We start from the raw sequence: 144,179 nt of genomic DNA on the forward strand, positions 1-144,179 counted from the left end.
CCCCCTTCCGGCCTCACCTCACCACCGACCGGCCCAAGGCCCGCGGTGAGCAGCCCCCAAGCGCCCCCTCTTTTTTTCTTACTGCTGGGCCAGTTCAGTTTCGGCCCGGCGGATGTTTTTTTGGTTCCATGAATTTAGCTATTATTCCTGAGACGGTTGTTTTGCAGAAAAACCCTCTAACTTCATGCATTTAATATCTCCACAACCGTGCATCGGATTAAAACAATTTATATATGAAACTTGCTTAAAATTGTGTCTAGTTTCACAATATGTCACTTTCACCCATGATTAAAATGTTTAAAATGATGTTTGTTCATAATCTACCTAATGCCATGCTAAAATGATTTAATTCATAACTAATCAACCGTAGCTCGGTTTTAAATAAACTTTATATGTAAATGGGGTAGAAAAATGCCTAGTTTAACATGGTGGTTTTAGTTTGCATGTTTAACAACTCTAAAATTGTGATTAGGGCAGAACAGTACCAAACCTAAAATATGCACATGAGGAGTTTCCGGACTTGTTGTTTGTTGTTCCGGCCTCATTTAAACTTGCCTAGATAGGTAGTTTTCATTTGCTTCACCCCTTGCCATGTTAAGAACATTTAATATTGTTGGGTACATAACGAGATCGAACTAAATAATGGAATGTGGTGTTTTGTCAATATGCATCCCGATGCATATTGAGCTACACTTAACTTGTAGTTTTGTTTGTGCATTTTGCCATGTCATGCCTCTTTAAACCGGACATGCATCATACTTGGTTGTGCATCATGTCATGCTTATGTGATGGTTGTTACCATGATTGTTTGCTTCTTTCGGGTGTTGCTGCTTGGGTTGGTTTCGATAACGTCGCGTTTTTGAGGTTTCGTTCGACTTCGTCCATTTGTCTTCTTCATGGACTCGTTCTTCTTCCTTGCGGGATTTCAGGCAAGATGACCATACCCGCGAAATCACTTCTATCTTTGCTTGCTAGATGCTCGTTCTTTTGCTATGCCTATGCTGCGATACCTACCACTCGCTTATCATGCCTCCCATATTGTTGAACAAAGCCTCTAACCCACCTTGTCCTAGCAAACCGTTGTTTGGCTATGTTACCGCTTTGCTCAGCCCCTCTTATAGCGTTGTTAGTTGCAGGTGAAGATTGGAGCTTGTTCCATGTTTGGAACATGGATATTTTGTTTGGATATCACAATATCTCTTATTTAATTAATGCATTTATATACTTGGTAAAGGGTTGAAGGCTCGGCCTTATGCCTGGTGTTTTGTTCCACTCTTGCCGCCCTAGTTTCCGTCATATCGGTGTTATGTTCCCGAATTTTGCGTTCCTTACGCGGTTCGGTTATAGTGGGAACTTGCTGACAGTTTGCCTTGAATAAAACTCCTGCAACAAGGCCCAACCTTGGTTTTACCATTCGCCACCTGGCCTTTTCTTTTCCTTTGGGAGTCGCGCTCCCGAGGGTCATCATTATTTTAACCCCCCGGGCCAGTGCTCCTCTGAGTGTTGGTCCAACTTGTAAGCCGCCGGTGGCCACCAGGGGCAACTCTGGGCTGGCCTATCGGAAGTTTGGACAATCCGGTGTGCCGTGAGAACGAGATATGTGCAGCTCCTATCTGGATTTGTCAGCACATTCGGGTGGCTTTGCTGGTCTTGTTTTACCATTGTCGAAATGTCCTGTAACCGGGATTCCGAGCCTGATCGGGTCTTCCCGCTAGAAGAAATATCCTTCGTTGACCGTGAGAGCTTGTGATGGGCTAAGTTGGGACACCCCTGCAGGGATTGAACTTTCGAAAGCCGTGCCCGCGGTTATGGGCAGATGGGAATTTGTTAATGTCCGGTTGTAGAAAACCTGAAGTTGATCTTAATTAAAATACATCAACTGCGTGTGTAGCCGTGATGGTCTCTTCTCGGCGGGGTCCGAGAAGTGAACATGGTGTTGGAGTTATTCCTTTCGTAAGTTGTTCTAGGATCACTTCTTGATCGTAGTTTCTCATCCGTGCTTTGCCTTCTCTTCTCGCTCTCATTTGCGTATGTTAGCCACCATATATGCTAGTCGCTTGCTGCAGCTCCACCTCATACCTTTTACCTTTCCCATAAGCTTAAATAGTCTTGATCGCGAGGGTGTGAGATTGTTGAGTCCCCGTGACTCACAAATACTTCAAAAACCAGCTTGCGGGTGTCATTGAACCGTGCAGATGACGCAACCAAGCTCAAGGAGGAGCTCGTGGAAGATCTTGTCCTTCATGTTGTTTCGTTCTAGTTGATCAGTAGTGGAGCCCAGTCGGGATGATCGGGGATCTGTGTAGCATTTGGGGTAGTCTTCTTTTATTTTGGTTCCGTAGTCGGACCTTATTTGTATCTGGATGTTGTAATGCTTTATTCATGTAATTGTGTGAAGTGATGATTGTAAGCCAGCTATGTATCTCTTTCCCTTATGTATTACATGGGTTGTGTGAAGATTACCTCACTTGCGACATTGCTTTCAATGCGGTTATGCCTCTAAGTCATGCTTCGACACGTGGGAGATATAGCCGCATCGAGGGCGTTACAAAGAGTTGATAACAAACTAAATGTTATTCAATATGCTAGTAAAACCCTTGACAATGCTCAAAGAAATTATGCTACCACTGAAAAGGAATTCTTAGCAGTTGTATTTGTTTGTGATAAGTTTAGACCTTATATTGTTGATTCTAAAGTAACTATTCACACTGATCATGCTGCTATTAAATATCTGATGGAAAAGAAAGATGCTAAACCTAGACTTATTAGATGGGTTCTCTTGCTACAAGAATTTGATTTGCATATTGTTGATAGAAAAGGAGCTGAGAACCTCATTGCAGACAACTTGTCTAGGTTAGAAAATTTGCTTGATGACCCACTACCTATTGATGATAGCTTTCCTGATGAGCAATTAAATGTCATAAATGCATCTCAGACTGCTCCATGGTATGCTGATTATGCTAATTACATTGTTGCTAAGTTTATACCACCTAGTTTCACATACCAGCAAAAGAAAACATTCTTCTATGATTTGAGGCATTACTTTTGGGATGACCCACATCTTTATAAAGAAGGAGCGGGTGGCGTTATTAGATGTTGTGTACCTGAGCATGAACAGGAACAGATCCTACGCAAGTGTCACTCTGAAGCTTATGGAGGACACCATGCTGGAGATAGAACTGCACATAAGGTATTGCAATCTGGTTTTTATTGGCCTACTCTCTTCAAGGATGCCCGTAAGTTTGTCTTATCTTGTGATGAATGTCAAAGAATTGGTAATATTAGTAGAAATCAAGAAATTCCTATGAATTATTCACATGTTATTGAACCATTTGATGTTTGGGGCTTTGACTATATGGGACCTTTTCCTTCGTCTAATAGTTATACTCATATTTTAGTTGCTGTTGATTACGTTACTAAGTGGGTAGAAGCTATTCCAACTAGTAGTGTTGATCATAACACTTCTATTAAAATTCTTAAAGACGTTATTTTTCCGAGATTTGGAGTCCCTAGATATTTAATGACTGATGGTGGTTCATATTTTATTCATGGTGCTTTCCATAAAATGCTTGCTAAATATGATGTTAATTATATAATTGCATCTCCTTATCACCCTCAGTCTAGTGGGCAAGTAGAATTGAGTAATAGAGAACTCAAATTAATTTTGCAAAAGACTGTTAATAGGTCTAGAGAGAATTGGTCCAAGAAACTTGATGATGCATTATGGGCCTATAGAACTGCATATAAAAACCCTATGGGTATGTCTCCGTATAAAATGGTCTATGGAAAAGCATGTCACTTACCTCTCAAACTAGAACACAAGGCTTATTGGGATATTAAAGAACTTAATTGTGATTTTAAACTTGCCGGTGAGAAGAGGTTATTTGATATTAGCTCACTTGATGAATGGAGAACCCAAGCCTACGAAAATGCCAAGTTGTTTAAGGAAAAAGTTAAAAGATGGCATGACAAAAGGATACAAAAGCATGAGTTTAATGTAGGTGATTATGTATTGCTATACAACTCTCGTTTAAGATTTTTTGCAGGAAAACTTCTCTCTTAATGGGAAGGTCCTTACGTTATCGAGGAGGTCTACCGTTCTGGTGCCATAAAAATCAAAAACTTCGAAGGCACAAATCCGAAGGTGGTGAACGATCAAAGAATCAAACATTATATCTTAGGTAATCCCATAAATGTTGAAACCAATGTTATTGAAACCGTAACCCCGGAGGAATTCATAAGGTACACTTTCCAGAACGTTTGAGAGTCAGGAAATGAATAGGTATGTGGTACGGAAAGTAAACCGACTCCAAAACAGTTTTTAAGGCAATATTTCTCCGTTTTGGAATATTTCGAAAAATAGAAAAATAAGAAGCAGTCCGGGAAGGACACGAGGCCTCCACGAGGGTGGAGGGCGCGCCCTACCCTACTGGGCGCGCCCCCTACCTCGTGGGCACCTCATGTGCTCTCCGGACTCTGTTTTCTTAACAACACGTATTTTGGTCGGTAAAAATTCATTATATAATCTCCCAGGGGTTTTGACTCCCGTATCACACAAAAATCTCCTCTCTTTGTTTCGAGCTGTTTTTCTGACAGATCTAGATTATCATGACGTCTCCAAGTGCTCCCAGGGACAAGTTCTTTGGGAAGGTCATCAACCCTTACCTCGCGGAGCTGCAGAGACACACTCAAACCATTGAGATGCGTGATGGGTTGCTGCACATCCATGATGCTAAGGGACCAAAGGGGACCGAAAGCGTGGAGATGAGGCTCGAAGCAAGGGAGCAACAAGTTTTCAAGTGTCAGGGGATGGTATAGCATGGACTCAACTCCGACCACATGATGATCGCAGAATTCACCAACAAACACAAGCTGGATGCCGACAACATCGGGGAGACCATCTTCAAGCTTCACGAGAAAATTGAGCACCTTCAAGCTCAAATTTATGACCTGCAAAACCAAAACTGTGAGTATGAATATAGATTTAAAAGGATGAGTTTGGCTGCAGATTTGAGGATCCCGGAGACTCGGTCATCTTTCTATGATGGTGAGCCTGTGCCTTGGAAGAAGGATGACAAGCCTACGCCATCAACAAAATCACCACCGTCTCCACCAACAAAGAAGAATTGAGTATCTGGTATGGGCACTCCACTTGGCAACTGCCAAGCTTGGGGGAGTGCCCCAGTATCGTATCACCATCACTTTTATCTTTACCATTTTTCTTAGTTCGATCCTTTTGGTAATATCTTGATCTAGTAGAATAAAAGTTCTTAGTATGATCTAGTCGTGAGTTTTGCTTTATTATCCTTCTATGTAATCGAGTCGGTGAGCTATATAATAAAGATTGGTGTTGAGTCAAGGCCTTGATTATTTTGCCATGATCCTAAGTGAATAAAAGAAAAGAGAAAGAAATAAAAAGAAACAAAGAGATCATGTGAATCTTATGGAGAGTAATGAGCTCACATAGAAAGAGTATGATGAATAAAAGTTATTCAGGGTTGACAAACACAGTTTTGGTCATCGTTGCAATTAATAGGAAGTAATAAAGAAAGAGAGGTCTTCACATATAAATACACTATCTTGGACATCTTTTATGATTGTGGGCACTCATTAAAATATGACATGCTAAAGAGTTGACATTGGACAAGGAAGACAATGTAATGGGTTATGTTTTCTTACATCTGAGATATATTATATTGTCTTGGCTCTTTCAACATGATGAGCTTGCCTTTCCCCCTCATGATAGCCAAATTCATTGCACCAAGTAGAGATACTACTTGTGCTTCCAAATACCCTTAAACCAGTCTTGCCATAAGAGTCCACCATATCTACCTATGGATTGAGTAAGAACCATCAAGTAAGTTGTCATTGTTGCAAGCAATAAAAATTGGTCTCTAAATATGTATGATTGATTGGTGTGGAGGAAATAAGCTTTATACGATCGTGTGATATGGAAGTAATAAAAGCGACAGACTGCATAATAAAGGTCCATATCACAAGTGGCAATATAAAGTGATGTTCTTTCGCATTAAGATTGTGTGCATCCAACCATAAAAGCGCATGACAACCTCTGCTTCCCTCTCCGAAGGGCCTATCTTTTACTTTTATCTCCTACATTGCATAAGAGTCACGGTGATTTTCACCCTTCCTTTTTACACTTTATCCTTTGGCAAGCACAATATGTTGGAAAGATTCTGGTATATATGGCTAATTGGATGTGAGTTTTCAAGAACTATTACTGTTGACATTACCCTTGAGGTAAAACATTGGGAGGCAAAACTATCAGCCCCTATCTTTCTCTGTGTCCGATTAAAACTCCATACCCATAAGTATTGCAGGAGTGTCAGCAATTGTGAAAGATTATATGATAGTTGAGTATGTGGACTTGCTGAAAATCTCTTATACATTGACTCTTTCCTATGTTATGATAAATTGCAATTGCTTCAATGACTGAGACTATAGTTTGTTAGTTTTCAATGAAGTTTATGATTCATACTTGATATTGTGATTGAATTATTACTCTAGCATAAGAGATTATATGACAAGATTTATATAAGTTGCTGTTCTAAGAATGATCATGATGCCCTCATGTCCATATTTTATTTTTATCGACACCTCTATCTCTAAACATGTGGACATATTTTTCGATGTCGGCTTTTCGCTTGAGGACAAGCGAGGTCTAAGCTTGGGGGAGTTGATACATCCATTTTGCATCATTCTTTTATATCAATATTTATTGCATTATGGGCTGTAGTTACACATTATGTCACAATACTTATGCCTATTCTCTCTTATTTTACAAGGTTTACATAAAGAGGGAGAATGCCGGCAGCTGGGATTTTGGGCTAGAAAAGGAGCAAATATTAGAGACCTATTCTGCATAGCTCCAGAAGTCCTGAAACTTCACGGAAGATGTTTTCCAAATATATAAAAAATACTGAGAGCAAGAACTTCACCAGGTGGGCCACACACTGCCCACGAGGGTGGGGGCGCGCCCTACCCCCTGGGCGCGCCCTGCTACCTCATGGGCCCCCTGGTGGCCCTCCGGTGGCCATCTTCTGCTATATGGAGTCTTTCGATGGGAAAAAAAATCATAAGCCATCTTCTTGGACGAAACTCCGCCGCCATGAGGCGGAACCTTGGCGGAACCAATCTAGGGCTCTGGCAGAGCTGTTCTACCGGGGAAACTTCCCTCCCGGAGGGGGAAATCATCGCCATCGTCATAACCAACGCTCCTCTCATCGGGAGAGGGCAATCTCCATCAACATCTTCATCAGCACCATCTCATCTCAAAACCCTAGTTCATCTCTTGTATCCAATTCTTGTCTCCAGGTTCGGGATTGGTACTAGTAGGTTGCTAGTAGTGTTAATTACTCCTTGTAGGTGATGCTAGTTGGTTTAATTGGTGGAAGATCATATGTTCAGATCCTATATGCATATTAATACCCATCTGATCATGAATATGTTTATGCTTTGTGAGTAGTTACTTTTTTTCCTGAGGACATGGGAGAAGTCTTGCTATTAGTAGTCATGTGAATTTGGTATTCGTTCGATATTTTGATGAGATGTATGTTGTCTCTCCTCTAGTGGTGTTATGTGAACGTCGGCTACATGATACTTCACCATTATTTGGGCCTAGAGGATGGCATTGGGAAGTAATAAGTAGATGATGGGTTGCTAAAGTGACAGAAGATTACACCCTAGCTTATGCGTTGCTTCGTAAGGGGCTGATTTGGATCCATATGTTTCACGCTATGGTTAGGTTTACCTTAATACTTTTGTTGTAGTTGCGGATGCTTGCAATAGAGGTTAATCATAAGTGGGATGCTTGTCCAAGTAAGGACAACACCCAAGCACCGGTCCACCCACATACCAAATTATCAAAGTACCGAACGCGAATCATATGAACATGATGAAAACTAGCTTGACGATATTCCCATGTGTCCTCGGGAGCGCTTTATATCATATAAGAGTTTGTCTAGGCTTGTCCTTTGCGACAAAAGGATTGGGCCACATTGCTGCACCTTATTTACTTTTGTTACTTGTTGCTCATTACAAATTATCTTATCACAAAACTATCTGTTACTACTTATTTTAGTAATTTTAGAGAATACCTTGCTGGAAACCGCTTATCATTTCCTTATGCTCCTCATTGGGTTCGACACTCTTACTTATCGAAACGACTACGATAGATCCCCTATACTTGTGGGTCACCAGTCGGCGTTCTAGGAACGGGGGTCCCCAGACTTGCCTGCCTTTGGCCCACCGCGTGGCTTTGCAAGCAGGCCTGTACGGCCCATCTTCATCAACAAGACATTCAAGACCCTCGTGAGGGGCCAAGCCTCGCGAGGCGGACGACACAAGACCTCCTCAGGAGCGGCCTCACCAGGCTGGCTTAGGAGGGGCGGAGAGTTCAAGGCAGGCAAACCTCGCGAGGTTCTAGTGACATGAGCCATATGGCCAAGGCCAGGCGGGCGCCAGCGCAAGCAGGGTCCTTGTTTCCTCTTTGGTGCTAAGGGGGCAAGCGTAGGCGCGGAGTACCGAGGCATCAAGCAAAGGTTTACATATCGGTGCAACGAGACCAAGACCAGCTGGATGGCAAGGCAGAAGTCACCATGGAGCCCAAGGTGGCATCACCACCAGAGCCTTTTGCAGGTGAAGACCACTTTTGTCAGGATAAGTTGTACTAGCTGTACCCTTTCAAGTTGGCCATTGTTGGCTCCCTTCCCGCTCAATATTTGGGGAGAGGACCAGGGCCACTATAAATACGACTAGCCACCACCATAGCTAGGGGGAGGAAAAGAGACACCAGAACACACACAAGTTCGCCAAGCACAAGAACACCTCTCCTGAGGAGGCTGTTCTTCCCCCTATACTGTTCATCCTCAGCCCGAGAGGCAATCCACCACCACCACACTGGAGTAGTGTATTACACCACAGCGGTGGCCCAAACCAGTATAAATCTTGTGTCCTTTGTGTTGCGAGTTCGTCGAGTTAGTCCGTAAGATCTTAGCCGAGCTAGGACGGGGATCGGTAGGGGGGAGATCTTCGTGCGCACCCCAGATTTCGAACTGTAAGGGTTTTGCTGAAACCCGTGATCCGACATTTGGTGCGCCAGGTAGGGGTGCGCCGGAGTCTTTCTTCCGTCTATTCCTGCTCCACCATCTCCACGCCTGCTCCCCCATGGTGGGCGCCCCTCCAACTGGATCTACCGGTGCCCACGGCGGCACTCGGGGGCTCCGAGCCCTTGCCCCCGCCTTGCGGCAAGTGCAGTGGCCACCCAAGTTCAAGCCGGAGATGCCGCCGCGCTACAACGGCGCGGAGGACACGTTGGCTTTCCTACTGGCGTACGAGGATGCCGTTCTAGAAGCCGGGGCGACGACAAGATCATGGCCAACTGGTTCCCAATGGCCCTTCTGGCGCACCGCGCGCCTGGCTCCTCCATTTGCAGGAGTCTTCTGTCGCCACCTGTGAGGACCTGCGCAACCTCTTCATCACTCGCTTCGAGGAACCGGCGGCCCCCATCGTCGTAGCTCTCCTCGGTGGTTCGCAAGCACCACCCTCAGATTGGCATGTCAAGCCGTACTGTCGCCAGATCGGCGCCACTTCCAAGCGCCCGGGGGCTCTGCCTGGATGGGACACGCCTGAGGCCGACCTAACCTTTGACTCAAAGGATCATCTCGCCTCCACCGTTGGCTCGGGTGCCTTCCCGATGCTGTGCGCGCCCACCATCTGCCACGTATCCATCACCAAGACGCTCGTCGACAGCGGCGCCGGCCTCAATGTGCCCTCCGTCGAAGCCTTCAGCCTCCTTCAGGTACCGTTCGAGCGGCTCCGCCCCAGCAAGCCCTTCTCGGGGGTTGGCGGAGGCTCCGCCTGCTCCGTGGGGCAGATCCACCCCCCCCCCCCCGTGACCTTCGGCACCCACGACAACTACCGCTCCGAGCTCATCGACTTCGACATCGCCCGCATTGGCCTCCCATACAATGCCATCCTTGGGTACCAAGCTCTGGCCCAGTTCATGCCAGCAACCCATCCTGCTTACAACCTCATGAAAAATATTGGGGAGAGAAGGTGTCCTCACCATCAAGGGGGACGCCAAGGAGGCCCTGGCGGCACCCAAGCTTGCCCTCAAGGCCGCTGTGACAGCACGACCCGCCGATGCGGATACCTCCAAGGCCAAGGGAGCCACACCAACCAAGAGGAAGTATTTCTTCACTCAGGACAAGGCAGAAACCAAGAAAGTGCTGGTCGAGGAGGACAGGTCCTCAGGGGCAACCTTTACCATAGGCGCCAACCTTGATCCTCGTCAGGAGGAGGCGCTAGTGAAGTTCTTGCGTCCGAACATGGGAGTGTTTTCCTAGGAGCCCGATCAGCTGGTAGGGGTCCCAAGAGAGGTAATAGAGCACCACCTGAAGGTGTGCCCCAATGTATGCCCCATGAAGGAGAAGGCAAGGCGGTAGTCCACAGAGAAGCAAGCTTTCATTGTCCAAGAAACCCGCAGGTTGGAGGCTGCGGGTGTCATTCGCGAGGTTCGGTACCCCGAGTGGCTGGCAAACCCCGTCTTCGTCCCCAAGAAAGGCAGGAAGGAGAGGATGTGTGTCGACTTCATGAACCTCAACAAGGCCTGCCCCCAAGATCCGTTCCCGCTTCCACGCGTCGACTAGATCGTCGACTCCACCGCTGAGTGCGACTTGCTATGCTTCCTGGATGCGTTCTCAGGATATCACCAGATCAAGATGGTGGTAGAAGATGTGGAGAATACAGCCTTCCTGACCCCGTGTGGGGTGTACTGCTACACTTGCATGCCGTTCGGGCTGCGCAAGGCGGGCACAACCTTCCAGCGGCTCATGCACATCGCCTTACGGCGGTAGCTCGGGGGAAATGTTGAAGCCTACGTCGACGACATCGTGGTGAAGTCTTAGGAGGCGGGGAGCTTGATCCAAGACATAGAGGAGACCTTTGAAAGCCTTCGCTAGGTGGACTTGCGGCACAACCCAGGGAAATGCATGTTTGGCGTCCCTTCCGGCAAGCTGCTGGGTTTCCTGGTGTCCCACGAGGGGATCGAGGCCAACCCAGAGAAGGTCAAGGCCATTCAAGACATGAGTCCACCGTAGACCCTCAAGGAAATGCAGAAGTTGGGGCGCTTCATCTCCAAGCTTGGAGAACACGCCCTACCCTTCTTCAAGCTGATGAAAAAGAAGGGCCCGTTCAAGTGGACCCCAGAGGCCAACCAAGCTTTTCAAGTCCTCAAGAGATACCTGACCAGCCCTCCAGTGATGGTGGCGCCGCGACCTTGCGAGCCCCTAGTGCTTTATATCGCCGCCACCCCGTACTCAGCTAGCGTGGCCCTGGTGGCGGTTCGGCAAGAACACCAAGACAAGCGGGCATCACGCCGTGCTACGCCTCCAGCAGAGACGGGGCAATACCAGAAGGGCGCCACAAGGGCCGCAGCAGCAGCGGCAGAGGATCAGGCTCAGCAGGACGACGCCCGCAAACTCGCGAAGGCCCCGACTAGCGATCAAGCATTAGGGGTTCCCTCTCCTCAGGAGGCACCCCAACTCCGGGAGGGCGCAAGCCTCATCAGGACGCCTACCCTCATCGAGCACCCGGTATACTTCGTTAACACGGTGTTGCGGGATGCAAGAGCGCGATACCCCATGCCTTAGAAGCTCCAACTCGCGCTCCTGGTGGCCTCGCGAAAGCTGCGGCACTACTTCCAGGGCCACCCCATCAAGGTCGTCTCAGCTTACCCATTGGAGAGAGTGCTCAGGAGCCCCAACTCTGCCGGAAGAGTCGCTGAATGGAACATTGAGTTGCAAGCATTTCAGCTGGAGTTCAGTACTACCAGGGTCATCAAGGGAACCGTGCTTGCTGATTTCATGGCAGAATGGACAGACGCCCCGGCGCTTGAAGAAGGCGAAGATCGGTCGCTCTCGCTGGGAAGCGAGGCGCCTGACGGTTGGGTCATGTATTTCGATGGTGCCTTCGAGCACCAGGGCGCGGGGGCTGGAGCAGTGCTCATCTTGCCCACTCAGGACAAACTCTACTATGCCGTGCAACTCTGCTTCCAGCAGGGTGAGAAGGTCTCCAACAACATTGCATAATACGAGGGCCTCATAGACGGCCTAAAGGTTGCAGTGACGCTGGGGGTGAAGCATCTCACTATTAGGGGCGACTCACAGCTCCTCGTCAACTACTCCAACAAGGTATATGAGCCGAAGGACGAGCACATGGAAGCATACCTCGCGGAGGTGCGCAAGATGGAGAAGAAATTTCTGGGCCCGGAGTTGCAGCATGTGCCCCGTTGCACCAACAAGGAAGATGACGACATCGCCAGAAGAGCATGCAAGCTACAGCCCTAGGAGCCTGGCGTCTTCGAGGAGCGGCTCTTCAAGCCATCAGCAACGCCACCGCTTTCAAGAACAACCCCAGGAGGAACTCCCGCAGCCGCCTGCCACAGGAGCCCCAGCCTGTGGCCCGACCTCGGGAGCGCGCCTACTCCTGGCGCTCGAGCCCCAGGAGGGATGCTGGACCAAGGAGTTCAAGGAATACCTGATGCAAGGGAGGTTGCCGGAGAAGGAGGAGGACGCGGAGCGCGTGGCCCGTTAGGCCACAACATACTGCATCCAGGACGGTGAATTATACAAGAAGCGAACAAATGATGTTTCACTGCGTTGTATCTCCAGGGAACAGGGGAAAGAGCTGATAGCCGACATACACGGCGGGGACTGCGGGCACCACTCGTCGTCGCGAACCCTCATCGGCAAGGCATTCCGAAGTGGATTGTACTGGCTTACAACACTCAACGACGTAGCTGAGCTAGTGAAGTCCTGCGAGGCCTGCCAATTCCAAGCCAAGCAGATCTATCAGCCAGCTCAGGGCCTCCAGACCATTCAACTCTGGTGGCCATTCACAGTCTGGGGGCTGGATACTCTGGGCCCGTTTCCTCGGGCGCCTGAGGGATATCGATACCTCTACGTCGCCATCGACAAGTTCACTAAGTGGCTGGAGGTTGAAGCCGTCCGCGCCATCCTAGCTGGCTCTGCGGTCAAGTTCATCAAGGGCCTCATGAGCCGTTTTGTGGTCCCCAACCGCATCATCACTGATAACGGCTCGCAGTTCACTAGTAATCTCTTCAAGTCATATTGTGCTAACCTTGGAACACAGATATGCTACGCCTCAGTAGCACACCCCAGGAGCAATGGCCAGGCCGAACGCGCTAACGCGGAGGTCCTGAGGGGCCTCATGACCAGGACCTTCAAGAAGAAGCTCGAAGCCTGCGGCATGGGCTGGCACAACAAGCTGCAGTCCGTGTTGTGGTCCATCCGCACCACCACCACCAAGCCAACGGGCGAACCTCCATTCTTCCTCCTCTACGGAGCAGAAGCAGTCCTCCCTCACGTGGTCGAGCATCGCTCCGCATGGGTCCTGGCGTTTGATGAGATGTAGCAGGACGCCACGTGGGGGATGGACCTCGTTCTAGGGGACGAACATCGCCGCGAAGCTGCACTACGAGTGGCAAGATGCCAGAAGGCGTTGCGGTGGTACCACTGTCGTAGCGTCCGCTCCAGGACTCTTGAGGTGGGTGACCTCGTCCTGAGGCGGGTGCTCTCTAGGGAGGGGCTACATAAGCTCTCACCCATGTGGGAGGGCCCGTTCAAGGTCATCCATGTCTCCAGGCCTGGTGCCGCGCGCCTAGAGACGCAGGACCGGGTACCCGTCCAGAACACGCGGAACATCCAACATCTCCCGAAGTTCTACCCATGAAGAAAGGCCCAGTGCCTGTGAAGAAGGCCCGGTGCCTGTGAAGAAAGGCCCAGTGCCTGTGAAGATGGCCCGGTGCCTGTGAAGAAAGGCCCAGCGCCTGTGAAGCAAGGCCCCGTGCCTGTGAAGAATCGCCGCCCGTGACATTCTCACGTAATAATGAATGGGGTTGTACACACCCCGGAGTCTCAGGAGTGTCGCCCTTGGGCCTCGGGGGCTCCCTCCCACACCGAGTGGCAGCACTTAGCTCCACGCTGGTGAGAAGACGTCAAAGACTAGACTAGGTGTCGGATGCGGCTTTTCATTTGCTTTCCGAAGTTGGCTCGCCCCTCTTTTAATTTAAATTTGCTTTCTGGTGTCTCTTGCTGGTCCCATCTTATCGCTTTCTGCCTCTGTTTCTGCATTCATCTCGTTGGTCGACCTGTACTCTCCCTCGCGTCCCTCGTGAGGGGGTTGAACAGGTACCTTCGCGAGCTTCCTCATTCTATATTTTCGCGAAGCACCCTCGTTCGAGCCCAAAAGCTGGCGCACCTCTCCTAGTCCGTGCCCCACGGGTATCGCGACGCAAGGCGCCGGGTCAAGGCCAGCGGCGCCTATGACCAAGACTCGGGTGAATGATAAACCTCTTGACAAATTTTTTGTAGTTCCTAAGCGCATATCAGGTCAAGGAGGCCTCGACAGGTACTAGGGAGCAAGCGCCTCGTGAGGAGGAGTCCACTCGAAAACAAGTCGAGCTAAGTTATCCCTACATAAAACGATGATGTTGCAACACAGCACAGGAGCGGCAAACATAACATAACAATTGAGATCATAGTTCGATACACGTCCCTCCGGGGCCCATTTTGGTTTCTTTCTGATGCAGGAAAGAAAAGAAGAAAAAAATTGAAGCGGCGCCTACAACGGTCCACGGGGGAATGCCCCAGTGCCTTCCTGAGCTCAGCCGAACCCCTCCTCATGCTTCACGGAGGCGCGGCGATGAGACGACCCGCCACCATCTTCGAAGCGGGCACGGTGGCTGGTCGTAGCCGCCACTACTGGAGCTGTCGCTGGGGAAGAGCTGCCATAGCCGGACGAGACGCGGTCGGCACCAAGGGCGGGTTCTCCCTCATCCTCGTCGCGGCCGTCGCCAAGGCCGAGCACCTCCTCGCCGTCGTTCACCTCGGGGCAACACCTTTTGCGGCGACCATCTTCCCCAAACACAATCACATAGAGGGTCGCGTCGCCATCGTACTTGAAGTGGAGGGTGCACTGCCTGCCTAGGCCACGTGCGCGGTCGAACGTTTGCCAACCGTGGGCCAGAGCTATATTGCCCACGGCGGAGACCTCGACCGCAACCCAGGAAGCCCTGCTGTAGCAGCCGTCTGCATGTAGCCAAAGCCCACCTGGACCTATGGCCGGCAGCTCATCAGCGAAGAAGCGCGGGAGCTGAAGCCAGTTGCCGGCTGGGTTCCCCGACCAAACGACGAACTCCGGCAGCATCTCCGCCCAATGGAAGCGTGGCCGGGGAGGCCGCGCGACCATGGCACGTCTCCCTTCATCAACGGGACCGCCATGACCGGAGCGACCCCTGCCCCATGAAGCGGCACCACCTCAGCTGCGTGGGGCCGCGGCGGGGGTTGTGGTTTGCTTGCATGGACGACCGCGTCCATGCTTGGGCATCGGAGAGTCGGGTCCCTCGCGAGGGGTCTTCCCATTCTCCGCGGTAGTGAACCTCCTCGACGGCGCCATTGGTAGCGGGAGGGGACCTAGGAAGGAGAAGAAGCGGGAAAGGCAGAGGAAGAAATGGGCGGCGGGGGCTCTGCCCCCTCCTCATTTATAGCAGGAGAAGGCCATCCAGCGCCTCCCATGATCACAGGTAATGATGGTTTTCCTTGCATGTCGCAGGGACTTGTCAAGTCGGGCAGTTGCCGAGACGGCGTGGGGAAGCGGAGACGCCCACGTCCAATCAACCGCCACGCGTCGACCAAGGCCGCGGGCTATTGGGGCCCACGGCACTCCGCACTTCACCTTTGGCTTCGCCTCGAAGCCAAGCTCGAGCGCGCCTTGGGCCCAGGGGGTACTGTAGGCGTTCTGGGAACGGGGGTCCCCAGACTTGCCTTCCGGCGGCCCACGGTGTGGCTTTGCTAGGAGGCCTGTATGGCCCATCTTCATCAACAAGACATTCAAGACCCTCACGAGGGGCCAAGCCTCGCGAGGCGGACGACACAAGACCTCCTCAGGAGCGGCCTCACCAGGCTGGCTCGTGAGGGGCGGAGAGTTCATTGCAGGCAAACCTCGCGAGGTTCTAGTGACGTAAGCCACGATGACCAAGGCCAGGTGGGCGCCAACGCGCTCAGCGTCCTTGTTTCTTCTTTGGTGCTAAGGGGGCAAGCGCAGACGCAGAGTACCGAGGCATCAAGAAAAGGTTTCCATATTGGTGCAACGAGACCAAGACCAGCAGGACGGCAAGATGGAGGTCACCATGGAGCCCAAGGTGCCGTCACCACTAGAGCCTTTTGCAGGCGAAGACCACTTTTGTCAGGATAAGCTGTACAAGTTGTCCCCTTTCAAGTTGGCCATTGTTGGCTCCCTTCCCGCTCAATATTTGGGGAGAGGACCAGGGCCACTATAAATTGGACTGGCCACCACCATAGCTAGGGCGGAGGAAAAGAGAGACCAGAACACACACAAGTTTGCCAAGCACAAGAACACCTCTCCTCAGGAGGCTATTCTTCCCCCTGTACTGTTCATCCTCAGCCGAGAGGCAATCCACCACCAGCATACTAGAGTAGGGTATTACACCATAGCGGTGGCCCGAACCTATATAAATCTTGTGTCCTTTGTGTTGCGAGTTCGTCGAGTTAGTCCGTAAGATCTTAGACGAGCTAGGACGTGTATCGGTAGGGGGGAGATCTTCATGCGCACCCCAGAGTTCAAACCTTAAGGGTTTTGCCAGAACCTGTGATCTGACAAAGACGATGACGAGGAGCCCCGTCCAGCAAATACAGGGGGACAAAAGAAATTTCCCACCCAAGTCAAAACGGTGAACATGATATACGTCACTCATATCCCCAAGAGGGAGCGCAAACGCACACTCATGGATGTCTATGCGAAAGAGCCAGTCGCCCCAAAATTTAATCCATGGTCATCTTGCCCGATAACTTTCGATCACAGGGACCATCCGACCAGTATTCGTCATAGCGGCTCAGCCGCACTGGTCCTCGACCCAATCATTGATGGATTCCACCTCACACGGTTCCTCATGGACGGTGGCAGCAACCTTAACCTGCTCTATCAGGACACAGTCCGCAAGATGGGCATCGATCTGTCAAGGATCAAGCCCACCAAAACTACCTTTAAAGGAGTAATACCAGGTGTAGAGGCCTGCTGCACTGGATCAATCACGTTGGAAGTCGTGTTCAGATCACCAGACAACTTCTGAAGCGAAGCCTTGACCTTCAACATCATCCCCTTCCGCAGTGGCTATCGTGCACTGCTCGGACAAACCGCATTTGCTCGCTTCAATGCGGTGCCACACTATGCCTATCTCAAACTTAAGATGCCCGGGCCACGCGGAAACACAGTGGAACACTCCCTCCGTACCGAGGAGCACACCGCGGCCCTGGTAGCGGAAATATAGTGCAGCCTTATCAAGCAGAACATTAATTCGGCGGCCAAGCCCCCGGAAACTATTAAACGAGTCCGGATTACTCTGCCGCATGCCAGCCCGGCTCGTCAGGTGTTGGACTAGCAATACAGCCTCCATCTCTATCCCGACTGAAATGCAGCGTACATACCGCGCGTACATAACTACGCACTTAAAATACCATGGGCAAAGACGGAGGCACAACTCGATCACGGTCCACAACGTGGCTCGACCTTATCCAGATACTCATGCTTTCCCTTTTTTCTTCTATCCCTTTTCATGTTTCTTTTCCACATGCCCCTCACAACGGCCTCATCATCGATCCTTTTGAAGGATAAACACACCAAGGAGGCAAGCAGCATAGACGTGTGGCAGAAACATCTAGATGATCTTTTTGACGATCACTTTTCCTATTTGAAGGACCCGCACGCAGCTTCCCCTTGTTCTCAGCATGATTAAATAGCCCTATTGCTTATCGCATTATTTGTACAAATACGCTTTGACGTATCAATGAGATTATAACGGAAATAGTTTGTGGCCCAACATAAGTGGCACTGGCTTACTCGTTCATTATATTTAAACTTTTTCTAATTGCACGCGTACATTTTGGTACGACTTAACCCGCCAGGGGCTCCTTTGCGCTCCATATGTTGGCAATAAGTCCGAACACTTTTTACAGTACAATTCGGCGCCCCGAATATTGCATTATATGCATCAGCTTCGAATCATGTTTTGGTCAATAGTTGGGTTGCCCGGCTCCTGTGCTTGCTACCGTATGTTTCGTTTCATCAACTTGGGTAGTAAAGGGAGAACTACTGCGATTGTGTTTCTGGTTCATCCAGATAAATACCTCAGTAGAGAAAGCCGAAACCTGACTGTCATGATGCGGCGAGAGCTGGTTAGCTATTCGGTGGATAAAATCTCTTGCGATTTTTTCCACATTACGCGACGGATCAGCTTCCACCCGATCAGGTGTTTACAACCCCTAGTTCGGATAAACAAACTAGGGGCTGCACCTATATACTCCTATTTGTCAAACTCCTATGGCTAAGTGAGGGTGATAAAGCCACATAGTCCGATTGCCTGGTTCGATGCACTAAACACCTCCTTCAAGGACCAAATTTTTGGGTCAAGTGTGTTTCGGATCCAATCCGAACACCCCCGTACTATCTACGTGGGGGCTGAAGCCAACGACTGGCCAACTCTCAGATTCAAATAAACAGCCGCACAAGTGGAAATACTTTCGAAAAACAATAAGCAATATATTACATATAGGCTTTGTCCCATAATACAAGATTGGATAAACACAAATACATTCATTCAAGATAATGTCCTTCGCACACTGGCCCGCTACAATGCGGGATCCTTCTAGGACGTCATCAAACTAGCGCTCGGGCGTGCGGTGCTCCTTGTCCTCAGGCGGCCCCTTGATTACAAGCTTGATGGCATTCATCTTCGCCCACTGCACCTTAACATGGGTGAAGGCCATCCACACACCCTCGACGCAGACCGATTGCTTTATGGCATCAGGCCGAGGGCAGGCGTCGACCAGCCGCTTCACGAGCCCGAAGTGCCTGCTGGGTATGCCTTCGGCAGGCCATAGACGGATTAGTAAATCCTTCATGGCCAATCCGGCCACCCTATGTAGTTCAGACAGCTGTTTCAGCTGATTGCTGAGGGCCACCGGATGCTCTGGCGCAAGGTATTGCGACCAGAACAGCTTCTCCGATGAGCTCCCCTCCTTGGCTCGGAAGAACTCTGCAACATCAGCCACACTGCAAGGCAGATACGCAAATGCTCCTAGAGAACTCCAAATCCGGTTTAGTAAGAGGTACCTTTTCTTCACAAATTTTCTCTGCATAATGAAGGTCATACCCGCCGCAATTCGTTTGGCCTCCTGAATTTCCCGGAGGGCGCCCTGGGCTTCAACCCGGTCCTCTTGTGCGCTTTGGCAGACCTTAGCAAGTTCGGACTCTTGGTCCGCAACCTTGAGCTCCAAGGACTCGCACTTCTTTATGGCGTCCTCGAGCTCCTGCTGAACCTCCCTGACCCTTGATTCGTGTTTTTTGCGGGCAGATTGTTCCTTCTCCGCCTTCTTCTGGGCCTCGCTCAGTGCCTTCTGGAGGGACTCCACCTCAGCCGCAGCTCCTATGAAGCATCATATTAACGTGACCAACACAAACAATTCTTATCATTTTAATGATCTGAATAGGTCATTATGTGCCTTGCTTGTCCTCACGCTATTTTTGACACGGTCGAGCTCTTCATCGGCCTGCTTCAGTCCGGCTACTTTGGCAGGATGGGAGGTCATAGCCAGCATCGACGCCTGCTTATTCACATTGACATATATGATCAGTCTCCTGCAAAAATTATTCGATCCTCTGTCCGGCATTTCTTTTTGAACAGAGGACAGAGTCTCGGGGGCTACTGTCTGTACTAGGGTGTTCTTTTTGCATAATTGCGTCACGTACCTCAAATCCTGTTAGAAGGCTGGTGCAGGCTTCGGTCAGTCCGCTTTTTGCGGACTGAACCATCTCAACCACCGTACCCATAAGGATACGGTGTTCCTCTACAATGGAAGCACCTTGGAGCACTTCCAATAGAGTATCGGGTGCCTCTGGATGGACAGAGGTCACCCGCGGAATAGGTGCACCTCCTTCTTTCGAAGGATGCTGCTTACCTGATTCCGGAGCCGTACGGTCCTACGGTATAGTATTCGGCTAGGAGCCTGATACGTCTCCAACGTATCTATAATTTTTTATTGCTCCATGCTATATAATCTACTGTTTTGGACATTACTGGGCTTTATTATACACTTTTATATTATTTTTGGGACAAACCTACTAACCGGAGGCCCAGCTCAGAATTTCTGTTTTTGCCTATTTTAGGGTTTCGAAGAAAAGGAATATCAAACGGAGTGCAAACGGAGTGAAACCTTCGGGAACGTGATTTTTGGAACGAACAAGATCCAGGAGACTTGGACCCTATGTCAAGCAACCAATAGGTGGCCACGTGGTAGGGGGGCGCGCCTACCCCCCCCCCCCCCAAGCGCGCCCTCCACCCACGTGGGCCCCCTGTTGCTCCACCGACTTACTTCTTCCCCCTTTATATACCTACGTACCCCCAAACGATCAGATACGGAGCCAAAACCCTAATTCCACCGCCGTAACTTTCTGTATCCATGAGATCCCATCTTGGGGCCTGTTCCGGAGGGCTTCTACATCAACACCATAGCCTCTTTGATGAAGTGTGAGTAGTTTACCTCAGACCTTCGGGTCCATAGTTATTAGCTAGATGGCTTCTTCTCTCTTTTTGGATCTCATTACAAAGTTCCCCCCCTCTCTTGTGGAGATCTATTCGATGTAATCTTCTTTTGCGGTGTGTTCGTTGAGACCGATGAATGCTGGGTTTATGATCAAGTTTATCTATGAAGAATATTTGAATCTTCTCTGAATTCTTTTATGTATGATTGGTTATCTTTGCAAGTCTCTTCGAATTATCAGTTTGGTTTGGTCTACTAGATTGATCTTTCTTGCAATGGGAGAAGTGCTTAGCTTTGGGTTCAATCTTGTAGTGTCCTTTCCTAGTGACAGTAGGGACAGCAAGGCACGTATTGTATTGTTGCCATCGAGGATAACAAGATGGGGTTTTTATCATATTGCATGAATTTATCCCTCTACAGGATGTCATCTTGCTTAAAGCGTTACTCTGTTCTCTTGAACTTAATACTCTAGATGCATGCTGGATAGCGGTCGATGTGTCGAGTAATAGTACTAGATGCAGGCAGGAGTCGGTCTACTTGTCTCGGACGTGATGCCTATATACATGATCATACCTAGATATTCTCATAACTATTCTCAATTCTGTCAATTGCTCAACAGGTAAATATTTGATGGATTATGGAACAAGGAGTGGCAAGAGCCTAAGCTTGGGGATGCCCATGGCACCACCAAGATAATCTAAGGACACCAAAAAGCCAAATCTTGGGGATGTCCCGGATGGCATTCCCTCTTTCGTCTACTTCTATCATTAACTTTACTTGGAGCTATATTTTTATTCACCACATGATATGTGTTTTGCTTGGAGCGTCTTGTATGATCTGAGTCTTTACATTTTAGTTTACCATAATCATCTTTTCTATACACACCTTTTGAGAGAGACACACATGATTCAGAAATTATTAGAATACTCTATGTGCTTCACTTATATCTTTTGAGTTATATAGTTTTGCTCTAGTACTTCACTTATACCCTTTAGAGCACGGTGGTGGATTTGTTTTATAGAAACTATTGATCTCTCATGCTTCACTTAGATTATTTTGAGAGTCTTAAATAGCATTGTAATTTTCTTAAATAGTCCTAATATGCTAGGTATACAAGATTAATAATAAAATTCTCTTATGAGTGTGTTGAATACTATGAGAAGTTTGATATTTGATAATTTTTTTGTGATATGGAGATGGTGATATTAGAGTCATGCTAGTTGAGTAGTTGTGAATTTGGGAAATACTTGTGTTAAAGTTTGTGATTCTCGTAGCATGCACGTATGGTGAACCGTTATGTGATGAAGTCGGAGCATGATTTATTTATTGATTGTCTTCCTTATGAGTGGCGGTCGGGGACGAGCGATGGTCTTCTCCTACCAATCTATCCCCCTAGGAGCATGCGCGTAATACTTTGCTTTGATAACTTGTAGATTTTTGCAATAAGTGTATGAGTTCTTTATGACTAATGTTGACTCCATGGATCATACACACTCTCACCCTTCCACCATTGCTAGCCTCTCTAATACCGTGCACCTTTCGCCGGTATCATACACCCACCATATACCTTCCTCAAAACAGCCACCATACCTACCTATTATGGCATTTCCATAGCCATTCCGAGATATATTGCGATGCAACTTTCCATCATTCTATTTATTATGGCACACTCCATCATTCTCATATTTCTTAGCATGATCATGTAGTTGACATCGTATTTGTGGCAAAGCCACCATTCATAATTCTTTCATACATGTCACTCTTGATTCATGGCATATCCCAGTACACCACCGGAGGCATTCATATAGAGTCATATTATTTTTGTAAGTATCAAGTTGTAATTGTTGAGTTGTAAGAAAAATAAAAGTGTGATGATCATCATTATTAGAGCATTGTCCCAGTGAGGAAAGGATGATGGAGACTATGATTCCCCCACAAGTCGGGTTGAGACTCCAGACGAAAAAAAGAGGCCATAAAAAAGAGAAAAAGGCCCAAATAAAAAAATGAGAGAAAAAGAGAGAAGGGACAATGTTACTATCCTTTTACCACACTTGTGCTTCAAAGTAGCACCATGATATTCATGATAGAGGGTCTCCTATGTTATCACTTTCATATACTAGTGGGAATTTTTCATTATAGAACTTGGCTTGTATATTCCAATGATGGGCTTCCTCAAAATGCCCTAGGTCTTCATGAGCAAGCAAGTTGGATGCACACCCACTTAGTTTCTTTTTGAGCTTTCATATACTTATAGCTCTAGTGCATCCGTTGCATGACAATCCCTACTCACTCACATTGATATCTATTGATGGGCATCTCCATAGCCCGTTGATACGCCTAGTTAATGTGATACTATCTTCTCCCTTTTTGTCTTCTCCACAACCACCATTCTATTCCACCTAAAGTGCTATGTCCATGGCTCACGCTCATGTATTGCGTGAAGATTGAAAATGTTTGAGAACACCAAAAGTATGAAACAATTGCTTGGCCAGACTATATGATTTTGTAGGGATAACTTTCTTTGGCCATGTTATTTTGAGAAGACATAATTGATTAGTTAGTATGCTTGAAGTATTATTATTTTTATGTCAATATTGAAATTTTGTCTTGAATCTTTTGGATCTGAATATTCATACCACAATTAAGAAGAATTACATTGAAATTATGCCAAGTAGCATTCCGCATCAAAAATTATGTTTCTATCATTTACCTACTCGAGGACGAGCAGGAATTAAGCTTGGGGATGCTTGATATGTCTCCAACGTATCTATAATTTTTTATTGCTCCATGCTATATTATCTAGTGTTTTGGACATTATTGGGCTTTATTATACACTTTTATATTATTTTTGGGACTAACCTACTAACCGGAGGCCCAACCCAGAATTCCTATTTTTTTTTGCCTATTTTAGGGTTTCGAAGAAAAGGAATATCAAATGGAGTCCAAACGGAATAAAACCTTCAGGAACGTGATTTTTGGAACGAACAAGATCCAGGAGACTTGGACCCGATGTCAAGCAACCAACAGGGAGGCCACGAGGTAGGAGGGCGCGGCTACCCCCCCCAGGTGCGCCCTCCACCCTCATGGGCCCCCTGTTGCTCCACCGACGTACTTCTTCCTCCTATATATACCTACGTACCGCCAAACGATCAGATACGGAGCCAAAACCCTAATTCCACTGCCGTAACTTTCTGTATCCACGAGATCCCATCTCGGGGCCTGTTCCGGAGCTCCGCGGAGGGGGCATCGATCATGGAGGGCTTCTACATCAACACCATAGCCTCTCCGATGAAGTGTGAGTAGTTTACCTCAGACCTTCGGGTCCATAGTTATTAGCTAGATGGCTTCTTCTCTCTTTTTGGATCTCAATACAAAGTTCTCCCCATCTCTTGTGGAGATCTCTTCGATGTAATCTTCTTTTGTGGTGTGTTTGTTGAGACTGATGAATTGTGGGTTTATGATGAAGTTTATCTATGAACAATATTTGAATCTTCTCTGAATTCTTTTATGTATGATCGCTTATATTTGCAAGTCTCTTCAAATTATCAGTTTGGTTTGGCCTACTAGATTGATCTTTCTTGCAATGGGAGAAGTGCTTAGCTTTGGGTTCAATCTTGCGGTGTCCTTTCCTAGTGACAGTAGGGGCAGCAAGGCACGTATTGTATTGTTGCCATCGAGGATAACAAGATGGGGTTTTTATCATATTGCATGAATTTATCGCTCTACATCATGTCATCTTGCTTAAAGCGTTATTCTTTTCTCTTGAACTTAATACTCCAGATGCATGCTAGATAGCGGTCGATGTGTCGAGTAATAGTAGTAGATGCAGGCAGGAGTCGGTCTACTTGTCTCGGACATGATGCCTATATACATGATCATACCTAGATATTCTCATAACTATGCTCAATTCTGTCAATTGCTCGATAGTAATTTGTTCACCCACCGTAAAATACTTATGCTCTTGAGAGAAGCCACTAGTGAAACCTATGGCCCCCGGGTCTATCTTCATCATATTAATCTTCCAATACTTAGTTATGTTCATTATTTTACTTTGCATCTTTATCATAAAAATACCAAAAATATTATCTTATCATATCGATCAGATCTCACTCTCGTAAGTGACCGTGTAGGGATTGACAACCCCTTATTGCGTTGGTTGCGAGGATTTATTTGTTTTGTGTAGGTGCGAGGGACTCGCGCGTAGCCTCCTACTGGATTGATACCTTGGTTCTCAAAAACTGAGGGAAATACTTACGCTACTTTACTGCACCACCCTTTCCTCTTCAAGGGAAATCCAACGCAAGTGCCTAAGACGTAGCAGAGCCGAATTGGGTATGGCCCCCGTTGCCAGTCTCTAGGGCGGTCGACTCCCCCATGTGTCCGGCGGCCGAGGTTTCGCCCTCTGGCACCACCTCGGCGGCCTCCTGTACCACTCCCTGGCCTGGGAGGGTCCTTCTGGATAACACTTTGGCGTCGCCCGTAGTCTTGGGGGAGGAGGCCGGCGGAAGCGACCCGCTGTCCATCACCTTTGGATCCAGCGAATTCCTCGAACATCAGGATCGTCAGAGGTGATCGAGAGCCGGACTGTAGCACATGATTCAACATATTAAAACCATGAAGTAAAAAAGCTAGATATATATGTGTGCAAGTGCTTTTGTGTACTTATGATCCGGCCAGGGGATTCTTTCTGGGACGCCACTCAGGGCTGCTATCGGTGTCTGATTCGGAATCGTCCGCAAGGGAGACTCTCCCTTTCTTGGATGCCTCTGCCTCCAGATCCGTGGAGGCCGCCCTTTTCATCCTTCCCCCCTCGGGTGGAGAATTTCTTTCCTCCTCCTCCTTGTCGTTCTCAGCAGGGGAGGAGTGGGTTTTGGCGTCTTCTGATGATGCGTCAGAAGTTCCTCTACGGCGGAGGCCGCTTCTTGTCTTCTGGCCCTTCTTCTTGGCCTTCTTCTCCGGCGCCTGGTAGGGTGCCGGAGCCAACATCTTCGTCAGGAGTGGGATAGCTGGGTTTTCGGGCAACAGAGCTGGACACTGGATCCGCTCCACCTTCTTTATCCAACTCTGAAAAGACAAATGGAGAAACTTAGACATCTTCCTTGGATGCATAGGAAGAGATACACCTTGAAGTATAAAGAACTTATTGGACTGGCTAGATGGGTCAGGTCATATCTGCGGTCCTTGGACGTCTGCGGCCACGTCTGATTGGCCTTGAAAAGCACCTTCTAGATATCTTCATGCGTGGAGCCGAAGAACTGTCGCAAGGTCTGGTGCTTGGCTGGATCAAACTCCCACAGATGGCAAGTCCGACTTTGTCAGGGAAGGATCCGGCGAAAAAGCATCACCTGGATCACATTGACGAGCTTGATGTTCTTTTCCACCATGCTCTTGACGCGTGCCTGCAGCGCTGATATCTCATTTGATGACAACCAGTCCATGCCCTCTTTTAGCCAGGAGGTAAGCCACATTGGGGGCCCGGACTTGAATTCGAAAGCCGCGGCCCAGGTGGTGTCACGGGGCTCATTGACATAGAACCACTACTTCTGCCACCCCTTGACGGTTTCCACAAAGGTGCCAGTGGGCCATGTGACATTGGATAGTTTGCTCACCATGGCACCTCCGCACTCCGCATGTTGACCATCCACCACTTTCGGCTTCACATTGAAGATCTTCGGCCATAATCCGAAGTGGGGTGGGATGAGGAGGAAGGCCTTGCACATGACAATGAATGCTGAGATGTTGAGGAGAGAATTCGAGGCTAGATCGTGGAAATCTAGCCCGTAGTAGAACATGAGTCCGCGGACGAAGGGGTGGAGGGGAAATCCTAACCCGCGGATGAAGTGGGGGATGAATACCACCTTCTCATTGGGCTGCGGGGTGGGGACAATCTGCCCCTTGGACAAAAGCCGGTGGGCGATTCCCTGGGCCAAGTACCCCGCTTCCCGGAGCTCCATGATGTTCCCCTTCGTGATGGAGGAGGCCATCCACTTGCCCTGCATTCCAGATTCTGACATGGTCGAAGTGCTTTTTGGAGGCGGAAAGGATGGAAGCTTGGGAGCTGGAGCTCGAGAACGGATGGGCAAAGAGGAAGAATGCATGGGTGAAAGAACGGATCTTTATCCTCTTATAAAGGCAGCGAATATCAAGCGCCTCCCCACTCGCCTTAAAACTCGCCTATTCCCAAAGGGTCGTGCGGACGTCGCGGTTGGATTACCCACGCCCGAATTGATAAGAATCTCGCGATAAGGGGACACGATGTCTGCTTCGATAAGAGGTGCCAATGAAAACCGCACCTCGAAATATGGAGTGGGGAGCTAAAAATGGTTCGAAATACTGACCGGACGGGGACGTAACGTCTCGCTACAAAAAGTTGTTAGTAGATGGGACTTGTCAAGCATTATACTCTTTGCGGCTATATGTGGTGCCTGTCTTGCAGAGCTGGACACGTTTTCTGTGTTCGAGGACTACTTTGAAGTATTCGGAGGAGGAACCCGCCTTGCAATGCTGAAGACAATCCACGCGCCGAACACATTGTCATTGAAGCCTGGTTCAGGGGCTACTGAGGGAGTCCTGGATTAAGGGGTCCTCGGGCGTCCGGGCTATGTGACGTGGACCGGACTAATGGGCCATGAAGGTACAAGATAGAAGACTCCCCCCCATGTCCGGGGAACTCTCCTTAGCATGGAAGGCAAGCTTAGCGTGCAGATATGAATATTCCTTTCTCTATAAACTGACTCTGTACAACCCTAGCCCCCCTCCAGTATCTATATAAACCAGAGGGTTTAGTCCGTAGAGGTAATCATAATCATATAGGCTAGACAATTAGGGTTTAGCCATTACGATCTCGTGGTAGATCAACTCTTGTAACCCCTATACTCAACAAAGTCAATCAAGCAGGACGTAGGGTATTACCTCTATCTAGAGGGACCAAACCTGGGTAAAACATCGTGTCCCTTGTCTCCTGTTACCATCAATCCTTAGACGCACAGTTCAGGACCCCCTACCCGAGATCTACCGGTTTTGACACCGACAGCTGCTGTAACAAAGCAATTGGTGTTGGAGGTGGAACTTGCTCCTGAGTGCTTGCATTGGTGTCCTGATTGCTAGATTTCAACTTCTTAGCTCTAGGCTACCTGAGTGGCCTAGGCTTAGGTGACAGAGGAGATGTAGGCTTGAAAGCTTGAGATTTGGCTACACTCCTAGTCATCCTTCTATCTGAGAAGTCTGGGGTTGTTTGAACTACAAAAGTCTTTGGCTTCTTCCACGTGGTTTCCTGGCCTGCTTAGTTGTGGCAGAGAAAGTGTAGTTCATGGTGGCAGATGGTTCAGTAACAACATGAATAGGATCTTTAAAGAAAGAGGCATTACCATCTGGCCCTGGCAATGAGCTTTGGCTGCTATTTTCCTCCAAAAACAACCTTCTTGCAGTGTTCTGAGGGAACTCAACCCTTTGAGAAGCTGGAAAGCTGAAAGAGACTAGTGGATCAAAAGCAACATAGCAAGTTCTCTTGTGTATGCTAAATTTGGCAGGTGGAGGCAAGGCCCTAGGGATCTGTGTGGTTAGAAAGGTAGGCATGAGAGACTCAAAAGATCTTCTCCATATAAAATCAGGTGGTAAAGGTGGCCCCATAACAATTCTCACAAGCCCAACTTGTAGAGGAGGAGGCTATATCACAATTGGGTTTTGTGGAATAATTGCAAGGTTGTTCTGAACCTGATCTTGCTCATCTCCAGGCATGACCATGTCATGATCATGCTATGGTTCTTCAATGGCCATCAACTGCTTTGGTTGGGCCACAAGCTACTCTGGGTCATGCTCATGTGGGCCACCAGCCTGAATATGCTCATCAAGCAAAATTGGGCCTTCAACCACAACATTGTTAGGACCATCAAACTGATCAGCAGGCTCAACTGGGCCAATAGCATCACCAGAATCACTGGAGCCCATAGATGGATTTAAAACCATCAAGTTTGCTTCCTAAACTTGTGGCTGCACCTGCGGGATGTCATTCAGGTTATCCTCATGTCCCCAGCCATGAAGATCTTGTGGGTTGGGTTGGATTGGCTCTTTTGGAGCAGCTAGCTGTGGAACATCATTCTAGCGAGAGCAAGGTACGGTGGCAGTGCCCAAAAGTTTTTGAGTGGCTGAAGCTCACCTAGCATTGGACGAGGGTTGCTGTCAAACGGCATGACATCTTCATCAGGTGGAAGTTGCTCGGCGAAGTCAGTAGTCAAAATTGAGACAGAGGCAGTCCAAAAAACAATTGCTCCTCCAACGTTTGCATACTGACAGAAAACTGCATCTTTTGGAACAAGTTGATTATCAGGAAAAGATGCATAAACCAAAGAGCGCATAAGCCTATCATCTTGATGATTCCAATAATGGAACTGACGAAAAGTACCCACAACCTCAGCCAAATTAACCTCATTGTGATAATCCAAAGGAACCCCAACAAACATCAGCCAGCTAGTTCTGTGCCCTTGCAGAGCGCGGTAACCCTCACCATCATCATGATTAATAAATCTAACAAACAGCTCATTGACATGTTGATCTAAACCGAGCGGCCATGGTGGATGAGCAACTAAAGCAGCATGGATAACAGGATATTGCATCTCATAAAGACCTACTCCCAGGAAGCAAGTCTGCGCAGATCATACCGACAACTCAAGCTGATTGGTGATGAAGGTATGGACCTGCTATCGATGAAGGGCGACATCTTCAGGTGGCAGTGGAGGTTCCATAATGCCAACCATGAAGGATTTATGGCATCGGGAAGGAGCATGAGCCGACGTGTAGAACTTCCTTGGGACGCGGAAAGGCCCACCGCCGATAATATCATGGCCCACCGGGAGGAAGCGATGGGGATCAAGCTCGTACACTGCCATGGGAGGAGCCAGCGATGAGCCTTGCTGCGGTGTGCTACTCGGCGGCGATGGTGCTGGTGGTTTTGGTGGAGAAGTAGAGGAGGTTGGAGATTTTGGTTGGGATTTCTCAGAGTTGGCGGAGGAGGCGATGGAGCTCGAAGCGTCAAGTTCCTTGTTGATGGCATGAGGCTCAAGGCAAGGTGCACCGGTTTGGGGAACCCAGAGTTTAATATTAGGAGGAGACCTTGTGCTGTCCTTTTTAACATGACCTGAACTGAAACATTTACGTCATCTTATCTTATTGGTGCAACACACCCAACTATGACCCATGCCAAGGCACTTTGAACAATCCTAATAACTGGCTGCAATTTCCTTTCACAACACGATCAAGACCTTGCAAGTCACGAACTATCTCTTTAGGTGACTTAGGAGAGGGAATATCCTCTCGCAGAATAGAAAGTTTAGGCAACTCTGTCATATTTTGCAAGTTAAGATCGCTTGCTTGATCTGAATCATCATCTGATAACTCTAAAGGATTTTGAGCCGAACCCAAAAGGATGGGCTAACAGTCAGGAAGTCCAGGACCAACATGAGATGCATGCGAAAAAAATCAAACCGGCTCGCGTACCCAATCCCGATGACTCCGGGGGGATATCACAGGGAGATACTGATCCGAACATGATATCCGAAGATTGCAAAACCCTCAATGGCGAGGTCGCCGGAGGTGACACCAGCGGCGAGATTAAATCTAGTTGACTAAGACAAGCATGTTCCTGAGGATCAACTGTGTAACCAGCATCTGTAGTAACAATACTGATCTCCTCGGCAGTCGCCGGATAACGATAACCCTTGCAAGCATCATAATTCAAAAAGGTAGCAAAACACAGGGATTTCTTCATAGCAACATGGGTGGATGAACACAAGAAAGATTTAGCCGGTGCATGTTTCATAGCCTCAAGGCTAATGTGTGCACGACGCTTAGATGGACTAACGAGAGTCCATTCTTCTTGACATTCAACTTGCAATGCACGAAACTCCTTTTCCCAATAAGGACCACCATGACCCCAAAGATGAAAAAAAACACTTGAATTGGGAGCAAACAAAGGAGCGCTGATGCAAGATGAAAAACCCCACTTCCTTGCATGAAACAAGAAAGGAAAAAACTTGATCACGTAGACAAGATACCTTGAGAGAAGAACAATATCCACCAATCGCAGATTGCAGCGCTAGAGCCACATTTTCCTCATCCAGGTGAAAGTTGTAGCGTGCAAAGGACACCACCATGATGAAATGCCCAGATCGATCTGAGGGGTGCACCATACGATGGAAGGAATGCCAAATTGCTTTTGCCATGTCTATCCTAGGGGAAAAATCCAAACCCAGGGAGATGCCCACATGGAAAGCCATGGAGATGACAACCAGAAGAAATAGGAGGAGACGCCGGAGATTATGGCCGGATCAGATGCCAAAACCCACAGAGGGGAGTGGAGGTCGCCGGCGGTGTATGGGTCTAGGGTTTAGGTGGTGGGCAGGGGTGGGAGACGCCATTCCCTAGTGATAACATGTTTATGCCACTCATGTTTTGACAATCATATATATTCGTGGGCCCACGTGGACATCCATGATCACCTTGACCGACAACAAGATAGGTTACCATGGCGGATTCTTCATTTGGTTCGTGTTATCGTAGTATAGGTCATGGTGAGATTCAGACCTAATTAAGTTTGAGCGCATAGACTATGCACGCATGCATGCATGAATCCCCGTCGTTGGCTGGAAGTGTGGTGTAACATACATATGCATCGTCAACCTAATCCTCACTCAGTGTGGGGATTTCTAGTTCAAAATCATGGTGCCACATCAAAGTTGTTCCATTGTTACTCAAAAACACACCTCACCATACATATGTTTGAGCCACACGCATGCAGTTGTTGTCTTCGGGGACTAGATACTTGTGTGATTATTGGCGAGCTAGCCCATCTCCAGGGTCGCATGGACGGCCATCACTTTGACCAACAATAAGAGAGAGGTTGTACGACCAAGGTGGATTTTTCTTGGTCCATTTTACGGCCGATCTTGGTGAGAGATGTCTCTCTGGCCCATCGACTGAAAGTGTGTGTGTGGGGGGGGGGGGCTGCTACTTCGCACTTTGCTAGGTGAACCTTGGTTGGGGGGCATGCATTCATAGCTTAGGATTCCCTTCGTGGCGACATGAGGGGGTGCTGCTAGCTGCTACTTTGCACTTTGCTAGGTGAACCTCGGTTAGGGGGGTGGCATGCATTCATAGCTTAGGATTCCCTTCGTGCCGACACGAGGGAGGGGGGCTGCTAGCTACTTTGCACTTTGGTAGGTGAACCTCGATTTGGGGGGGGCATGCATTCATAGCTTAGGATTCCCTTCATGCCGACATGAGGGAGGGGGGGCTGCTAGCTACTTTGCACATTGGTAGGTGAACCTTGGTTGGGGGAGGGGGGAATGCACTCATAGCTTAGGATTCCCTTCATGCCGACATGAGGGAGTGGGGCTGCTAGCTACTTCCCACTTTTCTAGGTGAACCTCAGTTGGGGGGAGGAGGCATGCATTCATAGCTTAGGATCCCCTTCACGCCGACACGAGGGGGTGTGGGGGCAAGCAATACCGTGCGCTTTGCAAGATAGGTTCCACATCGAAGTTGCATTTGGTATTTGAAAATCAAACGACCCTTTTCATACATAAATTTGGTCCACATGCAAGTGTGTTCGTGTTCTGACCCTCTCACGCGTCATTTTTCACCAAATGTATGAACATTAGACAAGTCAGATGATGCAACACACACAGTTCACTCAAACTAATAATGTGCCACGCCGGTGCCCCTGTCACGCACACATCTGCATAGTACTTTGGGCCCCACGAGGCTTCCCCTCTCAAAAATATCTACCCCCCTGCAGATTTTTTCTGTTTGATTACACACGGTTATTGTGTTTCGACCGTGTGGGATGTTTCTTGTTCCCAATCCCGCCTGCATCCCTAGAAAATATATGCCCGCCTTGAGGGTTTTTCTATTTCATAACACGCGGTTGTTATCTCCGGACCGTGTGTGATGTTTCTTGTTCGCAATCCCGCCTGCATCCCTCAAAAATATCTGCCTGACTCAAGGGTTTTTCTGTTTCGTAACACATGGTTGTTATCTCCGGATCGTGTGCGGTGCACCATCATAAATTTTTCAATAGCCCCGGCATTTCACTCTCGCGTTTGACTCCCGCGTAGTAAAAATTTCAGTACCCGCATCATTCCCTCAAACACCCCAGCCCCCCTCCACACACACACACACACCCTCCCTCGCTCGAAACCCTAGCAAGGTCCCCCGCTGCCGCAAGGCCTCCCTTGTCAACATCTGCCGGTTTGCCTGTGCAGCTTACCCACCGATCTCCATACCCAGGCCGCCCTGAGTTTCTTAGATGATGCCTGCCAAATGCCCCCTTTCCCATAGATCCCCATCCCCATCCCCCACTCCAGAGCGTCGCAGCCTAAGCCCGGCTATGCTTCTCGTGGAGCTCGAGGAGTGACTGGCCCAAAAGAGGTGTGTCACGGTCTCTCCGCCCGACGTCATTGAGGAAGCTGATGACCATTACTGGTGGGAAGCACTCAAGCGGCGGGCTAGAGTATGCGGGCATGTCTCGGCCACTGGCTATGACATCAAGTTCACCGACAGTGATGGCCTGAGGCGGGCTATGTCACAGGTTAAGTGTCCCACCCCCAACCCCTCGGGTTCAACTGCCGTCGATCTCATCCATGGCCCTCCCTCTGATCTCCTCTGGCCCGCTGTCAACAATTTGCCATACTACGGTGAGCCCATCACCATCGAGCCCCTTTTGTCATCTCTGAAGGACACGTTCTGCGACACTGGCTTGGGATCCACATCTTCCATGTCAGACCTCATCGACGGTGACCACGAGGAGGGCACCCTCTCCGGCTCTTCCAAGGGGAAAGAGCCCATCTGCTCTTCCAAGGGGAAGCGCCCGTCTGCGACATTAGGGAGGGCACCCTACAGCCGTGCTCTTCTAAGGGGAAGGAGCCCATCTACGACAACATGGAGCGGATCCAGGGTCAGTGCTCTTCCCACGGGAACGAGCCCATCTATGACAAGTGAGGAAATCCATGATTTGTTTTGTCATGCCTCTTCATAGGGGGAAACCCATGATTTGTTTTGTCGAGTCCCTTTTGTAGTGTAATGAGAATATGTACGGTTTTAATTACTATATCTGGTTGTTTGTAATATGCCTTTTTTATTTCAGTTGTTCACAATGAGATGCTCTATATGTGCAATTATTTACTTTGCAGTACATTTCATCAATCCAGTGTTAAACATACCGATAGGAATGCATATATTTGCTTGTTGTTAAGCCTGTTATAGCTAGCATATGCCTCTTTTAATGTTTTTTGATTGCTCGGTTGTTTGTAGTTAGCATATGTCCAGTTTCAAATGATCTCTTTGGTTGTTCGTAGTATGCCTTGTTTATTCCAATTATTCACAACGTGATGTTCTATATGTGCAAGTATGAACTGTGCAGTTCAATTTCATCACTACCAGTTTCAACATACCACTATGAATGACTACATTTGGTTGCTGCATCTTGTAGTTAACACGCCTTTCCATTTTTATTTTACAATAACCAGTGTACTTAGACCGGGACAATACCAGTTTGAATGACTATGTTCGCTTGTTGTTAAATGTTAGGCCTGTTGAAGTTAACACACCTTTCCACTTGTTTTGCTTTACTAGTGTGCTTAAACCTGCACACTGAAGCTATCTTTTGGAGATTATTTTGTCTTCCATGGATAATTTTGGTTGATGTTTAGCCTGTTGTGCTTAACATGCTTCTCGATGTACCTTCACGGGACAATTTTGGGAACAATTGTAGTTTTCCATCGAGGTTAGTTTCCTCCCATGGCTTATATATGCTCACTGTTCAGGATATCGGCAGCTAGTACCATATAGGCCGGGTGCTGTTAAGGGACTAATCGGTGAATAGGACTTTTGAATGAATATATCTGCAACCCATTTATCGTTAGGTTAACTTGGGCCATATGTAATATATATGAGGGTACACAGCAACATGCACTGTACTTAATGTCTAAATATGCAATCCTAGGCTACATAGCAACAAGGAAGAGTGTTACATTAATGTTTTGATGATGTCTAGATGTACGTAGAAGAGCAGCAGCAACAACAACAACAACAACAACACAACCCTGTTTGGATACTCAACTTAGCTAGAGGTTAGAGTTAGTTTCTAGCTCATGACTTACCTTGAACTAACTCCATCCAAAGAGTTGTTTGGATGACAGGGTTAGATTGACAATAAATTCACTAGGAGAACTAGCTCCAATTAGCACCTCTTGGGTTGGATAGTTTTTTTGGGTGGGTTATAGATGCAACTAGCTCAAAATAGCCCTCATGTTTAGATATACTTTAGGGCTATTCGAGCCCGAACTAGCTCAAACTAACTGTAACCCATGGATACAACATCAGTTAATCAGCCGATAATTTGTAAGACTGCACTAAACTCCTTCCGGCCCATAATATAAGATGTTAATTCGTCTAATATGTGAGTATATTAGATGTTATAAGATATTATAAAAGAGTGTTGTACTACATCATTGTGCCATTGCTATTTAGCTTCTAATATTAACTTGGTGCTTTTAGGTGCATATGTCATTGGTAAAGATCCGCGCTTCGACCCTTTCTATGTATGGGGCAATGAGATATAGATGAACCAACATCAAGTCAGGAAGCTAATAAAGATTGTTAGTAAAATGGGTCCAAAGATGGCAATTAAACTATTGTTTACACTTTATCCAAGACAACAGCGAACTGCAGGATGGTAAGTAAGAACTCTGCAGCCTCCTTTTTACTGCCCATAATGAGTTTTGTTAGATGACAATGTCTAAATCGTTTACCTTTGCAGTGGTTGCCAAAGCAGTTTACTCAAGATTACCTCTCAAACTACATAATTGGTGGGCATGCAAAGGTTAAAGTATTTCTACCAAAACACGATGATTATCTAGATGTTTTCATGAAGACTGTGAAGGATGGGCGGTCGCCATCACAAGGGGTTGGACTAGAGTCGTGCGTGCCTTCTGCATGGAGGAGGGCACAATATGGGCATTCCGCTTCACCTGGTTCAGCAACCAGAATGTATTTCGTCTCTTTCTTTACCATCTTTAATAGTACAAGTATACAACTGTGGTTCATCATTCTTTATTTGGTTTTATGTAATTCATGAACATATGTACCTATGAATCGAATAATGCATTGGTTGTTTGAACTTGATGGATACGAATAAAGCTGTACCATACATTCAAATTCAAATTCAAATTCAGTTCAATTTGAAATAGCAGGAATTAAATTACGGTGAAATTACGCTCTCCAGGTCATTATGGCACACACGGTTGGTAAAACACAAACGTTTGCGATATACACCATAATTCGAGATGGTTCACAGAGAGGAAATGTGTGCATGCATGCACATAGTTTCTGTTTGCAAAGCGTGTGCGATGTCAGACAATATCACAAATAGTGCAAGCAAACTAAACATTTGTGTTAGTTGCCTTATCGTACATGATTCACAACCATGAACTGTTTTTGATGAAGTATGCATCGTAAACGTTGCACCATAAAATAGCACGGGCAATAGTTGTCGTGTACGATGATGTTACGATGGTCCAACGTTTTGTAATCCTATTCGACACTCGTACGATGATTAGCTAATCTCCTTAATTAGTTATCGCATACGGTTAGGGAAAAGCGAATGTGTGTGATTTTATGCTTATCATACACGTTCTATAATAGTGAATTGTTTGTGATGGGCCGCGCATCATAAACGTAGCACCACAGAATACCGACTGCGATGGAAATGCAAGCACAAATGAGTAGGAGTACTGTAGGGTCCCTATCCCTGACGGTTTTTGGGTCGTGTGGGAAAGACCCCCCTATCGCCATCAATCACTAGGCGACAGTTCCAAATGCCGTCGCGGAAAGGGGTTAAAAACCGTTTGTATAGCAATGACATGTACCAGTGAGACACGATCACCTATAGGGCCATCAACCCCTTGTGGTTTGGCAGGGGGAGATCACTTAACACAAAGAGCAGAAGCCATGAAGCAGCACGACAGTGGTGATGTTGGTGGTTTTTACCCATGTTCGGGCCGCTAGGAAGCGTAAAATCCTACTCCTGCTTTGGTGGATTTGGGTGGAAGAATATAACCAGCATGCAACGCTCAAGCCTGGCAAGGGTGCCTCGGGTAGAGCAGCTATGCGCATACAAGTGCACTGGGGTCCGAATCCTTTTGTATGTTGCCATGGACCTCCTTTTATAGGCTAAGGGGTTACCACAGTGGCAAAACAGCCATTATCCACTTATTAGATAGCTAACAGTGCTATCATACCTAACTCTGGCATTTAGGACAAAGTGCATTAAATGCACTGCTAGGTGTCACCCTGAGGATGCAGCCCGGCAAGCCTGCCACGCCGCTTAATCATCTTCTACCTGTTTGCATGACACGCCTCTAGATGAGTGTCATATAGGGAAAATTTCCCTTCCAAATGGCTGCCACTTGATCACTTGGGGGCTCGACACCCAACTGATAAGTGACCCGCGTCACTGTGCGATGGAGCGGTGGAGTCTTGGCGGGGAGATTTTCCCTTAGCGGCCCCGGCAAGCCTGACGAGGAAACCTTGGGTTCGTCCTTGAGGCAACCTCGACCTGACCAGGCTTGTCCACCGAGCAAGGGAGGCTTTCCCTTAGTGACATCTTGTTCCCTTGGCTTGTCTTGGTCTTCTTGATCCGTGCTTTGAGCCCTCAAAGAGCTGTTCATCTGGTTTGGTCTCTACTTGAATGCTTGATGAAGGTGTATCCTCGCCATCGCGCCTGTGTATAGTCTGGGCAACATACGTGAGGGTTTGTTGCACCGACAGTGGGGATATGCATATCCCAAACTATAAGTATTTCATATTTGGCGGTAGGTATAGGTAGTTGAAAACTTCCAATAGTGAGTGTCGGGGATTTTTCAATAACATTAATACCATTCACTTGAAAAAAATTCTTCGGAAAGTGCACCGTATGCTCATTACCATTGACATGAAAAGTGACTTTGCTTTTATTGCAATCAATAACAGCCCCTGCAGTATTCAAAAAGGTCTACCAAGGATAATCGCCATGTTGTCGTCCTCGGGCATTTCAAGTATAACAAGGTCTGTTAATGTAGAAACATTTGCAATAACAACAGGCACATCCTCACAAATACCGATAGGTATGACAATTAATTTATCAGCCATTTGCAAAGATCTTTTAGTAGGTGTGAGTTTATTCAAGTAAAGTATTTTATATAAAGACAAAGGCATAACGCTAACACCAGCTCCTAAATCACACATAGCAGTTTTGACATAATTTCTTTTGATGGTGCAAGGTATAGTTGGTATTCCTAGATCTCCAAGTTTTTTAGGTACTCCATCCTTAAAAGAATAATTAGCAAGCATGGTGGATATTTCAGCTTTAGGTATCTTTCTCTTGTTAGTGATGATGTCTTTCATGTATTTTGCATAAGCGGCCATCTTTAAAATATCAGTGAAGCGGGTACGCAAAAAGACTGGCCTAAGTATTTTAGCGAAGTGTTCAAACTCTTTGTCATCTTTTTTCTTAGTTGATTTTTGTGGAAAGGGCATGGGTTTTGGAACCCATGGTTCTGTTTCTTTTCCATGTTTTCTAGCAACAAAGTCTCTTTTATCATATATTTTATTTTTAGGTTGTGTGTTATCAAGATCAACAGCAGGTTCTATCTCAACATCATTATCTGGTTCTTTATCATTGTCTGGTTGGGTGTCTTCATGAAGATCATCATTAACTTTTTCATTATGACTAGGTGAGTGTTCATTATTATGTTCAGGAGGTTTTTTATTCTAGATTCACTAGAAGTATGCAAAGTCCTATCATTTTTCTTTTCCTTCTTCCTTTTAGAAGGACTAGGTACATCAGTATTAATTCTTTCAGAGTCTTGTTCAATTCTTTTAGAGTGTCCCTCATGATAAACTGCTTCCTGAGTCATTTTTCTCCTCTAGTTGCTACTCTATGAGGAAAATCATTTGTATTATTATTTATTTCACTAAGAAATTCTCTTTGAGATTTAACAACTAGTTCTAACTGGGTTTGAACCATAGAGGCATGTCTCCCTACACCTCTAACATCATTAGTGATTCTAAATAACAAGTTACTCAAGCGAGCAATCATACCAGAGTTGTATTTCAATTGTTTCATAACATTTGCATTCAAGTGATCTTGTTTTCTAATGTAATTACCAAACTCATAAAGGCATCGACTAGGATGTTTATTGTAAGGGATATCACTTTCATAAAACTTTAATAAAGAATTTACCTCTGTCTATCAAGTCCATGTATTTCTTCAATAGGAGGTAAATTTTTAACATCTTCAGCTTTAATACCTTTTTCCTTCATACATTTCTTTGCCTCTTGCATATCTTCAGGACTGAGAAATATGATACCCCTCTTCTTCAGAGTGGGTTCAGGAAGAGTCCAATCATCATAATTCTTCAATATATTAATCAATAATTCCTCAGCTTGTTCAATAGTTCGTTCCCTGAAGACACAACTATCACAACTATCTCGGAAGTTCCTAGAAGCATCGGTTAGTCCATTATAGAAGATATCAAGTATTTCATTTTTCTTAAGGGGGTGATCCGGCAAAGCATGAAGCAATTGGAGAAGCCCCCCAAGCTTGTGGGAGACTCTCTTCTTTAATTTGCACGGAGTTAAATATTTCCTGTAAGGCAGCTTGTTTCTTATGAGCAGGAAAATGTTTTTTAGAGAAGTAATAGATCATATCATAGGGACTATGCACATAACCAAGAGAAAGAGTATTGTGCCATATCTTAGCAACACCCTTTAATGAGAAATGGAAAAACTTGATAATATAATAGTTGCGAATTTTCACATCATGAGAAAATATGGTGGCTATATCATTCAACTTAGTAAGGTGTGCCACTAGAGTTTCAGTTTCATAGCCATAGAAAGGATCAGATTCAACCAAAGTAATTAACTCAAGGTCGATAGAGAATTCATAATACTTATTAGTAGCAAAGATGGGTGAAGTAGCAAACCTTGGATCGCATTTCATTCGAGCAATCAAATATTTTTCTTTCAGTTTGCATGGTAATTTCTTAAGATCATCTCTATCATTGCAAGCAAGAAAGTCTCTAGCTATCTCCTCATCCGTAACATAACCCTCAGGTATCTTAGGCATTTCAAATATAGGAGAGCTAGGTCTAATAGGTGTTTCAAGAATTTTAGTTTCAGGAGCTTCATGAGTTTCAGTAATTTCATCAGTTTCAGCATTCTCAATATCTTTAGCTCTAGCAAGTTGTTCATCAAGAAATTCACTTAGTGGTATATTATCATCAAGCAAGGTACTACCATCATCATTATCATCATTCATAGAAGAACTAGCATAAGCAATAACTTGCGACATATTAGGATTAATAGCATGTGGTTGTTGGCGTTCTGGAAACCAGGGTACCCAGACTTGCCTGCCTACGGCCCACGGCGTGGCTCCTTAGACGGCCTAGTATGGTCCATCAACCATCTATTAAGACAACACCCTTGCGAGGGGCCAAGCCTCGTGAGGTGGATGACACCAAGACCTTGTGAGGGAGCGGCCTCCTCAGGCGACCTCCCGAGGAGCAGAGATTTTTATGCAGGATCCCAACCTCATGAGGTTGCGATGACGCAATCCATGACGAGCAAGGCAAGCGGGGCCAGTGGGCACAGAGGAGGCAGTTTCCTCTTTGGTGCTAGCGAGGCAAGGACAGGCGTGGTCTCCCGAGAAATCTGGCAAAGGTTTCCATTCCGGTGCAACGAGACCAAAACTGTCAGGATGGCAGGACAGATGTCATCACCGAGCCCACCACTGCATCACGAGCAGAAGCTTTGCACGCGAAGACCACCTTTTGTCAGGATAAGATGTACTACTTTTCCCCTTTCAAATTTGCCACTCTGGGATTGCTTCCTGCCTATGTTTTGGGGGAAGAGGACCGAGGCCACTATAAGTATAGGTTAGCCACCACTATAGAAGGGATCTGACCCCGGTCGACTCATTCCCTCACCCCAAACCTCGCGAGGTTGTTCATCCCTTGTACTAGTTCATCCTCAGCCCTCGTGAGGCCAATCCATCACAAGGAAGGAGTAGGGTCTTACACCGTAACGTGGCCCGAACCTGGGTAAATTACCGTGTTCATCTTCTTCCTTGTTCGCGTGAATCGAGCTAGGTTGTGGGGCTACGGGCTCGTAGGCTAGATAGGTTGAGTTCTTCACACATGCCCCAGAGTTCGAACCTTTCTTGGGTCTGCAGAGCCATGAATTCTATAGTGGTGTTGTTGCAAGTCTACACAAAACAGAACGTGAATCAAGTGCAGAGCTAGATGGTAGTTCCTTACCTCCCCTCGTCTTAGAGGGAACGATCTTAGTTCTTGTATCTTTCAGATTCTTCATAGTGATAAATAGATAATAATCCCAAGTGACTCAACAAATATAGCTATGCTCCCGGCAACGGCGCCAGAAAAAAGTCTTGATAACCCACAAGTATAGGGGATAGCAATAGTTTTCGAGGGTAGAGTATTCAACCCATTTATAGATTCGACCCATGGGGTGCCAAAGAATATTTGTAAGTATTAGCAGTTGAGTTGTCAATTCAACCACATCTAGGGATTAAATATCTGTAGCAAAGTGATCAGTAGCATAGTAATATGGTAGTTTGGTAGTAGCGTTAACAGTAGCAGTGGTAACTGTAACATCGGTAACAGTTTTGTACCTATTGTAACAGTAGCAATGGCAATAGTAACTTAGCAAGAACAATATGTGGAAAACTCGTAGGCATTGGATCAGTGCATTCGTTGGATGATATTCATCATATAACAATCATAACCTAGGGCAACATGGAACTAGCTCTAGTTCATAAATATAATGTAGGCATGTATTCCATAAATAGTCATACGTGCTTATGGAAAAGAACTTGCATGACATCTTTTGTACTACCCTCAAGTGGCAGCGGGGTCCATAAGGAAACTAAGGGATATTAAGGCCTCCTTTTAATAGATAACCGGAACAAAGCATTAACACATAGTGAATACACGAACTCCTGAAACCACGGTCATCACCAGAAACTATCCCAATTACTGTCACACTAGGGTTTATGGATCATAACACGTAATAGGTGAATACGACTTGCAAGATCAGATCTAGAACTTAGATATAATGGTGAAAACATAAACAGTTCATATCTAAAATCATGGCACTCGGCCCTAGTGACAAGCATTAAGCATAGCAAAGTCATAAAAACATCAATCTCAGAACATAGTGGATACTAGGATTCAAGCCCTAACAAAACTAACTTGATTACATGACGAATCTCATCCAACTCCTCACCGACCAGCGAGCCTATGAAGGAATTACTCACCCCCGGTGGGGAGCATCATGGAATTGGTGATGAAAGAGGGTTGGTGATGACGAAGACCGAAGATTACCCTCTCCGGAGCCCCGAACAGGCTCCAGATCTGGCCTCCTGATGAAGAACAGGAGGTGGCGGCGGATTTGTATCATGAAACATGATGAAACTTCCTATCCTATTTTTCTCTGAAAATAGGAATTTATAGCGTTGGAATTAGGGTCGGGGGGCCACGAGGGGACCACAACCCAACAGGGCGCGCCTAGAGGGGGTGCGATGCCTTGGTGTATTGTGGCCAGCCAGGGCACCCCCTCTGGTGGTTCTTCGTTCCAATAATTTTTATTTATTCTAAAACAAATCTCCAAAAAGTTTCGTCCAAATTGAAGAACTTTTATTTTTGCACAAAAACAACACCATGGTAGTTCTGCTAAAAACAACATTAGTCTGGGTTAGTTTCATTCAAATCATGCAAAGTAGAGTGCAAAACAAGAGCAAAAGTATTAGGAAAAGTAGATACGACGGAGATGTATCACCTAGCACCACATTAATAAACTAGGTTCTACTAAAATAATTTTCAATGAACCCAAAATACCCTTAAAACTATTCATGATTTAGGGAAAAGGGTGAAAACCCTGAGCATAAATGGTGCACATTTTAGCAGGACCAAAATGGGATTTTAATAAATCCCTATCATATTTTAATTAGGGAGATGAGAAAGAAAGAAAGATAATAAAAGAGATAATTATAAAGCAGGTCACCTTGGATAGTGATCTCTCATCCAGTCAGAAGTGGAACTAAAGATTAGGATCGCGGGAAATAAAAAGAAAGGCGAGAGTGGAGGTTGGCAGGTCTAAGATCTAGTGGGAACATTAGAAATGTCTTCATCAAGAAATATGAAGGAGATCACACATAGTACTGACTGCAAGCAGCAGATCATACTACTGCTTGTTGATTCAATTTATCACGCTTACCACAAAACCGGCCAAAAAAGAAGGAGAAGAAAATACACTAATGTGCAACGTCATAGAACAAATGATATTGTTGTCTCTGTTTCAAGAATTTAAGCCCATCAAGCCTGATGATGCAAGATTGTTTCGCCCCCTCAAGCCCGGGGATGCTACATTGGTAGAGAGGGTAGATATTCGGGAGGTATCTCGAGATAGTGAAGAGTATCTTCTAGCACTCGCCAAGCAAAGGGATATAAGCCTCCAAATAATTTGAAACTTGGAGGGGAGCTATGGAATATTTCAGTGTGAGCCCGCAAAATGTTTCAGATTGATCTAAATTGTTTTAGTGCCTAAACAAAAAAAGAAGAAAAAAGAGAAAACAGAAAAGAAATACGAAGGAGATTAACAGAGAGAGTTTACCTCATGCTCACTTGGCGGCCCAGCTGACTGGCCCAGCATGATAGGCCCATGCCAGTCATCATCTCCACCGCGCCAGGAGGACGCGGGCGCGTGTCCGACATGCACGAATGCCTAGCGTGCCACGCTACCAGCCCGCATGCATCCCCCTGTCCAGTGCGACGACATGTACCTTCTCCTCCGCACCGTCTGGATCGAGCCGACCCTCTCATTCCTCCCCTACCCTCTCCTTCGCCCCTCGACGCCATGGCCGACACATGATCGTGCTTGCTGCCGCCATAGCCGCGCCAACCATGCTCCCCTCGTCTCCTCTCCGTCTCCACAATGCCCGTCGTCGACCGCTACATCGCCTAACCCGAGCCTCGAGCGCTGGAATATCCTGAAGTGACCGCCATGACCCCCATCTTCTCCTTCAGCCATAGAGACCGCCTTCACTGTACCAGCTGCTCTAAGTCGTCCCCGAGCATGCTGACCTGCCCGTCGTGTTCATTGTGCGCTCCTGCATGGATCCCCTCCTTCCTCCCCTTCTAATTGGGACTGTAGCCATAGTTCCCTTGATGGCCTTAGCACGCCGCTGCCAAGCTCGTTGTCAATGCAACTCCGGTGACCTTCGGGTCATGTGTGCGTGCCAATTGGGCTCATGAGCATTCATAGGTCTGATTGGTGCGATCCATTGCTCCTGTCGTGCACCGCAACGCCAAAACCGGCGAGACCCGAACTATGAGTGCCGCCTTTGAGCTCACCGCCGTCGACTCCGGCGACCCCAGGCCCGGCTAACCGCACCACTCAATGTGAGTGTTCACCAGCTGCCCGTAAGTGGTCTCGCCATCCGCTTAGTTGCCGGAGCATGAAACTCATGCCCCTCCGCCGCGTCTGGCCTCACCGGCATTGAACCGCCTGTGGTTAGCCCTATTTTTCACCTCCCCTGTGTCTATGACATGTGCGGTCAGGGTCTGGTTAATTTTTAGTTAGGGTTAATTTTAACACTAATTGCCCTTGTTAAGTAATGAGCCACTAACCAGTGGGCCCCACTATTCATGTTTGACCAAAAAAGACTCAGTAAAAATGCTGATGTTAGGCCTATGTCATGATGATGTCATAATCATTTTCTGGCAATCTTACATTTTAGAAATGATCTATAAAATCCAACACTTCAAAAATTAATAGAAAATTAACTGTAGCTCAGAATGAAATAATTTATATATGAAAATTATCAGAAGAAATTAAGGAATCGATCTGTAACATTTTCATGCATGAAAAACTAACTTATACCTATTGTATAAGTGAAAACGTCCAAATGGCACTTAAAATGCTTAATTGGAGTTTGCATTTGAACCCTTGGTTCAAATGGACTTCATTGCACTTGTTTCTAGTTGCATTAGCACAATCCACAGCATTCTTGACATGTCATATTCATGCAGCATATTGTTGCATTTGTTGTGTGTCGATAGTTGGAACTATCCTTCTTGATAGGTCCTGCTCCTACGAGTGGAATTGAGCCCCTGTCTGAGGGGCGATCCCCCAAGCAAGCAACCCCCTTGATCATTTCGATACAACCCACTCTCTTGCTCCTGCTCCCTTTTATTGCATTAGGACAACAATGATTCAATTGTTACTTTATGTTGTGGTAGTTGAACCCGTTCCTCTGCATGACCTGTCATAGTAAATAGCCAAAACCTCCTAGCATGATTAGGAGTTGCTTGAGCCATGTTGTGATTTCATCCATGCCATGCTTGCTATTGCTTAGAGTTGTGTCAGGTCTGATTCGTCTGGGATGGTTTGGAGTGGTATGTTTATGTCCTGATGTTGAGAGTTAAGTGTGTGAACCTAATTTGGTAAAGGTAGCGATGAGAGGACATGTAGGAGTACATGGTGGGTTGTCCCGTTGAGACCGCCCTTAAAAACTAAGTTCTGTGTTTGTGATCCAAGAACAGTTACTACGACACATTGGGCTCCGGTAACTCGACCCCTCTCGACTTATTAATCGCCTTGATATTTGTCCAAGAGTTGCAACTAGTTTCTGGTACTTGCAGAATGTGCTGAGGGTCATGGGTAGCATCGCCTGATGGGGTGTGCTTGTTGCGGTAGGCACGAGGCACGGAGTACCAAGTGACACCCGAATGGTCCTCTTGAGAACCTTATTCTCATCATTTGAGGCCATGATAGAAACCTCGGTCATACTTCCATTATGGTTACAACCTCAAATAGATGATAAAATTAGACTAGACTCTTGTGTGGTTAGTGGGGTCATGGCCGACACCCTCGCCATGCCTCCGCTTGAAGGTTGCCGAGATACATGTCATGTACATGGTGATAAGTGGTGAGAGAGTGTGTGAAGAAGTATACCCCTGCAGGGTTAATGATCTATTCAGATAGTTGCGTTCCCGGATATGGACTACATGGAACGCTACATTGTTCATAGACAACTTAAATGGATACTGTCGATGCAACAAACATCCACATTTGCTGACCAGACTCATGCACACGCATGCTGAGGATCATACATCTAGCACCGATGCATGACATAAAATTAAGCCAGAGAAGCCGCTCTTCATGAGATCAAGGAGAGCATAAAGAAGATCTAAGCTAGCATAAGGCCACCTTGGGAAGGCCTCCCTTGCCGGGCATGAGAGCCTGGTCAGGTCGAGCCGGCACTTGAGGACAAGTCCAGATTTGCCCCGGCAGCGTTGCCAGGGCCGCCAACACCAAACCCCGCTAAGCTCCATTTCCGGGGAACCTTCACCAAGACACCACCGCTCCACCTCATCGCACCCAAGTAAAGGAACCAAGCAACCTGGTGGAACCTATCACGCATGTGGTAGCATAAAAGAGAAGAGATTAGCTTTATTGTAATCTGTCCAGGAGGCGTGTCAAGCTAACAAGAAGAGGCAGATAAGCGGCGCGGCTGGCCTGCCGGGCTTCACCCTCAGCACGACACCTAGCCATGCATTTAATGCACTTTATCCTAACTGCCAGAGTTAGGTACGATAGCACTGTTATCTATATAATCACACCCAAATGACTGTTTCACCATGGGGGTCACCCCTTAACCTATAAAAGGAGGTGCAAGGCAACCTAGCAAAGGGTTCGGACATTCGATCCCACAATACTTGTACCCTCATGTCACTCTCCCCGATGCAACCTTGTAAGGCCAGAGCGCGTCGAGCCTTCATGTTCCCCCAGATCAATCCACCACCACATCATGAGTACGGTTTTACGCTGCAAAGCGGCTCAAACCTAGGTAAAAATAGAGAGTATATTGTCGTGTTGTCCCCTGCTGCTTCTGCTCTTTTGTGGAATGTGGTCATCCCCATGTCGAACCACAAAGGGGCACCCATGCCCCATAGGTGATCGTGCTTCCACGCAGACATCTTTGGGCGCCAGGTTGGGGACATCGCTTGTGCGAACCGGAAGCAGTAGCCAGCTCGTCGATCTTCGTTAATATTCATCATCCATGCCTCCCAATAAGAGAAGTGGAGTAGGGGCGCATCCTTCCACCTTGAAGGCTTCGTCACACGTGGTTGCGGGCGCTGTGGGCACAATGGCTACGACGTGCGGAACCGGCAAGGCGAGCGGTGCTGCTAACACTACCGTCATAGCTGGAGCGGAGGGGGGGGGGCCAGGGCCGCGGGCGTGGCCTGGCCTCCTTAGCATACTGTCGATCGTACTTCTGCTGGTGCGGGTCACAGAGACACGCAGCTTCCTCCCGCTCACCTCATCAGTGTGCTCAACCAACACATCGTCGACGGCCGCTCTGGTGTGAGCCAAGACCCACCGGTCGTGCCACCTGGAGGGGCAGACATGGGACGTGTGCCTCGTCCCGTGTCGGGTGAACGCAACAGCAACCCAAGCAGTGCTGTCGACCCACAACGACCACGCCCACATGGGAAGAGCGTAGTTTACCAAGAGACCGGTCACCAAGAACACCTCCGGTCGCGTCAGGTCCCTCTAGCAGCGGTCCTGAGGCGGCGAGAGCCCTACCATGTTCCTTCTGGCTTGTCCAGAAGCTGAGCGGTGTCGCGCCCTGCCTCCCACGCCATGCCAAAGAAGATGGCCCAAGCTGTGGCGAGAGCTTAGTTGTTGCTAGATTTTTCCTCCAGCAGCAGACAAGATGGACGAGTGGAGGGCCACCATCCAAAGTCTCCTTGGATTTCCGGAGATCCACAAGACGCCATGCGTGAAGCCATCACGGTGCCCACAGGTGACGGCAGCGGCCCACGTTGGTGACCTAGTTGGGAGGATCGCACATACGATGCAGTCCCCTCCGCGGCAACCCGCTCAGAGGCAGCCAGAGCGAGCTCAGCAAACCCAAGGCATTGATGATCATAATGAGGCATCAATAACTTCATCTTATCCATGACTCCAGCGAGATCAACGTCAAGTGTTGAGAGACAGGAGAAACGAGGACACCCGCATCTCCATTGAGCGGTAGCGCGAGACACACTGTCATTCAGACAGGCATAATGGTGCGTTATGAGGTAGGCTGCTCGGCCTTCACTCACGAGCTGTGGCAACTCTAGTAGCCATCCTCTCGCTCCTTCAAGCCTGACTTGCTAGAGAAGTACGAAGGGAAGCTGAACCCGAGAGAGTTTTTGGGCATTTACACGATTGTCGTTCAAGCCGCCAGGGGAAGGGATGAGAAAGTGCTTGCCAACTACTTCCCTTGGGCTGTCAAGCTTACCATGAGGTCTTGGCTAATGCACTTGCCGGAGGTTTCCATCTCCACTTGGGCAGATTTGTGCAACGAGTTCGTGGGCGCCTTTATAGGTGGACACCAACAACCAGGGTGGCCTAGTGACCTACAAACCCTTCTGCAGAAGGAGGGAGAGAGTTTGCCCAAATACTTGCAAAGGTTCAGTCAAGTACACCGCAACCTTTACACCCGGCAGCTGTGATTGCCGCATTTCATACGAATGTGCGCAACCGCAGAATGCGGGCCAAGATGAATGTTCGGTTGACCAAGACCGTCAGTGAGCTCTACACGCTAGCGGATAAGTGTGCTCGTGCTGAAGAAGGGAGAAGACTTCCAAGGGAAGAGATTGGCATCACAGTCGATTCGGAGGATGAAGACGACCCTGCCACCCCCAGGAAGAAGAACAAGGAGCGCACAAGAAGCTAAAGGAAGATTTAGAAGAAATTTTATTGCTAGCTTGTAACAGCTTGATGGTACATCTATTTATGAACACTCTCAAATGGAAGGAATGATCTGGAGTGCTTTTAAAGGGAGGCTAGGGCTTTCCAGGGGCATTGTCATGGCTTTTGATTTGTCTGCTCTACTCAAGCATGTCCCTGGTTTAGATGAATTAACCAAGCCTTTTACTATGGAAGAAATGGACTTGGTAGTTAAGAATATGCCCATTGATAAGGCTCCTAGACCATATGGTTTTAATGGTCTCTTTTTAAAAAAGTGTTGGCACATCATAAAACATGAATTCTATGCTTTGGGTCAGGACTTTTATGAAGGCAGAGCTAAATTGGAAAATATCAATGGGTCCTTCATTACTCTCATAGATAAGAAACTCCCACCTAAATGGTTGGGGTTACAGGCCAATTTCTTTGACTGGTACGGGGGTTAAATTTCTATACAAAATGGTTGCTAATAGGTTCCAAGAGTTGATCATGATGTGCATCTATTAAAATTAATATGGTTTCATTATACCCAGGACCATTTGGGACCGTATTGGCTGGACTTTAGAGTATCTACATCAATGCCATCAGTCTAAGAGGCCCATCCTAATTCTTAAGATGGATTTTGAGAAGGCTTTTGATTCCATTGAGCATGAAGCTATATTTGAGATTATGAAGCACAAAGGGTTCCATGCCAAATGTATTAGTTGGGTTAAAGATCTTTTGACCTCTGGAACTTCCTTAGTTCTTCTGAATGGTGTGCCTGCCAAGTAATTTCTTTGTAAAAAAAGTGAGAGGCAAGGAGATCTTGTCTCTCCTCTTCTTTATGTCCTGGCCGCTGATTTGTTACAATCAGTGGTAAATGATATTCATCACAGAGGGGAGCTTCAGTTACCAATTTCTGGTCATGGCAAGGACTACCCAATTGTGGAATATGTGACACTTTGATAATTGTCCTAGCTGATGAAAAGCAACTATTAGCCCTTAAGAGAACGTTGTTAGTCTTTTCTCAGTCAACTAGGCTTGATGTCAATTACCATAAATCTTCTATGGTCCCAATTAATGTTTCCCAGGAGGAAACTCAGAGGTTAGCCTCCATTTTTGGTTGTCAAGTGGGAAAGATGCCTTTCACATACTTTGGGTTGCCTGTGGGAACTACTTGACCTACAATGTCTGATTTGTTGCCTCTGGTAACTTCCATGGATAGGAGAATGACAGCTAGTTCATCTTTTCTAGCTCAGGGAGGCAGACTGCAATACCTTAACTCTGCTTTATCCTCCTTGCCAATTTTCTTTCTCTGTAGTTTGTTCATCTGGGCCGTCCAATATGATTTAGCCCATTTTAACTTTTGGCCCATGTGTGGCCCATGACTTCTTTCGGCCCATATGAGGACCTTTGTAACTCTTGGCCCATTAACAGCCTGTGGTGAAACTGGCCCATAATGAACAGTGTATCACTTTATACCCATTAACGTCCCATTATTCCATTCGGCCGTTTCCAGCCCAAGTTATCTTTCGGCCTTCTCAGGGCCCATTGATTCTTGGGCTCATTTGCAGCATTCGGTTACATACGGTCCGTTACTGTCATTTTCTACTTGTGGGCCAAATTCAGCCCGTCGTTACAGTCGGCTCGTTTGCGGACCGTTAATACATTGGGCCGTTTTCATGTAAAAAAAACCCGTTGGGATGTTTTCATAGAGTTATCAAATACGACCTATTAATGGCCCATTATGGTCCACAAATAGTACAACCGATGATTGGCGAAATGACGATATGCCCCGTAGAAGGCCCATGGATCCTACGGCCCGTATGAGGCCCATGGATAGTTTGGCCCGTAGACGGCCCATGGATCGTATGGCCCGTAGAAGGCCCATGGACCCTACGGCCCATAGAAGGCCCATGGACCCTAAGGCCCGTATAGAAGGCCGATGGATCCTATGGCCGGACGAAGGACCATGGATCATACGGCCTGCAGGAGGCCCATGGTTACAACAGTCCATGTGTTGCCATGATTATTTTGGCCTAGTTACCAAAAATAGGCTATTGTGGCCACTAGAAAAAAACAAAAAAAGAACTGCAGTGACTACAAGCAAACAACTAAACAAGACAATAAGGAAATAAATAAGCAAGCAATTAACGCTAGCCTATTACCGCTATTACACATATTACATCCACTGGGCATCAAAGTTCACCACCAGTGCAAATGTAGGGAACAAAGCAGCACATTACATACCCTGGCCGTCAAAATTGGCCACCAGTACAAATAAACGCGGCAGCAAAACAAGAGCATATCTGGAACAACTTCAGAAGAGCTCAAGAAACGTTATACTTGGTATCCACCATGCTGGCAATAAGCTTAGCAAGCTGATTAGCTTTGTCCTGTTTGGCGCTAAAATCATCCAACGCTTGTTGTAGCACTAGAAAGTATGCATCTGAATGCTTCAGGGACTTCCGCAGTCCTTCCGCTTCTTGTCGCAGCACAGCTGGTCGATGTCTTTTAGCTTGTAGTTGAGACTCAAGAAACCGAACTGATTCAGACAGTGAGTTTGAATAGCTTGTGCAAGCGGTAGTGGCCAGTAACTCGAACACTAAACCAAGATAGGACTTTGGGGTTGTCTCACTGTCTTCAAGATAGTCTTCCTTAGCTGTTTTATCAGCTTTGTTGGAGACCAACAAGGATGTGTCACTATCCTGAACCTTATCTGCATTACTTCCTTTACCATTTCTTAATAAGGCACTCTTCCCCAATATTCTGTCAGCATTCTAAAAGAAGAAACAAGAAGACACATAACAAGTTTAGCATGTACTAGTATATGAAGCTCATTTTGGTGAACCAGTTCATTAGTAAGGTGGACAGGATTAAACTACCAAGTCTTCTATTGCCAAGTAGTAGTACATAACAAAAGCATCAAACAAACATATATCTATGTCCTATGCTCACTGCATTGTCTTGCCAAATATAAATAGAGACATAGTTCAAATCATATCAGTTCAAGACAAAGCAGCAGTGAGAGAATACAAAGCGTGGGAAACTACACGGCACAACAAGATTTCAGATGGGTACCACGGGTCTACATGTACAACAACACTATTGGCTCTGTTGTGATGCTAGTAATGTGCATGATATGAAAGTCAACTGTATACACAATTGAAATTGAAATCAACCTAGCTTTTGATATGAGCAAACCTGTTAAAGAAACATGCGTGAACATACCTGCTATGCCATTGGAGTTTCGATTGGATCCTTCAATTTAAAAATAAGTTTATATGAGTAAATACAGTGATACAAGAGCAAAGCAATCATAGTTAAAAAAGGCGTGCCTAAGCGAGCGCTTAAGAGCGCCTAGGCTCTAGGCGTTGGCAAAATGCATTGCGCATAACTACGCATAATCTATGCATAAGTGCGCATAAGAATGCGCTTTGGTCAGTAAAGCGCAAGGCAGTGGCAAAACGCACAATTAAAGCCTAGCGCTTTTTGGAACTATGATAGCAATGGAATCTTAAATTAGAACAATTGTTCTTCAGGTTTAGGCACTTGTTCTACATGAAGAGAGTATAGTAAGACGCAAGAATATAATACTTAAAAATAGAAAATGAGCTCATAGACCTTACCACATTCTTGGTTAGGGACCAGTACAGAACAAGGCATTCCCAGTCATCGTCCAGTAAATGTGTCTCAGGAGAACGTAAGGGAATTTGATGAGTTTCTTTGCCGGTGAAGTACGTTTTCTTCAGGTAATTCCGATACTGCCACCAAGCATTCTTAAAGATAGCAGAGGTATTAGCATAGGTTACCTCATCCTGAGTTTCCAAATCGGTCCTTCTCTATGGAGAAAAATGGGAAATTTTGTTGTATTATAACCATCATGGAGGTAGGATGTATGGGACGAAGCAAAGTAATTGCCATGAATAACATTACTTACACATAACTCCTGGACAAACACCTGCAACTGGCATTTTCCTTCATCTTCAGTATAATATTTCCAAGATGGGAAGATACGCAAATACGATTTAACAACATCAAATGCGATAGATGCTAAACTACGACTAGCTAGTTGTGCTTCCTCCACAGGAATAGACGTACTAACAGGTGGAGTTGGGGTTCGCCGTGATAGTACTGGACCTTTGCGCACTGGAGCTGCCTTACTAACTGCTCTTGTTTGGGAGCTCTGTGGTGGAGATGGTGCTGTGTCAACATGAACTGGGTTACTATCGGTTGGGGTTGGGGTTAGATTGGGTGAAGCTGGTTCTTTGTCCATCGCAGTAGGGGTACAATCTGCGAGAGTTTGGGTTATGTGTGGTAGGGCTGGTTCTTGTGCATGTACAACCGGGGTGCTATCTCCACCAAGAGGTAGCACTGTTTTATTTGAAGACCATGTTTTTAGTCCGCTAGATACTGGCATCACCCGCTCCAATTCAAATGGCTGAGAAACAGGAAACATAGTTGAATGTACAGACATTGTATGAGAGACAGATGCAATAGATAGTGTGGAAAAAAGAGGGCATGAAATAGTTGACATGTATACTGTTTAACTAAAACGGATAGCATGACATAATTTCACATATATGATGTCTATCTAAACTGGATAGCATAGCATAACATAATTCAAAGATATGATGAATAACTAAACAGGATCGCATGACATAATTCACCTACATGTTATCTAAGTAATCAGGATCGCATCATTTAATTCACATATGTGATTTATATGCTAAACAGAGGGCATTCGATATGATGTCTGAACAAAGAACATGGTGTTGAATATTGTGTATATGATGTCTAAACTTTGCAATGCAAGACACCGTATGCATGATATGAGGAGTATAACCGTGCCATGTTAGAGCATACACCTCAGTGGGGGAATAGGACTAGTCATCTGTCTCTGAATCCATCTCTGAGGAGCTATCAGGACCCAACAAGAGATCTGCTTTGACAGGTAGCACTGTCTGCTCTAAAGGCCTTGTTTTCACTCCAGATTTTTCCATCTCCCACCCAAATGGCTGATTCACTAGAAGAGTAGTTTAATGTACAAACATTGTCGACAAATGGAAATGTAATGAAGAAAACGATGGGCAAGATATCATTCAAATATATGATGCCTGGTTAAACAAGATGGCATTGCGCATTTCACATATATTATGGCTGGCTAAAAGACATGAGACTGGATAATTCCCATATATGATATAGAAACTAAACAGGTGGCATTACAGAACATGTCTAAACTAAGCAGATGACATATATGATGTCAAAAGTAGGCACTGCAAGGCAACATATGCATGATATGACTAACATCATCATGCCAAGGTAGAGCAAACACCTTGGGGGGTAAATAGGAGTGGTCCGCGGGGTCTGAATCCGCCTCAGAACAGATATCTTCCTCTGGATTACAATTTGGAGAGGGGTGGGGAGGGTTTGCCATTGAACCCACCATGGAGCGATGTCTGCATGACATTGTATTGACGCGCAAAACTCTTCTCTTTTTCTCTACATGTTCAGCATGACTGTGTACAATATCTGACATGCATACGAAAAAAATATGGTGAGATTATGTAAGGAGAGCATGCAGAAATTTAGAGTGATGGTAACAACAGTGGATCGATATTTTTCCATTGAACCAAAATAGCCCTAATGGATCGACGTGAATGTATAGTAATAAGTGATGCAACAAGTGTACAAACTCTTTGCCGTAGTCGTGTTGACCTCAGCATCATTGGGTTGGTCGCTGAAGCAGTTGAGGCAGGGGTGGCTGTTGGAGGTGTGGAGGAAGATCTGAGGAATCTGTAGACAGCGTCCAGGGCACTGCTTTGTTGTGATGGATCGTTCTGTCGTTGGAGCAGGTCTGGTGAGCCGTAAGACGTCAAGGCTGATGTAGCACAAGACAGACATCGTCAATCTCAAGTGGGATTCTAATAGCATCTCCAATAGATGATGTAAAATGGATGTAAAATTAACATCACCAAAAACCACATGACTAGTACAGATGAGGTAAAAACTATTGACTCTGAACTTAACTATCGAAACTGAAATTTACTGTGGAATCTGAATGCTACTGTCGAAACTGAATGCAATGGTACCAGAGAGGCACTTGACATGTAGTTTAGGGAGTGCCTGCAGTTCATCTTCAACCTGCACCCCCCTGAGCCGCCAGCCACCACCGGCCAAACCGCCGGCCCCAGCGCTGCCTCGCCGCCCCGAAACAACTCGCCACCGCCGCCCCGGCCAACCCTCTAGGCCCCCCGCCCCACCCTGAACCCTAAGATAGATAGTGGGGTACCTCTCCGGCGAGCCCCCGTCCCCGCTGTGGGTGGTTCTTCCTTAACTCCGGCGAGCCCGCCAACCCCTGAAAATCGACTGACCCAAAAGTCGATTCAGTCGACTGAAGTGTGGCTTAATCGGAGGAGCAGCAGCACGAGCGAGGGGAAGAGCAGCAGCAGCAGCTGAGCGAGCGAGCGAGCGAGCAAGAGCCGGAGCAGCAGCAGCAGCGCGAGCGAGCGAGAACCGGAGCAGCAGATCCGGCTGGTATGGACGCCGCCGCCGAAGGAGCCTCGCACTTGGGGAGAGCTGCCGTGGAGATGTCGCCCGCGGCGCCGTCTTCAAGGTAGCCTCTCCATGGGGGTGCGGGATGGAGCACCGTCGGCGCTGGGAGGTCGAGTTAAGGAGAAGGTGCGATACGATGAGTATACAACCTCTTTGGTGGCGCCGAGTAGGCCTCGGCTTCGTCCGAGGAGTCGGTGAGGATGCTGCGGTTCTGGTGGAGCAGGTTAAGGCGGTGCTGTGGGGATGGAGCTGCTGCGATAGACGAGGCGATCTTCGGAGCAGCTCCTTGGAGGTGGAGGACGGGGCGCCTGAACCGGCGGGACGACGAGATGGACGACGGATCCTCATCCGGGGAGGTGGACGAGGGACGTCGAGCTGTTGTGGTGGATGATGTCGTCGGGGAAGAGGCTCCGGCTGGGCAGCGATGATGTGGCGGACGGAGGAGGGTGGGGTTTCGCGGCTGGAGCGGAGAGGTTATGGCGGCCTAGGATTTCGACTGGCGAAAAGGGGGCGATGGGAGGGGGTGAAGCATGACTTAGGGACGCACTTGTCCAAAATGTATGGTGTGTTACAAAAGTACCCCCCACCAATTTGAACTAGCGGCCCTTTCGGCTCAGGGTTAGAAGGGGGATTTCACGTGTCTGGATTTGGCAGCTGGAGGGAGTTTTTGCGCGCGTTGTAATTTCAGGATAGCAAGGTGTGGGTTGCGAAGGCGCCAGTTTTGGGAGCATGATATCTGAATTTTCGGGATATAAAAAGATGTGGGTTGAATTTTAGGGACAAGCCTAACGTGTAGTAATATTGTACTAGTACGTACCAAATCAATTCGCACTTCCCTCAACCAAAAAGAAAACGAAAAAATAAAACTATTCACACCACACAAAGAGAGAGTCTTGCCCCATTTTACTATACAAATGCTATTCCAAGCTACTCCCTCCTTCCATCTATATAGGGCCTAATGCTTTTTTCGATGCTAACTTTGACCAAATATTAGAGCAATGATATATGACATGCAACTTACACAAAGCACATCGTTAAATTCGTCTGTGAAAGCTTCTTTCAATGATATAATTTTCACATTGTGCATGTCATGTACTATTAATCTTGTCAATAGTCAAAGGCGGTCTTAAAAATCTCATTATGCCCTATATAGATGGAAGGAGGGAGTATGAATCCATGTTATGTCCGATTAAATTTTTTCACTTGCAGTATAATGCATGTAACCTACTCATACCAACATTTAGTGCATTCCAAATGTCTATACTACCGCTGCAATTCAAACTAAATTTGAATTCGTTTCTCTATTTCAATAAGAATCTACAATCATGATTGTTGCCAACTTCAACCATCATAATTTCCTTGCTATACGCCAGATATAAATCGGACGGCCTAAAATGCAGGATGGCAGGCACACCATCATCAACAACTCCGTTTTTTATAAGAGTAGAGATAAAATATATTAAATGTAGTATAACATGTTCATAACCACACCATGTGTATCACCGTTATATATATTCACACATGCGTCGGTTTGAAACACTATGATAATTCTTCAAATATCCGAATTTGCTTTTATACAATGAAGTATATATGATCTCTATTCGTCCTTTTACACCCACACAACCCTCTTATCTTTGTAGCTAGCGCTAACTTTCTCTTATGCATGCACACGCTCGCATCCCTCTCACCCTCCTCAGCATTCTTTAGCTCCATCGCGCAAATTCGTCTTTTCACTTTAGGTCATTCACCCACGGTGTGTGTAGGCCCCCCAGCTCCTTCTTTACGGCACACATCGATCGATATGCCTCTCTAGCCAGGTGTGCCTAGCACAAACACAGCTTCCTCTTTTGTCATCATGCTATCCACCACTCTATCATCGTTCCTACTCGCACATCTCCCCTCGATATAGTAGCCTCATACCACTCCTACAATCTCTCTTACCTACTCCTCTGCGCTCACACATGCGATCGATCGATTCCAACACATAGATCGTTAATACCCCCATCGATCGACGTCTCACAGTTATGTCTCTCTAACAAAGGGCGATTGATCTTCCTATGTAGTTACTAGTCTGGTTACCACAGCCACATCATCCCCCTCATCATTCGTGCATGCCTCCTGACCCGTCTCTCACACGCACGTGGACAGACAACAAGCAGCCATCTCCTCTCTTATTGATATTGCGGGCGTGCCCTCCGTTTGTCTAGCAAGCCTATCCCACCATTTGTTAGAAGCAATTCCACTACCACCCCCTTCAACACTCTAGCTCTGTCTCTCTCCCAACCTTATTCCTCTCCTGCACATATGCATGGATGCCGATGGATCTCCCTTAATACATGAGGCAGATCGATCTCCTTAATACATGAGGTAGGCCTCTCTCCTCCTCCACACATATACCAGCCATTGTACCTCTATAGTTAATTGGGCCTCCCTCTTCCCCCACCACACACTGATAGTCAAGCGCTGCAGGAAGGTATCCATGCGACAGAGACAAACTGCAGATGTCCCATCTCACGTTCCAGTAGGCCAGCCACTCTATATCTTTGACGTGGGCACACACAAATTCGATGGCACTCTTTATCGATCGCGCGCACACACACACACATCATCCTTCTCTTCAATTCTATGGACACCTCAAGCCAATGATACCTCCACTCTCTTCTCGTGGATTGCCCCCTCTATATATATGTTGTATCCAGGACTCTATTTCACACACATTGCATATGTTACATTTTTTGATTGACCCCCCCCCCAAAAAAACTGTCAAGAACCCACACACTATATCTCTCTAGGTTTGTATCTCTCTCGCACAACCCCACGTAGGTGGTGTACATATACAAGAAGAGAATAGGTGCACCGTGCACGTACTCACGCTTCGTGCCCAGCCACACCCGCGCGGGTACACGGTGGAGCTCATTTCTTTACGAAATGGCAGCCCACGTGCTAATTTGAATGCCTGTAGCGGTTTTTTACCTAGGGAGGTCGTGTACCACGCATGCACGAAACAAAGTTCGACTTGACGCGTTGCCGTGTTATTTTTAAATAAAGTTATAGCGCTCAATGGCACGTACACAGAATATAAAACGATTTTTATGGAGAAAAAGGTAGTCCGCTCACTATATACAATGGAGCCTGCCTGCCTGGTTTGTCGCTCTTTAGAGTATCTCACACAAGGATGTGATGGCCTCTCTCTCTCTCTCTCTCTGACTGTTGGTCACTAATCTGGCCGCATCCCGTTCGCTGGGCGAAAGGGAGTGCGGTGGCCTCTCCCTCTCCCACCGTTGGTCACTGATCCGGCCGCATCCCGTCCACCGGGGGAAAGGGAGGAAGTGCATCATTTCTCCGTTCGACGGCGCCGAGGCAGCATGTCCCGATCTGCGGTACACGCCATTCTCTCTAACCAAGCTCCGGCGCGGCAGGGCCTACGCCACCTGCTCGTAGATTCCGCCCGCCACCACTCACCTAGTTACATCCCGACGACCTCCAGGTATCCCCTCTGGGCTTGCTCTACTGCCCGTCTTCCCACGTTGCTGCATGTGGATCTTCCATAGTTCTTTGCCCAAAATGTAGCTCGTCTGGCGTACTTTCCATATTGCATTCTCGTCCTCACACCATTTTAGACAAACACAACTGTTTTGTTATTCCCTTAGGACAAGGAATATGCTTCTTTTTTTCGTCGCATGTGTCATCAACTGTTATTGGCCAGTAATTGTTTCCTTTCTACCTCTTTTTTGCAAACAGGGCTATCCATTTCACCTCGTTGCTATTGCGACCTTTTGGTGAACTGCACAAATCACTTTTTTCTTAAGAGTGTTTTGTGTAGTTGTACTAAAATGTCACACGGGCAATGTCTCTACATTTCAGTGCGACTGCACAAAGGGAGATTGGTTTTGCTCTATTCTCCTCATCCAACTCCGAGCCTAATCTTCTCCAACTAGTTAGTCTTAAGAGAGACTACAAAGGTGACCGGCTTCTATTTGTGTGTTTATTGTTTCATCAGCAGTCCTCTATTATCGTAATCACACTTAATATCTTTGGAACAGGGACGCTCAGCTCTATTTTAGTGGAACTGCACAAAATGATCGGAATGTTGCATGCTCCAGACAGCTACTTTTTTCTCAACATGCCTTGTTGATTTAGACAGAGCTGGGGGGGGGGACGTTGCTGCCAATGAAAGCATGGATCAATTTTAATTTAACACCTTCTCACAACTCTCTATTCAGTTGTGATGTAATTATTAGCCCTGATCTGCTAATAATTGACATGCATTAGCAAGGAAGTTAGTTTTTTATTGTTTCCAAAAGAGTATCGATGGCAAGACACGTGAAACAAAAGCTGAAAGCTCACACCATTGTACAATTTCATGTCGCTGGAAAATTATTTGTATAGTATGTCAATTATGTAAACAAATGATGGAAGCTTGATATCATTGCCAGAAGCCTCTTCATCATCCGGGTCCATGTGCCATGCACAAAATTATACTCCTTCGTTCCTAAATATTTGTCTTTTTACAAATTTCAAGCAGGCATATTTTAGAGTGTAGATTCACTCATTTTGCTTCGTATGTGTACTCCCTCCGTTCCTAAGTATTATATTCGTCTTTCTAGAGTTTTCAACAAGTGATTACATACAGAGCAAAATGAGTGAATCTACACTCTAAAATATGTCTATATACATCTGTATGTGCCAGTCCATTTGAAATCTCTAAAAAGACAAATATTTGAGTAGTCACTCGTAGAAATCTCTAGAAAGACAAATACTCCGGAGTATATTTAAGAACCGAGGGGGTAGTGCACAACCGCATGGGAGACTCAACCCGGTCGTTGCACTGCATTAATAGTGAGTAATGAGCAGTCAAATCATAAGCCCCACCTTTCCCACTATAAGTTGCTCTGAAGAAACAACCATCAATACGCTCTTCTTTGAATCCACTCATACTACTCCATAGGTCACTGTTTATACAACGTGCTTGAGAAAGAAGAAAAAAAATCTGTGGGACCAAGGCGACTAGTGATCGGCCTGAAAAATAGCATTGGTAGTTATAGCATGGCATTTATTACTAGAGGGAATAATGCGTACACACATGCATGAAGTGCTTCCACCCCGGGTACACACATGCATGCACTTACTCCACTCCGTAGTAGTACAGTACATGGAGAGAAAATTGTGGACTTGATTGCGGTTATCATGCCCTAATTAATTGAGCATTAAACCAAACGCGTCTAAAGTCTCTCTGGTGGTGGAAATGCATTAAGAGAAATGCATCATAATGAAGCACGCCCTGTAAACTGTGACGGAGGGAGGAGTAGTATGAAGGTGCAAAACCATGTACGTGTATGGCCAGTCGGTCAACGCACCTCCTCTTGGCATATCACTGACATGTGGGACAGGAGTGTGAGCAAACCGATCTCAATTGACGGCAAAGAGCCAACCCGCCGTTCCTTGAGAGAGACAAGGAGCGAGAACACACAAAAGGGCTCGCATGGAGGCCAAGATATATTCGAGCATGGTTGGTTGATCGATATCATCCATTACATGTTGGGCTGCCGTTTTCCTCCCTTCTCCGGAATAAACGTGTACTTTATCAGAGATTAAAAAAATAAGAGTACAGACGCTCCACCATGCGTTTCTAGTAGTAGTACTACTCGTACTACTGCGCTTGGCTCTTCGCCTCTTCGTGAAGTCGAACAATGATGGAACTCCACATGTTGGGTACTACAGTGTATGCCTCTGACAATCTGACACCGAATGGACTGATGCATGTCCACCGAGGGTAGGTTGCATTAGTCAAAAGGCGTAAGCGAGCTTCACCTTGTCCTGCAAGCTTCTCCTCATTCTGCGAGTTGACGGGACACACCAAAAAGTAGTGCTAGTCCATACTCCCTCCTTTCCGGTTAATATGGCTTAATCTTTTTTGCGGGTAAATGAGAGAGCTTTATTCATATATAAGCATTCTTAGGACGATCAGCCAACACACTGGTCACTAGGAAGCAAGGTACCCCGTAAAAAAGAAGTAGGAAGTGAGGTGTTTCATCAAGCCAGCTCTCGGCCACATTCAAAGTGCAGCAAGCATGGTTCGCACGAAGATGCGCCGCAAGGTTTGCTGACCTGTTTACATGCTAAATAACAAGAAAAGAGGAAATATTACTGAGCGCTACTATTTGTAACAGGATATGAGCCAGAATTAAGCGAGAATTGTGGCGAGTGTTCCATGCAATCAACTTCCATTATCACATGCGAGAACCCTCAAAGAGAACCAAATGTGTTGAAGATTGCTTTATCACATTTTAAAATTATAATAAGAGTGCAGACGGTCCTCCATCCGGTTCCTAGTACTAGTATAGTACGTACCTTTATAGACTATAGTAGTAGTACTAGTAAACTTTGCGCTTGGCTGTTCGCCTATTCGGGAAGTCGAACAATAATAGCACTAGTAGTATAGTGTATGCTTCTGGCAATCTCACACCGAATTAACTGTTGCACGTCCACCGCCTGAGCAAGGGAGAGCTTGCATTAGGCAAAAGTTTCTCCTTGTCCTGTGAGCCACCACGCGCAAGCTTCTCCCGTCCTGCAACCTTCTCCTCGTTCAGCAAGTTGACGGGACACAGCAAAGTAATGCTAGTCCATACTGCCTCTCCGGTTAATATGGCTTAATTTCAAACGAGATAAATACACTGTCTGTCACTGTATATTTGTAAAATTACGATCATTGGACTTCATAATACGGTCATTGCGCTCAATATATATATTTTCTGGTGTTTATACGGTCACTAGCTCACCCTGACTAAGTATGTGTGTGCATGCACGTGTAGGTTGAGCACTTGACCGTGGCTGTGTGTGTTCCGTCGTGTGCTCGGACATGCATGCATTAGGGCGTCATGCGCGTTTTTGCGTCCATGTGTACGTGTGACTGTTGCATACACATAGGGGGGAGTACGTGTAGGGGCCACTAAGGAGCAGTCAAATCACACAGTAAGTTAGTCGGAAGAAGCAACCATCATTTCACTCTTGAATGACACGTACGCAATATAAAATGGTTGATATGGAGAGAAAAAGAAAACCACTATATATACACTAGCAGGAGCCTAAGCTACAAGCCTACTTGCTTAGGTTGCTCTATTCACAAGCATAGAACGACGGGCCTGATCCCGTAGCTGGGGGAAGGGAACAATGTTCTGCGTAGACGCGGTCGACATCGGCAAGGGAGAAACCCCATAGTCGGTGCGTCCCAATCGGGGGTCACCGCGGTATGGGCCGATGCCGCGTCCCAACCGCCCTTCTAGCTACAGCCCGACGTCCCAGGTAGTCCATCTTCCTTTTGGAGCCGTCTTGCTCCACTTCCGTAGCTCCATCTCCATGTCAATCTTTCTCTACTTCTACCGGCTTCTACTTATGATGAGTTTATGTCTCATGAACTAGTGCCAGTACTATTATTCTAATCACACTTCTTCAATATCTTTGCCATCAGGGATGCTCAGGTTGATTTTAGAGGAACTGCACAAAAGCATCGTATGATCCAAGGGTGCTAGCCGTCTTTCCTTCGACAAGTTCTACCTGACCAGGAAATTAAATAATGTTTAGTGTTTAGGGTTTAAGTCGTAGTGACCCCATCAGTAGTTTTTCTTTTGTACACCCTCTCACACCTTTTTTTTAGTTGTGAAGTAAATATTGGCTATGATATGTGAATCATTGAGATGCATCAGCATGCGTGTTAGTTTTCCTTTGTATTCGATGGAATGTTGTAACGGGGCAACCTTGGAATAGGAATGAAAATGGAGTGGAAAGTTTCCATTTTTCCGGAGAAAAAATGGAAACAGAGAGAAACCAACATTTCGTTTCGTTGGATCGCGCCATTGAGCAAAACCAACGTTTAAATCACGTCTGTCGTGTTCGTGTCTCACCCTCCTCCACGGCTCGACCCCACACGGTCGCTCGCGCATGCCACTCACCGCAAACCGAGATATGATAACTTTCCCGCCTGCTTGTCGATGGATCGCGCCATGGAGTACTAGCACTACTGGAAGAGATTGACGAGTTGGGGGAGGACAGCTAGCTGTAGCACGGACTCCCAAGAACTTTTTACATGCATGTTGTAGCCGGCTATTGCGACCTTTGAACGTGGAGCAGCCGTGTGCACCCAGAAGCGGCGCGGGCGACGCTCTCTTGGCCGGCACGCTGCTTCAATGCCGGCGCCAGTGAGAGGTCGCGTCCGCTCTGGCCGGGAATAATGCGGCACTGACCGTGTCGGGCGGGAAGCACGCATGCGTGATGAAGAGGGTTCGGGTTGGTTAGCACCGGCCGTGGCGGCGGTCCGGACATGTGCAAACAAGAGACACTGTACGTTAATATTGCTGCGTATATAATTAACAACGTAAATAATGTGCCAGTTGGACAAATATGATTGGAGATGGGGACGGAAATGGAATTTTACGTAGACACAGATATACATGTCTATGTCTATGTGTGTGTGCGCGAGGACTCTCGCGACCTGGAAGCGGGGGCATGTTTTTGATGGAGTTTTCTTTCTTGGTACGTTAGAAAATCAGTTTGTCTAATTCACATCTAGATGTTATTTAAGGATATCACATCTAAGCTCCCTCAAGTATATAATGTAGCAACAAGAAAAAAAACCTAGGAAAAAAGTAGACCACAAACAGAGTGGACATCAACTTAGATGTGACATAACTATGTCACATCTAGATGTGTCCTAGACAGACCCTTAAAAAATTGTCCGCCAGTTTCCGTTTCTTTTTTCCGGGAACGTGCGTAATCTATTTAAAACCACTGCAATGGAGAGATTTTTTACTCCATTATAGCCTCTTGTTTGATTGAGTTTCTCGCGTCTCGCTCTCTCACCCTCTCCATATCAAAACAAGATGACAGTGTCCACTCTATCTCTCTCCTCACTGGTGGTCACAGATCCAGCCAAATCCCGTCCGCTGCGGGAGGTCGGGAGGTGCAGCGTTGACGTTGTCGCCGTCGGTGACGGAGGAAGCCGATCCTCCACGCCCTTGGTCGCTGCCGTCATGTGCGCAGATCTCGCCCGCCCGCCTAAACGACATCCTGCCCACCTGAGGTATAACTTCTTGTACTGGTCCAGCTCCTCAGGTCGCTGCGTGCGGGTTTTCTTCTATGCGACTACTGCCCAGCTCCCCATGCATTATAGCTAGGGTTCGTCGGCTGGTCCAATATCACCTACTAGTACTATTATAGAGGAAATGACACTCGAAAAGTTGTCCTGATTTATGCCTCGGTGGAGGTATACATGTTGTTTCGACAAAAAATACATGGTGGTTGTGCGGTCATTGTCCTTATGGTGGTAGTACTATCACTGGTTAAATGAAGAAATGCTTTTTTCTCGGGTATCCTAGTTTAGTTCCCATCAAGATAATTATGATGCTTCTGTTTGTTGGTGAACTTTTCATTAATTCTTATTGAAAATTGAGATGTCATTGCAAATCCTGGTTTAGTTCCATACCCGGGCATGTCTTCCTCAATTTTAGTGGAACTGCACAAAATTGGATGGCCATTGTTGTTCCGCCTCACTGTCCTCTGCCATGTGGTTCTTCCTTCCTCGAGCATGATTACTGAGAAGAAACAGACCACACTGAGGATTTGTCGAACTTCATAGGTGCCAAATGGATGATGCATCACCACGATGACCTATTGATGCTCATGGTTGCGCCTCATGGTTGCGTCGGCTGGTGAAGCTGATCGATTTTCAATGAAAAACAAGCTGTCTTCCATCAGTGCTCTTTGCTTGTTACGCACAAAGATGATATCCTTCACCAGTTCACCTTGGTTGCGTTGGAGACGCAGTTGTCTTTCACGTTGGTGCAATTTTATCACACAACTGGCTATGAACCAAATGTTTCCTCGACGAAGGATCGACGTTGGTACTAAGAGCATAAGTTTTGTATTGATTTTTAAGCCTTCTCACAGCTTTGTCTCCAGCTCCCCTATAATTTTATTTGTCCAGCTATTAACTTTGATTTAAAAAATGGTGTGGACTAAAAACCCGGATGGACGTAGTAGCCCTCCATTTTTATTTACTCCGCATATTAGATTTGAATGAAGTCAAACTTTGTAATACTCTCAAACCTTTACGATAATTGAAATTAAAATTCTTTATTTGTACACACTCTCACACATTTCTGATAATTTGGCGCATGTGTGGTTGTTCACTTAAGGGGGGGTAGTCTACCACACGTGAAGGACAGGAAGTGCGACCTGGACGCATGGGCGTGGATCGTTAGTTCATCGGAAGTAGTACTAGTTTTCTTCACTGTACATTAAATAAAGAGTTACGTTTCGTACTTACACAATTTAAAATGATTGTTATGGAGAGAATTAGGAAACCACTCCACTATATATTAGTCGTATACACAAGAGTACTATATGGACGCAGCTTCATTGACTTAGTGCACCTGCCTTTGGATTTATGACAGGTGGGCCCAAAATGTGGCTAGCTCACCTGTCATACAGCCAAAAGCAGGTGCAGTGAAGGCACCGGAGCTCAGTCCATACTACAGTGGTATATATATAAGCTGGAGCCTCAGCGCTTGTTCGCTAGGGTTTGCACTTTCCACACGCTCGCCGCACTACATATATGTTACACGCTGGAGGCTCAGAGTTCATTTGCTAGGGTTTGCTATATTCACAGTCTCTCACCCTCTCTTCACCAGATCTAAACAAGACTGCATTGTCCTCTTGTCTCCCTCCCCCCCTCATAGCTGGTGAAGGAGGCGTATGTATCCCGTCGCACCGGGAAGGGGAGGAGGTGCAACGTTCACTCTATCGCCTTCGGCGAGGGAGGCAACCCACTGCCGGCTGCGTTGTTCTCTTTCACCCACGCCTGTGCGTGAGGGCCACCGACCCCTTCTTCCTGGCTGCCGTATGTAGTGTGAGCAGATCCGGCCTCCCGCCGCATGCCTTGCCACATCACGACGACCCTAAGGTATAAGTTTCTTTGAAACCGTCGTTGCTCTAGCTGCATGTGGATCTTTTTCGATCTGTAGTCGAATCTAGGTCTTGGTTCAAAGAGGAAAGAAGGGTGCGGTGGGCTGGAGCAAGAATCTAGGACGTGGTTCAATGAGAAAAGGAGGGGCGGAAAGTAGTATAGACTGGCTATCCAGCCGCTTTGTAGGTCGAAAAGGGAAAAAGGGGGTAACCCAGTACACACATCTGTAAGGAACCGATCTCTTTGTTGAAAAGGGAAAGAAACTGGAGGGTTAGGTAGTTTGTGCAGGACTAGATTTGCTGCCCTCACATAGGAAGAAGGTTCAAAGAGAACAAATATGGGACCAGCGCATATGTGATGTTTGGCTACATACTCTGCATCACCCATTTATACGTGTGGACACACATGGTGCTGGCATGTCCCATACAACTATTTTGCTGTTGTTAATCTAAGAATGCCGCCGGAAAATTGAAGCAATGCCACTGTTAAAAGTAAATTACATTTTTCAATGAATGTTGTTTCAAGAGAATGTCTTTGTTAATATGAATCAATGCAACCGTTTTAGAAATGCTACTGTCCTACTTTGTTTTCCATCCAAGATAAGTTAGATGCTTCTTTCTGTCACCGTTTGTTTCATCCTCCTTTATTGGCAAGTAATTGTTTCCTTTTTTGCCTCTGTTAAAACAAGGGTATCGATTCAACTTGTTGCTATTGCAATATTTTGCTTCGCTTCTCAAAACACTTATGTTTTTAGAGTGTTTTGTGCAGTTCAACTTGAATGTCACACCGGTGACTTTGCTTAATTTTGGTGGAACTGCACGAAAGGAGATTGAGATTTGTTTCAAGTGTTTGTGGCGAGTTGTTTCAAATCTTGGTCTCAACCACATGATGTGCAGTGTGCTTTGAGATGTTGTGCTACTTGTTTTGGTACTGTTTTAAATAAATGTTGAATTGAAGCTATTGTATTGCTGTCTTTTCCCATTAAGTAGTGAACAAAAATGGGACCAACCCAGACATGATGCTTGTTACTTTGTTACAACCTATTCAGCATCACACCCTTTATAAGCCAGTAGTTGATGCAACTCTCAGAATTAACTACTGAATCTTATTTCAAAACTGCAACACTTGTTAGGGATTGGCGGGATTACCATTTTTGTGGCCGCATGTTTCATCCTCCTTTATTAGCCAGTAATTGATTCCTTTTTTGCCTCTGTTTAAATAGGGATATCTATTCAACTTGTTGCTATTGTGACATTTTTCTTCGCTATGCGAAACACTTTGCTTGATTTTAGTGCAACTGCACAAAACTAGATTGGATTTCCTATTCGTGTTGGCAGATTCGTATTTTATCTTGTCCGTCTCATGAAAGGTCAGTACAGGCATTCATTCACATTATTGTGCAGTGTGCTTTGAGATGTTGTGCTACTTGTATTGGTACTGTTTTAAATAAGTGTTGAATTGAAGCTATTTTATTGTTGTCTTTTCCCATTAAGTAGTGAACAAAAATGGGACCAACCCAGACATGATGCTTGTTGCTTTGTTACAACAAACTCTGCATCACCCCCTTTATAAGTAGATGGAAGCACATACTTTTGTTGCGCCCACTCTCCCCTGGAACTGTTTATGATTTTCGTTAATCTAATGCCACTGGTAAAATTAAGCAATGCCACTCTCAGAATTAATTAACTATTAAATCTTAGTTCAAAACTGCAACACTTGTTAGGAATGGTACTATCCTGATTTGTAGTTCTTTCTACATGTTTAACCAAGGTATTGTTAAGATAATGTCTCTGTTAAAATGAATCAGTTGCATTGTTTTAGGAATGGTACTTTTCTGCTTTGTCATTCTTTATACATGTTGAAACAAGGCATTGTTAAGATAATGTCTCAGTCAATATGAATGAATCACACTGATGGAGAATTGCTACTCTCCTGCTTTGTTTCCCATTAAGATAAAGTAGATCAGTAGATGCTTTTCTTCTGGGAGTACAAGTCATCAACTGTTATTTCTCAGTAATTGTTTCCCTTATACCTATTGTTGCTTACAGGGATATCAAAATTAAAGCTCGGCTTTATTCCAACTTCGATTTTAGTTGAACTGCACAAAAGGAGCCAATGTGTCCAAGGCAAACTGCTGCATTACTGGGTCCAGTTGGTCGTTCCACTTTGCAGAAAGAAGCAGTCACTGTTTGCGCTACATTACAGAAGGAATGACCGAGAAGCTTTACAGAGTATTATTAGACACCGGTGACATGACTAGTCTGCAGAGACCATTGGAAATTTAACAACACATGGAGTGCCCTGGGCAAAAACTGCCCAAACAAGTACAAGAAGCTATGACAGGACTCCACGATCATAGGCATTACATATTTTGAATGGGAAAATCTTGTCAAAGTTTAATCATTGATGTTAGCAAGAAGACATTAGTTTAATATATTGGAATTGGAAAACCTTGTCAAAATTTGCTCATTGATGTTAGCCAGAAGACATGCATTTGATATTTTTCAGTGGGACACCCTTGTTGTGAGCAGCGTCGAGTGTTTTTTCCTATTCCTGTGTTCAGTTTAGAAGTAAATAGTTACTCTGCTGAGATATTCCTGTGTTAAGAGTTTGTTCTGAATATTGTCTATGTAATGCCAGGCCGTGTGTTTTGATTGCAAAGTTGAGCTCAGAATGTTGTGGCATGCAGCATCACGAGCTGTTCATCGTGCCTCCTGAGAATAATGCTTCTTATTGTTTTGCAAGTCGATCTAATGCCAGTGATTTCCATGTTAAGAAGATCATCCTCCTCTGTTGTTTCTGTGCTTAAGAAGTTCATCGTCTGTTGTTTCATTCATAACCTATACGACAAGTCGGGTAGGTTAGACGTGAAACCATATGATCTTCCGACCAACTCATGATATTAGGCCATGACTGGATCGTAGTTTTCCAACCAAAACCGCTTGTAGAACTGACGCTTGTAAATTAAAGTAGATGGTCTTGGGCGAAGGCGCTTGGTTGGTTGATTTCAACAAGTAAAATATCGGAAGTACTTCACACATGATAAAAACACTGAACGACACTCGGACGATTGCTAATCCAGCTGTTAGCTGTTGTTTCAGCCTTTCCCATGGATGGCATGATACGCATGTCATGCATGTATCGTCTGGTAATGTCGTCCATATAGCAGTGCTCGTAAAACATACACTGGTCTCTCAAATTACACGCGTAACCCGCCGGGTTTACTTACAGACCTCGGGCCCTCGGTTACATTACGCCTGTATTTTACGCGTTGTTTCCGATGATGACTAAATTACACTTGTATGTTAATACAGATTTGAAATAAACCAGAGCTCCCAAGCGCGGCCTTACCATTTCATACCGTCTCAGTTTCTCGAAGGTGCTCATAGGTGTCCGATGATCCTGGATTCCTGAATGAGCAGCGGGCATTGTATCAGACCATCCATAGGGCCCGCGAGGCCCTCTCCGTTGTCCTTCGAGTTGTTGCGCTCGCCGTGGCGCCGAGCATTGTTAACATCGTCAACTAACATGAGGATTTAGGAGATGACTTTATTTTGACTGGATGACACTAGGGACCCACTAGGGCCATAGCCGTACGTACGCAAGTGCCTCCTTATTATGTACAACTATATTTTTTTGATTTCTCCTGGTTTCCTGACATCACGGTCCCACACCATTGTCAACCTATGTAGTCAATATAAATGAGAAAATTGCACAAGGTGCGGCAGACAGCTGGGACCAAGCAGCTCGAGCAATATTTGTGTTTTTTAGGCCTGAGCACTGCAGAGTTTTTCTCGGCGATGATTTCATTGTTGCTCAGAGGAGAGCAGGGTATTAACTGGGTGGGTTGTGGCCCGTCTAGCCCAGGCCAGATATCCAGCCCAGATACTAATTTTTTCACGATGAAAATGGCTAGCCCAGCTTTACGTCTTTTTGAGGAATACCCAGGCAAGGTCATCTTGTTATTCTCCACCCCGCCGGGCTGCAAATCTTTCCTAGGAGGGATGCATTAGGCTTAATAGGAAAATGGACTTTAAAAAGTAATAGATGGGATGTAGTTATAAAAACTGGGCAGTAACTATAAAAAAATGCACCAAACATGAAATTAGTTTATAAAATATTATTTATGGATTTTGAAAATCTTAAATTTTCATTGTTGCGCGCGCAATGTTTCGTTGGATTTTTACGTAATACAAATTTATATTTAATTTGACTAGAAATTTCGGGATAAAAATATTTCAGATCCCATCAAACTGTGGGAAATTTTATTGAATTCTGTCTTCAACGATTGGTTGAAATTATTAATCGTTGTCCTAGCTAGAAAATGGGTTGTACTTTTAACAAAATGTAAATGGGCTGTTGTAAATTCCATTAGAATTCAAAAATGGGCTGTACATTCTTACAAAACGCAAATGGGCTATAAGTTCTCTGCCACACACTTGTGGGCCTACTAAGTGACGCGTCCCCTAAAAAAAGTTGACGCGTATGCAAGGCTTTGTCAACTTATTATAGTCAACACATGGTTCTAGCAGCAGTGGCCGTTGGATGTCTATCCAACAGATGTCGTGCTTCTTCTTCAATCTCGGATATTCTTAGCTTCGGCCGCCCAAAAAATGATACCCCCCTGACATCTGGGGCGCACCGTTTCGGAGGCTGACCTGTGGGCCTACTAAGTTGGAGCGTACCAATGGCTTTGTCAACTTACTCAATATAAACGATTCTAGCTTTAGTGACTGCAAGATGTCCATCCAACGGCTGTAGTGCTTCTTCAACCTCTGGTCTTCTTGGTCCAGCCGCCCAAAGCAGTGTCGATCATGCCTCCTACTCCTGCCTCCCGTGGCCGGCTGTGCTGCCATGGAGGCCTCACTGCCCCCATACTACTCCCACCGCTGGCCAGGCCATCCCTGCACTCACCCACACCCCTTGTTATTCTGCGGCGATGGCAGCCTCACATCGCAGCCGAACCAGTGAACCCTCGTACTCCTCCCCGCGCGGGCTTCCGCTGCTGCGTCTTCCCTGGCTCCACATCGTCCCCTTACTAGGCCTCGCCGTCATCCACCGCCCTGGTGCTCTCGGCGCGGCGTGGTCAACATGGTCAACGACCGACTTCCATCGGAAGAGTACTATACATGGAGAGGCTGACAGCTGGGTCCACGACGGCCGCAAGGAAGTGCCTCCTTATTATGCGCAAAATAATTATTCCTCCACCTGATAGCGGGGACCCACCGGACGGGCCACCTTATTTCTTGAAAAAAACATTTCCCCCTGACTGCTCGGACCCACCGGACGGGCCACCATATTTCGCGAAAAAAAAAGTTCCCCCCGCTGTTAGCTTGGACCCACCGAAAGTGCCTCCTTATTATGCACAAAAAAAATGAATACTCCCCCTGCTAGCTGGGACCCACCTTGGTGGGAGGCTGAATTGTGGGCCTACTAAGTTGGCGGGGACGGAGGGCTTTGTCAACTTAGTCAATATGAACGATTCTCGCTCCAGTGACCGTACGATGTCCATCCAATGGCCGTAGTGCTTCTTCAACCTCTGGTCTTCTTGCTCTAGCCTCCCAAAGTAGCACCGGTCGTGCCGCCTGCTCCTGCCTCCCGTGGCCGGTTGTGTTGCCGCGGAAGCCTCACCGCCCCCTACTATTCCCACCGTTGGCCAGGCCCTGTGGCGACGGCAGCCTCACACCACAGCCGAACGAGTGAACCCTCATACTCCTCTCCGCATGGGCATCCACTATCGCGTCTTCACCGGCTCCGCGTCGTCCCCTTCCTAGGCCTCGCTGTCGTCCACCGCCCTGGTGCTCTCGGCGCGGTGTGGTCAACGTGGTCAAGGAACGACTTCCATCGGACGTGGACTGTACGTGGAGAGGCTGACAGTTGGGTCCACGGCGGCAGTAAGGAAGTGCCTCCTAATTACACGGAAAATAATGATTCCTCCACCTGACAGCAGGGACCCACCGGACAGGCCACCATATTTCGCGAAAAAAACGTTTCCCCCCTGACTGCTGGGACCCACCAGCTACACCTTCGCACGCAAGGAAGTGCGTCTGGGCAAAAAAAAACAATTCGCCCCCCTGACTGCTGGGACCCACCAGCTACATCTTCGCACGCAAGGAAGTGCGTCCGGGCAAAAAAACCAAAACGATTCGCCCCCCTGACTGCTGGGACCCACCAACTACATGTTCGGAGGCAAGGAAGTGCCTAACAGTCGGGACCCACCTGGTCGAAGCGTACGTAGCGTTGTCATTCTGGTCGTGAACGTGTACGTACATATATACTGGTTGATGTAGAGGCGCGCACGTGTCGTAGTAGAGGCGCGCACGTAGCATGTACACGTACGTACAGTGGCCACAGTGCAAGAAAGAAAATACGGCCATGTACGTACATATGGGAAGGGTCTCGAACGCCTACTCGCGCATACGTACGACGAGGGCTCGTGTACATGGCTGGGTCGGAACGGAGAAACAACGTCGTCATCGTGTTCATGGGGAGGCAACGGAATGCATCGTGTTCATGGGGAGGCAATGGAATGCGTCGTGTTCACGGGGAGGCAACGGAATGCGTCGTGTTCATGGGGAGGGGTGTGGCGTACCACAAAACGAAGGAAACAGACCTCCTACGGTTGAAATGGGGGTCCTGTTGATCGGGAGGAGTGTGGCGTACCGCAAAACAGAGGAAACAGACCGCCTATGATCGAAACGGGGGTCCTATTGATCGGGAGGGGTGTGGCGTACAGCAAAACGGAGGAAACGGACATCCAATGGTCGAAACGGGGGTCCTGTTGATCGGGAGGGGTGTGGCGTACCGCAAAACGGACGAAACAGACCTCCTACGGTCGAAACGGGGGTCCTGTTGATCGGGAGGGGTGTGGCGTACCGCAAAATGGACGAAACGGACCTCCAACGGTCGAAACGGGGGTCCTGTTCATCGGGAGGGGTGTGGCGTACCGCAAAACGGGACTCCACGAGATATTGTTCATCTCCACCGTCGACCTCCTCCAGCCTCCACGGGCTACCGTCGACCTCCTCCGGCCTCCACGGGCTCCTGTTCAACCAGCCTCCACCGCCCGCTACTCCTCTGGCTACTGTTTAACCACCCCTCCACGGGCACCCCTTCACCGTCTACTGTTCATCCAGCCCTCCACACCACGGGGTCCTGTTTAACCACCCCTCCAGGGGCACCCCTCCATTGTCTACTGTTCATCTAGCCCACCACACCACGGGGTCCCGTTCATCCAGAGGCAATGCCACCGCTCACTGTTCATCCACCCCCCCCCCGCAACGCTCACTGTTCATCCAATCGATCGGCTTCAGTTAGTAGCAGTAGCGAAGGAATCGCTCGATCGGGTTCAGTTAACAGCCATCGATCGATTGCTCAGGTTCAGTAACGTGTAACCTACAGTGCAATCGCTCGGGTTCAGTTAGAGCCCAACGCCTCGCTCGGGTTCAGTTAGAGCCAACGCCTCGCACACATGCGCGTACGTGTACGAGAGAAACACGCATCGCTCGGCCCCCGACCTCCCACCGTAACCGGGAACTCCCCAAAATTTTCCTCACCCTCGCTTCAACCATGTTTTTTTCCGTCATGGACGGCCCAAAGAATGTCATGCAGCTGCGTCTCCGGCCCGCCCAGGACGAAAAGCCCATTTTCTATCATGATTTTTTTCATAGAAGTAGGAGCCCACCACATCTATGATCATACCGGGTTTTGTCACAATTATCGTCATAGAAGTGTCATATGTATGACAGAAAAAAATTTCGTCCGGCCCAAAATGTCACGGATGTGTCTTTTTTTTGTAGTGTCTACTTGATGTATGTATTGGTGATAAACTTGCGGGTTCAGTGACCTTGTGAATTTATGCATAGGGGTTGGCACACGTTTTCGTCTTCACTCTCCGGTAGAAACTTTGGGGGCACTCTTTGGAATTCTTTGTGTTGGTTTGAATAGATGAATCTGAGATTGTGTGATACATATCATATAATCAAACCCGTGGATACTTGTGGTGATATTGGAGTATCTAGGTGACATTAGAGTTTTGGTTTCGTTCCCTAAAATAATCTCTTCGTTTGTTCTCCGCTATTAGTGACTTTGGAGTGACTCTTTGTTGCATGTTGAGGGATTGTTATATGGTCCAATTATGTTATCACTGTTCAGAGAACTCGCACTAGTGAAAGCATGAAACTTAGGCCTTATGTCGGTGTACAAAAGTAGGGGCTCTCCTTTTGCACCCCTTTACTTGTGCACGGGCAGTCAGATCCGCGCCTACGGCCACACTAAGTAGGGCAGAGGAGGGAAGCCGGAACACAAGACGACCAAAGCAATGCCAAGACCAGAGGCATGAAGAGAGCAAGAGGGCGAGGTGGACTCCCCCGGCAAGACCCTTGCCGGGGTGGCTTCCGCAGCCTCGACAAGATCCTTGCCGGGGCTACTTGCCTAACGCCAGCGGATCGCGCCACCCTTGAGCCCAAAGGTTTCCAACGCCATCAACTACATTGGAACCAAGACTCGGGAGGCACCTCCGTGGTGGCATGCAGATCTTTGTAGAGATCCTAAATACGCGAGATCAGGCGAGAACCAGAAGACGACGATCCTTGGCGAGATCCTTGCCAAGGAAGTCCACGAGACCCCCGGCAAGATCCTTGCCAAGGACGACCGCGGTGCCACGGAAAGACCCTTGCCGGACCCCCGCCAAGGCCCTTGCCGAAGACACCTATGGGGCCGCAGCCAGGCCCACACCTGCCAAGACTCCACTGCTGCTCCCACGCAGCTACTAGCTCGACCAGCTGAGCAGGCATCAGCGTGGCAGCGCGCGGCTTCCACACCAACTCAGCAAGCACCTGCGTGGTGGCATGCAGATCTTCGTGAAAGATCCACCACCGCGCCAGTCCAGCAGCTAGCCAACGTGGCGCTACAACGCCTCGTCAGCTTGGACGAGCTTCGGAGCCAGGCGAGGCGACAACAGCTGGGACGAGTTTCTTTGCCGTCCCCAATAAAACAAGAGGGGCACATCGGAAGTGCATTAAATGCGTTTGTTTGACGATACCAGGGGATAAACTCAACCCCTGTACACCTTTCAACCTCCTGTGTGCCACTATGGCGACCCCTTTTGTCTATAAAAGGAGGCCCAAGGCATACTGGAGAGGGATTCGGATCTTTTGGACTAGATATACACCGCAACTAGTTCAAGAACACACGAACACTCGAATATACATCAAAGCAAGACTAGGGTTTTATGCGTCTCCGCGGCCCGAACCTGGGTAAATGATTTGCATGCTGACCGCCAGACCCGCTCTTTGCACAACCCCGCGCCCGCCAACCGTATAAGGGATCCCAGTGACCCCATAGGTTTCATTTCCCACCGACATATCTAGCACGCCAGGTAGGGGGTGCGCAGTTGTGGAAACCCGGTCTGGTTGAAGCAGCGGCTTGATCATAGTCGTTACTTCAAGGAAGAAGACGACCGAACCAGTGGCATCCTCGGTGGATGCACTGAACACTCACGCAGCGGCAGAAAAGGTAATTCATGCAAAACTTTGAGTAATTCCTTTTTATATATAAGGTTATCGTCCTCGACGATCTTGCCGTGTGTATGGAAAACATGCATGCAATGGGGCCCTACCACTATTGGCAACGCCCTCGTTTTGTTTCGAGTCCGCTCAACAGTTCGAGCAGCTGCGTCGAGAACGGCAGGGTGACCTTCTACGGTTGGCAACACTCTTGTTCTGTCTCGTGTCCGCTCGATAGCTCGAGCGGCCACGCTAAGAGCAGTGAGGTGGTATGCCCTGCAGCAAGCATACCCGGTAGGCCATTGGGGATCCGTCCTCAAGGCGTCACGGCCTAGTTTCCATGCCTGAAAGCCTACCTGATTAACGTAGGGTGGACATACAAAGGGAGATCGAACGGGAAAATAACATGCATCGTTTCAAAAGTACTGCAGAGTTATATTACATCATTTGTTGCTGCGGTTCTAACTAAAGATAAAAATTGTCTTCGTCATGAACCTGTAGCAGCGATAAGAAACGGGGTGCCTAGTCCCGGCGCTGGCCTTGTATCCTCTGAACTCGGTCGATGCGGTTGATGATGGGCTCGATGCGCTCCTCGAGCGGCATGAGGTCCATGTCGTCCGACAAGCTATCCAGCGGAGCTTCGAAGTTGAGGTCAGGGTTCCAGTATGTCGTCTTGGTGAGGACCCTGGTCATGGCACCCCGGAAAAGCCTCTGGGCCTCATCGCCCAGAGAGGCCGCCCTGTTGGAGCGGAGCCACTCCAGTGCACCGAGCACACCCTCAAAGAACAGCGTCAGCCTGGCATTAGGACTCACGTTTGCATCCGGGACGTACCACACGTTCTGCATCCCCATGGTAGCCAGCTGCATGGTGATCCTGTCGGCAACGTCGGCGAGGCGGTTGATCCAGAGCTTCTCGCCTGCCACGAAATCCGCATGGCTGATGACGTTGTTCTTCCGCAGCTGCCTCTCCTCCTCCAGATTCTTGGTCAGGGTCTCCTCCAGGGCCCTGACCTTAGAGAGCGTCCCGTCAAGACCCTCCAGCTTCAGCTGCAGGTCCTTGATGGACTCGTTGGCCGTGGTGAGTTGCTCGGCCCTTTCTAGGACTGCGACCTGCGCGTCAGCCAAGGTGCCCTTGGTCGCGTCCCTCTCCCCCATTGCTCCTGGACCTGCTTCTTTAGCCCGTCCCGCTCCACCTCCAGCTCGTTCACCTTGCCGACATGGGCCTGGGCTTGATCATTGAGGGTCTCCTCGTGCCTCTGCTCTAGTTCATGGGTCCGCTGCAAGACAAGCTCCTTGACCTCCTCATCCTTGCCATGGAGTGTCACGGCGAGTTTCTACTCGCGAGCGGCAAGGTCCTCCTCCTGGGAGTTCAGCTCCACCTGGTGCTGACGCCGAGCGGCCTCCTCCTTGGCGGCCTATTGAGTCGCCTCCTCTTGGGCCTTCTTGACGTCGGCTTGCTTCATGACAAGCTCCAGCTTGCGCTCGGCCAGCTGACGATGTGTGGTCTTCAGTTCCTCACAGGCCTGGGGGAACCAAGCCGGCGCCTCGGCGACGCACCCCTAGAGGTCCGCCTCCACCTTGTCCACCGCTGCCATCCTGGACTTGGCCTTGTCCAGGAGGGCACGGTGAAGCACCCGAAGCTTGTGGAAGTTGGCACCCATGCTCTCGAGGAGCCGGTATTCCTGGGAACCGCCGCCACTGACGCTCGGTCTGTTAATGATCTCGAGCCCGGTGGCGGCAAGCACCTCGTTGTCAAACATCTCCCCCTCGGCGGGCGCCCTTGTGCTCGTCGTCCATGGTAGGTGGACGAACAGGTCGTCGCCCACCTTCAGATACTTGCCCGAGCCAGAGGTGGCAGAGGAGGATGGCTGGTCGTCGGCCACCTCCTGCTCGGCAGCGGCCTTGCTGGCCTCCCCGGCGGGCCCCTTGCCGGCCTCCTCGGCAGCGGCCTCGCCGGCCTCCCGGCAGGCCCCCTAAGTGGTGTCCGCAGCAACATCCTTGGCAGCCTCCTCAGCAGCGATCTCGTCGGCCTCGACCGCGGCCTCCCTGGCGACCTCCTCGATGATAGTGTCCATGTCCTCCCGGTCCGTCGAGGAAGGATCTGGATACCGAGAAGGAGAATGAGGCGAAGTCAAGATCAAAATTTGAAAGAAGAAAAACGAGCGGGGACTGGAGGCAAACAACTCACCTGTGCCAAGTAGGGATGAAGTGGCCCCCTCCCCACCAACATACGGTGCCAGGACAGAGCCGCCGGCACCCAGGTTCGCCTCCTCCTCCTCCTCCTCCGTGCGCATGGGATCGGTATTGGCGCCCTTGCCGGGGACGCCCCTCGGGGTGGCGTGGTAGATGGGGGCGGCGTGTTAAGGGTGGCCCTCAGTGGCTCCTCCCACTGCCTTTCTCCTCCTGCAGCCACGGCAACGTTATCACAAAGGAATCGTGCCCCAGCACACGTGATGGGGAGTGAGTGATGAATGTATGCTGGGGACTGCGCCGGGGGCTGCTCTCCGGGCTACTCTCCACCACAAGCGGCTTAGTCGAGGTGCCCACCAGGGGCTAGCCGCCCGTCGAGGCCCTAGCCCTCTTCGCCACCATCTGGGCCAGCGTCTCCATATCACTACAAACATGAGGACAAGTCAAGAAAAATGGCACGGTCCGAGGGGACGGAGATGACAAAAGACCAGATACTTACTCATGCACCGCCTCCTCTTCCGCTTCCTTCCTCTTCCTCCTCGAGCTAAGGGACCCGAGGTCATAGATGACCTCCGTGTCGTCGTCTGTGGGAGGAGGGAAAGCGGGTGGAGTCCGAGGATGCTTGGACGAAGAAGAGGCAGTCGCTTTCTTCTTTGCCATCGTAGCCTTCACCGCCTTCCCCGCCGCCGCCGCGGCCCTCGTCTGGCGCATGGACGCCTCCTGAGGTTTTTGCGGTTGTGCGGCCCTGATGGGACGGGCCGGCTCACCAGATATGGCCTGCCACAGGACACGCCCTCTCCCCATGGCTGGGGCTCGACAGCCTCGGCCTCCTCCCCGGATGACTCCTCGACCTCACCTTCAATGAGAGGGGCCTCGGTGCCGGTGCTGCTGGCCTCCCCAGTAGATGCCGCCCACTGGGCGAGCTCCTTCTCCTCCGCGGTCGTCGCAGCCTCGTCCTCCACGCTGCCAGCACTGTCAGCCTCCTTGGCAAGCCCCACCTCCACCGCCCTGGCGGTGATATAATCCAGCTCCGCTTGAGTGGTGTCCTGGATGAGCAGCGGCTCTTCGCGGACGTACTTCTCCGACAAGGTGTCGAAGAATTTCTGCACCTGGTCCGCCTCCGGGTTGACCCAATTCGGGTCAAGGCCGTGCGCATTGCATTCCGGCATCATGGCGATGATGTCGGTTTGGCAGGAGTTGTTTCTTAGTGGGACCACCCCCGTTGGCAACCTGAACAGGGGCCCCTTGGCGACCTTGCCGGCCTTCGCGAACTTGCCGGTCCTCTCAGCCCTGCCGCCGCGGTTCACATCGAGCTGAAAGAGCCGCTGGCAGATGTGGGCGTGCCCCATCACCGTGAAGTTGTGGTTCAGGCCGGGGCGGAGCCGCATGATGTCAGCCACATTGCTCAAGAGCCAGGCCGGCCTCCCCTTGTTGTGCAGTGGAGCGATGCAGCGGCCGATGAAATCCGCCCCGATCATCTCCAGTGTGAGCCCGGCAAAGGCGAGGCGATGGATTCTGGTGACGGCGCACATGAGCTTCCCATCTTGGGGGTCGACATCGCCCTAGTCATCCCTGTGAACCGGCGGCGTCTCGCGAACCTGGCAAAATTCCTGAGGGTACTCCTCCTCAATCCAGCACCACCGGCTCTGCCACTCCTTCCACCTCTCCTTCTGGGTGCCCTCTGGATGCGTACCCTTCTCCAGGGTCCTTGGGATCCAGGCGATGCAACCGGAGTGGTGCCTCCCCTCTGGATCAGAGGGTAGAAGTAATGGCGGAGAAGCGTCGTGTTGGGATGCACTCCGGCGAAGCCCTCGCAGAGATGGGCGAAAAGGGCCATGCACGCCACGACATTTGGAGTGAAATCCAGAAGGTGGAAGCCGTAGGTGTGCCTGACATCATTGAAGAAATCGGAGAAAGGGGGGCAGAGGCCGCAGGAAAAGTAGTCGACGAAGAATGGGTACCGATTCGGGGTGGCCTTGGCGCAATCAGCGGGGATGACGCGTGTGGCTGGGTGCCCCCTCGTCTCTCCCCCGTCTTGCACCCCCACAGGGGCCTAAAGTTGTCCTGGAGGTGGACCACGTCGACCGTCAAGGGAAAGTAGGCGAGCTGCGTCCACCATGCCGCCGACTCGCTCTCTGGCGGCTCTGTCCCCCCCCCCCCGGCGTCTTTGGCCACTCCTTTGCCTTGCTAGTTTTGGGTGCCATGGCGGCTGTGAGAGGTGAAGGAGGAAGGGCAGTGAAAACGCGGCAGTGGCGAGTGAGAGCAAGAGCTTGAGGAGGAAGAGGGAGGGGACGGAGGTTCCGAGATTGGAGAAGGCATAGAGGGTAAATGAGCAGTGTGCCCGCGGTTATTCCTTTTTACGGGGAAGGCGCAGGCCGCCTCTTTACCATCTGCCAAGATGTGACGCATGTGTGCGGAAAGCGCCCCACAGATGACCCCCACGTCACACATGACCCCCCACGTCGCGTGTTCAACGTGGGTCGTGGGGAAGCGCAGCGGACAGAGAAGTTACTGCAGTAAAAGTCCGCCCACCTGCCCGCGCACCATTCTGGTCCTAGCCCAACAACGCGTCACGCTTATGTGTGGCCCAGGCCCCGGGGCTCCTGTCGGTGTACAAAAGTAGGGGTGCACCACTTTACTTGTGCACAGGCAGTCAGAGCCGCGCCCACGTCCACACTAAGCAGGGCAGAGGAGGGAAGCCGGAAGACAAGACGACCAAAGCAAGCCAAGACAAGAGGCATGAAGAGAGCAAGAGGGCGAGGTGGACTCCCCCGGCAAGACCCTTGCCGGGGTGGCTTCCACAGCCTCGGCAAGATCCTTGCCGGGGCAACTTGCCTGACGCCAGCGGAGCGCGCCACCCTTGAGCGCAAGGGTTTCCAACGCCATCAACTACATTGGAACCAAGACTCGGGAGGCACCTCCGTGGTGGCATGCAGATCTTTGTAGAGATCCTAAATACGTGAGATCAGGCGAGAACCAGAAGATGACGATCCTTGGCGAGATACTTGCCAAGGAAGTCCACGAGACCCCCGGCAAGATCCTTGCCGAGGACGACCGCGGTGCCGCGGAAAGACCCTTGCCGGGCCTCCGACAAGGCCCTTGCCGAAGACACCTGCGGGGCCGTAGCCAGTCCCACACCTGCCAAGACTCCACCGCCGCTCCCATGCAGCTGCTAGCTCGACCAACCGAGCAGGCATCTGCATGGCAGCGTGCGGCCTCCACACCAACTCAGCAAGCACATGTGTGGTGGCATGCAGATCTTCATGAAAGCTCCACCACCATGCCAGCCCAGCAGCCAGCCAACGTGGCGCTGCAATGCCTCGTTAGCTTGGACGTGCGTCGGAGCCAGGCGAGGCAACGACAGCTAGGATGAGCTTCTTTGCCGTCCCCAATAAAGCAAGAGGATCACGTCGTCAGCGCATTAAATGCCTTTGTCTAACGATGCCAGGGAATAGACTTAGCCCCAGTACACCTTTGCACCTCCTGTGTGCCACTGTGGCGACCCCTTTTGTCTATAAAAGAAGTCCCGAGCCGTACTGGAGAGGGATTCAGATCTTTTGGACTAGATAGACACCACAGCTAGTTCAAGAACACAAGAATACTCGAATATACATCAAAGCAGGACTAGGGTTTTACGCGTCTCCGCGGCCCGAACTATGGAAAATGATTTGCATGCTGACTGCCAGACCCGCTCTTTGCACAACCCCGCGCCCGCCAACCGTATAAGGGATCCCAGTGACCCCATAGGTATCGTTTCCCACATACACCTTGTTTTGAAGCATTGCAATACCGTTTTCGCTGACTTTTACCACTTGGCACCTTGCTGTTTTTATTTTTTCAGATGAAAAAACCTATATCTACCATCCATATTGCACTTGTATCACCATCTCTTCGCCGAACTAGTGCACCTACAATTTACCATTGTAATGGGTGTGTTGGGGACACAAGAGACTCTTTGTTATTTGGTTGCAGGGTTGTTTGAGAGAGACCATCTTCATCCTACGCCTCGCATGGATTGATAAACCTTAGGTCATCCACGTGAGGCAAATTTTTTGTTGTCCTACAAAACTCTGTACTTGGAGGCCCAACAACATCTACAAGGATAAAGTTGCATAGTAGACATCACATGGCTCACGTTATCTGAACCTCACGAGGTGGGGTTTGCATAGACATCTCCCTCCTCAGGAGCCAGCCTAAGGAAGCTGCTCCTCCTGGACATCTTGGTGTCTCCCGCCTCGCGGGGGTCTTGAGTTGTCAATGCTGGAGGTGGGCCGTACCAGGCCGTCGATGAAGCCACACCATGGGCCATAGGTAGGAAAGTTTGGGTATCCCTAGTCCTAGAACGTCGATAGATATTTATTGCTTTATGGGCTATTATTACACATTATATCACAATACTTATGCCTTTTCTCTCTTATTTTATAAGGTTTACATGAAGAGGGAGAATGGCGACAGCTGGAATTCTGGACTGGAAAAGGAGCAAATATTAGAGACCTATTCTACACAACTCCAAAAGTGCTGAAACTTCACGGAGAATACTTTTAGGATATATAAAAATATTGGGCGAACAAAGTACTAGAGGCGGTCCACCTGCCATCCACAAGGGTGGAGGGTGCGCCCTACTCCCTAGGCGTGCCTCCCTACCTTAGGGGCCACCTGGCAGGCCCCCGCCGCCCATCTTCGTCTACATGGTGTATTTTGACCTGGAAAAAAATTTAGAAGGGAGATTCTAGGACGAAGCGCCGCTATCTCGAGGCGGAACTTGGGCAGAACCAGTCTAGGGCTCCGGCGGAGCTGTTCTACCTGGGAAACCCCCGCCCCCCCAGAGGGGGAAATCGAAGCCATCGTCGTCACCAACGATCCTCTCATCGAGAGGGGGTCAATCTCCATCAACATCTTCACCAGCACCATCTCCTCTCAAACCCTAGTTCATCTCTTGTATCCGATCTTTGTCTCAAAACCTTAGATTGGAACCCGTGGGTTGCTAGTAGTGTTGATTACACCTTCTAGTTGATGCTAGTTGGTTTATTTGGTGGAAGATCATATGTTCAAATCCTTAATGATAATTAATACTCCTCTGATTATGAACATGAATATGCTTTGTGAGTAGTTACGTTTGTTCCTGAGGACATGGGAGAAGTGTTGTTATAAGTAATCATGTGAATTTGGTATTCATTCGATATTTTGATGAGATGTATGTTGTCTTTCCTCTAGTGGTGTTATGTGAACGTCGACTACATGACACTTCACCATTATTTGGGCCTAGGGGAAGGCATTCGGAAGTAATAAGTAGATGATGGGTTGCTAGAGTGACAGAAGCTTAAACCCTAGTTTATGCATTGCTTCGTAAGGGGATGATTTGGATCCATACTTTTCATGCCATGGTTAGATTTATCTTAATTCTTCTTTCGGAGTTGCGGATGCTTGCGAGAGGGGTTAATCATAAGTGGGAGGCTTGTCCAAGGAAGGTCAGCACCCAAGCACCAGTCCACCCACATATTAAATTATCAAAGTAACGAACGCGAATCATATGAGCATGATGAAAACTAGCTTGATAGTAATTCCCATCTGTCCTGGGGAGCACTTTGCTTTATATAAGAGTTCGTCCAGGCTTGTCCTTTGCTACAAAAAGGATTGGGACACCTTGCTGCACCTTAGCTACTTTTGTTACTTGTTACCCGTTACAAATTATCTTATCACACAACTATCTGTTACTTGTTACCCGTCACTTTGCCAGAAAACCGCTTGTGATTTCCTTCTGCTCCTCGTTTGGTTCGACACTATTACTTACTGAAAGGACTACCATAGATTCCCTATACTTGTGGGTCATCAAGAATCTTTTCTGGCGCCGTTGCCGGGGAGTGAAGTGCCTTTTGTAAGTGGAATTTGGTTAGAAAACATTTATATAGTGTGCTGAAATTTACTGTCACTTGTTACTATGGAAAATAATCCTTTGAGGGCCTTGTTCAGGGTATCATCACTTTTACCGATAGAGGAAAGAGTTGCTCCTCAACCCACTGCACCTACTGAAAATATTTATTATGAAATTCCTTCGGGTATGATAGAGAAACTGCTAGCTAATCCTTATGCAGGAGATGGAACATTACATCCTGATATGCACCTAATCTATGTGGATGAAGTTTGCGGGTTATTTAAGCTTGCAGGTATGCCTAAGGATGTTGTCAGGAAGAAGGTCTTCACTTTTATCTTTGAAGGGAAAGGCATTGACATGGTATAGGCTATGTGATGATAGTGGATCATGGAACTACAACCGATAGAAATGGGAATTTCATCACAAGTTTTATCCTAGGGATAATTAGATTTATGCCCCTAGTTGTGTCCCACTCGTCTGTTTTACCCCTAATTCCCAAAAGTCACTGGTTCTGTCCAAGTCACTTTGCTCCTATTATGCTTTTGCCCTTTGACCGTTTGACCATCAGTTCGAAAACCTCATAACTAATTCATACTAAATAAGAAAAATTCAAATAAGATACCAAAATGTTCAGAAAAACATCACCTATATGTCAGTGTCATTTGCATTCATGAAAAAAGTGTTGGAAAGTGCCCATCCGAGTTTTATCTCTTATGCTAGCACCATGAATAGTAAAATCTAAAAAATTCCAAAAAATTAAAAAAATTGGTGGCAAGGAATGACAAATGTTTTAAGTTCCTGCCAAGTTTCATCAAGGAATAACATTGGTGGGTGCCGCGGCAAAAAAACAATCAACACTCCAAAATAGATTATTTTTTGCCACGACTTCCACGAATGTCATTCCCTAATGAAACTTGGCAAGCACTTAGAACATTAGTTGTTCTTCGCCACCATATTTTTTTGATTTTTTTTGAATTTTTTAGAGTTTACTATTCATGATGGTATCAAAAGAGCTAAAACTCGGATGTGCACTTTCCAACACTTTTTTCATGAATGCAAATGACACTGACATATAGGTGATGTTTTTCTGAAAATTTTGGTATCTTATTTGCATTTTTATGATTCAGTATGAATTAGTTATGAAGTTTTCAAACTGACGGTCAAACGGTCAAAGGGCAAAAGCATAAGAGGAGCAAAGTGACTTGGACAGAACCGGTGACTTTTGGGAATTAGGGGTAAAGCAGACGAGTGGGACACAAGTATGGGCATAAATCTAATTATCCCTTTATCCTATGCATTTGGTTCATCGTGATTGGAATTATATATATATATATATATATATAGATATATATATATATATATATATATATATATATAATTTTTGGCCTCGTGAAGGAGAAAGTATCGCTCAAGCTTGGAGGAGGCTTAATTCAATGTTATATTCATGCCCCGATCATGATCTTTAAAGAGAAACTATAATTCAAAGGTTTTATGCTCGGATTTCTCGTAATGATCGATCCATGCTCGATACTTCTTGTACTGGTTCTTTTATGAAGAAGGATATTGAATCCAAATGGGAGTTATTGGAAAGAATTAAACACAACTCTGAAGAATGGGAACTCGACGAAGGTAAGGAGTCAGGTATAAACCTTAAGTTTGATTGTGTTAAATTTTTTATGGATAGTGATGCTTTTCTTGATTTTAGCACTAAATATGGACTTGCCTCTGAGATATTAGCTTCTTTTTGTGAATCTTTTGCTACTCATGTTGATCTCCCTAAGGAGAAGTGGTTTAAATATCATCCCCACATTGAAGTGAAAGTAGTTGAACCTATTAGAGTTGAAGAAGAAACTATTACTTATAATGTTGATCCTATTGTTCCTACTACTTATACTGAGAAACCACCTTTTCCTATTAGAATAAAGGATAATGCTAAAGCTTCAAATGTGTTTCATAAGAGTTATACTAGAACACCTACACGCTCTAAGAAAATTAAAGTTGAACCTATTATTGCTATGGTTAAAGGTCTCTTGGTTGATAATATTGATGGGTATGTTATTTATTTCTATGATGAAGCTACTAGAATTGCTAAACCCGATATGAAAGATAAACATAGACCTCTTGTTGGCATGCCTATGGTTTCATTTAAAATAGGAGATCATTATTATCATGGCTTATGTGATGTGGGTGCCAGTGTGAGTGCAATTCCTTTTTCCTTATACAAAGAAATTATGAATGATATTGCACCAGATGAGATGGAAGATATTGATGTTACTATTAAGCTTGCTAATAGAGATACTATATCACCAATTGGGATTGTTAGAGATGTTGAAGTCTTGTGTGGGAAAATAAAATATACTACTGATTTTCTTGTACTTGCTTCCCCACAAGATGACTGTTGTCCCATTATATTTGGTAGAACTTTCTTGAATACGGTTAATGCTAGGATGACTGCAAGAAAGATATTGTTACTGTTGGTCTATGGGATATGTCTTATGATTTTAATTTCTCTAAATTTCATAGACAACCCCATGATAAAGAATTTCCTAGTAAGGATGAACGTATTGGTCTTGCTTCTATTGCTGTGCCTCCTACTGATCCATTACAACAATATTTGCTAGATCATGAAAATGATATGTTTACGAATGAAAGAAGGGGAATAAATGAAATATTCTCTAATCAAGGCCCTGTTTTAAAACACAACTTGCCTGTTGAAATCCTTGGGGATCCTCCTCCACCCAAGGGTCATCACGTGTCTGAGCTTAAGCAATTACCCGATACTTTGAAATATGCTTATTTTGATGAAAAGAAGATATATCCTGTTATTATTAGTGCTAACCTTTCAGAGCATGAAGAAAAAAATTATTGAAAACTCTAAAGAAGCACTGTGCCACTATTGGATATACTCTTGATGATCTTAAGGGAATTATTCCCACTCAATGTGAGGAAAAAATTAATTTGGAGCATGATGCTTAACTAGTTGTTGATCATCAGCGACGGTTAAATCCTAAGATGAAAGAAGTGGTAAGAAATGAAATACTAAAGCTTCTGGAGGCAGGTATAATTTATCCTATTACTGATAGTAGATGGGTAAGTCATGTTCATTGTGTCCCTAAGAAGGGAGGTATTATAGTTGTTCCTAATGATAAGAACAAATTGATTCCACAAAGAATTGTTACAGGTTATTGAATGGTAATTGATTTTCAGAAATTGAACAAAGCTAGTAGAAAACATCATTACCCTCTACCTTTTATTGATCAAATGCTAGAAAGATTGTCCAAACATACAAATTTTTGCTTTCTAGATGTATATTCTGGTTTCTCTCAAATACCTGTGTCAAAAGAGGAACAAGAAAATACCACTTTTACTTGCCCTTTCGGTACTTTTGCTTATAGACGTATGCCTTTTGGTTTATGCAATGCACCCGCTACCTTTCAAAGATGTATGACTGCTATATTCTCATATTTTTGTGAAAATATTGTTGAGGTTTTCATGGATGATTTCTCCGTTTATAGAACTTCTTTTAATGATTGCTTCAGCAACCTTGATCGAGTTTTGCAGAGATGTGAAGAAACTAATCTTGTCTGGAATTGAATAGGGAGAAGTGCCACTTTATGGTTAATGAAAGTATTGTCTTGGGGCATAAATTTTCTGAAAGAGGTATTGAAGTTGATAAAGCTAAAGTAGATGCTTTTGAAACGATGACGTGCCCTAAGGATATCAAAGGTTTAAGCAGCTTCCTTGGTCATGTTGGTTTCTATAGAAGGTTTATTAAAGACTTCTATAAAATTTCTATGCCTCTCACTAATCTCTTGCAAAAATATGTTACTTTTGTTTTTGATGATGATTGTGTAGAAGCATTTGAAATACTTAAGAAAGCCTTGATTTCTATACCTATTGTTCAACCACCTGATTGGAATTTACCCTTTGAAATTATGTGTGATGCTAGTGATTATGTTGTTTGTGTTGTTCTAGGGCAAAGAGTTGATAAGAAATTGAATGTTATTCGCTATGCTAGTAAAACTCTAGACAGTGCCCAGAGAAATTTTTCTACTACTAAAAAAGAATTTTTAGCAGTTGTTTTTGCTTGTGATAAGTTCAGATATTATATTGTTGATTCCAAATTAACATTTCACACTCATCATGCTGCTATTAAATATCTTATGGAAAAGAAAGATCCTAAACCTAGACTTATTAGATGGGTTCTCTTGTTACAAGAATTCGATATGCATATTATTGATAGAAAGGGAGCTCAGAACCCCGTTGCAAACAACTTGTCTATGTTAGAAAATGTTCTTGATGACCCACTGCCTATTCACGATAGCTTTCCTAATGAACAATTAGCTGTCATAAATGCTTCTTGTAATACTCCATGGTATGCTGATTATGCTAATTACATTGTTGCTAAATTTATACCACCTATTTTCACATACCAGCAAAATAAGAAGTTTTTCTATGATTTTAAGAAATTACTTTTGGGATGTAACATCCCAATTTTCAATTTGGATGTTAACCATTAGGTCATCAATATGCATCCATGATTTGTGCATTTTTGAATTAGTTTATTTGGACATTTTCATCCTAGCGACCTTAAGCAACTCAAGTACCATTTGAGAGAGTTGGAGGTTTTCCCCCAAAAAATCCATTTTTGAATTTTCAAATTTGGTAAATTGGATCAAGGTGATTTTTATTTGATTTTTTCCAATTATTTCAAAATAAATAAAATAATGAAAGAAGATAATATGACTTCTTCAAAATAGCTAAGAAATAATGGAAATTAAATCTTGAATAAAAATATATTTTATTTTAATTTTTATTTTTAGTTGAGATTTTATTCAGTTAAATTAGGGAGAAATGTGCATTTTTAAAAATTGCATTTAGCCCAGAAAAATGTTCACTTTATCCGAAATATTAGTAGAGGACGGTGAAAATTATTTTTGAAAATTTAGGATTTTTATTTTATTTCATTTGGAACTGGTCTTCGCGACAAAATTTATTAAAAAAACTCACGCGTGCCAACAGGGCCGGCCCAGCCGCTGACCACCTTCCCCGCGCGCCACCCGTGTCCTCGCCTGACTCCGGCTAGGAGTCTGGGTCGGAGTCACCGCCGCTGGCCACTGCTCCAAGTCGGCCACCCCCCGGGCCTTTAAAAGCCGACCCCTCCGCCCCTCCTCCTCACAAATCGCCGCCGCCCTGAGCCGCCACTACCCGCTCGTGCTGCCGCTATTGGTGCCGGCGCCGCCGCCTCGCCTCGCTGCCCCGCGCCGCCTCCCGACGCCTCACGTCGCCGCCGCCGCCGCCCATCGTTGCTCCGCTGCTCCACTGCTGCCGCGCCACCCTGCATCGCTGGAGTTGCCACCGCCGCCGCCGCTTCTTTTTCCCGAACCGATAAAACCGCCGTAAACTGCCCCGTTTTTTTACTTTCCGTTTCTTTAGATCGATTTATTTATTAGGTTAAGTTAATTAGCAAATGTTCATTCATTTAGATCTGTTAGTGATTGTTTTCATTCGTTAGTTTCTTTTAGCGAACGTTCGTTCATTAGAATTTTCTTTTTAGTTTTATTTTTCAGCTAGGGACCTATCCGCAATTACTTTTTTACAGATTCGTCCCTGATCTTGAAACCCTCACTACTTTTTGCTTGTTTATCCAAATCCAATGAAACCAATGCCAATTTCTTCATATTGTTCCCTTCTCTCCAGATAAACAACTTGAACATGTTTTTGGAAATTTATAATTCGTTTTCAAGGAGATTTGAATTTGAACTTCTTTTGAAGGTAGTTTGTGTTTCGTAACTCCGATTCGGTTGATTCTTTTTGCAAATCGAAGCTCTGCACTTGTACTTTCTATTTAGATCTTTTTTCCTTTGGTTTTACCTTTGCATCTTTATGTTTGAATGCTTATGTATGCTATTTTTTTGTTTGCGATAGAGTTTCGAGAGTGCGAGGCGTGCTACTACGAATCTCTAGTGTTTTCCGATCGTCAGCAAAGCAAGTAACACTTTGATCATATCCCTTTATTACCCAGTTTTTATGTATTAGCCTCAACCCTCAAACATTGCATGAGTAGGTTTGTGAACATGTGGGTGTGGTTAATTAGTTGATGAGGTAGGAACCTATTGTCTTTTATCAACCCCGGGTATTATATGTTAAGCTCATACTGCTATGCTATGCTCGTAGACGTTGTTTGGGTATGAGAGATTCATGAAAGCTATGAGAGTAATAATATCTAAGGGAAACTTAAGGTGACGACTTTAATACACATCTAGGTGGATTGGTTTTGGGCACCTGGGGAATCAAGTGTTGTCCTAGGAGATCCCGGGGAACCCATGTGATCATCTTATGGAATGCCACCCAGGCTCAAAGGGATCATAAGATTATTCATGCTAGAAAGTTCCGTGTGCAGCCACATGCCATTATGGGCTCTGGCATAGTTGAGTAAGTTGTGGGAATCCTTTCCATGATGGGCTAGAAGATGCAGGGGAATTGTAGGTGTACCGGCCTATCTATCGGTTAAGGGGACTTCTTCGGAAAGACTGTGTCTCGGTCGTCTGTTTCTCAAACATCCTGCAGTGCGAGAAACTTAATGGAGGAGATCAAGTCTTGTGGGGAAAAGTGCGCAAATGCCATTATGGGCTCTGGCATAGTTGAGTAAGTTGTGGGAATCCTTTCCATGATGGGCTAGCAGATGCAGGGGAATTGTAGGTGTACCGGCCTATCTATCGGTTAAGGGGACTTCTTCGGAAAGACTGTGTCTCGGTCGTCTGTTTCTCAAACATCCTGCAGTGCGAGAAACTTAATGGAGGAGATCAAGTCTTGTGGGGAAAAGTGCGCAAACCTCTGTAGAGTGTACAAACTAATCATGATTAGCCGTTTCCCCAGTTATGGACATCTTGAGTGTCTGGTACTTGAATTATTGTTTGATCTCATTACTATACTTAATGAATCTGCTGGGTTATTACTTTTTATTTTGGCATTGAGTTGGGGGTACCTTTTCAAGAATGACATAAACTTTGTAGTTAAATAAAATCTATTCCTTTCTTGTAGGAAAAAATTAGCTTTCTGCAAATGATAACCATAGAGACTCCACCAGCCAAATATGCATGTACTTATAGCTGTTATTTGTTCATTGCTCTATAGTGTTATCTTGCCAGCATATTCCATGTGCTGACCTACACAGCTAGAACGTATCATGTTGCAGAGTTTTCAGACGAAGAGTAAGGTGCGATAGGTTGTATTCGTGAACTCAGTTTTGCCGTGGAGTTGGATGGACTCATTTATCTTTGATGCTTCCGCAGTTATCTTAATTAGATGGCCTTCAGCCATATTATTGTAATAAGTGCTCTATTTGAGACACTCGATGTAATAAGTGTGTGATTGAACTCTGTTATAAATCCTAGAGTACTGTGTGTGTCAGCAATACCAATCCAGGGATGACACTTAAGCACAGAGACTACGGTCCATTGGGATCAGGTCGCTACAAGATGGTATCACAACACACGCTGACTGTAGGATGTGACCACTTGGAAAAGCCTCAGGATACTCTTCTCTACTCATTTCTTAGTCTTCTCCATTTCTACTCTATAGATGGCGGACCCAAGGAACAAGTTCACTCAACCGGATGACGACACCCCTTTCGGACGACACTTGAAGGAAGTCACTAGGTACCTGAACATCAGCATACCAAGCTTCATCGGGACTTTCACTGCCACTTTACTAGAAGAGGAGCACTGTATGATACAAGTTCGTGTTCTGGGAAGGACATTCACACCAGTTACCGATCCAATCAAGTTTTCCTTTGATGCACCAACCTGGAGTTTAGGAAAGTGCATGGCCGCCCACATCGCCATTGGACGCATAGGCGAAGTGTATAACAAGGATCTTAAGGACACCACCTACCAGATATGTGGACGCCGAGATGAGCAATGGGAAATGATTCGCACCAGGAAGGATAAATCAATTGCAGCCTATATACATGAGTTGAACTAGCACATTTGATGCTACGAGAACCAGATGTGCGCCAACATGATAGACACGAAGAAGGTGATGACCCAACACATGGAGCTAGAAAAGGAACTCAAGTCTACGCGTGGTGGATATGAAGATGAAATTTTTGTACTACCAGAGAAGAATGAAGACCTGAAGAATAAGCTAGGATTATTCATGGGGGATCCCGAACCTGGAGTCGACATTCGTTCAGAAGATTACATCATACTAGACGACACAGACTCCGACCCCGACAGCAATGATGACTATGAAGACGAAGCTGGAGCAGATATTATGGAGTCTTCCGCCGATCAAAATTTCTTGTCAGCCACCATATTACCATTAGAGTTCTTCCATGTATATAGTAATCATTCGCGAGATTTTGTAACCATAGCTTCGATTGATTGTATGAATCTTGTTTGGTATTGAGTGTTGTGGAATGAATATGTTTGTCTCATATGCATATGGGTAGTGAAATCTCTCTTTAGACCACATTCTATTATGTTCTCACCCCTCTAAACCTATCAGATGCCTCAAGACGTGACCCCGCATTCGCCTTCCCACCGGAGCTCACTCAGTTGATCCAACATGAGAATGCCTTGATGCAGTTGTTAGTCCAGAACCAAGGCAACAACAACAACAATAACCCACTGCCACCACCCCCAGTTGATAACTTAGCCCGCTTTCTAAGGTTGAACCCGCCGGTGTTCTTGAATAGCACCAAGCCGATTGTTGCTGATGACTGGCTCCGCAAGATTGGAAGGGAGCTGACCACTGCAGGTTGCACAGATGCTGAGAAGGTGCGCTTTGCCGCACATCAACTGGAATGACCCGTAACCTCATGGTGGGAGAACTACACTGTCACTTTCCCCGTGGCCAATGTGACATGGGATCAGTTTCAACAAGCCTTCCGCACTGCACATGTCTCGGTTGGAGCTATGAGTATGAAGAAGCGTGAGTTCCGCAACTTATGTCAGGGAGATCATACTGTGGCGCAGTACATGGATGAGTTCAGGAAGTTAGCTCGCTACGCCCCGGATGATGTGGCCACAGATGCCGCGAAACAGGAGAAGTTTCTTGAGGGGATGAATGATGAGCTGAGTATGCAGTTGATGGTGGCAACATTCACCAACTATTAGGAGCTCGTAGATAGGGCCCTCATGATTGAAGGCAAGCAGCAGCAGATAGAGAGCCGCAAACGGAAGTATGGACAGGGGAAGTACAACTCTGGAGCTCAGCAGAAGCCATGTTTTACCCCGTACTCGGGAGGACACACCCATCATAACCATGGAGGCCATTCTCACAATGGAGGAAGTTCACATAACCACAGGGTCCCAAAGAATGGAAATGGGAATGGAGGAAACATCAGTCAGAGCCGTTCCAACCAGGCAAGCCCCGCCAAGAAGGATCTGAGTCACGTTACCTGTTTCAAGTGCGGGAAGACTCGACACTACACCAATGATTGTTCTGAGATAAAGAATAGTAATAGAAATGGAAGCTCTAGAAAGAAGCCCAATCCTTTCACCAGAGTTCAAGTGAATCACGTCAACGTGGAGGAAGTTGAAGAGCAGCCTGACTCAATTATTGGTAAGTTTTCGATTAAGTCATTTATAGCTATTGTCCTTTTTGACACTAGTGCATCGCATTCATACATATCAAGGGGATATGCGGATCAGTTTAAGATGCCCACCATAGCCCTCAAGACACTGATATGTCTCCGTCGTATCTATTTTTCTAAACACTTTTGCCCTTGTTTTGGACTCTAACTTGCATGATTTGAATGGAACTAACCCGGACTGACGATGTTTTCAGCAGAATTACCATGGTGTTATTTATGTGCAGGAGCAAACGTTCTCGGAATGACCTGAAATTTCACGGAGCCACTTCCAGAAAATAAGAAAAATACCTGCAAAAGATGAAGTCCAGGGGGCCCACCACCTCTCCACGAGGGTGGGGGCGCGCCCCCTACCTCGTGGGCCCCCTGTTGCCTCTCCAACTCCAACTCCATATATTGAGTTTCGGGGAGAAAAAAAATCAGAGAGAAGAAATCATCGTGTTTTACGATATGGAGCCACCGCCAAGCCCTAAAACCTCTCGGGAGGGCTGATCTGGAGTCCGTTCGGGGCTCCGGAGAGGGGAATTTGTCGCCATCGTCATCATCAACCATCCTCCATCACCAATTTCATGATACTCACCGGCGTGCGTGAGTAATTCCATCGTAGGCTTGCTGGACGGTGACGGGTTGGATGGGATCTATAATGTAATCGAGTTAGTTTTGTTAGGGTTTGATCCCTAGTATACACTATGTTCTGAGATTGATGTTGCTATGACTTTGCTATGCTTAATGCTTGTCACTAGGGCCCAAGTGCCATGATTTCAGATCTGAACCTATTATGTTTTCATCAATATATGAGAGTTCTGGATCCTATCTTGCAAGTCTATAGTCACCTATTATGTGTTATGATCCGTTAACCCCGAAGTGACAATAATCGGGATACTTACCGGTGATGACCGTAGTTTGAGGAGTTCATGTATTCACCATGTGTTAATTCTTTGTTCCGGTTCTCTATTAAAAGGAGACCTTAATATCCCTTAGTTTCCGTAAGGACCCCGCTGCCATGGGAGGGTAGGACAAAAGATGTCATGCAAGTTCTTTTCCTTAAGCACGTATGACTATGTTCGGAATACATGCCTACATTATCTCAATGAACTGGATCTAGTTCTGTGTCACCCTAGGTTATGACTGTTACATGATGAACCACATCCGGCATAATTCTCCATCACTCATCCATTGCCTACGAGCTTTCCATATAGTGTTCTTCGCTTATTTACTTTACCGTTGCTATTGCTATCATCACTACAAAATACCAAAAACATTACTTTTACTACTGTTACCTTTTGCTACCGTTACCACTACTATCATATTACTTTGTTACTAAACACTTTGCTGCAGATATTAAGTTTCCAGGTGTGGTTGAATTGACAACTCAGATGCTAATACTTGAGAGTATTCTTTGGCTCCCCTTGTGTCGAATCAACAAATTTTGGTTGAATACTTTACCCTCGAAAACTGTTGCGATCCTCTATACTTGTGGGTTATCAAGACTATTTTCTGGCGCCGTTGCTGGGGAGCATAGCTCTATTCTTTGAGCTACTTAGGATATATATCTTCTTATCATTTGAAGAACTTGAGAGATCCAAAAACCAAGATCTATCCCTCAACTACGAGGGGAGGTAAGGAACTGCCATCTAGCTCTGCACTTGATTCACCTTCTGTTATGAGTAAGTTTGCGACACCTACACCTGCTTCTGCTATTTGTTCTGATATGTCACATGTTATTGATGATGCCACTTCTGCTATGCATGATACTTATGACAAAACTACCTCTATGCCTGATACTACTGTGCCACTTAGTGATTTTCTTGATGAACAACTTGCTAGGGCTAGAGAGATTGAAAATATTGAATCTGATGATACTGATGAAAGTGATGATGAAGAATCACTTGTTATTCCTAAGGGTTATGTTTTTTATCAAGAAGCTTCTTTCGCTATTTTATCTTGCAAAAATAGAAATGAACTCAAAAGGTTATTAACTAAATGGAGTAAGCAATCTCTAAATGCTAGAATGAAACCTGACCCTACTTTTGCTACTTCACCTATCTTTGTTACTGATAAGGATTATGAATTCTCTATTGATCCTGATATAATTACTTTGGTTGAATCTGATCCTTTTCATGGTTATGAATCTGAAACTGTTGTGGCACATCTTACTAAATTGAATGATATATCCACCCTGTTCACTAAAGATGAGAGAACTCGTTACTTTTACATCCTTAAAATATTTCCGTTCTCATTAAAGGGTGATGCTAAGATATGGTTTAATTCTATTGATACTGGTTGTGTGCGTAGTCCCGAGGATATGATTTATTACTTCTCTGCTAAATATTTCCCTGCTCATAAGAAACAAGTTGCTTTAAGGGATATATATAATTTTGTGCAAATTGAAGAAGAGAGTCCCCCACAAGCTTGGGGGAGGCTTCTCCAATTACTTAATGCTTTACCTGATCATCCTCTTAAGAAAAATGAAATACTTGATATCTTTTATAATGGACTAACTGATGCCTCCAGAGATTAACTGGATAGTTGTGCTGGTTCTGTTTTTAGGGAAAGAACACCGGATGAAGCTGAAATTTTATTGAACAATATGTTGACAAATGAAAATAATTGGACACCTCCAGAGCCAATTCCTGAGCCTATCCCTAAACCAACTCCGAAGAAGAGGGGTATTCTATTTCTCAGTCCTGAAGATATGCAAGAGGCAAAGAAATCTATGAAATAAAAAGGTATTAAAGCTGAAGATGTTAAGAATTTACCTCCTATTGAAGAAATACATGGTCTTAATTTACCGCCTGTTGAAGAAACATATAATCCAAATCCTTCTCCTATTGAAGAAACTCGTGGTCTTGATAACCCGACACATGTAGTAAAGGTAAACTCTCTCTACAGAGATGATAAAGCTGAAATCCCATTTACTAAGTTTGCTAGCCCATGCTTAGATGAGTTCGATAAATTTATGACAAAGTAAGAAGACTTTAATGCTTATTTTGGTAGACAATTGAAATACAATTCAAATATGCTTGAACACTTGGGTGATTATATGGCTAATGTCAAAGGTGAACTTAAACTTATTAGTAAACATGCTTCTATGGTTACCACTTAAGTAGAACAAGTACTTAAAGCTCAAAATTATTTGCTCAATGAATTGAATAGTAAAGATAATGATAATGCTGTTAGAGTGGCCACTAGAACTGGTAGAATGACTCAGGAACCTTTGTATCCTGAAGGCCGCCCTAAGAGAATTGAGCAAGATTCTCAGAGAAATAAAATAGATGCACCTAGTACTTCTAAAAAGAAGAAAAAGAAAAATGATAGGACTTTGCATTCTTCTAGTGAACCTATTACTAAAACACCTAAGAATCCAAATGATATTTCTCTTTCTGATGCCGAAACACAATCTGGTAATGAACCTGAAACTAGTGGTAATGCTAATAATAATGTTCACGATTGTGCTCAACGTAGTAATGATAATGATATAGAAATTGAACCTGTTGTTGATCTTGATAACCCACAATCAAAGAATCAACATTATGATAAGATAGACTTTGTTGGTAGGAAACATGGTAAAGAAAGAGAGCCTTGGGTTCAGAAACCCATGCCTTTTCCTCCCAAACCATCCAAGAAAAAGGATGATGAGGATTTTGAGCGCTTTGCTGAAATGATTAGACCTATCTTTTTACGTATGCGATTAACTGATATACTCAAAACCAATCCTTATGCCAAGTACATGAAAGATATTATTACAAATAAAATAAAGATACCGGAAGCTGAAATTTCCACCATGCTTGCTAATTATACTTTTAATGGTGGAATACCAAAGAAACTTGGAGATCTCGGTGTACCAACTATACCATGCTCCATTAAAAGAAATTATGTTAAAACTGCTTTATGTGATCTTGGAGCCGGTGTTAGTGTTATGCCTCTCTCTTTATATTGTAGACTTGATTTGAATAAGTTGACACCTACTAAAATATCTTTGCAAATGGTTGATAAATCAACTGCTATACCTGTCGGTATTTGTGAGGATGTGCCTGTTGCAGTTGCAAACGTTACTATTTTAACGGACTTTGTTATTCTTGATATTCCCAAGGACGATAGTATGTCTATTATTCTTGGAAGACCCTTTTTGAATACTGCAGGGGCTGTTATTGATTGCACTAAAGGCAATGTCACTTTTCCGATACACTTTCTGAGGAAACAACCTCAAGTTCATACTATCAACTCTATTGGAAAAATTCCATCGATTATATTTGGAGGTTTTGAATTTCCTCTTCCTACTGTCAAGAAGAAATATGATATTCTTATTATTGGGGATGTGCATATCCCCGTTGAGGTAACATAGTGTTATTTGAAATTTCTCCGGTTCCATGTTATTCGGAATGAGTTCGTTAACAAGACTTGATCAACCTTGTTATTGGATTCCTTTTGATGATCATGAGATGGATGAAACTAGAAGGCACAACCTTCTGTACCCCACTTTTACTTTCTGTTATTTATATTAAATAAAATAAAAATAAATATTTTTCTGTCTGTTATCTGATTACCCGTGCAATATAAAAATACCCCGAAAATAAAAGTTCTCCAAATGCCCTGAAATTTAAATATGATTTTTTCTAGAATATTTGAGAATATTTGGCACTGAGAACACAGCGGGGGGACAACCACCTGCACATGAGGGTGGAGGGCGCGCCCCCTGCCTCGTGGGCCCACGGTGGCCCTCCTCCACTCATTCTTTCACCCACACACTTCTTCTTCCTCCCGCAAGCACGAACATCCAGCTCAAACCCGAGTCCAAGCTCGTTTTGCTGCCATTTTCGATCTCCTTGCTCAAAGCACCCCTCACAAAACTGCTTGGGGAGATTGTTCCTTGGTATGTGACTCCTCCATTGGTCCAATTAGTTTTTGTTCTAGTGCTTTATTCATTTCAAATTTTTGCTGCTTAGGTGACCATGTTCTTCAGCTTGCATGTCAAATTTATATGGTCAAAAGTAGTTTTGATGCATGATATAGACTCTAGGCACTTGTAGGAGTAGTTGCTATCAATATTATTGAGTTTGGTTTACTTTTATTTTGAAGTTACTAAAAATTTCAGAATTTTTCAGAAAATGATGAGAAGATTATTGAGGGGCTCATCGAGCCAAAGCTCGAAGGAAAAGGCACCAAAGCCTAAGTATAATCTGCCTCGCACCACGGAGGGTCGGGCGTGTGAATGGCCTTCCGATGATTTCTTGAGAGCAGCTGGTATTTATGAAGATTTTCACGAATTGCCTAAGAATGCAGGCCTCACTGCTTTCCTACACGACCAATGCGATTAGTATCTCTTACTCACAAATACCTTTGTGCAAAACTTTGATTTCCATTCTAGGAACTCGCCACCTATAGTGGAGTTTCATTTATATGACGAGCATAAGGAGATGTCACTTTACGATTTTTCTCGGATTTGTTTAGTCCCTTTTGACGGCAAGACAGAAGAACCACATCGTGATGATGTTGAGGGGTTTATTGATACTATCACTAGCATACATTTTCCTGTTATACGTTACTTTGCATTATTTGCTAGTCGTTGCTTAATTGGACGCGGAAACTATGGAAACCTTAGTATCCCTGACATAATTATTCTTCTCCACGGTTTATACAGTGATAACACTTTTACTATGGGCGATATTATTGCCAAACGGTTAAGTCTGAACCGTACCAAGGGCCCCATCTTTGGAGGCATCTATGCTTCACGCCTAGCTGCACATTTTAACATACCTATTAGGCATTTTGAGAAGGAAGAAAAGGTGCTACCTCGTGTTTATCTAGATTATAAAAGTATGGTGGCACATGATTTTATTGTTAAGAATAGCGAAGGAGAGCTTAAATATCAATTGTTCTTTAATAAACATCATCCTGAGACTATTACCCTGCCTTCTCCTTCTTTGTTTGATTTATCTTCAGGCATGTACCTTGTTCCGTTGAAGGCTATTCACGCCTACTGGAACCCTTTACCAGCCATGGAGCCAGAGCCGGAACCACAAGTTGATCCTTCACGACAGTCTAATTACCAGTGGGATCCGGAGATGATTGCCAGCCAGTGGCAATCGGAGTCTTCTTCTTCTCAGTATGACCCCAACTATTATTATGTATATCCGCCAGGCCAGCCGTGGCCATAGACCAACTTAGGCCAAAAGCCTAAGCTTGGGGGAGTACGTATTTCCAACTGACATTACATTTATGTTCACACACTCATTGCTAGACGTCGATGCTCATACTTTTTCATTGTATCATCCATGCTAGTTTACTTTCCTTTTTATGCTTTATTCTTGTGTGTTTAATAAAACCTTAAGAAAAATCAAAAAAATAGTTGTAGCTTTTAATTAGTTTACTTCCCATGCTTGTAGTAGTAATTAAAAAGAAAACCCAAAAAGATTTCCTTTTCTTCTTTTGCTTGTTGGGAGCTTTCCTGTGTAAATAGTTTTATTTCTTTTCTTTTCTTTGGAGGTCGATAGGACAAGACCATGATTAAATTGTTGAAGTGGCTCTTATATGCATTATTGTTGATCTGACAAAAGAGCCGATATTGCCTTGTCTTCTCCTGTTTATTGAATGCTTGCAGATTCCATCTTAGTCCAATGCACGTGCACTCTTATTATTATTCACATCGTTCGGTCATGCAAGTGAAAGGCAATTATGATGATATATGATGGACTGGCTGAGATGAGAAAAGCTGGTATGAAATCGACCTCTTTTGTTTTTGTAAATATGATTAGTTCATCGTTCCTGATCCGGCCTATTATGAATAAACATGTTTGCAATAACAACTAGAGATCATAATTCTTGTGCCATGCTTGATTAGCTACGAGTTATAATGGTTTACCTTGCATGCCAACATACTATTAAAATGGTTGTGATGTGGTATCCTCCTCTGAATGATTTAAGTGACTTGACTTGGCGCATGTTCACGCATGTAGTTGAATCAAAATCAACATAGCCTTCACGATATTTATGTTCATAGTGGATTATATCCTACCTCATGCTTGCATTCAGTGTTGATTAATTTTGATGCATGTTCATGACCGTTGTCGCTCTCTAGCTGGTCGCTTCCCAGTCTTTTGCTAGCCTTCACCTGTACAAAGCGGGAATACTGCTTGTGCATCCAAACTCCTTAAACCCCAAAGTTATTCCACATGAGTCCACTATAACTTCCTATATATGGTATCTACCTGCCGTTCCAAGTAAATTTGTATGTGCCAAACTCTAAACCTTCAAATAAATATCCTGTTTTGTATGCTCGAATAGCTCATGTATCAACTAGGGTTGTCCGTATCTTCCATGTTAGGCGGGTTATGCTCAAGAGGAGTGGACTCCGCTCCTCACTCACGAGATAAATGGCTGGTCACCGGGATGCCCAGTCCCATGCTTTATGCAAACTAAATCAAAATAATTGCGAACAAAACTCCCCCTGGGACTCTTGTTAGTTGGAGGCACTCGTTGTTTTGAGCAAGCCATGGATTGATGCTTGTTGGTGGAAGGGGGAGTATAAACTTTACCATTGTGTTTGGGAACCGCCTATAATGCGCGTAGCATGGAAGATATCGCCATCTCTTGGTTGTTATGTTGACAATGAAAGTATACCGCTCAAAATATTATTCACCTCTATTTCAAAATCGAGCTCTGGCACCTCTACAAATCCCTGCTTCCCTCTGCGAAGGGCCTATCTATTTACTTTTATGTTGAGTCATCATCCTCTTATTAAAAAGCACCAGTTGGAGAGCACCGCTGTCATTTGCATTCATTATTGTTAGTTTACATTGAGTATGACTTGACTGGATCTCTTTTACCATGAATTACAATGTCTATTCAGTCCTTGGTCTTTAAAGGTGCTCTGCATTTATGTTTTGCGGTCTCAGAAAGGGCTAGCGAGATACCATCTTGTTATATCATATTATGATTGTTTTGAGAAAGTGTTGTCATCCGAGATTTATTATTATGGCTCGCTAGTTGATTATGCTATTGATATGAGTAAACTTGAGACCTATGCGTTATTGTGAATGTGGTTAGTTATAATCTGTGCTGAAAACTTGAATGCTAGCTTTACATATTTACAACAACAAGAGCAAACCGAGTTTGTAAAAGTTTTTCTTTATCATTTTCAGTTTGCCAACTGAATTGCTTGAGGACAAGCAAAGGTTTAAGCTTGGGGGAGTTGATACGTCTCCGTCGTATCTACTTTTCCAAACACTTTTGCCCTTGTTTTGGACTCTAACTTGCATGATTTGAATGGAACTAACCCAGAATGACGCTGTTTTCAGCAGAATTACCATGGTGTTATTTATGTGCAGGAGGAAACATTCTCGGAATGACCTGAAACTTCATGGAGCCACTTTTCAGAAAATAAGAAAAATACCTGCAAAAGATGAAAGCCAGGGGGGCCACCACCTCTCCACAAGGGTGGGGGAAGCGCTTGCCTCCCTAGGGCGCGCCCCTACCTTGTGGGCCCCCTGTTGCCTCTCCAACTCCAACTCCAACTCCATATATTGAGTTTCGGGGTGAAAAAATTCAGAGAGAAGAAATCATCGCGTTTTACAATACGGAGCCACCGCCAAGCCCTAAAACCTCTCGGGAGGGCTGATCTGGAGTCCGTTCGGGGCTCCGGAGAGTGGAATCCGCCGCCATCGTCATCATCAACCATCCTACATCACCAATTTCATGATTATCACCGCCATGCGTGAGTAATTCCATCGTAGGCTTGCTGGACGGTGATGGGTTCGATGGGATCTATCATGTAATCGAGTTAGTTTTGTTAGGGTTTGATCCCTAGTATCCACTATGTTCTGAGATTGATGCTGCTATGACTTTGCTATGCTTAATGCTTATCACTAGGGCTCGAGTGCCATGATTTCAGATCTGAACCTATTATGTTTTCATCAATATATGAGAGTTCTGGATCCTATCTTGCAAGTCTATAGTCACCTATTATGTGTTATGATCCGTTAACCCCGAAGTGACAATAATCGGGATACTTACCAGTGATGATCGTAGTTTGAGGAGTTCATGTATTCACCATGTGTTAATGCTTTGTTCCGGTTCTCTATTAAAAGGAGGCCTTAATATCCCTTAGTTTCCGTAAGGACCCCGCTGCCACAGGAGGGTAGGACAAAAGATGTCATGCAAGTTCTTTTCCATCAGCACGTATGACTATGTTCGGAATACATGCCTACATTATATCAATGAACTGGAGCTAGTTCTGTGTCACCCTAGGTTATGACTCTTACATGATGAACCGCATCCGGCATAATTCTCCATCACTGATCCATTGCCTATGAGCTTTCCATATATTGTTCTTCGCTTATTTACTTTACCGTTGCGATTGCTATCATCACTACAAAATACCAAAAACATTACTTTTACTACTGTTACCTTTTGCTACCGTTACCACTACTATCATATTACTTTGCTACTAAACACTTTGCCGCATATATTAAGTTTCTTGGTGTGGTTGAATTGACAACTCAGCTGATAATAGTTGAGAGTATTCTTTGGCTCCCCTTGTGTCGAATCAACAAATTTGGGTTGAATACTTTACCCTCGAAAACTGTTGCGATCCCCTATACTTGTGGGTTATCAGACACCTATGTTAGTAAGCTCACCTAGAGCGAAGTATATGGCTAGTCGAGGATGTTTTCAGTTGCCATTGACCATAGGTAAACATGTTTTCCCCTCCGACCTCATTATGCTGGTATCACAAGGATTGGATGTGATACTAGACATGGATTGGCTATCGATGTATGGGGGAAACATCGATTGTGCGAGTAAGTCAATTCTTCTCACCACCCCAGAAGGGAAAAGGATCATGTATGTGTCTAGGCATGCGCCAAGGAGGACCCAAGTAAATTCACTCTCGGGAGTTGTTCAGGAGGAAGTGCTAGTTGTGTAGGATTATCTCGGTCTATTTCCAGAGGAATTACCAGGCATGCCACCAAATCAAGATATAGAATTTTTGATAGAGCTGTTACCAGGCACCAGACCAATATCGAAGAGACCGTATCGGATGCCCGCAAATAATCTGGAGGAAATTAAGAAGCAAATTAAGGAGTTATTGGAGAAAGGTTATATTCAACCAAGTTCATCACCGTAGGGAGCCCAGTGCTCTTAGTTGAGAAGAAGGATGGATCTTTAAGAATGGTTGTTGATTATCATGCACTGAATGAGGTGACTATCAAAAACAAATACCCACTACCGATGATCAATGATTTGTTTGACCAGCTGCAAGTAGCTAAAGTATTCTCCAAAATCGATCTTCGATCAGGATACCACCAGCTAAAGATTGGAGAACATGATATACCTAAGACAGCTTTTACCATAAGGTACGGGCTATATGAGTACACGGTCATGTGTTTTGGTTTGACTAACGCCCCTGCCTACTTTATGAGTATGATGAATAAGGTATTCATGGAGTTCTTGGATAAGTTTGTGGTGGTGTTCATTGACGATATATTGGTGTACTCGAAGAATGAAGAACACAAGGAACATTTGCGCTTGGTTCTCGAGAAGCTCAAGGAACATCAATTATATGGCAAGTTCAACAAATGTGTGTTTTGGTTGAAGGAAGTTGGATTTCTCGGACATGTTATATCAGGATAAGGTATAGTAGTAGACCCTTCCAAGGTTTAGTCTCTCACTGAGTTGTTGGCACCCACCTCAGTTGGAGAGATACGCAGTTTTCTTGGACTCACAGGATATTATCGGAGATTCATTGAGAATTTTTCCAAGATCGCGAAGCCCATGATGGAGTTATGAAATAAGGACACCAAGTTTAAATGGACCGAGGAATGTGAGGACAGTTTTCAGGAGTTGAAGAAACGTTTAGTTAGGGCCCCAATGCTAATTCTTTGGGATATATGCAAGGATTTCCAAGTATATTGCGATGCTTCTTGACAAGGACTTGGAGGTGTACTTATGCAAGACGAAAGAGTTTTTTCATATGCCTCATGTCAGCTTCGACCTCATGAGTTGAATTATGCCATGCATGATTTGGAGTTAGCGTCCATAGTGCATGTGCTCAAGACCTGGAGACATTTTCTCATTGGAAACCGTTGTGATGTAGACACGAATCATAAGAGTTTGAATTACATTTTTACGCAGAATGAGTTGAATCTCAGGAAGAGGAGATGGTTGGAGCTCACAAAGGATTATGATATGAAGCTGCATTATCTTCCAGGAAAGGCCAATGTAGTAGCAGACGCTTTGAGCTGCAAGAGTTATGTTAGTACTCTCATAACCGGAGGATTACCGGAGGAGTTAGCCGACAATCTTAGAGAACTTCGAATGGATATAGTTCCAAGAGGTTTTCTTGCAGCGTTGGAAGTTTAGTCCACGTTGTTGGGAAAGATTCGAGAAGCCCAGAAGACTGATAAGGCAATTCCGGAGATAAAGGAGAAGATGAATAAAGGAAAGGCCAAAGATTTTCATGAGGATGAATACGAAATATTATGGTTTGAGTATCGTATTTATGTGCCCAATGATTCAGAGATCAGGAAGTTAATACTTCAGGAGGCTCATAACCCGCTGTGCTTGATTCACCCAGGAAACACCAAGATGTATTTGGATTTGAAGGAATGTTTATGGTGGACAAGTATGAAGAAAGATATAGCTGAGTATGTGGCCGTATGTGATGTATGTCAGAGAGTTAAGGCAGAGAACCAAAAGCCGACAGGATTACTTCAGCCTTTGCCGATACCCGTATGGAAGTGGGATAAGCTTGGTATGGATTTCATCACCCAATTACCCAAGACACGATCGGGATATGATTCCATTTGGGTAGTAGTTGATCGCTTGAAAAAAGTGGCTCAATTTATCCCTGTGAAAACCACTTACCCGAGCGCGAAGTTGGCCAAGATATATATGACCAGGATCGTATGTCTGCATGGAGTTCCGAGGACCATCGTATCAGATAGAGGAACGTAGTTTACCTTGAATTCTTGGAATTAATTACACCAGACTTTGGGTACCAGGCTAGATTTTAGTACAGCCTTTCATCCGCAGATGGATGGACAGACTGAGAGAGTCAACCAGATTCTGGAGGATGTGTTGAGAGCTTGTGCGCTAGATTATGGATCTAGCTTGGATGATAATTTGCCTTACGCAGAGTTCTCATATAACAACAACTACCAAGCTAGTTTCAAGATGGCCCCTTTCGAAGCTTTGTATAGAAGGAGGTGCAAGACACCATTGATGTGGAATGAAATTGGAGACCGACAGAGAGTCTGAAGAGAAGGTTAAGTTGATTCGTGATAGACTGAAGGTAGCTCAGTCCAGGCAGAAGAGTTATGCTGACACTAAATGCAAGGAGGTAGCCTATGAAATCAGAGATAGAGCATATCTCCTTGTGTCACCACTTCAAGGAGTTAAACGATTTGGAGTCAAAGGAAAGCTAGCCCCACAATTTGTAGGACCATACCGAGTTTTGGAACGTATGGGAGAAGTTGCCTACAAATTGGAGTTACCCGAAGGTTTGTCAGGAGTTCATGATGTGTTTCACGTTTCCTAGTTAAAGAAGTGCCATGCAGAGATGGCCGATATTCCTCTGAGAGATACAGTGGCCCTGGAAGCAAATTAGTTGGAGAGTGACCTAACCTATGAGGAGAAACCCATCAAGATTCTCGAGTTTTCCAACCGAGTTACATGCAGCAAGGTCATCAAGTTTTGCAAAGTTCACTGGAGTCACCATACCGAGGAAGAAGCCACCTAGGAGCGAGAAGAAGACCTACGGAAAGACCACCAAAACCTTTTTGCTAGCCAACCCGAATCTCGAGGGCGAGATTCATCTTAAGGGGGGTAGGTTTGTAATAGCCCAATTTTCAATTTGGATGTTAACCATTAGGTCATCATATCCATCCATGATTTGTGCATTTTTGAATTGGTTTATTTGGACATTTTGATCCTAGAGACCTTAAGCAACTCAAGGACTGTTTGAAAGAGTTGGAGGTTTTCCCAAAAAATCCATTTTTGAATTTTCAAATTTGGTAAGTTGGATCAAGGTCATTTTTATTTCAAATTATTTTTCCAATTATTTCAAAATAAATAAAATAACGAGAGAAGATAATATGACTTCTTCAAAACAGCTAAGAAATAATGGAAATACAATCTTTAATAAAAATATATTTATTTGAATTTTTATTTGAGATTTTATTCGGTTAAATTAGGGAAAAATGTGCATTTTTAAAAATTGCATTTAGCCCAGAAAAATGTTCACTTTGTCCTAAATATTAGGAGAGGACAGTGAAAATTATTTTTGGAATTTTAGTATTTTTATTTTATTTTATTTGGAATTGTTCTTGGCGGCAAAATTTATTTTAAAAAAAGTCACGCGTGCCAACTGGGCCAGCCCAGCCGAAGCCAGGCCAAGGCCTAGCCGCCGACCGCCTTCCCCGCGCGCCGCCCGTGTCCTCGCCGGACTCCGGCTAGGAGTCCGGATCGGAGCCGCCGCCGCTCGCCCTTGCTCCAAGTCGGCCACCCCCAGGCCATTAAAAGCCAACCCCGCCACCCCCTCCTCGTCACAAATCGCCGCCGCCCCAAGCCGCCACCGCCCGCTCGCGCCGCAGCCCGCATCGCGCCTCCGCCGCTGTCCCCGTTGCCGCTCGTGCCGCCACCTTGCCTCGCTGCCCCGCGCGCCTCCCGCCGCCCCGCGTCGCCGCTGCCACGCCACCCCGCCTCGCCGGAGTTGCCGCCGCCGGTTATTTTTCCCGAGCCGGTAAAACAGCCGTAAACCGCCCTAGTTTTTTTAGTTTCTGTTTTTAGATCGGTTTATTTATTAGGTTAAGTTAATTAGCGAACGTTCATTCATTTAGATCTTTTAGTGAATGTTTTCGTTTGTAAGATTCTGTTAGCGAATGTTCGTTCGTTAGAATTTTCTTTATAGTTTTATTTTTCGGCCAGGGACCTATCCACAATTAGTTTTTTTACAGATTAGTCCCTGATGTTTAAACCCTCACTACTTTTTGCTTGTTTATCCAAATCCAACGAAACCAACGCCAATTTCTTCGTATTGTTCCCCTGTGTCCATAAAAACGACTTGAACATGTTTTTGGATATTTAAAATTTGGTTTCATGCAGATTTGAATTTGAACTTCTTTTGATCGTAGTTTGTGTTTCGTAGCTCCGATTCGATTGATTCTTTTTGCAAATCGAAGCTCTTCACTTGTACTTTCTGTTTATATCTTTTTCCTCTGGTTTAACCTTTGCATATTATGTTTGAGTGGTTACGTATGTTATTTTTTGTTTACGATAGAGTTTCCGGAGTGCGAGGCTTGCTACTACGAATCTCTAGGGTTTTTCGATCGTCAGCAAGGCAAGTAACACTTTGATCATATCCCTTTATTACCCAGTTTTTGTGCATTAGACTCAGTCCTCAAACATTGCATGAGTAGGTTTGTGAACATGTGGGTGTGGTTAAGTAGTTGATGAGGTAGGAACCTATTGTCTTTTATCAACCCCTGGTATTATACGTTATGCTCATATTGCTATGCTATGCTCGTAGACGTGGTTTTGGGTATGAGAGATTCATGAAAGCTGTGAGAGTAATATTATCTAAGGGAAACATAAGGTGGCTACTTTAAAACACATCTGGGTGGATTGTTTGTGGGCACCTGGGAATCCAGTGTTGTCCTAGGAGATCTCTGGGAATCTGTGTGATCATCCTATGGAATGCCACCCAGGATCAAAGGGATCATAAGATTATTCATGCTAGAAACTTCCATGTGTAGCCACATGACATTATGGGCTCTGGCATAGTTGATTAAGTTGTGGGAATCCTTTCCATGATGGGCTAGCAGATGTAGGGGAATTGTCGGTGTACCGGCCTATCTATCTGTTAAGGGACCTCTTCGGAAAGACTATGTCTCGGTCATCCGTTTCTCAAACATCCTGAAGTGCGAGAAACTTAATGGAGGAGATCGAGTCCTGTGGGGAAAAGTGCTCAAACCTCTGTAGAGTGTACAAACTAATCATGATTAGCCGTGTCCCCGGTTATGGACATCTTGAGTATCTCATACTTGAATTATTGTTTGATCTCATCACTATACTTAATGAATATGTTGGGTTATTAAATTTTATTTTGGGATTGAGTTGGGGGTACCTTCTTAATAATGACATAAACTTTATAGTTAAGTAAAATCTATTCCTTTGTTGTAGGAAAAAATTAGCTTTCTACAAATGATAACCATAGAGCCTTCACCAGCCAAATATGCATGTAGTGATAGCTGTTATTTGTTCATTGCTCTATAGTGTTATCTTGCCAGCATATTCCATTTTCTGACCTACATGGCTACACCCAATCATGTTGAAGAGTTTTCAGACGAAGAGTAAGGTGCGATAGGTCGTTGTCGTGAACTCAATTTTGTCATGGAGTTGGATGGACTCATTTATCTTCGAGGCTTCCGAAATTATCTTAATTAGATGGCCATATTATTGTAATAATTGCTCTATTTGAGACACTTGAAATAATAAGTGTGTAATTGAACTCCGTTATAAATCCTCGAGTATTGTGTGTGTCAGCAATATCGATCCATGGATGACACTTGAGCACAAAGACTACAGTCCATTGGGATCAGGTCGCTACATGGGATGACCCACACATTTATAACGAAGGAGTAGATGGTGTTATTAGACATTGTGCACCTGCACATGAATAGGAACATATCCTAGGCAAGTGCCACTACGAGTATTATGGAGGACACCATGCTGGAGATAGAACTGCAAACAAGGTATTGCAATATGGTTTTTATTGGGCTACTCTCTTCAAGGATGCTCATAAGTTTGTCTTGTCATGTGATGAATGCCAGAGAATTAGCATTATTAGTACACGTCAGGAAATACCTATGAATTATTCACTTGTTATAGAACCATTTGATGTTTGGGGCTTTGATATATGGGACCTTTTCCTTCGTCTAATGTGTATACACATATTTTAGTTGCTGTTGATTATGTTACTAAGTGGGTAGAAACTATTCCAACTAGTAGTGTGTCGCGGGATTTCCGCGGCCACCTATGGGACCAGGAGGCCCCTTGGTGGTTTGGCAGGGGGACATCGCGTTGCACAAAGAGCAGAATAGCGTATGGCAGCGCGACAGAGAGCACACAAGCAACTTACCCAGGTACGGGCCACCGCGAGGCGTAAAACCCTACTCCTGCTTTGGTGGATTGATGGTGGAATGGAGGTGGTGAAGCATAGTATACTTGCGAGGCAGGGCTTGCCTTAGGGCAGTAGCGACTATGCGCGTATGGGTGTGTGATACATCCCCAACGTATCTATAATTTTTTATTGTTCCATGCTATTATATTATCAACCTTGGATGTTTTATATGCATTTATATGCTATTTTATATGAGTTTTGGGACTAACCTATTAACCTAGAGCCCAGTGCCAGTTTCTGTTTTTTCCTTGTTTTTGAGTATCACAGAAAAGGAAAACCAAACGGAGTCCAATTGACCTGAAACTTCACGGAACTTACTTTTGGACCAGAAGAAGGCCATGGAGTAAAAGAGTTGGGCCAGAAGAGTCCCGGGCTACCCAACATGAACCACATAGAAGACCCCAGATGAACCAGATAGTAGACATATACTATTCATTGCTGGCTCGATATGAGACCCATGGGCAATTCAAAACTCAAGATTGAACGATAAAGTAGAAGGTAATAATAACCGATGTATAACGTAAGCAAACACGAAAGACTGCGACCTCTCTTCCGGAACTGTGTAGTCCTCAGGTTCACCTGCTCAGTCGATGATGGTAATGCAGTTGGCGTGGCTGCCGGCAACGGGGAAGATGATCTAAGGCACCGAAAGGAAGTCTGCAGGGGGGATCTCTGCTGCAGTGAATGCTTCTGTGGATGGTGCACCTCAGGTGGGGTGGATGATGGCATGGCAGGAGCAGGACATAACACATAGAGTTTTCTTTGACGCCTGTCTGAAAATGAAGTAAATCTGTAAGGGCTCCTTAGAATTGGAGGATTCTATAAATGCAGGGACAGGAAAAACACAGGAATAGGATAGGAATGCCCGTGCAAAACAGAGCATTTGGAAACATAGGATTTCAGTCAACCTAGGTGTTTGGCTCACATGAATTGGAAGAACAGAGGAATGGAGAAACAAAGTGATGCGACGAGTGTACAACCTCTTTGGCATAGCCTTGTGGACCTCGGCATCATTGGGTTGGGCGTGGAGGATGGTGATGATGTTGGTGTGACTGTCGGAGGCGGGGAAGAAGATCCGAGGCCTCTGGAAACGGCGCCAAGGGTACTGCTCCGCTGTGATGGACGGTTCCGTCGTTGGAGCAGCTCCGTTAAGGTGTACGGCGACGAGGCTGAAGCATGACAAGACATACAACGTTAATCTGAAGTGGGACCCTAATATCATTTGTAATAGATGATGTAAAATACATCACCAAAAAGTGCTAGATGTAAAACGCATCAGCCGCGCCACGGCCACTCCGACAGATGCTATAAGTACTATTCACTCTGAACTTAACTGAAGAAAATGAACTTCACAGTCGAAACTGAATTTTACGGTCAAAACTGATTGAACTAGTAACATAGCATTGCAATAGATGTTTAGGGTGTTCGAGCACTAGTGTAGAAAAGTAGTGATCTAAATCAGCAGATGCTCGAGCAGGGAACACACTAGCAGAGAGCAAGTCATGTAGTAGCACCGCGAGCGAGTGCTAAAGCAGCAACTCCTGTAGCTGCCGGAGGTCGTGCAATAGCAGCAGCAGCGCAAGCGAGAGCAAGAGCAGAGCAGCAGCATGAACGAAAGCAGGAGCAGTGCAGCAGCGCGGCCGACAACAAGAACAGAGCCGTAGCGCGAGCGAGAGCTGGAGCAGATGCAGCTAGTGCCGTTGTGGAAGTCGCCACCGAGGAAGCAACGACTTGGGGGAGAGACGCCATGGATGATGTGGCAGGTGACGGCGCCGTCGATGGAGACACGCCAAGTTTGCTCGGTATCGAGCACCGGCAGCCCCGTGAGATCAAATAAAAGATAAAATGCAGCGGTGAGTGCAGAACCTCCTTGGTGGCGCCGAGTTGGCCTCGGCTTCATCGGAGGAATTGGTGAGGGTGCTGCGGTTCTGGTGGGGCAGGTCAAGACGGTGCTGTGGGGATTGAGGTGGCGCGATAGACGAGGTGAACGTCGGGGAAGCTCCTTGGAGGTGGAGGACGGGGCGGCTGATCCGGCGGGATGACGAGATCGACAACGGATCCTCATCCGGTGCGGTGGAGAGGGACGGCGAGCTGTTGCGATGGACGACGTAGTTGGGGAAGAGTCTCTGGCTGGGCGGCGGTCGGGAGGCCGATGGAGGAGCGTGGGGTTTCGCTGGTTTTGGCGGCCTCGGTGTACGAATGGGGGGTGAAGGGGGAGGGGCAGCCAAGCTTACGGACGCGCTTGTCCGAAATGTAGGGTAAGTTACCAGCGTACCCCCACCGGTTTTGACACCGCGACGTGGAGCTTCATTTCCGGCTAAGGGGTAGAAGGGGGATTTCGCGTGTCTGGGCTGCGGGAGCGATTTTGGATGAGGAGGGAGTTCTCGCGCGCGTCCAAATTTCGGAATAACAAGGCGCGGCGCGGGTTGAATAAGCGGGAGTTTCAAAGCAGGAGAGACGAAAGATACTCGAGCTTGAAAATTTCGGGATAACAAGGTGCGGATTCTTTGTTCGGCAGAACAAATTTAACGTGTAAAAAACAATTCATACAAGACACAAGATAGTCATGTCCCCTTTTACTATATTGCTATAGATGCCATTGAAAAATGTAAAAAAAAATCGGGAGAAAAAGATTACCCTGCACAGTACCAAATCGATTCGCACTTCCCTCAACAACAAGAAAAAACAAATCAATTCCCACCAAAGAAAGAGTAATGTCCCTTTTTATATGATTACGGATGCCATGATCTTGAATTTCAATTTTTGAATCCACGTTATGTTGAATTCGAATATATCGTTAGGTGACCTTGCAGTTTATTATTGATGTAGTCATACATTTTGATCTTCCATCATATATGAACATTTTACTCCACCATGTGAACATATATATTGTCGTCTACCATATGGACTAAATTTGAATCAATTTTCCTTATTTGAATACGATTGTTGTCAAGTTATACAATAATTTAAATATTATCTTGATAACAAAAAACATACATATAGCAGTAATCATATTTCACTATGAACTACATGTACCATACGCTCTCCAATCCAAATATTTGTATCCATTTTATGTTGAATTCAAATCATAGTACATTATTGGTCTAGGTAGCGAGATGTTTGGGATAATCTAAACCCTATTTTCATATGTATAATTTTTGGGTGAATTGGGACAAGTTTTGGAATAAGCCTCTTGCAAAACTGGAGATTCTCTCAACAAGCCTCGTGGTTCCAAGAGGGAACGTGTCACCTTTGTGTGCGAAACGATATACGCTGCCTCCCCCTGATTTTATTTAAAGAGGCAACAAATAACTATATGAGTGCCCTGTTAAATTTTGGAATTTCGAGTTCATTTGGCCTTTTTATACATTAATTGAGTTTCTAGACTTTTAATGTGCATAATCTAAATATGAATTGCATGCAAATGCTCCGGTGCACCAACGTGGGTTGAAAAATCACATGTGTGTCCTTGGTTGAATTTCTAGGTCCCATGGAAGAAATGAGAATGAAATTCAAACATCTGGGCGTCATGACTCGGCCGAGAACATCGAGAAACTTTGATTTTAAATTCATGTAAATTCAAAACTCGCGTGGAAATCATGAAACTTGGCATGGTGTCATGTCATGGCACTAACATGTTGTGGTAAAAAATTGGGACGATTTGGAAGCTCGTGGTTCTAAGAGGGAACGTGCCACCTTTGAGTGTGAAACGATATACGCTGCCCCCCCTTGAGTTTCTTAACAAAGGCAACATAGAACTACATTAGTGCCCTGTTAAATTTTGGAATTATTCCGTGTTCATTTGTCGTTTTTATACATTAATTGAGTTTCTAGTCATTTAATGTGCATAAGTCAAATTTGAACTACAAGCACATGCTCCCGTGCACCGAAGTTGGTTGAAAAATCACATTTGTGTCCTCGGGTGAATTTCTAGGTCCCATGCAAGAAATGAGAATAAAATTAAAACATCTGGGCTTCGTGGCTCGGGCGAGAACATTGAGAAACTTGGTTTTAAAATTCTTGTAAATCCAAAACACGTCTGAAAATCATGAAACTTGGCCTGGATGTCATGTCATGGTACTACCATGTTGTGGTAAAAAAATTGGCCGAATAGGAACAGATTTTGGTATATGCTTTTGCAAACCGAAGCTTCTCTCAAGAAGCCTCGTGGTTCTGAGAGGGAATGTGCCACCTTTGAGTGCGAAACGATATACATTATCCCCCTTGAGTTTATTTACAAAGGAAACATAGAACTACATGAGTGCCCTGTTAAATTTTGGAATTATTCAGGCTTCGTTTGGCCTTATTTACACATTAGTTGATTTTTTGGTCATTTAATGTGCATAATTCAAATTTGAACTACAAGCACATGCTCTCGTGCACCAAAGTTGGTTGAAAAATCACATTTGTGTCCTCGGGTGAATTTCTACTCCCTCCTTCCATCTATATAGGTCCTAATGCGTTTTTCGAGGCTAACTTTGACGAAACGTTGGAGCAATAATAAATGACATGCAACTTACACAAAGCATACCTTCAATTTTGTATGTCAAAGGAGCTTCCAATAATATAATTTTCATAGTATACATCTCATGTGCTATTAATCTTGTCAATAGTCAAAGGCCGTCTTGAAAAACACATTAGGCCCTATATAGATGGAAGGATGGAGTAGGTTCCATGCAAAAAATGAGAATAAAATTCAAACATCTGGGCATCATGGCTCGGTCGAGAACATTGAGAAACTTGGTTTTAAAATCATGAAACTTGGCATGGTGTCATGTCATGGTAGTACCATGCCGTGGTAAAAAAATTGGCCGAATAGGAACAAATTTTGGTATAAGCTTCTTGCAAATCGGAGCTTGTCTCAAGAAGGCTCGTGGTTCTGGGAGGGAACGTGTCACCTTTGTGTGCATAATTCAAATTTGAAATACAAGCACATGTTCCAGTGCACCAAAGTTGGTTGAAAAATCACATGTGTGTCCTCTGGTAAATTTCTAGGCTCCATGCAAGAAATGGGAATGAAATTCAAAATTCTGGGCGTCGTGGCTGGGTTGGAAACATTGAGAAACTTAGTTTTTTAATTCCTGTAAATCCAAAACACGCATGAAAATAATGAAACTTGGCTTGGTGCCATGACATGGCACCAACATGCTGTGGTAAATTTGCAGTCCGATTTGCGAAGGCGCACACATTAACAATCAACAAAGTCATTTTGGAACAAGTGCTGTCACGTTACAATCGGAAACACAAGTATTATTGAAACCGTGGGCGTTCTACTTACTAGTACCATTTACGTGCCGCCACGCGTCCCCATTTTTTATTAGATAGGAGGCACCGTGCAGGGTAGCTATTTGAGTACGAGAGGCGTGTGATCAGACCCCTGCGCGTGCTTATCGGGAGGAGAGCCCTTTGACCTCCATCTGCCATCCACCTCTCTCCCAAGGTCTCCATTAACGGCGCTCGAGCCTCTATTTAATGGTGTGGCTATGTCTCACTCGACTGAGATTTAAGAGAGCAAAAAGAAAATCTGAAAGCACAGATCTTGATGTAAGATCCGGCGGACCTATATAGCATCTACTGTGACTTATACCAAGACTGATGAATATATAAGGACGATTAATTTTTTTTGATCAAAGAAGGGCTTGCCCCTTCCGATTTTCATTACTAAAAACCACCAGAATTCAGAAGAAGTTCAGCACAACTCCAGCCTAACACGGAGGACTAAAAGCTACCAGATTGAAATCGCAACATCACAAGAGGCCGACAAAGGACAAACATCCGTGCTAGAACCCAACATTTCACAACCGACGACACAATCCACATCCTAAACCGATTATTACATCAAAAGAAGCTAGTAAACTAGTCTCCGCAGTGAGCGGCGATGAGCTCTTTCGAGTCCTCAAGACGCTACTTGAGAACATCCACGGATTCCTCCACCAGCCTTTGGCGCTCGTTGCGGAGCATGTCATTCTCGTCCATAAGTTTCTTCAACAAGCCACTGGTCTCCTCCTACAGGTCTGCACTTCGGATGATCTTCTCCCTTAGCAGGTCACGCTCGGCCCGGAGCCTCTCATTGCCCTCCCTTAGTTGCCAAATGACGCTGGTAGCCTGTTCAAACGAGGCTATCATGTCGTCCTGCAACCTCGCCGAGCCAGAGATCTGATCCATCTGGCTATGGACGATCGCATGCATGTGCCTGTAACAGTCGTCGCCTGCCCGCAAGAAATTTTCCCAGGCCACCGCGGCGCGGCGGGACATCTCTGCTGCATTTGTGGCGTGGCGGGACATCTCTGCTACTTCCGCGGCGCGGCTGGACCAGTCTGCTGCATCGATGGCGCGGCGGGACCTACGTGATGCTTCAGCGGTGCCGCGGGACCTCTATGCTGCTACTTCCACATGGCGGGACATGTCGGCTGCTCTCGCAGCGAGGTGGGACATCTCTCGTGCTTCCGCTTCCATGCTCGCCTCTCCCTGGTGGCGATCTCTCGACCCAGAACTCATGCTAGCGATGGCAGACGCAATGGAAGGATGCTGAATGACTTGTTTGTTTTTGTGGATGAGGAGTTGAGGAGGAATGTGCAGTCATCTTGGCATACTAGTATTTATAACCGAGTACTAATACGCTCCTAAGTGGGAAACCATTTAGGTTGTGATCGGTGTGAACAGGTTTGCAATTCAATATAGCATGGTGTAATTTGGAATGTGACGAGACGCAAGCTCAAAATTTATTGACGGTTCTAGTTTCGAAGTGCGGCACTATTCCCGGATGGAGTACTTCTTTTTCTACTCCCCCCTTTCCGGTTTTATAGGGCTTATCTCAAAATTTTAGTTTTTCCATTTTATAAGGCTCAATTTGGTTGTCCCCAACACATGTTCAGATTCCAAGGTGCATTAAATCATTGCATGCAAGTATTAAGAGAAAATTGACCAATGCATGTACTTTATGCATGCATGCATGCATTGCAATTAATGCATTAAACCTATCTCTCGGGACTTCTCGCACGCACCACCGTGCCACCCACAAAAACATGTACTCTGAGTTTAATAGTACGTTTTACAGGAAGAGAAGAGGTGCACGCACGCACTCGTCCTCTCACACATGCGTCTGTTTTTTCTCGAAAAGGAGGATGATGACCCCCTGCCTCTGCATCTGGGAGTCACACACGCAAATTATTGAAATATATCGAGTGCAGTGCTTTGATGTGTCACGTCAACTCATACATCAACGAGAAGTTTGGCTGTATGACATATGACTTAACTTCACCTGCCTTTGGCTGTATGACAGGTTGGCCACACACCTGTAGGGCCCACCTGTCATACACGCAAAAGGCAGGGGCGTCCCTCCCTCGCCCATGAGCGTCATGGCTGGCAAGACTAGGAGAAGCTTTCGCTACACGCTCTCCCTCCCGCACGCGGTGGACATGCATCAGTTCAATCGGTGTCAGATGGCCAGAAGCGTACTATAGTACTCCTCCAGTGCAGTAGTATTCCATCATTGTTCAACTTCTCGAAGAGGCAAAGAGCCAAGCGCAGCCCGGACGCTCGTGTGGCAGTTTCATGTGTATAGTAGTCTAGGATAGTGTGTACCGTGCCTGTAAGCTTAAAATCGTTGGGGTTGGCTCCATGCTATGTGGTCGTCTCGAAGTTTTTTAAAAATAAATTAAAATAGTCTTTTGGCCCTGCCCGAAAATTGCCGCGCGTACTGTCCGGGAAAAGCCCCACCCTCAACTTTTAACTACGTGAAAATAGTTCGAGCTTGTTTGTTCTATATAAATACAGTACTTACTATATGTTTATTCACCCGTGGGGTTGTTAAATGAATGGAGGGGTGGGGAGCACAAGTGAACAATACTTTAGTACTACTAGTAGTAAGTAGGAGTCGTACAGTAGTCACCTTAAATAGAGAGTTTATTTTCTTTAATGCCACGTACACAAATTAAAACGCTTGTTGTGGAGAGAAAAAAGATAATCACTCCACTATATATGGACGTAGGGGCCTGAGCGCTTGCTTTACTAGGGTTGCTCTCTTCATTCTCTCATCCTCTCCAGATATAAACAAGACATCGGTAGCGACATTTTCTCTCTGCTCACCGCTGGTCACAGAACCGGCCGGATCCCTCCGGCCGGTGTGTGTAGAGGACTAAAAGGTGCATCGTGCCCACAGCTGCCGGAGGGGCCTGATCCTCTGCCCGTGGGTTCTCTCAGACACATGGCCGGCTCGGGAGGTCCTCCGACCCTTCTTCCTCCCTGTCGTATTGTCCGCAGATCCGACCTACCGCCGCCCACATCCCGGTGACCCTCAGGTATAAGTTCTTCGAAAGCGGCCTTGCTCTACTGCCCCAACTCCCCACATGTCTGCATGTGTATCTTTTTCTACTCCCATCAGCTCTTCCAAAGCCACCTAAATTTTTAGTATTATTAGAGGTAAAGCTACTTCATGCATTCGAATCTAGGGCTTTGTTCAAACAACGAAGAAAGGGGGGAAAGTTGTAGCATGAATCTAGGACTTGATTCAAAGAGGAAATAATATGGTGAAAGTAGTAGAGATCGGATACCCAACCAGTCTCTTGGTTGAAAAGGGAAATAATGGGAAAACGCATTACAAACTGGATAAGGAACAGATTTATTATTGGTTGAAAAAAGGATAGAAAGTGGCGGCTAGTGGACAAGTCAACAGAGTATGTCCAGGATTAGATTTGCTGCCATCACATAGTAAAAGGTCTCGAGGATTAGATTTGCTGCCCTCACATAGTAAAAGGTCCTAGGATTAGATTTGCTGCCCTCACATAGTAAAAGGTCTCTAGGATTAGATTTGCCGCCCTCACATAGTAAAACGTCTCCAGGATTAGATTCGCTGCCCTCACATAGTACAATGGCACTCCTGCTATTTTCCCCAGTATGATAAGTTGCTCCTTTACGCTGCTGATTGTCCTGGTGTCCCCACGGTCCCATGCCCTTAAACCAACTCTTTAGCTGCTGTTGATTTACTTTGTGTGTGGTAAACAAGCAATGCCACCATTAAAGTAATCCCATATTTGAGGAATCTCATTGTTGATCAGAATGCTTCTGGTAACATGAAGCATTGCTGACGTTTTAAAATTTCTACTGTTCTTCCGTGATTGCCATGAACATAATTAAGATGCTTCTTTTCATTTTGTATATGTTTCGTATATTCTTATTGACCAGCAACTGTTTACTTTCTATCTTTTTGTGCAGATAAGGATATCCATTTCTCCTTGTTGCTATTGTGACCTTTTGGTGAACTGCACAAAACACTTTTTTTTTGGAATGAGTGTCTTGTGCTGTTCAACTAAAATTTCACATGGGCAACATCTCTTAATTTTGGTGGAACTACACAAAATGGTGATTGGAGTTCCCAAAATCTCCGTCAAGTTCTGCTGGAAATCTCGTGCAACATTTATTAGCCTTTGCAAGATGGAGCCGTCACTATCACCACAATGGCACTTTATTTTAGTGGAACTGCACAAAAGGATAAGAAAATTATAGTTGCACCTTACATGAGCCGGACAGCCAACCTTAATGTTCCTCAGTTTTAGTGCAACTACTAAAGAAGAACCTGCCAGCTCACAAGAGCAAGTACTTCTTGCTAGCTAAATGATGCAATCTTTGCTTCATTTCAGGTGAACTGCAGAAAAAGGCGCATGAATTGAATCATGGAACTCCAGGCAGACCTCATCCAAGTAGAGCTGGAGGTTGAGTTCAATGAGGCCGCTATTAAAGCGAAATCATGCTCTCCAGTCTCCTTGTTTGTGCTGTGCAAACAGGAATACTCAACTACAGATGTTGTGACGGTCAAGAGCATTCGCCAAGTTCTTCGATTGTATGACATGGCTAGCCAAGATGGATTTAATCCCGATATTCACTTTATCAAAAGGCTCTAATGGGTTGGTTCTGAATCTTGCAAGCTGGGAATCAGTGATATATGTAGGCATCTTTGTTGTACTTATTATTTGGATCTTATTTGTTGGTTCTGAATCTTGCAAGCTGCAAATCAATGAGGTGTGTAGGCATCTTTGTTTTACTTATTATTTGGATCTTGTTTGTTGGTTTTGAATCTTGCAAGCTGGGAAACATGGCATGATGATGTAGAGGACAACAACCATAACAAACAGTTCAAACATGGTAGTATTATCTTTGTGACAGTGCGACAAATGTGTTGATCGTGTGCGTCCTGAGAATAATAATTCTCATTGTTGTGCATGTGGATCCCGTGGCACTGATAGAAGAAGCGAATGCATTGCTTGTTTTAAGTACAAACTTCTATTAAAGCTAATTAAATTTAAGTAAAGTGACCACTAACTCCTATTATTACAGTACCAATACAGACCCGCTCGTGAACCGACGTGTGGCCGAGGGTGCATCTTCTGCCGGGCGTGCAGCGGACGAGGGAGGGGTAGTAACTGTTGTCGCCTGTAGACACTCAGCTTACTGTAGAATCCAATTCCCTAAGAGCTGAAAAACAAACTGTTGCTGCCGCCTACACACTCGTTCACTCGGAGAGACTCCAATGGTGATCCGAGGGGTGAGCCTGCTGGATATGGACTTCAACAAGGAGTTCCCCTAGTTCTCCGTTCAGTCCTATGGCTGCACCAAGTTGAATGTGATGTACACCAACGATACGGACTCGGTGAAGCTCTGCCTCGCCCCGGTCCTATGGCTGCACCACGTTCTGGAGCATTTGCCCGTTTCATCGGCATCACCGACTGCACCTTCGCTACGGTGCAGAGAAGGAAGAATGCGGCGATTCGGCCATCTGGTGCAACAAGCTTGTCGACATCTAGAAGCAATACAAGATCATCAGCAACGGGCAGGAGAAGGACTCCGTGGTCGACCTCGCTGCGACCATCATCGATGCCTGATACGCCAACATGAAAGAAGACGACTTGAACACGTGGGAGGCACCTCTGAATCTAGCCTACATAACCTACGCGGCCAAGGATGCATACGCATGCTACGACATGTACAGGCAGATCTTGGACATGAGGGCGTGTCTGCTTCCCGTAACCCACGAGTACACGAACAGACGCAGCGTCATAATCAAGCGTGCCAGGAAGGTCTAGATGTTGTACTTTATCTGTTTATAAGTACCTTTATCATCTGAGTGTTTCATGCATTAGCCTATGTGTAGTAATTATCTATTTTGTCCGAAATATTTCTTTTAAGAACCCATTAACCTGATTGCTTTTTTTATTGGCTATTTGCTTATGTATGTAAACTAGTTTACTTGTCCATAAAAAAACTAGGTCACTCGGCTGTCGTGCTTTGAATCTCCTTCCTCCCAACATATTCCCCTCCTCAGGTGGACCCAGCAGGTCTCTGAATTTTCTCCCACTTTCCTTTTCGATGTAAACTGAGTTTTCTCCCAGTACTTTCCCCTAGAGCCAACTCAACTGTCCCACGTCTAGCCTAAAAAATAATAATACCCCACATACTATTAACTCATCAAATTAAAATGATATTTTATTTCGTAAGTTGAAAGTTCTTACAAAATAATAATAATTGTTTATATATAACTTGGCAAGTTAACTCCTACTGATTGCATACATAAGCTTACAAAGATTTTACTGACGTGCAATCATGTGTTTATGTTTTTATAACATTTCTCCGTCTAGCCCAACATGATATTTTCACCCAGCCCAGCAAGTCCATGGATTTCGAGAAAAATGCAAATGGGATTTAAACAGGCTGCATAGATGCTCCATCATTGTTTCACCCAGCGCACCAAATGGACTAAAAAAACAAATGGACTGACAGCTGGGTCCATGGCCACAGCCCAGTTTTTTTGTGATTTTCCAAGTAAGTCGCTTTGTCGGGCCTGTTGGGCTGCAAATCTTTCAAGACGAGGAGAGCTTTCATTCGGCTGGCCGAGAAAATGGCCCATCAATAATGAGAAATGGGCTGTACATTTTTAAACACATCAATCCGGCAATTAGTTTCAAATATCTTTTTTTTCATTTCGAGATTTTAAATTACATTAATTTTTATGTGTGGAGAAGTTGTTGGATTTTATATTGATATACATTTATTTTTAAAATCAGTTTGAATGTGAGTCGAAATTTCGGGATTAAAAACAGTTCGGACCACACCGAAATATGAAAAATTTCGTATAATTTTTTAACCGTGGCCACAATATGGGCTGTAATGCTAACAAAAAGAATATGGGCTCCAAAAGAAACCTTAAGAATTAGCAAATGGGTTGTATGCTGTTTTCCAAATTTTTGAGGCTTTCCTAAAAAAAGGTTGACGCAGAAGCAGTGACTATTGGATGTCCATCGAACGACCATCGTGCTTCTTCAATCTCTGCTCTTCCTGCTCCAGCCGCTCAAACAAGCGCCGGCGGGAGGACCGCCTGCTCCCTCCTTCCCGCGTTCGGCTGTGCTACCGCGCAGGCCTCACCGCCCCACCGTACTCCCATCGCTGGCCTAGTCATCCCTCTACTCACCCACACCTGCTGTTATTCTCCGGCGACGGCAGACGAACCAGTAAACCCTCGTACAGTCGTACTCCCCTCCGCGCGGGAAACAACTGCCGAGTCTTCCCTACCTCTGTGTTGTTCCCTTCCTAGGCCTCGCCATCTGAAGTGGACTGTACGTGGAGAGGCCGATAGCGGGGTCCACGGCCGCACGCAAGCAAATGCCTCCTTATTACGCGCAAAATAATGATTCCTCCACCTGACATCAGGGACCCACCGAAAGGGCCTCTGTATTTCGCGAATAAAACGTTGCCGCCGCTGACAGCTCGGACCCACCGGCTATATCGCACGCAAGGAAGTGCCTCCTTATTATGCACAAAAAAATTAATGATCCCCCTGTTAGCTGGGACCCAGTATAGTGGCAGGCTGACTTGTGGGCCTACTAAGTTGACGGGGATGGAGGGCTTTGTCAACTTAGTCAATATGCATGATTCTAGCTCTAGTGACCGTACGATGTCCATCCAACGGCCGTAGTGCTTCTTCAACCTCTGGTCTTCTTTCTCTAGCCGCCCAAACCAGCGCCGGTCGTGCCTCGTGCTCCTGCCTCCCATGGCCGGCTGCGATGCGGCGGAGGCCTCACCGCCCCTACTACTCCCACCGCTGGCCAGGCCATCCCTCTACTCACCCACACTCCCTGTTATTCTGCGGCGACGACAGCCTCAAACCGCAGCGAACCAGTGAACCCTCGTACTCCTCTACGTGTGGGCATCCACTGCCGCGTCTTCCTCGGCTCCACGTCGTCCCCTTCCTAGGCCTCACCATCGTCCACCGCCATGGTGCTCTCGGCACGGCATGGTCAACGTGTCAAGGAACGGATTCCATTGGACGTGGACTGAACGTGGAAAGGCTGACAGCTGAGTCCACGGCCGCAGCAAGGAAGTGCCTCCTTATTACGTGCAAAATAATTATTACTCCACCTGACAGTGGGGACCCACCAGACGGGCCACCGTATTTCGTGAAAAAAACATTTGCCCCTGACTGCTGGAACCCACCAGCTACATCTTCGCATGGAAGGAAGTGCGTCCGGGAAAAAAAATGATTCGCCCCCCTGACTGCTAGGACCCATCAGCTACATCTTCGCAGGCAAGGAAGTGCCTGACAGTCGGGACCCACCTGGTCGAAGCGTATGTAGCGTTGTCATTCTGGTCGCGAACGTGTACGTACATATATACTGGTGGATGTAGAGGCGCGCACGTGTCATAGTAGAGGCGCGTACGTGTCGTAGTAGAGGCACGCACGTAGCATGTACACGTATGTACAGCGGCCAGGGTGCAAGAAAGAAAATACGGCCACGTATGTGTACATACGGGCGGCGTCTCAAACGCCTACTCGCGCATACGTACGGCCAGAGCTCGTGTACATGGCTGGGTCGGAACAGAGAAACAACGTCGTCGTCGTGTTCATGGGGAGGCAACAGAATGCGTCGTGTTCATGGGGAGGAAACGGAATGCGTCGTGTTCATGGGGAGGAAACGGAATGCGTCGTGTTCATGGGGAGGCAACGAAACGCCTGGGAGCCAACCGGTTGGGTCGGAACGGAATGCGTGGTCGTGTTCATCGGGAGGGCTTGGACGGAACAGGCGATGGAAACGAGGCCTGGCGTACCGCAAAACGGAGGAAACGGACCTCCTACGTTCGGAACGGGGTCCTGTTGATTGGAAGGGGTGTGGCGTACAGCAAAACGGAGGAAACAGACCTTCTACGGTCGAAACGGGGGTCCTGTTGATCAGGAGGGGTGTGGCGTACCGCAAAACAAACGAAATGGACCTCCTACGGTCGAAACGGGGGTCCTGTTGATCGGGAGGGGTGCGGCTGTAGAGACCCGACCTGAGATGGCCAAGTCTCTGTGCTTTAGTGTCATCCCTGGATCGGTAATGTTGACACACACAATACTTGAAGGATTTATAACAGAGTGGCAATCACACACTTATTACATCGAATGCCTCCAAAGAGAACTTATTACAATAATATAGCTTAAGGCCATCTAATACGATAACAACGGAAGGCTTGGAAGATAAAGTGAGTCCATCAACTCCAACGACATAGCTGAGCTGCACGGCAACGACCTAACGAACCTTACTCCTTGTCTGAAAAGTCTGCAACATAACGCGTTGCAGCCCGAAAACGGGTCAGCACATGGAATATGCTGGCAAAGTAACATAGTAGAGCAGGAACACAATAATGCTATCACTACATGCATATTTGGCTGGTGGAAAGCTCTATGGTTATAGTTTTTGCGAAAAGCCAATTTTTCCCTACAACAAAGGAATAGATTTTAATTTAACTATCATGGTAGTTGAATCATCATTGAGAAGGTTCCTCCAACTCAATCCCAATTGAAGTGATTAACATCCCAACAATATTATTTAAGAATGATGAGATACATGTGATAACCCAAATACTAGATACTCAAGAATTGTCCATAACTGGGACACGGCTAACCATGATTAGATTATACACTCTGCAGAGGTTTGCGCACTTTTCCCCACAAGACTCGATCGCCTCCGTTGGATTTCTCGCACTACAAGGTGTTTGAGAAACGGATGACGAGACGCAGTCTTTCAGAAACATTAACTCTCTACTCCGGACAGACCATACCAAACCTACATCCCACTACCTGCTGATCTGCCTCTTCAAGAGCTTCATGTAACTTACTAACTATGCTAGAGCCCATAATAGCCTGTGGCTGCACACGGAAGTTTCTAGCATGAATCATCTCAATTCCCTTTGAGCCTGGGTGGCGGTCCATAGGAAGATCACACGGGTACTCCGGCATTTCCAAAAATACAGACAACACTGGGTTCCCCAGGTGCCTCAATCCACCCAGATGTTAATTTAAGTTGCCACCTTAAGTTGAACCATTAATTAACAAACTCCCATCTATCATGGATTTCACTCAAACCCAAACCACGTCTACGAGCATAGCATAGCATAGCAATATAAGCAACGCGTAGAAGTAACTCCCAAGGGTTTGAATGTAGCAGGGTAATAGGTTCTACCTCATCAACTACTTCACAACCCACATGTTAATGACATCCTAATCATGCAATGTTTGAGGATTGGAACTAATGCATAAAAACTGGGTGATAAAAGGGATATGATCAAAGTGTTATTTGCCTTGCTGACGGTGTGTGAAACCTAGGGACTCGTAGTAGCACGCTTCGCACTCCGGGTGTTCTATGGCAAAATAACAATAACATACATAAGCAACAAGCAAAGATGCGCAAGCAAAACTCAAATAAAAGAGGTTGACCAGAAGGTTCAACTTAAGAACTCTGGTTCGCAAAAAGAATCAAATCAAACGGAGCAACGAAACTCGAACGGCGAAACAAAGAAGCTCCGTTTACTAATCTGAACCTAGGTCAAACTTTATAGTAGCAAAAACTTATTTAAGTTGGTTAAACGGAAAGAGGGTTTCGAGACAAAACTCTAGGCGCTTGAATCATCTGATTCTGACTAATGAGCGAAAAGATAAACAGAAACTAAGATCGGATAAGAAATCGCGATCAGAAAACTCGCGGAATAAATCCGATAGAAGAAAACTGACGAACAAGCTAACGAACGAGCGTTTGTTAGCTGTAACTAACGAGCGAAAACCATTTGTTAAAATGAACGTACAGACGAACATCCGCTAACTAGAAGAACCGAGAAAAACCGGCGATCCAAAAAAAATGAATCTAGGGTTTTCTAAAAAAATCATACGGTTCTTAGAAAAAACCGGCGGCTCGGATCCGGCGGCTACCTCCAGCGAGGCGAGGTGGAGGGGCGGCCGTGGCACTGGGCGTGGCAAGCGGCGGCGGCGGCTAGCGCGGGCGGCGGGGTTGGCACGGGGCGGCGGGGTTGTGGGGGTGGGGGGCTCGGGCGGCGCGTATATAAAGGGGCGGGGCGGGACGGCTTGGAGGAGGGGCCAAGGCGGCGGCGACGGAGTCCGGCTCGGACTCCTCGTCCGAGGCGGCGGCGGCACGCACGCGGGGAAGGCGGCGGCGGCGGTGGCCTGGCTCGGCTGGTCCTTAGGCCCAGTCGGGCGCGGGAACTTTTTTTTAAATAATTTCGCCGACCGAAATAAATTCCTAGAAAAATAAATAAAAATCTAAAAATGCTAAAATAAATTTTCGCCGTCTAAATAAAATATTTAGAACGGGATGAACATTTTCTTGGCCCTAAAATTCAATTTTGAAAACGTGCAATTTTTCTAATGCAAACAAAATTGCAATAAAACCCAAATAAAACAAATATTTTGATTTTAATATTTTTCCTCCAATATTTAAATTATCTTGGAGAAGTCACATTATATCTTCTCATATATTTTGATATGAAATATTTTCGGAGAGAAAAATAATTAAAACCAAAATGCTCATTTCAAAATTTGTTAAAATCAAATTTGAAAACCGGGAAAAATCCCCAACTCTCTCCGAGGGTCCTTGAGTTGCTTATGATTTTGAGGATCGCGAGATGGAATGCAAATAAAATATGATATGCATGGATGACTATGTATAACATTCCAAATTGAAAATTTGGGATGTTACAAACCTACCCCATTAAGATGAATCTCGCCCTCGAGATTCGGGTTGGCTAGAAAATAGGTGTGGGTGGTCTTTGCGAAGATCATCCTCTCGTTCCCAGGTGGCTTCGTCCTCGGTATGGTGGCTCCACTGAACTTTGCAAAACTTGATAACCTTACTGCAAGTGACTCTGCTGGCAAACTCAAGAATCTTTACTGGCTTCTCCTCGTAAGTCAAATCACTGTCCAACTGAATTGCCTCCAAGGGTACTGTATCTCTTAACGATATATCGGCCATCTCAGCATGACACTTCTTCAGGTGTGAAACATGAAACACATCATGAACTCCTGACAATCCCTCGGGTAATTCCAACTTGTAGGAAACTTCTCCCATCCGTTCCAAAACACGATACGGTCCTGCAAATCTCGGAGCTAATTTCCCCTTAACTCCAAAACGTTTCACTCCTCGCAAGGGAGATACTCGCAGATATACTCTATCTCCAATTTCATAGGTTACTTCTTTGCATTTTGAGTCCGCATAACTCTTCTGTCTGGACTGAGCAATCTTCAATCTATCACGAATCAATTTACCCTTCTCCTCAGACTCCTTGATCAAGTCTGGTCCAAACAACTATCGGTCTCCTACCTCATCCCACATCAAGGGTGTTCTGCGCCTGCGTCCATACAGGGCTTCAAATGGTGCCATCTTCAAACAGGCTTCGTAGCTATTGTTGTACGAGAACTCTGCGTAAGGAAAATTGTCATCCCAACTAGATCCACAATCTAGCGCACAGGCTCTCAAGATGTCCTCCAAAATTTGGTTCACTCTCTCGGTCTGTCCATCTGTCTATGGGTGAAAAGTTGTACTGCACTCTAACCTCGTCCCAAAGTCTGGTGTAATTGATGCCAAAACTTTGAAGTAAATTGTGTTCCTCTATCTGATACGATGGTCCTCGGAACTCCATGCAGACATACGATCCTGGACATATAAATCTTGGCCAATTTTGCACTGGTATAAGTGGTTTTCACTAGGATGAAGTGAGCCACTTTGGTCAAGCGATCAACTACTACCCATATGGAATCATATCCTGCTTTAGTCCTGGGCAATCCGGTGAAAAAATTCATGCCAAGTTTATCCCACTTCCATTCGGGTATCGGCATCGGCTGTAATAATCCTGCTGGCTTTTGATGTTGTTCCTTCATTCGCTGACATACGTCACATACGGCTACATACTCGGCAATATCCTTCTTCATACCGGTCCACCAGAAACGTTCCTTCAAATCCAGATACATCTTGGTGTTTCCGGGGTGTATCGAGTATGGTGAGTCATGAGCCTCTTGAAGTATTAACGTCCTGATCTCCTGGTTATTGGGCACATAAACTCGGTCCTCAAACCATAGGGTATCGTGCTCATCTTCACGAAAACCTTTGGCCTTTCCTTTGCTCATCTTCTCCTTTATCTCGGCAATCTCCTTGTCATCCTTCTGAGCTTCCCGAATCTTGTCCAGCAATGTCGACTAGACCTCCATTGTTGCAACGAATCCTCTAGGAACAATCTCCAATCGAAGTTCCATGATATTCTCTGCTAAGTCCTTCGGCAATCCCTTACTTTCAAGGATATTAGCATAACTCTTCCTGCTCAAGGCGTCTGCTACAACATTGGCCTTTCCTGGGTGATAGTGTAGCATTATATCATAATCCTTTATAAGCTCCAACCATCTCCTTTGTCTAAGGTTCAGTTCCTTCTGGGTGAAGATGTACTTCAAACTCTTATGGTCTGTGTATACATCACATCGGTTTCAATAAGGTAATGCCTCCAGGTCTTCAATGCATGCACTATGGCTGCTAACTCCAAATCATGCGTGGCATATTTCAACTCATGAGGTTTTAGTTGTCATGAGGCATACGAAACAACTCTTCGATCCTGCATAAGTACACATCCAAGTCCTAAGCGAGAGGCGCCGCAATACACTTGGAATTCCTTATGTATATCCGGCAGTGTTAGCACTAGTGCTGTAGTCAACCGTTCCTTCAACTCCTGGAAACTTGCCTCGCAATCTTCTGTCCATTTAAACTTAGTATCCTTCTTTTACAGTTCAGTCATTGGCTTCACAATCTTGGAAAAGTTCTCAATGAATCTCCGATAGTAACCTGCGAGCCCAAGGAAACTGCGGATCTCGCTAACTGAGGTGGGTGCCAACCATTCAGTGACTGACTGAATTTTGTTGGGGTCTACTGCTATGCCTTCTCCCGATATAACATGTCCAAGGAACCCGACTTCCTTCATCCAAAACTCGCATTTGCTAAACTTAGCATACAACTGGTGTTCCCTGAGTTTCTCCAGAACTAAGCGCAAATGCTCCTTGTGCTCCTCCTCGTTCTTCGAGTATACCATAATATCATCAATAAACACCACAACAAACTTGTCCAAATACTCCATGAACACCTTGTTCATCATGCTCATGAAATAAGTAGCAGCATTAGTGAGTCCAAATGACATGACCGTGTACTCGTATAATCCATACCGCGTCGTGAACGCTGTCTTTGGTATATCCTTCTCACATATCTTCAACTGATGGTATCCTGATCGCAGATCGATCTTCGAAAACACCTTAGCTCCTTGCAACTGATCAAACAGATCGTTGATCATCGGCAGTGGGTACTTGTTCTTAATCGTCACCTCATTCAAGGCTCGATAATCAACAACCATCCTTAGGGATTTGTCCTTCTTCTCAACCAAAAGCACAGGGGCTCCCCAAGGTGATGAACTTCTTCGAACGTATCCTTTTTCCAATAACTCCTTGATCTGTTTCTTGATTTCCTCCAGATCATTTGCGGGCATCCGATAGGGTCTCTTGGATATTGGTCATGTTCCTGGCAACAGCTCTATCAAAAACTCAATGTCTCTATCCGGTGGCATGCCTGGTAACTCCTTGGGAAAAACATCCGGATAATCCTTCACTACAGGCACTTCCTCCTGAACAACTCCTGTAAGGGCATTCACTTGGCTCCTCCTAGGCACATGCCTAGACACATACTTAATCCGTTTTCCCTCCGGGGTGGTAAGATAACTCGACTTACTAGCACAGTCAATACTCCCTCCAAACATTGACATCCAGTCCATACCTAATATCACATCCAATCCTTGTGACTCCAAGATAATTAGGTTGGACAGAAAAACATGTGTGCCAATGGTTAAGGGTACCTGGTCGCACCATCGGCTAGCCATGTATTCTGCTCCGGGTGAGCTTACTAATAGAGGGGTCCTAAGGGTTTTGGGTTGGTAGTTTAAACTTATCCACAAATCCCCTTGATAAGTATGAACGCGATGCACCAGTATCAAAAAGAACAAGAGCGGTAAATGACTTAACCAAAAACTTACCTATTACCGCGTCCGACTGCTCTTCAACCTCCTCCACGTTAACGTGGTTCACTTGTCCTTTGTTGAATGGATTTGGTTTCTTCCCAGCGCTCCCATTTCCGTTTCCATTCTTTCCTTCAGGGCACTCCGTGGCGTAGTGTCTAGTCTTCCCACACTTGAAGCAAGTAACGTGACTTAGATCTATTTTGGCGGGTGTGCCTGGATTGGGGCGGTTCTGATTATTGTTGGTTCCGTTCCCATTCCCATTCTTAGAACCATTGTGGTTATGCGATCCTCCTCCAGTGTGGTTGTGACCTCCATGGTTATGAACAAGTCCTCCTGAATTTGGGGTTAGGCATGGCTTCTGCTGTGCTCCTGAGTTATACTTCCCTTGTCCATACTTTCTCTTGCGGCTCTCAATCTGCTGCTTCCCTTTAATCATAAGAGCCTTATCTACCAACTCCTGGTAGTTGTTGAAGGTTGCTACCATCAACTGCATGCTCATCTCATCGTTCAGCCCTTCCATAAACTTCTCCTGCTTCGCGGCATTTGTGGCCACATCATCAGGGGCATAGCGTGATAACTTGCTAAAATCATCCACGTACTGAGCCACAGTACGGTTCCCCTGGCGTAGGTGGCGGAACTCCCGCTTCTTCATCTGCATAGCTCCAGTTTAGACATGGGCCATGCGGAAAGCTTGCTGAAACTGGTCCCAAGTGACGTTGGCTATGGGGAAAGTGGCTGTGTAATTCTCCCACCATGAGGCCGCAGGTCCATCCAATTGATGTGCGGCAAAGCGCACCCTCTCAGCATCTGTGTAGCCTGCAGTGGTTAACTCCCTTCCAATACGGCGTAGCCAATCATCAGCAACTATTGGCTCGGTGCTAATGGAAAACACCGGCGGTTGTAACCTTAGAAAACGGGCTAGGTTGTCCACTGGCGGCGGGTTGTTGTTGTTATTGTTGTTGTTGTTGCCCTGGTTCTGAACTAGCAATTGCATCCAAGTATTCTGCCGCTGGATCAACTGGGTGAGCTCTGGTGGGAAAGCAAAACCAGTGTCACGTCTCGGAGGCATCTGATGGGTTTAGATGGAAGAGATCAGAATAGAAAAGGGGTCTAATGAGAAAACACTACCCATATGCACATGAGACAAACACAAACATTTCACTCAATCAATCAAGCAAGGGCATACAAACGGTCTAGGACTATCGCAAAGTGCTCATCTACTACTAATTACATGGGGAAATACTACTAATATTTGTTGGTCATCTAGGAATTTTGATCGGTGGAAGACTCCATGATGTCTGCTCCAGCATCGTCTTCAAAGTCAGCATCACTAGGATCGGAATCGGTGTCGTCGATGATGATGTAGTCCTTGAAGCGTATCTCCTTGGGTTCTTCTTCTTCTTCTATTGGTGCTGGTCCTCCCATGAATACTCCGATCTTCTTGACTAGGTCGTCATTCTTCTCCAGTAGTGTCTTGATTTCCTCCTCATATCCATTGCGTGTAAACTTGAGTTCTTCCTCCAGCTCGATGATTCTAGTCTCCGCCTTTTTCAAGTCCATCATGTCCGCGCACATCTGGTTCTCCTGACATTGAATGTGCTGGTTTAACTCCTGGATGAAAGCTGCAATGGATCTATCCTTCCTGGTGCTGATTACTTCCCATTGCTCATCTCGGCGCCCACGTATTTGGTAGATAGTGTCCTTAAGCTCCCTGCTGTAGACCTCTCCAATGCGTCCCATGGTAATGTGGGCTGCCATGCTCTTGCCTAGACTCCGGGTGGGTGCTTCAAAAGAAAACTCTATGGGTTTAGAAGTTGGCGAGAATGTCCTTCCTGGAACTTGTACTTGAACCATCCAGCGCTCCTCTTCAGGTAAAGTGGCATTGTACGTTCCGGTGAAGCTTGGTATTCCAATGTTCAAGTACCTAGTGACTTCCTTCAAGTGGCGTCCAAAAGGTGTGTCTTCATCCGGTTGCGCAAACTTGTTCTTCATCTCCGCCATCCTAAAGAGTAGAAAATGGAGAGAAGTCAGAAATGAGTAGAGAAGTGTGACCTAGGGTTTATCTTAGTGGTCGTGTCCTACACTCAGTGTGTGATCTTATACCATCTTGTAGCGACCCGACCTCAGATGGCCAAGTCTCTGTGCTTCAGTGTCATCCCTGGATCGGTAATGTTGACACACACAGTACTCGAGGCCTGGCGTACCGCAAAACGGAGGAAACGGACCTCCTACGTTCGTAACGGGGTCCTATTGATTGGGAGGGGTGTGGCGTACCGCAAAACGGAGGAAATAGACCTTCTACGGTCGAAACGGGGGTCCTGTTGATCGGGAGGGGTGTGGCGTACCGCAAAGCAAACGAAATGGACCTCCTACGGTCGAAACGGGGGTCCTGTTAATCGGGAGGGGTGCGGCTGTAGCGACCCGACCTCAGATGGCCAAGTCTCTGTGCTTTAGTGTCATCCCTGGATCGGTAATGTTGACACACACAATACTCAAAGGATTTATAACAGAGTGGCAATCACACACTTATTATATCGAATGCCTCCAAAGCGAACTTATTACAATAATATGGCTTAAGGTCATCTAATACGATAACAGCGGAAGGCTTGGAAGATAAAGTGAGTCCATCAACTCCAACGGCATAGCTGAGCTGCATGGCAACGACCTAACAAACCTTACTCCTTGTCTGAAAAGTCTGCAACATAACACGTTGCAGCCCGAAAACGGGTCAGCACATGGAATATGCTGGCAAAGTAACACAGTAGAGTAGGAACACAATAATGCTATCACTACATGCATATTTGGCTGGTGGAAAGCTCTATGGCTATAGTTTTTGCGAAAAGCCAATTTTTCCCTACAACAAAGGAATAGATTTTAATTTAAGTATCATGGTAGTTGAAACATCATTGAGAAGGTTCCTCCAACTCAATCCCAATTGAAGTGATTAACATCCCAACAATATTATTTAAGAATGATGAGATACATGTGATAACCCAAATACTAGATACTCAAGAATTGTCCATAACTTGGGACACGGCTAACCTTGATTAGATTATACACTCTGCAGAGGTTTGTGCACTTTTCCCCACAAGACTCGATCGCCTCCGTTGGATTTCTCGCACTACAAGGTGTTTGAGAAACGGATGAACGAGACGTAGTCTTTCAGAAACATTAACTCTCTACTCCGGACAGACCATACCAAACCTACATCCCACTAACTGCTGACCTGCCTCTTCAAGAGCATCATGTAACTTAGTAAACTATGTTAGAGCCCATAATAGCCTGTGGCTGCACACGGAAGTTTCTAGCATGAATCATCTCAGTTCCCTTTGAGCCTGGGTGGCGGTCCATAGGAAGATCACACGGGTACTCCGGGATTTCCAAAAATACAGACAACACTGGGTTCCCCAGGTGCCTCAATCCACCCAGATGTTAATTTAAGTTGCCACCTTAAGTTGAACCATTAATTAACAAACTCCCATCTGTCACGGATTTCACTCAAACCCAAACCACGTATACGATCATAGCATAGCATAGCAATATAAGCAACGCATAGAAGTAACTCCCAAGGGTTTGAATGTAACAGGGTAATAGGTTCTACCTCATCAACTACTTCACAACCCACATGTTAATGACATCCTAATCATGCAATGTTTGAGGATTGGAACTAATGCATAAAAACTAGGTGATAAAAGGGATATGATCAATGTGTTACTTGCCTTGCTGACGGCCTGCGAAACCTAGGGACTCGTAGTAGCACGCTTCGCACTCCGGGTGTTCTATCGCAAACAAACAATAACATACATAAGCAAAAAGAAAAGATGCGCAAGCAAAACTCAAATAAAAGAGGTTGACCAGAAGGTTCAACTTAAGAACTCTGGTTCGCAAAAAGAATCAAATCTAACTCAAATAGTGAAAGAAAGAAGCTTCATTTACTAATCTGAACCTAGGTCAAATTTTACAGTAGCAAAAACTTATTTAAGTTGGTTAAACGGAAAGAGGGTTTCGAGACAAAACTATAGGCCCTTGAATCGCCTGATTCGAACTAACGAGCGAAAAGATAAACAGAAACTAAGATCAGATCAGAAATCACGATCAGAAAACTCACGGAATAAATCCGATAAAAGAAAACTGACGAAAAGACTAACGAACGAGCGTTCGTTAGCTGTAACTAACGGGCAAAAGCCGTTCGTTAAAACTAACGTACGGACGAACGTCCACTAACTAGAAGAACCGACAAAAACCGGCGATCCGAAAATAAAACGAATCTAGGGTTTTCTAAAAAAAACAAACGGTTTTAAAAAAAACGATGGCTCGGATCCGGCGGCTACCTCCGACGAGGGGCTCCGGCAAGGCGAGGTGTCGGGGTGGCGGCTTGCGGGGCGGCAGCGGCAAGCGGCGGCGGTGGCTAGCGCGGGCGGCGGGGTTGGCGCGGGGCGGCGGGATTGTGGGGGTGGGGGCTCGGGCGGCGCGTATATAAAGGGGCAGGGCGGGGCGGCTTGGAGGAGGGGCCAAGGCGGCAGCGACGGAGTCCGGATCGGACTGCTCCTCCGAGTCGGCGGCGGCGGCCTGGCTCGGCTGGGCCATAGGCCTAGTCGGGCGCGGGAACTTTTAAAAAAAATGTGTCGTCCGAAATAAAATCCTAGAAAAATAAATAAAAATCTAAAAATGCCAAAATAAATTTTCACCGTCTAAATAAAATATTTAGAACGGGATGAACATTTTCTTGGCCCTAAAATGCAATTTTGAAAACGTGCAATTTTTCTAATGCAAACAAAATTGCAATAAAATCCAAATAAAACAAATATTTGATTTTAATATTTTTCCTCCAATATTTCAATTATCTTGGAGAAGTCATATTATCTCTTCTCATATATTTTGATATGAAATATTTTCGGAGAGAAAAATAATTAAAACCAAAATCCTTGTTTCAAAATTTGATAAAATCAAATTTGAAAACCGGGAAAAATCCCCAACTCTCTCCGAGGGTCCTTGAGTTGCTTAGGATTTTGAGGATCGCGAGACGGAATGGAAATAAAATATGATATGCATGGATGACTATGTATAACATTCCAAATTGAAAATTTGGGATGTTACAGCGGCGTACTGCAAAACGGACGAAACGGACCTCCTACAGTCGAAACGGGGGTCCGGTTCATGAGGAGGGGTGTGGCATACCCCAAAACGGGACTCCACGGGATACTATTTATCTCCACCGTCGAACTCCTCCAGCGTCCACAGGCTACCGTCGACCTCGTCCAGCCTCCACGGGCTCCTGTTCATCCAGCCTCCACCGCGCGCTACTCCACCGGCTATAGTTCAACCACCCGTCCATGGGCACCCCTCCACCGTCTACTGTTCATCCAGCCCTCCACACCACGGGGTCCTGTTCAACCCCCCCTCCACAGGCACCCCTCCGCCGTCTACTATTCATCCAGCCCTCCACCACACCACAGGGTCCTGTTCATCCAGAGGCAACGCCACCGCTCACTGTTCATCCAACCCCCCCCCCCCCTGCAACGCTCACTGTTCATCCAGTCGATCGGCTTCATTTAGCAGCAGTAGCGAAGGAATCGCTCGATCTGTTTCAGTTAACAGCCATCGATCGATCGCTCGGGTTCAGTAACGCGTAGCCTGTAGTGCAATCGCTCGGGTTCAGTTAGAGCCCAACACCTCGCTCGGGTTCAGTTAGAGCCAATGCCTCGCACACACGCGTGTACGTGTACGAGAGAAATGCGCATCGCTTGGCCCCCGACCTCCCACCGTAACCGGTAACTCCCCGAAATTTTCCTTGCCCTCGCTTCTACCACGGTTTTTTCCATCATGGACAGCCCAAAGAATGTCATGCAGCTGCGTCTCCGGCCCGCCCAGGACGAAAAGCCCATTTTCTATCATGATTTTTTCTCATAGAAGTAGGAGCCCACCACATCTATGATGATACCGGGTTTTGTCACAATTATCGTCATAGAAGTGTCATATGTATGACAGAAAAATTTCGTTCGGCCCAAAATGTCATGGATGTGTCTTTTTTTTGTAGTGCACCCTTCCACCATTGTTAGCCTCTCTTGTGCCGCGCAACTTTCGCTGGTACCATAAGCCCACCATATATCTTCCTTAAAACAGCCATCATACCTACCTATTATGGCATTTCCATAGCCATTCCGAGATATATTGCCATGCAACTTTCCACCTTTCCATTTATTATGACATGCTCCATCATTGTCATATTGCTTTGCATGATCATGTAGTTGACATCATATTTGTGGCAAAGCCACCTTTCATAATTCTTCATACATGTCACTCTTGATTCATTGCACATCCAGGTACAGCGCCGGAGGCATTCATATAGAGTCATATTTTGTTCTAAGTATCGAGTTGTAATTCTTGAGTTGTAAGTAAATAAAAGTGTGATGGTCATCATTATTAGAGCATTGTCCCATGTGAGGAAAGGATGATGGAGACTATGATTCCCCCACAAGTCGGGATGAGACTCCGAATGAAAAATAAAGAGGCCGTAAAAAAGAGAAGGCCCAAAAAAAACAAAAAAAGAGAGAAAATGAGTGAAGGGGCAATGCTACTATCCATTTACCACACTTGTGCTTCAAAGTAGCACCATGATCTTCATGATAGAGAGTCTCTTATGTTGTCACTTTCATATACTAGTGGGAATCTTTCATTATAGAACTTGGCTTGTATATTCCAATGATGGGATTCCTCAAAATTCCTTAGGTCTTCATGAACAAGCGAGTTGGATGCACACCCACTTAGTTTCTTTTTGAGCCTTCATACACTTGTAGCTCTAGTGCATCCGTTGCATGGCAATCTGTACTCACTCACATTGATATCTATTGATGGGCATCTGCATAGCTGTAACACCCACGATGCGGCTATATCTCCCACGTGTCGGGGCACGACTTAGAGGCATAACCGCATGGTAGGCATGTCTCAAGAGGGGTAATCTTTACACATCCCATGTACTGAATAAGAAAGGGATAAAGAGTCAGCTTACAATCGCCACTTCACACAAATACAAGTTAAACATACATCATCCATAATACAATCAAGGTCCGACTACGGAACCAAAATAAAAGAAGACAACCCGAAATGCTAGATCCCCGATCGTCCCAACTGGGCTCCACTACTGATCAACAGGAAAGGAAACAACACAACGAACACGATCTTCATCGAGCTCCCACTTGAGCTGGGTTGCGTCACCTGCACTGGTATCATCGGCACCTACAACTGTTTGGAAGTATCTGCGAGCCACGAGGACTCAGCAATCTCACACCCGCGAGATCAAGACTATTTAAGCTTATGGATATGAAAGTGTAGTGAGGTGGAGCTGCAGCAAGCACTAAGCAAATATGGTGGCTAACATACGAAAATAAGAGAGAGAAGAGAAGCAATGCAATGGTCATGAAGCTAGAAGTGATCCTGAAACTACTTACGTTCAAGCATAACACAAGAACCGTTTTCACTTCCCGGACTCCGCCGGAAAGAGACCATCACGGCTACACACGCGGTTTATTCATTTTAATTAAGTTAAGTGTCAAGTTCTCTACAACCGGACATTAACAAATTCCCATCTGCCCATAACCGCGGGCACGACTTTCGAAAGTTCAAAACCCTACAGGGGTGTCCCATCTTAGCCCATCACAAGCTCTCACAGTCAACGAAGGATATTCCTTCTCCAGGAAGACCTGATCAGACTCGAAATCCCGGTTGCAAGACATTTCGACAATGGTAAATCAAGACCAGCAAAGCCGCCCGATGTGCCGACATCCCGATAGGAGCTGCACATATCTCGTTCTCAGGGCAACACCGGATAGTCCAAACTTCCGGTAGGCCAGCCTAGAGTTACCCCTAGTGGCCACCGGCGGCTGACAGATTAGGACCAACACTTAGACAAGCACTGGCCAAGGGGGGTTAAAATAAAGATGACCCTTGAGTCTGCAGAACCCAAGGGAAAAAGGCTTTGGTGGCAAATGTTAAAACCAAGGTTGGGCCTTGCTGGAGGAGTTTTATTCAAAGCGAACTGTCAAGGGGTTCCCATAACACCCAACCGCGTAAGGAACACAAAATCAAGGAACATAACACCGGTATGACGGAAACTAGGGCGGCAAGAGTGGAACAAAACACCAGGCATAGGGCCGAGCCTTCCAGCCTTTACCAAGTATATAGATGCATTAAAGTAAATAAGATATAATAATGATATCCCAACAATATCCATGTTCCAACGTGGAACAAACTTCATCTTCACATGCAACTAGCAACGCTATAAGAGGGGCTGAGCAAAGCGGTAACATAGCTAAACAAAAGTTTGCTAGGAAAGGTGGGTTAGAGGCTTGACATGGCAATATGGGAGGCATGATAAAGCAAGTGGTAGGTATCGTGGCATAGCAATAGAGCGAACAACTAGCAAGCAAAGATAGAAGTGATTTCGAGGGTATGGTCATCTTGCCTGCAAAGTTCTCAGAGTTTATGAAAGCTTGATCCTCGTTAGCGTACTCAACAGGTTCCTCATCACGTACTCGTCTCCCGGCTCTACCCAAAGCAAGAACACAAGCAAAGGAACAACAATCAACCACGGTGCAATGCACAAGCAACATGATGCAAAACATGGCATCACATGCGGGATGTGATATGCAATGCATATGCGTGCTCCGGAAGGAAACTGATGAACAAGGCATCAACATGGCAAACCAAGTGTTCCGCTAGAAATATGAGATGATTTCGGTCGAAATCGATATAAAGATCACCGGAATCGGATGCACGGTTTGCAAATGGCCAGTAAAACAAGAATGACATAATTCTGCGACTAACAACACGATGCCATCTAGAATGCAACAAGAAACTAAACTACTGCACTCCAACATAGCAACAAAGCATATGGAAGTGATCTACTCAAGATGCTTGCCAAAACATGAACAATGTGCTACAGCTAAATCACACCAGAGCATGTTCAAACAAGCATGGCAAAAGTGCAAAAGATATCAGCTTCTCAGACTTAGTGAAAAATACTAGCATGCCAGGAATAACATTAGGAAGCAATGATTAGAGCAAGCAAACAACATTCTACAGGAACATGTCATAGCAAACAAAGGCATGGCATGAATCTACTCAAAGCATAGAACAAAAGTCCCTTACTGATCATGAGCCATAATGGCACAACAGATATGATGGCACCCATGTAAACATAGCAAGTTTTATTAACAGTCTCAGACTTAGCAGAAAAACAGAGCATGGCATAAACAGAATTATGAAGGCATCTTTGCAAGCTCAAATCACTCACCACAAAGCCTTGCATGACAAGATAAGCATACTACCAGCAAGAATACATGTTCATGAAGCTCACCATGGAAAGAACAAGTTCATAGCATGCATGGATCAACAACAACAGCCATGGAAAAATTGATTAACATGTAAACAATCTTCTAGGAATATAGCAAAAGTAGAGCAAGATTGTGACATGCTAGGGCACTCCATAAATGCAAACCGGGGTACAGATGGATACAACACAACCATATGTCCAAAACATCCTTACTGAAGCAACTTAAAACTAGCATGGATCTCAATGTAGCATCATAGTTACATGGCATAAAAACAAGCATGGCACAATGGAATGAAGTGAAGAGAATCTCACGATGAACATTTTGATATATCATGTGCATGAAACGGAACTACGGATGAGAAGTTATGGCATGATGAACAGAGGCATAAAAGGTTAGGGTTTGAGGACTTAGAGAAATAGACCCTCCTCAGATCTCAGATCTAGGGTTGCACAGAAAACGAGAATGGCCGGGGTAGTTCGCCTGAGAGGAAGAGAGGTGGTGGACGGAGCTTGGGAAAGTTGCCGAAGCTCATGGGGCGGCCGAATCTGGTCGGCTCGAGGTGCGCCGGCGAAGAGGAGGCGCCGATCGGCGGCGATGCGGAAGGGCGACGAAGTCGGTCGGGCGAGGCGGCGAGGTCGGTCGGGGTGGCAGCAAGCTGACTAGGCGGCGCACGGCGGCGGAGACGGGCGGCGAGCGGCAGGGTCCGGTATGGCAGCGGGGGCGGCGTGCGGCGACGAAGATGGGCGTTGCGGGCGCGGGGAGGCGATGGGCCAACGAGGGCTAGAAGCGGGCTCGGTGGGCCTGCGGTGCGAGGAAGCGGCAACGTGACATGTGGCGGCACGTGATTCGCTGGGCGGCGGCGGCGGATCCTGTCCGGCGAGGCCGGACGTGTCCGATGGCGGCGGGGGAGGATTTTTTAGGGTTTGGACCCGAAATTTGGACTAGGAGCACATATATATAGGTGGGAGGAGGTAGGAGTGTCCAAATGGAGTGTACTTTTTGCCCACGCGATCGTAATTCGACAATGGAGGACATGGATGTGGTTTGGAAGGGTTATTGGGCCATTTTGGAGGGGTGTTGGGCTGCAACACACAAGAGGCCTTTGCGGTTCCCCGTTTAACCGTTGGAGTATCAAACGGACTCTAAATGACACGAAATTTGATCGGCGGTCTACCAGTGGTGTACCTAGGCCGCATGGCAAATCTCGGTCCATTCAGAGAATGTTTCACACCCGCTCACGAAAAGAGACAAAAGGGGGCGCCAGAGGACGTAGGAGTGTCGGATTGCGAAACGGGCAACAAGGAAAATGCTCGGATGCATGAGACCAACACGTATGCAAATGAGATGCACATTCAGACATGATATGAAATGCATGACATGGAAAAAATGCAAAACGAAGACAAAACCCAACCACGAAGGGAATCTCATAACTTAAGGCTGAAAATGGCAGAGTCAGAGTTACAAATATGGAAAGTTGTATCCGGGGCGTTACAATAGCCATTGATTAGCCGCGTCAATGTGAGCCTTTCTCCTTTTTTGTCTTCTCCACACAACCCCCATCATCATATTCTATTCCACCCATAGTGCTATGTCCATGGCTCACGCTCATGTATTGTGTGAAAGTCGAAAAAAGTTTGAGATTACTAAAGTATGAAACAATTGCTTGGCTTATCATCGGGATTGTGCATGATGAGAGCATTTTTGTGTGACGAAAATGAAGCATAGCTAAACTATATGATTTTGTAGGGATAAGATTTCTTTGGCCATGTTTTTTTGAGAAGACATAATTGCTTGGTTAGTATGCTTGAAGTATTATTATTTTTATGTCAATATTAAACTTTTGTCTTGAATCTTATGGATCTGAATATTCTTGCCACAATAAAGATAATTACATGCATAAATATGTTAGGTAGCATTCCACATCAAAAAGTCTTGTTTTTATCATTTACCTACTCGATGACGAGCAGGAATTAAGCTTGGGGATGCTTGATACGTCTCCAACGTATCTATAATTTCTGATTGTTCCATGCTATTATATTATCAACCTTGGATGTTTCATATGCATTTATATGCTATTTTATATGATTTTTGGGACTAACTTATTAACCTAGAGACCAGTGCCAGTTTCTGTTTTTTCCTTGTTTTTGAGTATCGCAGAAAAGGAAAACCAAATGATGTCCAATTGACCTGAAACTTCACGGAACTTATTTTTGGACCAGAAGAAGGCCATGGAGTAAAAGAGTTGGGCCAGAAGAGTCCCGGGCTGCCCACGAGGGTAAGGGGCGTGCCCACCCCCTAGGTGCGCCTCCCTACCTCGTGGACAGCCCGGAGACCCCCCTGACTTGTTCTCGACGCCAAAACCTCTTATATATACTAAAACTTCTAGAAAGAAACCTAGATCGGGAGTTCCGCTGCCCCAAGCCTCTGTAGCCACCGAAAACCAATCTAGACCAATTCCGGCACCCTGTCGGAGTGGGGAATCCGTCTTCGGTGGCCATCTTCATCATCCCGGCGCTCTCCATGACGAGGAGGGAGTAGTTCTCCCTCGGGGCTAAGGGTATGTACCAGTAGATATGTGTTTGATCTCTCTCTCTCGTGTTCTTGATTCGGCACGATCTTGATGTATCGCAAGGTTTGGTATTATAGTTGGATCTTATGATGTTTCTCCCCCTCTCCTCTCTTGTGATGAATTGAGTTTTCCCTTTGAAGTTATCTTATTGGATTGAGTCTTTAAGGATTTGAGAACACTTGATGTATGTCTTGCATGTGCTTATCTGTGGTGACAATGGGATATCACGTGATCCACTTGATGTATGTTTTGGTGATCAACTTGTGAGTTCCGTGACCTCGTGAACTTATTCGTAGGGGTTGGCACACATTTCCGTCTCGACTATCTGGTAGAAACTTTGGGGCACTCTTTGAAGTTCTTTGTGTTGGTTGAATAGATGAATCTGAGATTGTGTGATGCATTTCATATAATCATACCCACAGATACTTGAGGTGACATTGGAGTATCTAGGTGACATTAGGGTTTTGGTTGATTTGTGTCTTAAGGTGTTATTCTAGTATGAACTCTAGGATAGATTGAACGGAAAGAATAGCTTCATGTTATTTTACTACGGACTCTTGAATAGATCGATCAGAAAGAATAACTTTGAGGTGGTTTCGTACCCTACAATAATCTCTTCGTTTGTTCTGCGCTATAAGTGACTTTGGAGTGACTCTTTGTTGCATGTTGAGGGATAGTTATATGATCTAATTATGTTATTATTGTTTAGAGAACTTGCACTAGTGAAAGTATGAACCCTAGGCCTTGTTTCAACGCATTGAAATACCATTTTCGCTCACTTTTATCACTTGCTACCTTGCTGTTTTTATATTTTCAGATTACAAAAACTTATACCTACCATCTATATTGCACTTGTATCACCATCTCTTCGCCGAACTAGTGCACCTATACAGTTTACCATTGTATTGGGTGTGTTGGGGACACAAGAGACTCTTTGTTATTTGGTTGCAGGGTTGTTTGAGAGAGACCATATTCATCCTACGCCTCCCACGGATTGATAAACCTTAGGTCATCCACTTGTGGGAAATTTGCTACTGTCCTACAAACCTCTGCACTTAGAGGCCCAACAACGTCTACAAGAAGAAGGTTGTGTAGTAGACATCAAGGTGTGGGTTCATCAACTTCCAACTATTCTCTACGGTTGCCATGGGCCTCCTTTTATAGATCAAGGGGTCACCACAATGGCAAAGTAGTCATTGTGCACTGATATGATAGCAAAGAGTGCTATCATACCTAACTCTTCGGGCTAACATGGCGCCTTAAATGCACCGCTTAGTGTCACATCATTGGTTGCCCGACAAGTCTTGTCGTGCTATCTTGCCAGCTCTGTGCCTGTTCTCTTGACACGTCGCTGGAGGGGTGTCATCTGTGGGTTTCTCCTGTAGGAAACAGCTGCCATGTGCCGAATGGCTGCCACTTAATCATCTCGCGGCTTGACACCGCACTGATGGAGGACGTGGGTCGTGCTGGAGTGGTTGGTGAGGTGGTTTTGCCTCTGCGAGCCCCGGCAGGCCCTCCCGGGGCGCCTTGGGCGCCTGCTTCTAGGGGTGGCCTGGCCCCTTGCTGGGCTCGCCTGTCCGGCAAGGGAGGCCCTCTCTTGGTGATATCCTGCTACTCTAGCTTGGCCTTAGTCTCTTTGAGCTGCATGCTGGTTCTCCAAATCTCTTGATTCCTTGTATCCTGGCTTGGGTTGGTGCCTCGAACTTGCCCTCGTGCCTGTGCATAGTCTGGGCAACAGAGCCAGGGTTTGTTGCAATGACATATTGTTGATCATAACACTTCTATTAAGATGCTTAAAGAAGTTATTTTTCCGAGGATTGGACTCCCTAGATATTCAGTGACTGATGTTGGTTCACATTTTATTCATGGTGCTTTCCATAAAATGCTTGCTAAATATGATGTTAACCATAGAATTTCGTCTCGATATCATCCTCAGTCTAGTGGTCAAGTAGAATTGAGCAATAGAGAGATTAAATTGATCTTGCAAAAGATTGTTAACAGATCTAGAAAGAATTGGTCTAAGAAACTATATGATGCATTATGGGCTTATAGAACTGCTTATAAAAACCCTATGGGTATGTCTCCGTACAAAATGGTTTATGGAAAGGCTTCTCACATACATCTTGAAGTAGAACATAAGGCATATTGGGCAATTAAAGAGCTCAACTATGATTTCAAAATTGCCGGTGAGAAGAGGTTATTTGACATTAGCTCACTTGATGAATGGAGAACCCAAGCCTATGAGAATGCCAAGTTGTTTAAAGAAAAGGTTAAAATATGGCATGACAAAAGCATACAAAAGCGTGAGTCTAATGTAGGTGATCATGTTTTGCTATATAACTATCCTTTAAGATTTTTTGCAGGAAAGCTTCTCTCTAAATGGGAAGGTCCTTACGTTATCATGGAGGTCTATCATTCCGATGCAATCAAAATCAACAACGTCGAAGGTACAAATCTGAAGGTGGTAATTGGTCAAAGAATTAATCATTATATCTCAGGTAACCCCATGAATGTGGAGACCAATATAATTGATACCGTAACACCGGAGGAGTACATAAGGAACACTTTCAAGAACATTTC

Source organism: Triticum aestivum, chromosome 5A, assembly GCF_018294505.1.
Source record: "Triticum aestivum cultivar Chinese Spring chromosome 5A, IWGSC CS RefSeq v2.1, whole genome shotgun sequence".
Taxonomy (NCBI): domain Eukaryota; kingdom Viridiplantae; phylum Streptophyta; class Magnoliopsida; order Poales; family Poaceae; genus Triticum; species Triticum aestivum.